This window comes from Rhinichthys klamathensis, unplaced genomic scaffold (assembly GCF_029890125.1).
Source record: "Rhinichthys klamathensis goyatoka isolate OS25496 unplaced genomic scaffold, OSU_Roscu_1.1 h1tg000057l_1, whole genome shotgun sequence".
NCBI lineage: Eukaryota > Metazoa > Chordata > Actinopteri > Cypriniformes > Leuciscidae > Rhinichthys > Rhinichthys klamathensis.
This window is the reverse complement of record NW_026606602.1, coordinates 414,642-558,820: the sequence shown is the minus strand read 5'-3', so window position 1 is coordinate 558,820 and position 144,179 is coordinate 414,642. Positions and strand designations below refer to the sequence as shown.

General features: G+C 43.3%; 5 protein-coding genes and 2 long non-coding RNA genes across 9 annotated transcripts in view; 2 read left to right on the top strand and 5 right to left on the bottom strand.

Annotated features, from left to right (window-relative positions):
- LOC130083619 (tripartite motif-containing protein 16-like protein) overlaps positions 1 to 9,057 on the bottom strand; it is a 41,317-nt gene extending 32,260 nt beyond the window's left edge. Inside the window, exons 1-2 of the mRNA XM_056248735.1 lie at positions 8,905 to 9,057; positions 8,679 to 8,819 (exon numbers count right to left, since the gene is read on the bottom strand). Coding sequence (XP_056104710.1) covers positions 8,679 to 8,819; positions 8,905 to 9,057 — 294 coding nt within the window. The remainder of the gene's footprint in view (positions 1 to 8,678; positions 8,820 to 8,904) is intronic.
- Positions 9,058 to 11,867: 2,810 nt separating this feature from the next.
- LOC130083629 (E3 ubiquitin/ISG15 ligase TRIM25-like) lies at positions 11,868 to 12,915 on the bottom strand. The gene has a single exon (XM_056248742.1). It carries the CDS (start codon positions 12,868 to 12,870, stop codon positions 12,286 to 12,288), a length of 585 nt encoding a protein of 194 aa, XP_056104717.1. The 5' UTR covers positions 12,871 to 12,915; the 3' UTR covers positions 11,868 to 12,285.
- Positions 12,916 to 34,396: 21,481 nt separating this feature from the next.
- pcbp2 (poly(rC) binding protein 2) lies at positions 34,397 to 51,243 on the bottom strand. 2 transcript variants are annotated; one of them, XM_056248738.1, is made up of 12 exons: positions 51,051 to 51,243; positions 50,271 to 50,410; positions 47,894 to 47,926; positions 46,315 to 46,431; positions 46,109 to 46,240; positions 40,800 to 40,928; positions 40,028 to 40,102; positions 39,906 to 39,947; positions 39,755 to 39,827; positions 37,534 to 37,589; positions 36,918 to 37,087; positions 34,397 to 34,491 (listed from the first exon to the last, which is right to left on the bottom strand). In XM_056248738.1, the coding sequence occupies exons 2-12, from the start codon at positions 50,361 to 50,363 to the stop codon at positions 34,455 to 34,457; spliced, it is 957 nt and encodes a 318-aa protein (XP_056104713.1). In that variant the 5' UTR covers positions 50,364 to 50,410; positions 51,051 to 51,243; the 3' UTR covers positions 34,397 to 34,454. The 2 variants fall into 2 exon arrangements, with proteins under 2 accessions (XP_056104713.1, XP_056104714.1); XM_056248739.1 differs by lacking the exons at positions 50,271 to 50,410; positions 51,051 to 51,243 and adding an exon at positions 50,128 to 50,180.
- An 18,446-nt stretch (positions 51,244 to 69,689) lies between these two features.
- Positions 69,690 to 112,656, bottom strand: kif5aa (kinesin family member 5A, a). The gene is made up of 29 exons (XM_056248737.1): positions 112,522 to 112,656; positions 111,925 to 112,012; positions 111,695 to 111,768; positions 110,060 to 110,164; positions 109,214 to 109,262; positions 109,083 to 109,138; positions 108,331 to 108,418; positions 108,118 to 108,242; positions 102,967 to 103,071; positions 98,379 to 98,527; positions 93,703 to 93,851; positions 92,119 to 92,336; positions 90,435 to 90,503; positions 86,226 to 86,432; positions 85,902 to 86,048; positions 84,557 to 84,745; positions 83,635 to 83,752; positions 79,888 to 79,946; positions 79,562 to 79,668; positions 79,367 to 79,468; positions 78,740 to 78,800; positions 78,063 to 78,134; positions 77,875 to 77,979; positions 72,830 to 73,046; positions 72,283 to 72,415; positions 72,143 to 72,207; positions 70,498 to 70,525; positions 70,285 to 70,372; positions 69,690 to 70,199 (listed from the first exon to the last, which is right to left on the bottom strand). Exons 1-28 carry the CDS (start codon positions 112,648 to 112,650, stop codon positions 70,294 to 70,296), a joined length of 3,093 nt encoding a protein of 1,030 aa, XP_056104712.1. The 5' UTR covers positions 112,651 to 112,656; the 3' UTR covers positions 69,690 to 70,199; positions 70,285 to 70,293.
- A 13,713-nt stretch (positions 112,657 to 126,369) lies between these two features.
- On the top strand, positions 126,370 to 128,739 carry LOC130083625 (uncharacterized). The gene is made up of 3 exons (XR_008806860.1): positions 126,370 to 126,459; positions 127,010 to 127,354; positions 128,608 to 128,739. It is a non-coding gene; the product is annotated as an uncharacterized LOC130083625 (long non-coding RNA).
- A 5,880-nt stretch (positions 128,740 to 134,619) lies between these two features.
- Positions 134,620 to 135,132, top strand: LOC130083628 (uncharacterized). The gene is made up of 3 exons (XR_008806863.1): positions 134,620 to 134,779; positions 134,851 to 134,913; positions 134,995 to 135,132. It is a non-coding gene; the product is annotated as an uncharacterized LOC130083628 (long non-coding RNA).
- Positions 135,133 to 142,156: 7,024 nt separating this feature from the next.
- The window catches only part of LOC130083624 (gastrula zinc finger protein XlCGF8.2DB-like), a 5,063-nt gene continuing 3,040 nt past the window's right edge, over positions 142,157 to 144,179 (bottom strand). Inside the window, exons 2-3 of one of the 2 annotated variants that reach the window (XM_056248741.1) lie at positions 142,937 to 143,108; positions 142,157 to 142,852 (exon numbers count right to left, since the gene is read on the bottom strand). In XM_056248741.1, the coding sequence (XP_056104716.1) occupies positions 142,243 to 142,852; positions 142,937 to 143,108 (782 nt within the window). In that variant the 3' untranslated portion in view covers positions 142,157 to 142,242. Of the gene's footprint in view, positions 143,109 to 144,179 lie in introns of both variants that reach the window. The other variant, XM_056248740.1, reaches the window with a different exon arrangement.

Below are 144,179 nucleotides of genomic sequence, written 5' to 3'. Positions count from 1 at the left end.
CGTCCATATTATACTTTCGCTTTCAAGTTAGTGTTTTTAAACCCCCCAGCGGGAGGTTTACACAATTGGTTTACACAATCACACGTTGATTAACCGGTGGGAATATATTCCCATAGTAACATCCCTAATATATAAATATATAAATTCAATAGGCCTACCTGATTTTGAACACAAGAGGGCAGTATAGCACTATATATGATTTGGATTATTATTATTTTTGACTAAACAACCATTCTGGCTGTTTTTAAACTTAAAAATAATTCTTAAATTGAAAAAAAGGAATAAAATGGGTTTAGTTCTAATATTTGTATAATTTTATATAAAAATAAATGGTGTATAATTACATTTTAGAAAGATATGAGACATGCCCTGATTCTTTTTTTGACATTATTGTCCTCGATCAGAGCCCTAATCTGTTTATTTTTTCAGTTACACATTCTACATTGATTAAAAAAGAAAAATCAAATTTGTTTTTATTTTATACAGAAATAAATAATCTATCATTCAGATGAGAATAAAGTTAGTGTTAGTTCAAATTTTAAGGAAAACAAATATATGATCTGAAATATAGCACATTCATTTATAATTCATTCAGGTTCAATTACCAAACATACAAATCTCAATGTAATTTAAAGCAAACAATACATTTAAAATACATGGGTTGTATGCTATTTTTTTTTATATAAAAAGATATATATCCAAAAAGACAAGGCCTAAACTTTAACAAGGGTTAAACAATCACTGTAACAGACACAATCACACACACACACACACACACACACACACACACACGTCAAATCACTTACATTTTAGATGCAATATTGACTTTTTTTTCTGTTTCAGCAGCGAAAATAGTTAAACAAAGATCACAGCAGAACCATCGAGCATCTCACAGCAACGCGTTCTCATTACTGAATGATTCAGCATTTTGAACGAATCGGTTGACTCAAAGATTCAACGACCAATCCATAATCTGTCTCATTCATGAATGACTCAGCCGTTCGAACGAATCGTTTGAACGAATGAATCAATGACTCGCTCATTAAGACGGTCGCCTGGCGACACCTAATGACGGTTTAGTGATATTAAAAGTATCATTCTTTCCAACGATTGTTAATTAACTCATATTTGAAACATAAGCTATATATATATATATATATATATATATACACACATATATATACACACACATATATATACACAAAAATAAAATAAAAACACATTTGAAGCGTGTTTGCTTACTAAATTGTGAGCGGAACGAAAGTTGCAGCAAATATCAGCAACAGGAGTCAAATTTCATTAATCACGAGAGTGAAGAGCTGACTGAAAAGATGATGACGGAATAGGCTATTTTATGTAAAAGCCCCTATTTAAGCGAATCTATCATTGTACTCTTTTGTTGTTGTGTTTTCCGTGAAAAATAATAGACTATTGAACTCACAATTCAAGCAATCGGCCCCGTTATTGCACTAATTTTAAAGTGACACTAAAAAGTATGCGGCTGCACTGGCATTCATAATGGTGCGCGTCCATGGCGACGAGCGAGCAGAACAGAGCGAACGTTTTTTAGTTCATTCCTACTTCCATAGGAATTCCCTCGAGCGCTCTGCACGTGGCCATTATCAATGTCCCGTATTTAAAAGCTCTCGGTCCTCAGTCACATACCAAATATATGTATAATGTATATATAAATATAATTTTGGACACAAGAGGGCAGTATGGCCCTATGTATAATTTTGTGTTTAAACTAAAAGAGCCCCTCCCCCCCTCCCCACACAGACACAGACACAGACACACACGAATGGCAGGGTGCATTCTCTCTGTCAGAGGGAGAGGGAGAGAAAATTCTCAGAAACATCCACATTCAAACCAAAATATCTAACTTCCTCTTGGTCTGAGCTAATGACAGTTAATTAGAAAGTTGTCCGGCTTGATCTGAACCATATGCATACCTGTGTCTGTCGAGTTTCATGCAATTTCAAGCATGCTAAGAGTCTCAAAAGCATCAAACAAGAATATTAAAGTTTGATGTGTTGCCACGGCAACAGTATCTAAGATATCAATAATCCTTTCACAGGTCTACATCTGCCGTGTGTTTACATTATACACATAAAGTTTGAAGCAAATCGGGTAAAAATAAGAGGGTGATTTCAAAGCATTTAGGAAGTGACACACTTCCTGCTGCCAGTTGGTGGCGCTATAACTTTGACTCACAATAGTCACATCCATGTGATCGGGCTCTTACAACGAACACACTGTTGAAGTTTCATCAAGATCAGTTAATGTATGCAGTAGTTATGACACACTTCCTGTTTCACGTTTCTCGCCATAATTTTGTTTCCTCGCCACGGCCAAACCGTTCGAGATATCAAAAATCCCCTCGCAAACTTTCATCCTCAATGTCTTGACTTCATGCTGACCGAGTTTCGTGCCGTTTGTTTAAATTCTCTAGGAGGAGTATTTCACATTCCATTGCGTGTGTTTTACCAACAACCCTAAATAGCCCACTTCCTGTTGGGCTGGGGTAAAAAGTAAGAGTGTGAAGTATATATGAAACGAGGAGATCTACATGTGTACCGAGTTTCATATTATTACATGCAAGCGTGTTTGATTTATGGACCATGTTTTCGGACCCCGTTCCAGGGGGCGCTGTCGAGCCCCCCTGCCACGCCCGGGTACCATCTTCAGCCCGGCCCTGATGGCCGCGGGTTCTGACCCGTGTGCAAAGTTTCAGGAGTTTTTGAGCATGTTAAGGCCTCCAAAAGTGTCCAAAAGGTAGCAGAAAAATAATAAGAATAATAATAATAATAATAATAAATAATCCTAAGGAAAACAATAGGGCCTTCGCCCTTTGGGCTTGGGCCCTAATAATAATAATAAATAATCCTAAGGAAAACAATAGGGCCTTCGCCCTTTGGGCTTGGGCCCTAATAATAAATATAGCTGCGAGCAGCGATTACGGGCCCAAGCCGGTGGCACCGCAACCCCGGTGCCTTTAGTTACCTAAAGGCACCAGGGTGGCGGTGCCGCCGGCTTGGGCCCTTCATCGCTGCTCGCAGCTATATTTATATATATATATATATATTTATATATATATATATATATATATTTATATATATATATATATATATATATATATATAAAGCCGGTGGCACCGCCACCCTGGTGCCTTTAGGGTTATTGTGCACGACGTGACACAAAATATCTGCTTGCTATCTGCCGAACGGCTCTGGTAGTTTCGCTTCAGCACTGATGATGTTGTAGAAATAGTGCGCTCTGGTTGGTCTGGATTATTCGGGATTTTTTATTTTATACAGAAATAAATTCTTTATAATTCAGATGAGAATAAAGTTAGTGTTGATTAAAATGAAGGAAAACAAATATATTGATCTGAAATATAGCACATTAATTTAAAATTTATTTAGGTTTAATTACCAAACATACAATCTTAATTTAATTTAAAGCAAACAATACATTTAAAATATATGGGTTGTATGCACATTTTTTTTAATAAAAAAAATATATATCCAAAAAGACAAGGCCTTAAAGGGTTAAACTCTTGTCACTGTAACAGACACATCTCTCTCTCTCACACACACACACACACACACACGTCAAGTCACTTACATTTTTAGATGCAATATTGAATAAGCAGAAAAATCGGATTTTCTGTTTTGAAAATATAAATAAGCAAAAAAATTGAATAAGCACTTTGAATATTCTAAACAGAATAAGCACTAGTCGCTAATGAATAAGTACTAGTACTTAATGGAATAGATACTAGTATCTAAAAAATAAGTACTAGTAGCATGAAAATAGAGACTAGTAGGTTAAAATGATTAAATGTTAAAACGGCTTGCCATATTGGCTCAGAGAGAGAGAGAGAGAGAGAGAGAGAGAGAGAAAATGACCTTTTAGATACTAGTACCTATTAATAGATACTAGTATTTATTCAATAAATACTAGTACTAAGTCATTAGATACTAGTACCTATTAAATAGATACCAGTACTTATTCATTAGCTACTAATACGTATTCAAAAGAATATCTAAAGAATAAGCACTAGTATCTAAAGAATAGGCACTAGTGTTAGGTAATGTTAGGTTGACTATTTTATCATTATATATTATTAAGGCTATAATGAACAGGCTGCGATGTCAAGATTGCAATGATGCAATATGTGTGTGTGTGTGTGTGTGTGTGTGTGTGTGTGTGTGTGTGTGTGTGTGTGTGTGTGTGTGAGATTGAACATTGTTACACTGTCATTTTGTTCATAGAGGACATCATTCAAACTGCAAATTGTTTACTTATATGTGTGTACAGTCGCAATAAAACACAACAAAGTGCTTTTGTCAAACTGTAAACTCCTGTCAAACTGTAACCTACAACTGTCACCCAACTAAAATCACACGCACACACTGTCTAAAAGCAAAACATATTTATCCAACCTCATTTAAAAACAGTCTGTGGGAGCCATCTTTTGGACATTCACCATATCGCATTGATTTTCATTTATTGTCTTCGGAGCCCTAATCTGTTTATTTTTCAATTACACATTCTACATTGATTAAGAAAGAAAGTTCAAATGTGTTTTTATTTTATACAGGAATAAATTATTTATAATTCAGATGAACATACAATCTTAATTTAATTTAAAGCAAACAATACATTTAAAATATATGGGTTGTATGCATATTTTGGAATTTAAAAAAAATATATATATCCAAAAAGACAAGGCCTTAAACTTGAACAAGGGTTAAACTCTTGTCGCTGTAAGAGACACAAATGATTCAGCATTTTAAAACGAATCGATTTACTCAAAGAGTCAATGACCAATCCATAAACATCCACTGTCTCATTCATGCAAGCCTATGTAAACAAAAAAAACACAGCCACTGTCCAAAGTGGCAATTATATGATAACGGACACAGCAATGCATCATGTTAAGGTCATCATGTTTGTAGCATGATCCAGGGGATTAAAACGTACAAAATATATTTCAGGCCTAGTGGAGTTGGTAACTAATAATAGTAGATGTGTAAAGTTGCATAAAATGGAAATACTCACTAATGCAAGAAAAAACTACCTCAAAAAACTGTTATCTGTGTTGTTGTTCAGTCACTCCAGTTGGAATTTTCACCCCAAAATGGCGGCCGCGCTACCGAAGCGGTTAGCTGTTACCAAAAAAGCATCAGAGCTTCGCCTCTTGTTCTTCTATACTCTTTGGTGACACTAAAAAGTATGTGGCTGCACTGGCATTCATAACGGTGCGCGTCCGACAAGCGAGCAAAACAGAGCGAACTTTTTTTCATTTCTACTTCCATAGAAATTCATTCGAGCGCACTGCGAGCGCCACCACTATAAATATCCGTGCGGACGTCCTTACTTTACTTTCACTTTTAACTTAGCGATTTAAAAGCCCCCCGGCGGTGTTACACGTCAAATAACCGGTGAGAAAATGTTCTCGGAGTCACATAGGCTACCTAATATATTTAAATACAATAGGCCTACCTGATTTTGAACACAAGAGGGCAGTATAGCCCTATGTATTACTTGATATATTTATTTTTTGACTGAAGAGTGAATCCTGGCTGTTTTTAAACTTTTACATTATTCTTAAATTGAAAACAAGAATAAAATGGGTTTAGTTCTGTTATTTCTATAATTGTATCTAGAAATAAATGGTGTATAATTAAATTTTTAAAAGATATGAGGCTTTTAGTGTTTATTTTTTTGACATGATTTTAATCCCTCGCCATAGCAAAACAATTTGAGATATTCAATAGATATTCACAATTATGCTTCTTTAATGTATTTTCATCATGTTAAAAAAGTTTGGTGGGAATAGAATAAACCACTTAAGAGGAGTGGGTAAAAATGTAGAGGCTGGTTTTGCAAAACATTCACATTCAGACCAAAATCCCACTTCCTTTTGGGCTGGCTTAAAGTTGTTTGGCCCGATGAGATCTATATACCGAGTTTCATAATATTACATGCAAGTGTGTTTGATTTATGGACCAAATTTTCAGACCAAGTTTATGGACCAAGTTAATTTAATTAATAAACTAATTATATAAAACTATTTTCAATGCACTACAATTAATTTGGTTATATGCCTTTACTTATTAATAAAACCTATTTAAAAAATACAAGGCGTAAGCCATTTATTTTCCTTTTTAATGCAGGCAAAACCACACAGCAGTGAAATGGTTAATCTAGCCCCCCTCCCCCTCCCCCTCCCCCTCCCCACACTCACAGACACACACACAGAGACGTAGGCTCAGAGAGAGACACATAAAATGACAATTTTCAAACCAAAATATCTAACTTCCTGTTGGTCGTAGCTAATTACGGTAAATTAGAAAGTTGTCCGGCTCGAAGAGTACAATATACATATCGAGTTTTGTTACTGTAGATAAAACTAACCCCCCCACTTTTGTCAAAAGCATTTAGAAAGTGACACACTTCCTGCTGCCAGTTGGTGGCGCTATAACTTTGACTCAGAATAGTTACATCCATCTGATTGGCCTCTTACCACGAACACACTGCTGAAGTTTCATTAAGATCAGTTAATGTATGCAGAAGTTATAACACTTCGTGTTTCTCTTTTCTCGCCATAAATTCGTTTCCTCGCCACGGCCAAACCGTTCGAGATATCAAAAATCCGTCCGCAATTTAGCATCTTCAATGTGTTGACCTCAAGCTGACCGAGTTTGGCGGTAAACGGATGCAATCTCTAGGAGAAGTACTTCAAATTCCTGAGCAAGCGTTCTCCAAACAACCCATAATAGCCGACTTCCTGTTGGGCTGGCGTAAAACTTGACCGAGGGTAGGTTGTTCGGCCCGATGAGATCTGTATGTGTATTGAGTTTCAGATTAATTCATGCAAGCGTGTTTGATCTATGGACCAAGTTTTGGGGACCCCGTTCAAGGGGGCGCTGTTGAGCCCCCTTGCCACGCCCGGATACCAGCTTCAGCCCGGGCCTGATGGCTGTGGGCGCTGACCTGTGTGCAAAGTTTCAAGAGTTTTCAAGCACATTAAGGGCCCCAAAAGCCCCTGAAACCTTGAACACCATTAAAATAATAGTCAAATTCCCCAACCCCCCCACACACAGAGACAGAGGGAGAAAATTCTCCTGAAAATCATATTCAAACCAAAATATCTGACTTTGTGTTGTTCGGAGCTAATGACTGTCAATTAGAAAGTTGTCCGGCTCGAGGAGACGAATATCCATACCGATTTTTGTTACTGTAGGTAAAACTAATACCCCATTTTTGACTAAAGGTGGCGCTACTGAGCCCCTCACCACGCCCGTTTCTGAAACTTTGCACGTGTCTACTAGCTAATAAATGAGATGTGTCTGTCGAGTTTCATGCAATTTCAAGCATGCTAAGAGTCTCAAAAGCATCAAAAAAGAATATTAAAGTTTGATGCGTTGCCATGGCAACATTATCTTAGATATTAAACAATCCTTTCACAGGTCTACATCTGCCGTGTTTTTACATTATACAGATGAAGTTTGAAGCAAATCGGGTAAAAATAAGAGGGTGATTTCAAAGCATTTTGAAAGTGACACACTTCCTGCTGCCAGTTGGTGGCGCTATAACTTTGACTCACAATAGTCACATCCATGTGATCGGCCTCTTACAACGAACACACTGCTGAAGTTTCATCGAGATCAGTCAATGTATGCAGAAGTTATAACACACTTCCTGTTTCTTGTTTCTCGCCATAAATTCGTTTCCTCGCCACGGCCAAAGCGTTCGAGATATCAAAAATCCCCTGGCAATTTTTCATCCTCAGTGTCTTGACTTCATGCTGACCGAGTTTCGTGCCGTGTGTTTGAATTCTCTAGGAGGAGTATTTCGAATTCCTGAGCATGGGTTTTCCAAACAACCCTAAATAGCCGACATCCTGTTGGGCTGGGGTAAAAAATCAGAGCATGAAGTATATATGAACCGATGAGATCTATAAGTGTACCGAGTTTCATATTATTCCATGCAAGCGTGTTTGATTTATGGACCAAGTTTGCGGACCGCGTTCCAGGGGGCGCTGTCGAGCCCCCCTGCCACGCCCGGGTACCAGCTTCAGCCCGGCCCTGATGGCCGCGGGTTCTGACCCGTGTGCAAAGTTTCAAGAGTTTTTGAGCACGTTAAGGGCCCCAAAAGTGCCCAAAAGGTAGTAAAATAATAATAATAATAATAATCCTTAGGAAAACAATAGGGCCTTCGCCTTTTCAAGGCTTGGGCCCTAATAATAATAATAATAATAAATAATCCTAAGGAAAACAATAGGGCCTTCGCCCTTTGGGCTTGGGCCCTAATAAACTGGACACTCAATTTACTATAAATGAGTTTAGATTTGGATACTGTGCACTGGAACCTGTGAAACTTTCATTGCTAACTAACTACGCTGAACCACAGAACTCTAATGTTGTTCATACAAACAATATGAGAGTTTCTGTCAAACTGTCAAGTTTGAAGATCATCTGATGCACCTTTGATAAAAAGTTGACCAGCGACATACAACAGTGAGGCGGAGGATTGCAATGGGTTTCTACTACAATGTTCATTGTACTTTGAGATGCAGCCACAGCTTTTCTCCATCGAACAGGCGTGTATCACCTTTACGATCTCACTGTTGTCTGGACGAACGCTGCATTGGGCCCCTACTAAACCCTCAAACCGTCAAATTCAGCTATCCTCTTCCTCTGGTCCCTGCCGCCCTGGAAGAGCTCCGTGGGGCTTGCATCTTCTCCAAGCTGGACCTGCGAAGCACCTACAACCTCATTCAGATACATGATCACTCCGACAGGCCACTACGAGTAACAGGAGATGCCATATGGCCTGTCCAACTACCCCTCAGTTTTCCAGGGGTATATGAATGAGGTGTTCCGGGAGTACCCGCAACGCTTCGTCATCGTCTACATTAACGATATTCTGATCTACTCCCGTAACCTGACCGAACATCGCCAACACATGACGCAGGTCCTCCAAAAGCTGAGAGAACACCACCTCAATCTCAAGTTGGAGAAGTGCGAGTTCCACACGTTCCATCCTTCCAGTTCATTAGTTTTATCATCGACCAACGAGGTATCCAAATGGACCAGAGGAAGGTGGACACCATTCACAACTGGCCCCAACCTGTCACCATAAAGGAACTCCAATGCTTCCTAGGCTTCGCCAACTTCTACCGAAGATTCATCCAGAATTACAGTCTCCTCAGCTCACCTCACCTCACTCCTCAGAAACCGGCCCAAGTCTCTGTCCTGGAAGACTTGGCCACAGAAGCCTTTCAACGCCTGAAGAATGCCTTCATCACCGCTCCATACACCCCAATCCAGAACTCCAATTCGTGGTCGAAGTTGACGCCTCTACCACCGGGGTTAGAGCAGTACCATCCCAGCGGCAGGGTGAGCCTCCTCGACTCCATCCATGTGCCTTCTACTCCAAGAAGCTGTTGGAATTACGATATTGGAAATGGTGAGCTGCTGGCGATCAAGCTCGCCTTGGAGGAATGGAGTCATTGGCTGGAGGGAGCTCACCACCATTTCGAAGTCATCACAGATCGGAACCTGGAATATCTCAGAGAAGCCAAGCGACTCAACCCAAGACTAGCCCGTTGGGCTCTCTTCTTCACACGATTCAACATCACATTGACCTACCGACCCGGTATCAAGAATTGCAAGGCGGATGCCTTGTCCTGTCTGTATCATCCTGAACCCGAATCCAGTCTTACAGAACCTGTTCTCCCTCCAGCCGTGGTAGTCAGTCCGATTCAGTGGTCCCTCGACGATCAACTCCTCCAAGCTACCCGCAACGAACCTGCTCTGCCGGGAGGTCCTGGGGGACGGTTATATGTTCCATCCGCCTGCCGTCTGTCTCCGAGCACATACCTCTCCGGGCTCTGGACGCCTAGCTAGCCAGTGAACCCTCTCGCTCCTACAAGATAGCTACTGGTGGCCCAACATGGCCCAGGATATTTCACAGTACATCAAGGGGTGCTCAGTCTTTGCCATCACCAACACACCGAGGAAGCTACCCAAGAGAAAGTTGGTACCTCTGCCGATACCCACACCCCTGGTCACATCTGGGCATAGACTTAATGACAGACCTTCCTCCATCCAACCATCACACATGTATATTCGTCGTCGTACACCGATTCTCCAAAGCCTGCAAACTCGCGTTCGAAGCCACAGAACTCCTCTTCCAACAAGTTTTTCGTCATCATGGCCTTCCAGAAGACTTCGTATCGGACAGAGGACCCCAGTTTATCTCCCGGGTGTGGCAGGCCTTCTTCAAACTCCTCGGCGTCTCAGTAAGTCTATCCTCAGGGTACCAGCCGCAGACAAACGGCCAGACTGAGCGCAAGATCTAGGAGATCGAGAGATACCTATGGTCATACTGCCACCAGAACCAGGACAGCTGGAGCCGCTACCTCCCCTTGGCGGAGTATGCCCAGAACTCCCTGCGTCAAACCACCACTGGGCTTACTCCGTTCCAATGTATCCTCGGCTACCAACCTCCTCTCTTTCCCTGGTCCGGAGAACCTTCGGAGGTTCCAGCTATCAACACCTGGTTCAAGGAGAGCAAGAGGTTATGGGACTCAGCTCATGTGCATCTCCAGCGGCTAGTGCGAAGACACCAATGCCAGGCGGATGTCCGAAGAGCTGAAGCCACCCAATACCAGCCGGGACAGAAGGTTTGGCTCTCCACCCGCAACATCCATCTTCGCCTGCCCTGCTGTAAGCTGAGTCCCGGCTATATAGGTCCCTTCACTTTGCAGAGGCAGATCAACGAGGTCACCTACAGGCTCAACCTTCCACCTCACTACAGTATCTCACTTTCATTCCATGTCTCCCTCCTAAACCCCTTCACAGAACCTCGGTCCTCTTCTCCCACAGAACCCACCATGGACGAAGTACCTCCTCCTCCAGATGTCGCTGACGAGGACCTAGTGTACCTAGAGTCCTTACCATCCTCGACTCATGGTGATGGGGCACCCGGTTAGATTACCTGATCGACTGAGAGGGGTACAATCCAGAGGAACATTCATGGGTCTCTTGAGATGATGTCCTGGATTCGTTGCTACTCACCTAGTTCCACGAGGATCAACCAGACCGTCCAGCCCCCAGAGGTTGGGGCCGGCCCCATCTCCGAGTCAGTCAGCCATCAGGAGCCGGCCGTAGATGAGGGGGTACTGTCAGCCACAACATCACAGCCCCAATCATCACCCAATCACCAGGACCAGCTTACTGACTCGCTGCACCTGCACTCCCTCATTATCACAGCCTACATATTCACAGTTCACCATCCACTCATTGTCTGGTCTCGTCGCAGTTACCACTGCTTATCGTCAGACTCCTTACCCGTCTACTTACCTGCGATTCTTCTCGTCAGCTTCCAGTCTTCTGTCCGTCTTCCATCCGTCGTCCTGATCCAGATCTCCTGTCTTCTTGTTCACTAGTCACCTGCACAGAGAATCCACTTCAGTCTTCACCAGCTAAATCACCATCCTCTCACCATCGTCTGGTCCCCGCTGTTTCTCACCACTCTGTTCAATAAACACTGTTATAACTATAACACCTGTCTGTTTCCTTCTGTGTCGTGACACAAAGGCTGTGCCGAAATTGCAAATAATTTACTAAAGAATCCACTGTAAATTGTACCAAATACAAATAAATAATGCTCAACTGAGACATTCCCATTGTTTAAAATAAATAACCACATTCCTAGCATTAGGATCCTTTAGAAGGTAATGTTGTTTTTAGTCGAGTGATCCTGCATCTTCTCTCCTATTGACCTGATCTCTCTAACACGCCAGTGGGCGGGGCCAACGTTGCCATGATGAAGTAGGTGTTGATTTACTTCTGTAGAGGCGGTCTTTAGTTGCACTATTACGTCATAAAGAGGCACATTCCACAACCAGCTGTTCGCTGGGCTTGGTTACAATAAAACCTGTTTTTAGACTAACAAGGGCATTTTCAGTTTTGAAACTTACAGGACATTCTTATAGTATGATGATGTCTTATATGTCAAAAGATTTGATTTCTCAGTTCATGACCCCTTTAAAGCCTGTTTTACAAAAGTTTGTGTTGATAAATGTTTATGGTGTATTTTCATCATATTTTCTGTTAAGTTAAATGTGAAGCACAAATACGCTCAGCGGTGAAAGTCCACTTGCAGCTGCTCTTCACTTCTGTGACGTCTGCAGTGTGAATGATGTCTCCTGATCATATGGTGCCAATATAAACAGTGTCAACATTATTTCATCAGTGTCTAGTTTCATACCTGTTTCTCTGTCCTCTGCGCTGCCGCTGATACAGTGTCGTGGTTTTTATGTTCGTCCATCGTACACAGCACACATATAAACTTCTGGTCAGTGCGACAGAAAACCTCAAGGAGTTTATCATGTGTTTGGCAGATCATCTCCTGCAGTCGTCCAGTGGCTTCAGTCAGATTGTGCCTCTTTCCTTTAAACAAACTCTCATGTTGTTCAAGGTGACTTTGACAGTAAGAGATCAGACACACCAGACAGGACTTGACGGCTTTGTGTTTTCTTCCAGTACAGACGTCACACTGCACATCTCCAGCTCCAGCGTAACAGTCAGCAGGAAGTTTAGTCTTCTTCAGTTTCTCCACCAGTTCTGCCAGCATGGTGTTTTTAGCTAAAGCAGGTCTTGGCCTGAAGGTCTGTCGGCACTGAGGGCATCTGTAGACTCTCTTCTCATCCTCCTGATCCCAGCAGTCTGTAATACAGATCTTACAGTAACTGTGTCCACAGGAAGTGGTCACTGGGTCCTTCAGGAGATCCAGACACACTGGACACAAGGACTCATTCTGATCCACTGAAATTCTGGCTTCTGCCATTTTACTGCATGAGACACACAAACACACAACAGCTCAACTGCACTTCAGTTTACCTGAACTCAAAATGTGATTCCTTTTTTTTTTTGGTTCTGTGTTTGAATGACGTGTGCAAAACAGGTTTATCTACAAGTCTGTAAAGGAGATTCCTGTTTCAACCATAGTTCTGATGGGGAACGATGAACAATGGAACAATGGTTCTGTTTCAACCATACTCCCACACACCTGTGGGTTATTTTAAATTCAAAAACCTTTCTTAGTTGATTCAGTAACAATGGGAACGAAACTCTGTTGTGTCTCTCCAGAAATAGCTGGGGATGGGGCATTCAAACTACTCTTTGATGTTTAATTGTAGAAGTCCAGTTGAATAAAGAAAAATCGGTCTCTCACTGATTTTTGTCTGTTTATTGTCCTTATTAACACCTTCAGAACATCGTAAGAGAATTTAAATAATTCACGTTCATATAAATGATACAAAACAGTAGACTATATGGGACGGGTCACTCCATCCTACTGTTGCTGCTACACATCACCACGGACAACCACTTGGATCAGGTTTCTTTATTGCTGGAACACAGTATGACAGTGTTGAATCTTGGGTTCAGCAAATAGATCTCGGGACAACAATCTATTATCTCTGTATCACAGTGTGGGTAAATGCTATACCGATACAGGAATGTATTTGTGCTAGTTACAAATGTATGTGATGCTTCTAATGGGGAATAAACCAAATTAGATATCAAACATATTCACAACAAAAATGCATAACTTGTATCTCTATGAAATAAAATAAAACTGTGTGATCGTGTAGTGGTTTTAGAATATTTAGGCTGAATTACAATCTCTACATACAACATACAGTACATTTCAGCAGTACAATAATGAAACTGCTTGATCCATTTTACATTATATTGAACATTATCATTGCAAACGCAGCACTCGAGCACATGTTTGGCTGATCTCAAGACTACCACGCTGGTCTGCAAAATAGCTAAACTCGATTTGCACACAACAAATAACATGACGATAAAACCATTTACACAACATAAGATTATTACCTGGAACACAGTATGACAGTGTTGAATCTTGGGTTCAGCAAATAGATCTCGGGACAACAATCTAAATAGCATGTAAAGCAAGTGACAATTAGCACGCTAGTTCACATGAAAATATGCTTGGTTGCAAATCTCTAAAACATGGCTTTACAAGACACAGAAATCATCAACTAAACTCAAAATAGTTAACTGAAATCATTATAAGTACATTGCGTGACAAAATACGAGACATATGTACTTAGAATTATAAGAAAACATTCATTGTCCCAAATTGCGTGACTTACCCATTATCTCTTTATCTCAGTGTGGGTAAGTGCTAGGGTGTTTCTCAAAACCAAGAATGCAAAGAACGGACTTGTGTTCTTGGGGAGAACGCTCTTGCTAGTTGTTCTTGGAAGAATGAACTCACAAGGTGACGAGCACACAGAACGCTGCTGACAGTTTGAGACGATGTGTTCTTGCTGGTATTGCGCAATAATTCCCCCGCACAGACACCGTCTGCAGTACCCAAACATAACGAGAATTATTGACGATAACAGCCAGGCTGCAATGGTCTCTTGACTGTGGGGAAAAACGAGTCTGTGAGCAAACTGGCCGGTTGGCTCGATAGCTAGCGTTACACCCGCAGGCGCTTATGGAGATTCTCACTTCCGAAAACGTTTGAGCACATTTTCGATTAGCCATACATTTTCGTAAAATGCCAATATTTGAAATCTACACAGTTCATTTCTCGCATCAAATGTTCTCAGAAGTGAATTTAGTGATGAAATAGTGTACGTAATTGTAGAAAAACGAAATACTGTATTGACCTGCCTCTCCTTCCTCGAATGCCGAATTGAATGCTGGGATATTTCTGCCGTCAAGTTCACACAAGTTACCAGCCGATGCATCCTCGGTAAAATGGGCGTGTCAAGAACACATCCGGGATTTTTAACTGTTCTTGCCAAAATGCAAACTTGTGTATTGGGACAGTACTTGGGCCACAAAAGATGACGTTTCACAAGAACACAAGGACACAAGTACAGACAAGAACACAGATTGAGAAAGGCCCCTAGTGATGGCCGGTTCGTGAACGAATCGTTCTTTTGAACCGGTTCTTTTTAGTGAACCGGTCGAACCAGTACACTAAATCGGACTAAATCGTTCGAAACAGTTCGCGTCTTGCGTCAGTGCTGATACACAAGTTACTAAAGTTACTCACTTTCAGACATGCCTGACAGTCCCTCTGACTCGAAATAAACCAATATCCCGGAGTATATTTCACTCCAGTAAATCCAACAGTTTGAAACGTGTTGTTTTTGAGAGAAGTGATGAGCACGAGCAGCTGATACTGCGCATGCGCGTACTACCGAACGCACATGTACAGCGGTTATCGGATCACCAGTACAGAACCGAGAACCGTTTCTTTCGGACACGTTCGACATAATGAGAACAACTGATCGATGAGCTAAGCATGCGTGCACTTTTTTTCTGAGGGACGAAATGTACGTTTCTTAAGTATGCCTATTTATTTAGTTGAACATCAGTAGCCTAAGTGTAATAAAATAAAACTTGTTGGAAACATGTTTATCACAAAATACTGTATTATCACTGTATGATTTTAAAGTTTGGAAACACAATGAATGGATTGTAAAACTGCCAAACTAAACATTTATTAAAATAATATTTTCAGGAACAGCTCATTTAATTTCTAAGTAAGTTGATATAAATATTTGATGTATACTCTTGCCAAAGTTTTAATGGTGCACACTGCACAGTACTGCTTAGTAAATGTTTATAATGTGTTAAAACATAACGTATTAAACATATTGGAGAAGAAAGACATGCATCGATTTTTTTAGTTTTGTCGACTGTATATTCAGGTTTCAGCAGTTCTCAGCTCAGCACACAGGCCTATGCTACGGTTCTCGAGTCAAGAACTGGTTGTTGCAGTTCTTGAATCACCAGTACAGAACCGAGAACTGTTTATTTCGGACACGTTCGATACGGAGAACCGATGAGCTGGAGATACTGCGCATGCGTGATAGCACCGTCTCTAAACAGAACTTTCTTTCGGCCAACTGATGAGCACGCAGCACGGGTGAACTGAGGACTTAAATGAGGGGCCGAATTCGGCGAAATGTAAGTTTATTACAAATAAAATGATGAAGACCACTTATGCACTTTATATATTTAAGACATGTTAAACATCCGCGTTTGCACATCGCCTGTAGGCTACAGGGTTCGTTTGCAAAATGTAAATGTAAGAAACTTATCCAAGAGGATTATGACGATGAGTACTATTATTTAAGTTAAGTTATGATTACAAATGCCTTTAATTTAAAGACCCACTCCGATGAAAATAATGTTTTTCTAAGTGTTAACATGTTCTTGTGGCATTTTTCTGATGGTAGAGGACATATCTTGAGAAAAATAAGCTCAAAGTTGTATTTCTGAGTATTTCTACATTCAAATGGCTGTGAATCAGTAGCAGACGCTAAAATGCCGGCTAAAATCGACTGGAGTTGTGACGTAGTAACTCCACTGGGCGTCTCCACACGCGACGTCTTGGAGTGAAATAATGATCGGTGATCGGTGATAACTTTGATTAACTTCGGATAATAATAATTAGCGTGTATATAATACTGTTGCCCCACCGGTATTGGGGGTGTAAGCTAGCGGGAGAGACAGAGCTCTCAGCAACGGGCAGGGGGAGGGTCGTCTCCGTGCCAACGGCTCCGCCCATAACGCAGAGGCGAATTGCTAATGAGCTACTGCCGCTCTGCTGAAGCGAAGTCCCAGAAAACGGCACAGGTTTTGTGATTTTGGCTAAAAATGGCATAATCATAATTTAAAGACCACTGGGAATGTTTAAAAATAGCTCAAAATATGATCGGAGTGGGACTTTAAAGTATTTTTATCCGTCGGGATGATATAACTGACGTCATTACGGGAGGACGTAAAAGAACTGGTGAACCGGTTTTTTTAACCGGTTCATTGAAACGAACTGTCCGAAAGAACCGGTTCGCGGAAAAGAACCGAACTTCCCATCACTAGTAAGTGCAACGCGATTCCCACAGTCACATTGAATCAAACTGCCCCTAGATGGCGTAGTTCCATCACTTTTAATATAATTAGGTGTTCAAGCACAAAGTGCTGAAAACCTATTGCAATTGCTATTTGAAGAAAAAAATAACCTAAAACACATCGTGCAGCCCAAACCGGAAGGCCTAGAGACTTGAAACCTGGCCAGGTGCTAGGGCCTCAGTTTGGGGAGAACCTATCAGAGTATGACCCTGATTGGCCCATAGGTGGCGCTACAGTAACCAAAAGTACTAAATTGCTCATAACTCCTAGACCGTTTGACTTAGAATCAAGCTTTTTACACCACTGTGATCCTTGGCTCAAGGTGGTCAAAATGTATATCTCTAAAATCGATTTAGGCCAGAAAAAGTTTCTGCTATGTCCAATTTTGTCCAAAACCTACTTTCGCAAACTAGTCCCTGGTTTTTCGCCCGATCGGAACCAGACCAGTCTAGGACAATTCTCTGGACTCTCTAGATCAATAACTATCGAAAAAAAGTTGAACTTTGCCCTTTGGTTCACTGTAACAGGGTCATTTAGAAAAGGGGGCGTGTCAAAATACACTCAAAAGCCTATAAATCATAAATAAAAACTCAGAACTTCACAAAAATTGATGAGCACATGTGTCATAACATGGTGAAGAAGCATGCAAGGTTTCATGGAGATCGGACCATAGGTGGCGCTATAACTGTCAAAAAGCTTTTAAACCATATATTTCCTATGGTAAATTGCCTGTATTGGCTGTAAATGCTGATCTCTTAAATGAATGCTCATATCTTCTTTTAAAAAGGTCAAGAACATGTGTAACATCACTCTGAACGGCATTGAAAAATTTCAGACAAATCGCCAAATTTGCCTCTAAAAATAATTTTCACAGGAAGCCTCAAAACGAAAGTAAAACGAAAGTAAAACGTTGGGCCACTATCTAAGCTCCGAGTTTCAGAATTTTTCGCCTTCTCGTTCCTGAGATATAAGTGAAAAACCAACTTTCGAATTCATTTTAACTCTATATATTCTGTATTACCACTGTTGTCCACTAGAGGGAGCAGCAGTATTAGACATTTTTAATCTTTTTTATCAGCTTTCAGCATTGGCTGACAAACAAATGCTTAAAGCTATTTTTTAAAATTAGTTTTATATTATTACAGCACAAAGAAATATGTGAAATGCTTATAGACCATTAAAAGAGATAAGTTCATAATAACATAGCACAAAAGTGTGTGTGTGTGTGTGTGTGTGTGAGCATGCATTATGGAGTTAACATGGAAAAACTGGTTTGCTTTAGAGCAGAATACTGGTGAAACCAAGTAGTTCAAAATGAAAATGAGCCAATAAGTGGTCTTCTTCTGCCCTCTGCTGGCCACTCTACTTATTAATAGTCTTTTCACGTGTGCTTTTGCATTCATATATATATATAGACACTAAAAAATCCATTATATAACAATTACTATTATAACACAATCATATTTTGTCAGAGTTTATCACTTCAATTGTTCTGATGCTTCACATAATTGCTATCAACATGGTAAATCATGGTAAATAAGGTAAATCATGCTAGAATCCTGGTAAATCATTCTAGAATGTGCTATATCATGTTAAATCATCCTATAACATGGTAAATCAAGGTAAACTAAGATAAATCATGCTAGATTCATGGTAAATCATACTGGAACATGGTAAATCATAAAAAGCCACACTGAAATGTGGTATATCATGGTAAATCATGCTAAAACATAGTCTATTCCATCTATGATGTCAATGGTTAAATGCTTGCTACATAAAACTTAATGTCTTTTGATGCTTTTGTGCTTAACGGCCTTAAAGGCCTTAACTGCTTGAACACCGCTAAATGCTGCTTGCAGCTTTAATTTAACTAGCAACTCTTTTTACTCCGTTACATATATAGCAACAAAATTACTAAATACTATCATTTATCATAAACAACTTAAAATTACTCAAATCAAACAAACACATACAAAACAATCATAAAGACAAGATATGCTATGTAAATAATTGCATAAATATACATGAATACCTTGTACTGCTTTCCAACCAGGTGCTAAACAACAGAGACAAAAAATACAAAAATACTACAAAAATAAAACAAACAGCAACTAGACACTTAAAATCACTTAAAAGTGTCCTTAACACTCAAATTCAGTTCCGTGAATCCGTGACAGCATGGTTCTGCATCAGCGATCTTCTGTGTATTGCCTTTCAGAATAAAGATCTCTATAGGTTAAATAACTTATGCTACGTTCACACCGGACGCGAATAGCGCGTCAAATTCGCGCCTACCGCGTCTAGTTATACGCTTGACCACTTTGAATCCATTCGTGCGTCAAGAGCGAAATTGACGCGCGTAAAAAACAAAACTTTGAAGCGAAATTTACGCGCGTCTGAATCGAAACCAGTTGGCGGCCATCTTTTTTTATGTTGATCGAGCATTCATCGAGAGAGTCACCGCTCTGTATTTGCTCTGAATAGCACATATTCTGAATACGAGAGCAGAACGGCGGCGTAGGGGTCATCGTCGCCGTATTTGTGTCCACAAGACCCTTCAAAGGCGAACCCAGTGTGGCGAGTTTCACCATTTGCTCGCTCCAGGAGCTGCGCCTGGATGACGGCCGCTGTCAGCGGTACTTCCGCCTGTCCCGCACACATTTGCTCTCTCCAGGAGCTGCGCCTGGATGACGGCCGCTGTCAGCGGTACTTCCGCCTGTCCCGCGCCCAGCTTGATGACCTGTTGTCCCGCATCGGAGCGAGGATCACCCTCGCCCTCATCCACCTAATCTGTCATTTATTTTTGTTTTGATGATAAATATATGATATATTATAATAATATTTCATATAGGCCTAATCTAGATATGGAATAAATAGCATTCAATACAAAATGAATATGTCTCATAGGCCTATATTGAAATCAAGTTTTATGTGATAAAATATTTGCTTTGTTGTGCATTAGAACTACATTAGAACCACCCGTCAAATTACAAAATAATTTATTGAAACATCCAGATACTTCACCACGTGACAGCAGCAAGCAGCTAGGCTCCTGATTGGTTAACGCGGCGCGAATTGACGCAGAAGTTCAAATTTTTCAACTCCGGCGGCAGACGTGAATTCGCGTCAAACGCGTGAATGCACAAAATGCACCATTCGCGCATAACGCGTGTAACGCGCGTAACGCGCCAGACGCTCAATTCGCGCCAGACGCGCAAACTTGACGCGCGAATGAGGCGTATTCGCGTCTACCGCGCCGCGCTCTACGCCTCATTTGCGCCGCAGGAATTTTTTACGCGCGTAACGCGTCTTTGCATTGACTTAACATTGAAATCACTCGCGCCTGACGCGCTATTCGCGTCCGGTGTGAACGTAGCATTAGAGTGCAAAGTAACGTTCCAAAATATAATAAACACGTAACTAGTATTAAGAAACTATAGAATTATGATAAATAATATTAGAATTATATATTCATCTCCAAAACTAACTAAAAAAACTAAACTAAAAAAAATAACTAAGGGTTATTTACAAATGATCCCACCAAATCATGAGTGACTACAAATCTCAAACTTTAAATCACAAATGATTTATAAAATAAATTACCCATGTTTAAGGCTAGAGAAAAAGAAAGAAAAAGATGGCGGTTTCCGGGTGAAGGAATGCACATTACTGTCACGGTACGCACACGCAAACAGGTAAGATCCAAGTGCATTTATTGGGTAATCCGTAATCATAAATCCAGGCAGGCAAAAGGTCAAAGTCCATACAAGGCAATCCAAAAACAATAAACAAGAGTAACAGACTTTCAGAAGCAGTGTGACATTCAACAAGGACTCTGTGACAATTACTGAATAGACAGGGTATAAATACACAGATACTAACAAGGTGAGGGTAAACAGCTGCGTGCGATGATCAATGATGAGACAGACAAGGATGATGGGAAATGTAGTAAATAAGTGTAGGACACCGTGGAGGAAGAGGACCTCTAGTGGTTACCCAGGGATACACAAACCAGACACTGTGACAGTTACTGTCTTTAATCGTAGCAAAGTAGTTTGATTAAATGAAATAAATGTAATTTCATATGTAATTACCTCATTATTTCATCTGACTCTATAAATGAGAGGGTTTTAATGATATATGTGCATCATTAGATGTGAGCAAATGTTTGACAGGTAAATGTATCATGCCAATTTCATAATCAGTTCAAAGAAAATAGATACAAAACATCAAATGCTCTGGAATAAAGAGAGAAGACGCAATACCCTGACATTATAAAATAAATTATGCGAAGTGTTTTGTGTACACTTCGCATCACGGGCTGGGCTGGGCTACAGACTCGTGCTGCATTTCATTATATAGACAGAAACTTTCACATGGCAAACAATGGGAATTTGCATTCAAAGGTTACACCTTTTGAGAGAAGGAGGCCATTTGCCTGGAAGACACAACAAACAAACTGGAACCAGCAAGCCAAGATGCCGAGGCCTACCCTCGACACCGCATCTACGCCTGTGTCTTCGTACAAGATGGCAGCCTCTACGCCTGTGTCTTCCGAGAAAATGGCAGCCTCTACACCTTTGTCTTCAGACAAAATGGCAGCCTCTACGCCTGTGTCTTTGGACAAGATGGCCGACTCTACGCCTGTGTCTTCGGACAAGATGGCCGACTCTACGCCAGTGTCTTCGGACAAGATGGCCGCCTCTGCGCCTGACCAGGCGGCGCCCCCTGACCAGGCGGCGCCCCCTGACCAGGCGGCGCCACCCTGGCTTCCTTAAGGCCGTGTGTCCACCAAAGCGTTTTTAGCCAGCTGAAAACTCTAGACGCTCTGCTGAAAACGCCTAGCTGTGGGCGCTTGAGAGCATTTTGGCAGCGCAGCGTTTTTTCCGTTGAGACGTTTCGTTACTATGATACAGAATATCCGCAGCACAGTTTACTTGTAACTGATTTTGCAGATAATTTGTTTCATATAAAAAAATTATTTTTCATCCATTTTGTTTGGTTAGCTCTGCTGGTTGATGTCGTTGTACAGAAAGAATTTTGTGACAGTTGGTCGGTGTGGTATTAGTCCCGCCCCTCCTCCACTGTGATTGGACGTGACAGTGATGAGCACTGCGTTTTACCCAAAGTTGAACATATCTTCAACTCTCGGCGACCTGTAAAAACGCTGAGCTCTCAGCGCTTCAGCGTGAAAAAAACATTCAGCGCCTCGTTACGCTCATGGCGTTCTAAAAGCGCGGCGCTCCCATTGAAAACAATTGAAAACATACGCCAGGCACATGGAAAAACGCTTTGGTAGACACACGGCCGAAGTGTCGGATCCGCCCTGGGATGCAACACTTCAGGGGGCCAGGGGGATGCAACACTTCAGGGGGCCAGGGGGGATGCAACACTTCAGGGGGCCAGGGGGGTGCAACACTTCAGGGGGCCAGGGGGATGCAACACTTCAGGGGGCCAGGGGGGATGCAACACTTCAGGGGGCCAGGGGGGTGCAACACTTCAGGAGGCCAGGGGGGATGCAACACTTCAGGAGGCCAGGGGGGATGCAACACTTCAGGGGGCCAGGGGGGTGCAACACTTCAGGGGGCCAGGGTGGATGTAACACTTCAGGGGGCCAGGGGGATGCAACACTTCAGGGGGCCAGGGTGGATGCAATACTTCAGGGGGCCAGGGAGGATGCAAAACTTCAGGGGGCCAGGGTGGATGCAACACTTCAGGGAGCCAGGGTGGATGCAATACTTCAGGGGGCCAGGGCGGATGCAACACTTCAGGGGGCCAGGGGGGTGCAACACTTCAAGGGGCCAGGGTGGATGTAACACTTCAGGGGGCCAGGGGGATGCAACACTTCAGGGGGCCAGGGTGGATGCAACACTTCAGGGGGCCAGGATGGATGCAATACTTCAGGGGGCCAGGGAGGATGCAACACTTCAGGGAGCCAGGGTGGCTGCAATACTTCAGGGGGCCAGGATGGATGCAACACTTCAGGGGGCCAGGGAGGATGCAACACTTCAGGGGGCCAGGGTGGATGCAATACTTCAGGGAGCCAGGATGGATGCAACACTTCAGGGGGCCAGGGTGGATGCAACACTTCAGGGGGCCAGGGTGGATGCAACACTTCAGGGGGCCAGGGTGGATGCAATACTTCAGGGGGCCAGGGAGGATGCAATACTTCAGGGGGCCAGGATGGATGCAACACCTCAGGGGGCCAGGGAGGATGCAACACTTCAGGGGGCCAGGGTGGATGCAACACTTCAGGGGGCCAGGGTGGATGCAATACTTCAGGGGGCCAGGATGGATGCAACACCTCAGGGGGCCAGGGTGGATGCAATACTTCAGGGGGCCAGGATGGATGCAACACTTCAGGGGGCCAGGGTGGATGCAATACTTCAGGGGGCCAGGGAGGATGCAAAACTTCAGGGGGCCAGGGTGGATGCAACACTTCAGGGAGCCAGGGTGGATGCAATACTTCAGGGGGCCAGGGCGGATGCAACACTTCAGGGGGCCAGGGGGGTGCAACACTTCAAGGGGCCAGGGTGGATGTAACACTTCAGGGGGCCAGGGGGATGCAACACTTCAGGGGGCCAGGGTGGATGCAACACTTCAGGGGGCCAGGATGGATGCAATACTTCAGGGGGCCAGGGAGGATGCAACACTTCAGGGAGCCAGGGTGGCTGCAATACTTCAGGGGGCCAGGATGGATGCAACACTTCAGGGGGCCAGGGAGGATGCAACACTTCAGGGGGCCAGGGTGGATGCAATACTTCAGGGAGCCAGGATGGATGCAACACTTCAGGGGGCCAGGGTGGATGCAACACTTCAGGGGGCCAGGGTGGATGCAACACTTCAGGGGGCCAGGGTGGATGCAACACTTCAGGGGGCCAGGGTGGATGCAATACTTCAGGGGGCCAGGATGGATGCAACACCTCAGGGGGCCAGGGAGGATGCAACACTTCAGGGGGCCAGGGTGGATGCAACACTTCAGGGGGCCAGGGTGGATGCAATACTTCAGGGGGCCAGGATGGATGCAACACCTCAGGGGGCCAGGGTGGATGCAATACTTCAGGGGGCCAGGATGGATGCAACACTTCAGGGGGCCAGGGTGGATGCAACACTTCAGGGGGCCAGGGAGGATGCAACACTTCAGGGGGCCAGGGTGGATGCAATACTTCAGGGGGCCAGGATGGATGCAACACCTCAGGGGGCCAGGGAGGATGCAACACTTCAGGGGGCCAGGGTGGATGCAATACTTCAGGGGGCCAGGATGGATGCAACACTTCAGGGGGCCAGGGAGGATGCAACACTTCAGGGGGCCAGGGTGGATGCAACACTTCAGGGGGCCAGGGTGGATGCAACACTTCAGGGGGCCAGGATGGATGCAACACTTCAGGGGGCCAGGGTGGATGCAACACTTCAGGGGGCCAGGGTGGATGCAACACTTCAGGGGGCCAGGATGAATGCAACACTTCAGGGGGCCAGGGGGATGCAACACTTCAGGGGGCCAGGATGGATGCAACACTTCAGGAGGCCAGGGAGGATGCAATACTTCAGGGGGCCAGGGTGGATGCAACACTTCAGGGGGCCAGGATGGATGCAACACTTCAGGGGGCCAGGGTGGATGCAACACTTCAGGGGGCCAGGGAGGATGCAATACTTCAGGGGGCCAGGGTGGATGCAACACTTCAGGGGGCCAGGATGGATGCAACACTTCAGGGGGCCAGGGCGGATGCAACACTTCAGGGGGCCAGGGTGGATGCAACACTTCAGGGGGCCAGGGTGGATGCAACACTTCAGGGGGCCAGGGGGGATGCAACACTTCAGGGGGCCAGGGTGGATGCAACACTTCAGGGGGCCAGGGCGGATGCAACACTTCAGGGGGCCAGGGTGGATGCAATACTTCAGGGGGCCAGGGCGGATGCAACACTTCAGGGGGCCAGGGGGGGTTTGATTCACTTCAAATTTTGACTAAACTGTAATCAACTGCAGTGGAAAAGCAAACCGAGTCAAAGTAAAGCGAGCCAAGCCGTGCCATCGGTGCTTCTCACTCCTCAATTTGGTGATTGCTTGTTTCATTACTCCTCCGTCTGCGAGGATCGAGAATCGAGGAGGCTTCCAGAGGAGTCATGAGCGAGGATACACAGGTGTTTCAGTTTTCTTGTCGAGAAACCTCACGCACATAAAAATTCTCCTCCCCCTTCACATCTGTCACAATCATTTTAATTTATGCTTTACCTTTGCTCCTTCCCTCATTTTTACCCAGAATGTTTTTTTTTAAATGTTAAAAATTTAGTGTTAATCAGAGGGGTCCAAGACCCCAGGACTTTTGTCGCACTTGTAAAAATGCTTTTAAAAATGCTAAAACTTTAACAAAAAATTATTTTATAATGTCTACATGTGTATCTGAATTAGGGGTGTCGCAATATACCGGTGTTGACGATAATCGTAATATTCAAAGCATGAAATATCGACATCGTGTTAATTTAGAGTGTGGTAATATACCGGTATTGGCTGAATAGGACTGTTATGATAACATGACATGTAAATACTCCAGCGCGAATACCTGGTTGGCCTCTCAGGTGCTGTATTGCACCCGCTGACACCTATCAAAGAAGACGCAGCCCGGGCCGCGCAGCTACTCTGAGGAGAATGTCGTCTGAGCGAGAGAGTGAAACACCCGAAAAAAGGAAGCTCGTCTGTATGGGAGTTCTTCGGCTCAAAAGAAAACAGCACTTTAAAGGGGGTCGCACACCGGACGAGAAGCGCAGCGCCACGTCTTTCAAATTCAAACACATTTTCTCTTCGAGTGTACACACACCGGTTGTGCCATTCGGCGTCTGCCCGCGGCGCACAGCAACGGCTCTTGCGGAGAGTTTGGGTTACGGAGAGTTGTGAGATTATGGTTTTCTAACACCTACTCCCGTGTAATGGAAATCATTATGAACATCAGCTATGCTAATTATTTCCCATCTGCCTTTCTGCTGTTATCTCGGGACGCTTGTCCCGAGAAAAATGGCGTTCGTAGGCTCCAGTTTGGTATCCTGCCTCTCACGGGGATTTCGGATGCCTCAACGCCTGTGATGAGAAGACCAACGCCTGTGAAGAGACGACTCAACGCCTGCGAAGAGACGACTCAACGCCGGCGATATGTTATCCCCTAAATATTACATGATTAACTAAATGTATTTTTTCCAGGTACTCTCTGATATGCACTTACTGTAAAGCTTCTTTAAAACCCTATGATTGTTAGCCAGAGGAGAACTGGCCCCTGACTAGCCTGGGTTCTCCCAAGGTTTTTTTCTCCATCCAATCTGATGGAGTTTTGGTTCCTTGCCACTGTCGCCTTGCTTTTGGCTTGCTTAGTTGGGGATATTTAATATTCAACAATATTATTGAACTGTGTTGTACTACTTTCATGTTATCACTGTGAAGCTGCTTTGATGCAATCTGTATTGTGAAAAGCGCTATATAAATAAATGTGACTTGACTTGACTTGACTCTTGTTCAAAATCCTGCCGCGACACAGAGTGCCATTTACATAGTTTTATATTAAATTTACATTATATTTGTCTCAAATCATCGTAAATGACTTCACCCTGTGCTGCAATGTACAGTTAGTTTTACATTATCGGATTTTCAGGTGATATTCTCAATTCATTCAGTTAATTGATGCTCTGAGGTAAAGTGTTCAGATCACAGACTCAGCAACTATTGTATTTAATTGTACAGTACAATCATAACATAGTACAGACATTATCTTAATTTCATAATCTCCTTAAACATTAGAATACTGCTGGCCATAAACTGAGAAAGTGCGCGTCCGTGTGTGATACCTCGAGTTGTCCTACACGCGACGCGGCGCTGCAGAATGTGTAGCCACCAACCTTTTTACCCATCTCCGTGTCCATCACCCTGCGGATTACGCAATTTTACAAGGAATAAATTGCGATTATTTTACTAGTTATGGAATGGGAAACGTGACATTAAGTTTCTGTGTTCATACATTTAATAAAGGGTGATTATTAAGAACCATCTTATTTTTGTATTTGTATTTGCACTTGATTTTTTTTTTTTACCCTTATGTTTGTTGGGTAAAAAAGAAAAACTATATAAACAATGTAAATTTATTTGACTGATAACTACCCCTCCCCCTTTATAGATTCTAGAGATATCGCGATGTATCGATATCGTGAATTATTTTGGCCACAATAAGCGTGGTGTGAAAAATCTAACATCGTGACAGCCCTAATCTGAATGCACACTCAAGCGAACTGACTTTAGGACCCAGAGGAACAGCTCATTTGCTCAATATAGAGCTATAAGGCCATCAAGATTGATGACATATCATGTTATATTATTATTTTCCACAAGAGGTCGGCAAAGACACGCAATGTAAGATATTTTGAGCTGAATTAAAGGTTGTATCAGCGATTGTGGGTGATGTCATATCTGTTTGTGTTTAAAGCGAGATGCCAAACAAACCTAGGGCCTGTACCATGATGGTAGTTGAACAAACTCAGGGTTGCAGGATTAGTTTCGAGTTGACAAAACCAAACCAATCCAACCAGGCTTTGTTGGTACCATGATGCTGATCATCAACTTTCTCTGTTACTCAGGCTTTGATCCTGAGTTTAAGAGTTTAGGTGTGAGATCAGTAGCGAACAGCCAATCACATGCTGAGAAACAGTGAACCTCATTCAAAACTCATTGAAATTAATTTCTCGCGAGAGAAGCAGCGCAATTCACTTATTAAATAAAAGTATTAAAATATTAAGAATTTAAACAAATTTACACAGCAAGAAGAAAATAGCTGTCTATGAAAGAGGACAACCAAAAGAACAGGTCTTGCTATATTAGTGCAAGTAAAAGTTGTGAAGTTAGTTTATACAGTTGATAAAGAGAATTGAACATTTAAGCTCACATGTAGTCATTTTATAGCTTAATTTATTGATTCTAAAGCGTATTTATATTACCTTTATATACTTATTCATTTAAAATCTGCGTAATAATAATTGATGAACTGAAATTGTACGTGAGATCGTTTAAGGGTATAATAATTACATAAATAATTTCAAAATCATACAAATTTATTATTCTAAATAAGCATTACTAAAAGCCAGATGATTTTGTCTTTAAAAATCATTTGCTGTGTAGTGATCTTTAATTTGGAGTAGAAACCGGTGGAGTCACATTATCGCATCAGACATGTGTCACTTTGCTCACCGCTGATTGGTCCAAGTTCGGTTCGCAACCTCTTACCTGGACCATAACCTGCCCTGGATCAGGTTAGCCGTGGAGCGTGAGTTACTATGGCGATGAACACTGCTAAAAGCCAAACCCCTTTCATGGTGCCTAAACCCCAGGGTTGGCGCAAACTAAACTGAAACACACCTGGCTAGCCACCTAAACCGGCTTCATGGTATAAGCCCCAAGTTAGCTCGCTCCTCCCTCCCGTTTCGTGCATCATGACGCCAACGCAACTCACACACTACATCCCTAAATTCACACACTACATCCCTAAATTCACACACTACATCCCTAAATTCACACACTACATCCCTAAATTCACTCTGTTCAGCATAATGTCACCTACGTTAGCTAGAGCTGCCCAAGTTTAGTTGAGCTTCACTCATATTTTTTCAAGAAGGATATTTTCACATCCAAAAAAGTCAGCATCACCTGTCCAGAAGAAACAGTGCAACCTCGGCATCCGATTAAAATCTTTTCACAGTAAGTTCTCCCCACCTTTCAAAAGCCTTCCCGATAATAACTAATCGTGTCTTGGAATAAACACGATTGTATTCCCTCGCCCTAATCCTCCTCCTCCTCTTGGGGATTGACTCAGCCATGTTCAGTTTCTCTTGTTCGTTGATAGACGCTGGCTTCTTCTTCAGCTCCGCCTTCGCGTGCAGCCGCGCACGAGCGCAAAACCTCACAACACCCGCCCCCTGTTGCTGATTGGTTGGAACACTATTTATTTTGGTTTTGAGTGGTTGGTGAAACCAATTGTTTTTGTGTGCAGATCTCAGAGCCTAGGCTGCCTACAGAGACGCGGTTTGTTGACGGCCTGCTAATGGGGCGGGCAGCTAGCGGATCGTTAGGAAAGATTAGATGAATGTGATCATTTATGTTTGGGCCTGAAATCGCTGATACAACCTTTAAAAGGGTTATGCATGAAATTGAGTTACTTTGAATTTAAGTTTAAAGAAAGTCAGGAATGTGCTTAAATTAGTATTTATTGATTAAATATAGTAAATTAAAGGTAAATTAATAAAACATAGCAAAAAATCTCCCATGAAAATTGCATTAAAAAAAACGAAATATCAAAATGAAATAAAATAAGTTTTCCAGACAAAAATAAAATGATGTATGTAGAAAAAAGACCATGTATAATTTTAGGGCCTCGCAATTTTTTTTCATTTTGACCCGCAAGGGAAGGATTTTTTACAGGACACAGGGGAAGGATGTGGGTTAAATAAACCATATATCACACATATATTAACAGGGCATCTTGCTTTATTATTATTTATGAATTTCTTAAATAATCAAACTTCAACAACATAAGGACAGATTCCTTGAGCGCAGCTGATAAAAACCCGCCACAGCAATTATCTGCTTGGAAATGGGAACCAATGTTTGGCCGGAACCAATGTTTACAGGACTGCGTTCTCTGGAATCCTCTCAAGCGAAGACTTCTACATTCCCATTGGTTGCCGCCAAACCGTGTCATAGCTCATTACCATAAAGTTGACCTGACTTCATCTCTCCTCGATACCCACATCGGCTCACATTGAAAATGAATGACTTCCGGCCCTTGAGCTTTCCAGTTCTTGCTAGCTGGCCTGTTACACTAGCATGGGCGTCCGTCACTCACACTGACCTCACCGGGCGCTTCTCAGTCCTCAGCATTAAACACAACACATGCTGAGCCGTGCCTGAATCCAGCTCTTCCAGCGGGCCTGAGCCATCACACAGGTCAAACGCACTCTGGGGGTCGCGGTTCAGATCATCTAATGTGAGTAGGACACAGAGGACGACTCCCGTTCACCTCAGCAGCCCGAGATCCTGTTTCCTAATGCGCAAGTCTTCCAGTGTCCCGCTCTACGACGGCATTCCTCCTCTGCGTCCTTATGCACGTTGGTTGCAGTACGTAACTGTCTCTACGATACAGATTATCAGGGCCTGAAATTAACACCCGACCACCTGCCAAATGCGGGTGAATTTTGCTATTGGCGGGTAACACTGTCAATCTACCTGCCACATTGGCAGGTAGCCAATGAGAATTGAGTGATTCATTAGGTTTTTTTTTTTACGTTTTCATTTTCATTGCGTTGGACCTTAGCTATAATGTGGCGGCACATTACTGGGGTAAAAAGGCCAGCTGAAACAAACAACCAACAAAAAGATGAGGATGAGTCAAAGAAAAGTAAAAGAAGACATTTTAATACAAAGTGGTCAATTGGCGACAACGGCAAGGTTCGTGAGCGGCTGATTTATGACAGCGACTGTTGTTTCATAACGTTCATGCGATCAGAAAGAAGATGAGGCCCTTTTCTGACTACGTTTGGATGTGCGAGTAGTAAACTGTTGGTGAGATGGGATGAGATAATCTAACGCTGACGTAGGCTCCAGAACAATGACAGTTGCACAGATGTGTGCGTGTGCAACTGTAGTAGATGTTGGGAGTTGGGAACCGGTGAGAAAATGTCCGGTACCCGGTAACTTTACCAGTAATAATATTAATTTAGTTCTGCTTAACGGTTCCTGAACGCTGTAACTAAAAGCTGTCAGGACCTAGCTGTCTACGTGACTAAATCAGCCATCAACACAGCCGCGGGTGATTTGTTTGCATACGAGCTGCGGTAGGTCTATAGATCTGTTGTGCGTGTGTGTGTCAAAATCAATGAATAAAAAGATTTTTTAAAAATGTATATTCTAAGTTATTATTACTTATATTGATTTCGTTAATAACTTGACAGCAGTTAAATGTGTACAAGTTAAAGAACAATATTGTGAAATTCCCGTTTTTCACCTATAGGCTATGAGGCAAAAAAAAAAAAAAAAAAAAAAAGGCTGGTAAAAAGTCTCTGTGGCAGGTGAATTTTGATATCCACCTGCCACAGTGGCTGGTGGCCAAAAAAGTTAACTTCAGGCCCTGAGATTATCCTTGGTACAAATCTCAGCCATCTGAGGACTTCTTTTTCATGATGATATAGGAACAGAACCACTGTCTGCCTGAAAAGCAGGTTATTAGACTTAAAGGGATAGTTCACCCAAAAATGAAACTTCTGTCAGTAATTACTCTCCCTCATGTTCAATCAATCCAGCAATTTACTTATAAAGCACAATTATACACAACTTCTGTTGACCAATGTGCTGTACAGAGTAAAAAGAAAAAACAATAACAGAATAAAATCAACCAGGACAAACAGAATAACTGCATTAACATTCATATTTTGTAAGACAGGTTTTTAACCTAGTTTTAAAAGCGGACAGAGTGGGCACCGTTATTATTTCAGTAGGCAGATTGTTCCAAAGTCTCGGAGCAGCGATGGAAAATGCTGGATCTCCTCTAGACTTAAGCCTGGATCTAGAAGCCACTAAGAGACCCAAGTTTGCCAGACCTCTAACCCCTTATTTACACTACACACGTCTGCGGCGCGTTACGGCTGTGACGCGGCTACCGGAGCTGATCGCGGCCACTCTAGTCAAGATTCGCCTTCCCTTCTCCTCTGTACAGATAATCGTTGTCGGGATAGTTCCGGTTCGCGTGGCTACGCCGAGGCGATAAAATTCTGTATTACAAATTTTTAGGGCCAGACAAGTAGTTTGTTGAGGGTTGGTTTTTTAGGGAAGGACTACATGCCGGCACACATATATTCAAGCGTGCATCCCTATAGAATGAGCTCTTAATGCGCATGTGCACGCTATCAGCGTTCTCACAGGCTCGCGCTTTTAAAGTTTGCGTAGAGAGAACTTAAGAGTTTTCCGTTAGAGCGGTGTCGTGTTAGCGGCCCCTACGTTAATAACTAATGATCGTTGCGATGGAAGTGAATCAATTAAAACTAACTTTAGCTGGAAAATAACTTTATTCTAGAGCTGCCATAAAGCCAAAACAATCTGTGTTACTTTAAATTCATATTATCACTGTAAAGCAGCTTTGGAACAATCTACATTGTTAAAAGCGCTATATAAATGAAGATGACTTGACTAGCGAGCAGCAGTTTCGGCGCGAGTTTTTAATGTTTGCTGTCTTGTAAACATCGAAATATGACTGAAAAGAAAAGATTAAGCGAATTACAATAATCCAGTCTTGTGGTGATAAAACCATGTGTTACTTTTTCAAAATTTGAGAATGAAAGTAAAGGCTTCATTTTTACCAGGGTTCGTAGCTGGTAAAAGCTTGCCTTCACAACTTGGTTGACCTGTCTATCAAGCTTTATGGACTATCCAATACCATACCCAAGTTCTTGACATATGGATTATCCTAAGGTTTACTCTCATTCAGACATAGAATAGAAAATTCAGAGCTTTAATCCACAAGGCAAGCAGCCATGAGCCATCTGTTCTAGACTATTTTTATATTTATGAGGAAGATATATTTGTGTGTCGTCTGCATGATAGTCATATTTTCTAAAAATAGTACAAAGAGGAAGCATGTATAGAGAAACCAATGTAAGGCTGAACCTCTGATGTGTGTTTTAACCGCGAGAACATTATGGTCTACCGTGTCGAATGCAGCACTCAAGTCCAGGAGTCTCTGGAGTCATGGCTAAACAGATCATTAAACACTTTTACAAGAGCCGTTTCAGTGGAGGGACTTGTTCTGTTTAATATAATTGTAAATATATCTATTAAAACACTGATATTCTGGCCGATAACTCCTCCCCACTTCCCGCTGGCCTGTATCTTGCTCTCTCATTGGCTGTAGGTCTTCGCCGATGTGATTTTCAGTCAGAACATGCAAATTGATCCCCATTCACACAGATCCGCAAAAAATGACTAATAACCCGTTTTCAAGTTTGCGTTCTCAGGCACCCAAAACGCCAATGTCGTGTAAACGAACGGCCAAAACGATAAAAAGTTGTGATTGGTCGAGTGTGTTTGGGAAATGCCCCGCCCCTTTCCATAACCGCCAGGTTAACACACTACTAACTAACTCAACCAGGCCCCGCCCCTTTATTCTGCGCATTAATTATTATAATGAGGAATATTGTGACGTGTTCGTTCCCGGAAGAAACTCGAGATACAATGGAGGCGTTTCAGGAGTTCAGGAACACTGACCACCTAACATGTTCTACTTTGTCAATAATTCATTACACTCAGATGTACATCACAATACAGGAGATAAAAACCACAGGACGCCACGCCATAGTTTCAGCATTTCATGTTTTAATTTTGCATGTTTAATTCTTCATTCCAGCTGCACTCCAAAATCTACAATATTCAGAAAACGTGCACAAAAAGGTTTTAGGTTTTCCTTCCTCCTGCGAGAAAAAAAACAAAATAGAAAAAAATAAAATAAAATAGAAAACATAACTATTACTCGAGCAGAGTAGAGAGGAAACTAGTGTTAAATCTAGAAAGTTCCTTCTAGTCATGTAATTGATCAGTAACTCAGTCGCATCATCATATAAAGGTCAATTGGGAATCCTCCAGTCTGGGCTCCAAACCACAGGGTTAAAAAAAATATTCTCTCTAAAAGAAATATTTTCAACTCATTATTATAGCAGTAAATGTCATGTGTGCAGAAACTGCAGCATCTCCCAACCCTCCCTCGAACAAAACCTCCAACTTCAGGATAAAGAAGAAAAAAAACACAAATATTGAGGAATGACAAATATTCAATGTCCAAAAAAAAAAAAAAAAAAAAAAAAGCGAAGTCACCTGAAACCTGATGCAGAACACCGAGCGCATCCTCTGACACTCACGTCTAGGATTTTAAAATCTGTAACTTCCTAGAGTTAAATTAAAATAAATAAATGTCCGATACAGGGAAAAACGGTCAATCTATCATTTTGTAGTTGCTCTCTTTTTTATTTTTTCTGTTTTTATAAGAAAAATCTGAGATAACAAAAACATATTAATGCGTTTTTTCAGATTTTTCCCACTTTCTCCACTGTCGCTTCCGTATGGTAATGTTCAACTGACAAAAATACGCAAAGAAAAGAGACATTAAAAACTGTACGCAAAGGGATTTTTAAAAACATTTTCATGAAATAAATAAATAAAACACTTGTGTGTGTGTATATATCCATGAAGCATAGCTGGGGTGGGTGAAAGGAAAGGATGGGTCGAAAATACTTGGTTTCCTTTTGCACTTAGAGAGCGTAAATGTGATGGAGGAGGAGAGAAGGGTCAGAGCGAGAGAGAGAGAGAGAGAGCGAGAGAGAGAACGAGAGATAAGAGGAGAGAGAGAGAGAGAGAGAGAGAGAGAGAGAGAGAGAGAGAGAGAGAGAGAGAGAGAGAGCATCAGTTCGCAGCCATCCCTGTCGCCTCGGACGAGAGTCTGCAAGAGCGAGAGAACAGAAGTCAATCACGTGTCAGATGACCTCACCAGCCGCGTTTACATTACAGATTCACACTACACTTTTGCCATATTTTCTAAATGTCGATAAAAACCATTGAGGAATGACGGCGTTTCCATTAACCGATGATATGAGACTAAAACGTAATGTTTTTCTGACACGATCAGTCATTCCAAACATCATGGCGGCGGATATTAGCAGGTTTATGTAAATCTCAGCCGCCGCAAGAGACATTATTAATTATACCATGGTCTGGGTGAATACTGGATTCTGATTGGCTGCAGGGTGTCCATTAAAAAGTGATAGAGGACACCTAGTAAAGGAGTTCTGGTGAAACTGACTGTTTACCGTTCGAAATTATTAAATAACTGCGCTGGCTACATCAGCTGTGAGTAACCATAGCAACAGGCAGTCAACGTATCCGTTTACAGTTTAGCTAAACTGAAGGGTTCTCCGAGCTGAGCGCACTATAAATATCTCCGGTTGCTAAATAAACCGTCAGGCGTAACCAGGGAAACCAAGTTATTGTTTGTAAAAACTTTAGATTTCGATTGTAAAACTAATTAAAATATAAACTAATGTTTTAAAAATGTGTTATTTTTAAAATGTTTAATTGTCGGGTATTAATGGACTTCGGCGGAGTGAACCATCTGACGCGCACGCCTCACCGGCGTCCATTAATACCTGACAATGGACACCTCGAAGGGCATTAACCCTTACTTAAATGCTGGATAAGTCTCCTATGACTCAGGGAAAGACCTTATACTGAGAGCGCTCATGAGGAGATTCTGGGAGTTCTCCCTCAGTTCTGCTTCAGGGTCTTGATAAATTGTGGCATTTCTTTGTTGTCTAGCCCTCAGGTGCTCTTCATTTCGGAGTCACACTCGTTATCTTCCCGGACACCTAAAAATGAAACTTTCTCCATCCCAGTAAAACCAATGCAATTTATTTTTGTTCAATAATATTTTTTCTTTTTAATTTTGTATTTGAGAATTTGATGTTACTTAATAATATTTATGCAATATTTATGCTCCATATTTGCCATTGAAAACACAAAAAAAACAAATTCCTATTTTTTAAAAATATTTTTTTCAATTATTGCAGTATTTCAGATTAATACAGGGACCAGACCTTTTAAATCCAATTTTTGAAGTCAGATTAGCGCCATCTGTTGAGAGAAAATAAAATAAAACATGTAATTTCATGGTGTAACCACTAGATGCCTGTATAGCTGTCTATGGAGGCTTGTGAATTCTCTAGTTGTTTTTGGACAAAATTACTTACTTTTAAGATGTGGATTTGTTTATTTTTTTTTAAATTCTCAAATAATACTTTTTGCCATGGTTTATAAAAAATAAAAATAAATTTGATGTGAAGTGTACACGTTTTTGCATTATTACTACAGTCAAACCTGAATACAGAGAAAGCATTGTTACAGGCAACATTACAATTCAATAAAAAAAATAAAAAGTAATGCTTTTTCACAGCTTATTTATATTATTGTTATTATTAAACATTTAATTTATTATTTTAAAAAATTAAATTCATTATTTTAATAATTATAATATATATATATATATGTATTACTTAATTATGTTATGTTTTTCACCATCGATGTTTTTCTCTGTATTGTGGGCGATTTGTAGAGAATTTGTGTTTGTCAATTTCCCATTCATTTCCTATGGTCGGTCAAAATTCATTAGTGTGGGTGAGTGTGTCTGTTTTGCACTCTTGGTGTTTTAGAGTGTCACCCCTTCATTGTTGAGCACTTTTTCTGCATCGTGGCCGATTTGTAGATTGTACTGACAAAAATACTCTGAAATGTTGTGTTTTTGTCAATTTCCCATTCATTTCCTATGGTCGGTCATTTTTGACCGAAGAGCACAAGTGTGACTTTTTTACGACCACTTAGCCTGCTCGGATCATGACCTCAATTTTTTTGTGTGTTCACATACCCAATGCCATAGAAGTTTCGTAACATTCCGATGAAGCTGTGATTTTTAACATTTCGAAACCGAAATTTTTACGGTCAGGACCGAAGAGCACCTGAGGGCTAGAATAGAGTATTTCTGTAATGCTTTTGTCTGTTATGAGTTTAATAAGGAACTCTGTCTCGTCTTCTGTCCAAACACACCGCGCCATCTTTAAAGACCGATCACTGTTACGTACGTCAGGTGACTGTAAATGCGGGAACACTGTTTCTATTGCAGTTTTGCGAAATATTCCTTTTTCGAATGGCCTGACACCCCCTCATGCGCGTATAAACACTGTTTTGGGGTATATGGGAGTTTTTGGCAAATTGACGTGTTTCCATTGGGCGTATTTTCAACGTGTGCAGTTTGAAGGGTAATGTAGACGCGGCCTCCATGCTGAGCAGGGTACAGCGGGCGGTGTGGTGATGCGTTACCGTGCGTTGATCAGGTACTCGGCCAGGCTGATGCTGGCGGGCGAGCCGGTGATGGTCACCTGACGGTCCGTCGAGCCCTCCACCGGGTTGGCGATCTTGATCTGTGCCCCGGACATCTGGCGGATCTCGTTGATCTTGGCACCTTGGCGGCCGATGATGCAGCCAATCAACTGTCACGATTAACCAACACATTAAAACTAACCATTCACAAAGCAGTGCTTGATGATGCGTACTCATGTCTTGCACCACTTGAGTCGTGTCTAGGGTTGGGAATCGGACACTTATCGAGTAATTTGTGTGTATTTCAAGATGACTTTAACCTATTCGAGCGAGAGAGTGTTGTTAAAGTGACAGCGCTCATATTCCTGCCGTCTCTATAATCACACAACAGAAGACTGAGAACACACACTCGCTCTTCACTGAATATCTTTTGTAACTATATTAATGTATATGATATTTATAAAGTACAGTGTTATTTTACATTTGATTAGTTTCTGAACCTGAAAATATTAATTAAATTTAAAATGATACCCAACCCTAGACGTGTCCTCCGCCATCTTTCAGATGTGTGTGTCAACACACACACACTTAGAAGATGAAGCGTCAGTGAACTCACATCGTTTGGAATGGTCAGTTCGTGAGAGCCTGTCTGCGCAGACGCGTCCATACCAGCTGCAGGAGAGAAACACACACTCAGTGACCGGCTCACACGCAGCGTGTGTATGTGTGTGTGTGTACCTGTGAAGCCCTGGCTGCTGGGGGCCAGAGGAGGTGTGTGTGTGTGTGTGTGCACCTGTGAAGCCCTGGCTGCTGGGGGCCAGAGGAGGTGTGTGTGTGTGTGTGTGTGTGTGTGTGTGTGTGTGTGTGCACCTGTGAAGCCCTGGCTGCTGGGGGCCAGAGGAGGTGTGTGTGTGTGTGTGTGTGTGTGTGTGTGTGTGCACCTGTGAAGCCCTGGCTGCTGGGGGCCAGAGGAGGTGTGTGTGTGTGTGTGTGTGTGTGTGTGTGTGTGTGTGTGTGTGTGTGTGTGTGTGTGTGTGCACGCACCTGTGAAGCCCTGGCTGCTGGGGGCCAGAGGAGGTGGAGGTGTGTGTGTGTGTGTGTGTGTGTGTGTGAAGCCCTGGCTGCTGGGGGCCAGAGGAGGTGGAGGTGTGTGTGTGTGTGTGTGTGTGTGTGTGTGTGTGTGTGTGTGTGTGTGTGTGTGTGTGTGAAGCCCTGGCTGCTGGGGGCCAGAGGAGGTGGAGGTGTGTGTGTGTGTGTGTGTGTGTGTGTGTGTGTGTGTGTGTGTGTGTGTGTGTGTGTGTGTGTGTGTGTGCACGCACCTGTGAAGCCCTGGCTGCTGGGGGCCAGAGGAGGTGGAGGTGTGTGTGTGTGTGTGTGTCTGTGTGTGTGTGTGTGTGTGTGTGTGCACGCACCTGTGAAGCCCTGGCTGCTGGGGGCCAGAGGAGGTGGAGGTGTGTGTGTGTGTGTGTGTGTGTGTGTGCACCTGTGAAGCCCTGGCTGCTGGGGGCCAGAGGAGGTGTGTGTGTGTGTGTGTGTGTGTGTGTGTGTGTGCACCTGTGAAGCCCTGGCTGCTGGGGGCCAGAGGAGGTGTGTGTGTGTGTGTGTGTGTGTGTGTGTGTGTGTGTGTGTGTGTGTGTGTGCACGCACCTGTGAAGCCCTGGCTGCTGGGGGCCAGAGGAGGTGGAGGTGTGTGTGTGTGTGTGTGTGTGTGTGTGAAGCCCTGGCTGCTGGGGGCCAGAGGAGGTGGAGGTGTGTGTGTGTGTGTGTGTGTGTGTGTGTGTGTGTGTGTGTGTGTGTGTGTGTGTGTGTGTGTGTGTGTGTGTGTGTGTGTGTGTGCACGCACCTGTGAAGCCCTGGCTGCTGGGGGCCAGAGGAGGTGGAGGTGTGTGTGTGTGTGTGTGTCTGTGTGTGTGTGTGTGTGTGTGTGTGCACGCACCTGTGAAGCCCTGGCTGCTGGGGGACAGAGGAGGTGGAGGTGTGTGTGTGTGTGTGTGTGTGTGTGTGTGTGTGCACGCACCTGTGAAGCCCTGGCTGCTGGGGGCCAGAGGAGGTGTGTGTGTGTGTGTGTGTGTGTGTGTGTTTGCACGCACCTGTGAAGCCCTGGCTGCTGGGGGACAGAGGAGGTGGAGGTGTGTGTGTGTGTGTGTGTGTGTGTGTGTGTGTGTGTGTGTGTGTGTGTGTGTGTGTGTGTGTGTGTGTGTGTGTGTGTGTGCACGCACCTGTGAAGCCCTGGCTGCTGGGGGACAGAGGAGGTGGAGGTGTGTGTGTGTGTGTGTGTGTGTGTGTGTGTGTGTGTGTGCACCTGTGAAGCCCTGGCTGCTGGGGGACAGAGGAGGTGGAGGTGTGTGTGTGTGTGTGTGTGTGTGTGTGTGTGTGTGTGTGTGTGTGTGTGTGTGTGTGTGTGTGTGTGTGTGTGTGTGTGTGTGTGTGCACGCACCTGTGAAGCCCTGGCTGCTGGGGGCCAGAGGAGGTGTGTGTGTGTGTGTGTGTGCACGCACCTGTGAAGCCCTGGCTGCTGGGGGACAGAGGAGGTGGAGGTGTGTGTGTGTGTGTGTGTGTGTGTGTGTGTGCACCTGTGAAGCCCTGGCTGCTGGGGGACAGAGGAGGTGGAGGTGTGTGTGTGTGTGTGTGTGTGTGTGTGTGTGTGTGTGTGTGTGTGTGTGTGTGTGTGTGTGTGTGTGTGTGTGTGTGTGTGTGTGTGTGTGTGTGTGTGTGTGTGTGTGCACGCACCTGTGAAGCCCTGGCTGCTGGGGGACAGAGGAGGTGGAGGTGTGTGTGTGTGTGTGTGTGTGTGTGTGTGTGTGTGTGTGTGTGTGTGTGTGTGTGTGTGTGTGCACCTGTGAAGCCCTGGCTGCTGGGGGCCAGAGGGAACGGGCTCTGCTGCATGGCCAACTGGTGGAGTTTGGTGAGCTGTGAACACAGAGAACAGCATCACAACAGGCCCAACTCTGAGCAGAGGATTGTGGGAAAGCAAAGAGCGCCTCTTACATCAGGCTGAGGAATGGCATGTTGTCCCTGCACCGCGTATGCCTGCAAAACACAGGGTTCAGATCAAACACACACACACACACACACAAACAGAGATGCTCCTGTGACATGAAGACGCTCACCTGTCCTCCTGCAAAGATGACAGGCGATCCTGAGGGTTTGGGTCGGTACGGGATGGTCACGCCTTTGGGAGGCGACTGGGACGAGGAGAGGAACAGACATGGAAAATACAATAAAGAACGATCAAAAACATAGTTTCTGTGCATCGGTTGTTGATAAGATTCTGGGATGTGGGCGGGGCTTAAACACCACATGATGCGTTCGGCAGCAGACTGACACGTCCAGGGTTCGAGTTCACTTTTTATCCACCCGCCAATTTGGCTAATCAATTTTTAAATTACCGGCTATTCAGAACTTCTACTAGCCAAAAAAGAAATGAACCAGATTAACTACATCACAGCTTATATATTTATATATATACATAAACAAACACATTTTCTGATCACCAATTATTTTTTTAATGATTTATAATCTTCACTGTTGCTTCAGTGCAAATGAACAAGCGCTGTTATTAGTTGTGTAGTGACGTGTGTGTTCAAGTGAGCCAGATATGAGCAGATTCTGAGCAATACGCTGTATTTAATACATCATGATGATCAGCATTTCTGCTAAATCTGCACAGATTTGGTTTTACGAACTTTCCCAGCAAAGTGAGGAAACATAATAACACGCCAGATTGGCTCGTGATTTGACAGTTACTCGCCAGCGTTGATTTTACCCACATTTGGCGGGTGTTAACTTCAAACCCTGGACACGTCACTGGAAGACCCAGTTGTGACGTGTTGATTGAACATTGCGAGAGTGTGTGCGAGGAGTGTGTGTGCACAGATTCACCTCCAGCATGACCACACAGATCTGCTTGACACACTCGATGATGGACAGCGGGGTGCCGGCGATGGTGATGGCTCTCTCGGTGGAGTTAGGCAGCATGTCTCCAGCCACCTGTACCTGAGCTCCTGTCGACTGAACACACACACGTTGAATATTGATATTAGAAATTATTTTTAAAAAATTAAAAAAGATGCTTTAAATTAAAACCGCCAGTAGTGGCAGCGAGACACTGTTAATGGGAGAGTCACTTAGATTCAACCGATTCTAATATCCGATATTATGGGGTGTGTGTCTCGCCTCCCTGATCTCCTTGATCTTGTGGGTATGGTGATATTATGGGGTGTGGGTCTCGCCTCCCTGATCTTGTGGGTGTGGTGATATTATGGGGTGTGTGTCTCGACTCCCTGATCTCCTAGATCTTGTGGGTATGGTGATATTATGGGGTGTGTGTCTCGACTCCCTGATCTCCTAGATCTTGTGGGTGTGGTGATATTATGGGGTGTGTGTCTCGCCTCCCTGATCTCCCTGATCTTGTGGGTGTGGTGATATTATAGGGTGTGGGTCTCACCTCCCTGATCTTGTGGGTGTGGTGATATTATGGGGTGTGTGTCTCGCCTCCCTGATCTCCTTGATCTTGTGGGTATGGTGATATTAGGGGGAGTGTGTCTCGCCTCCCTGATCTTGTGGGTGTGGTGATATTATGGGGTGTGTCTCGCCTCCCTGATCTCCTAGATCTTGTGGGTATGGTGATATTATGGGGTGTGTGTCTCGCCTCCCTGATCTCCTAGATCTTGTGGGTATGGTGATATTATGGGGTGTGTGTCTCGCCTCCCTGATCTCCTTGATCTTGTGGGTGTGGTGATATTATGGGGTGTGGGTCTCGCCTCCCTGATCTTTTGGGTGTGGTGATATTATGGGGTGTGTGTCTCGCCTCCCCGATCTCCTTGATCCTGTGGGTATGGTGATATTATGGGGTGTGGGTCTCGCCTCCCTGATCTTGTGGGTGTGGTGATATTATAGGGTGTGTGTCACGCCTCCCTGATCTTGTGGGTGTGGTGATATTATGGGGTGTGTGTCTCGCCTCCCTGATCTTGTGGGTGTGGTGATATTATAGGGTGTGTGTCACGCCTCCCTGATCTCCTTGATCTTGTGGGTATGGTGATATTAGGGGGAGCGTGTCTCGCCTCCCTGATCTCCCTGGTGTTGTGATAATATGGGGTGTGGGTCTCACCTCCCTGACCTTGTGGGTGTGGTGATATTATGGGGTGTGTGTCTCGCCTCCCTGATCTTGTGGGTGTGGTGATATTATGGGGTGTGTCTCGCCTCCCTGATCTCCTAGATCTTGTGGGTATGGTGATATTATGGGGTGTGTGTCTCACCTCCCTGATCTCCTAGATCTTGTGGGTATGGTGATATTATGGGGTGTGTGTCTCGCCTCCCTGATCTCCTTGATCTTGTGGGTATGGTGATATTATGGGGTGTGTGTCTCGCCTCCCTGATCTCCTAGATCTTGTGGGTGTGGTGATATTATGGGGTGTGTGTCTCGCCTCCCTGATCTCCTTGATCTTGTGGGTGTGGTGATATTATGGGGTGTGGGTCTCGCCTCCCTGATCTTTTGGGTGTGGTGATATTATGGGGTGTGTGTCTCGCCTCCCTGATCTCCTTGATCCTGTGGGTATGGTGATATTATGGGGTGTGGGTCTCGCCTCCCTGATCTTGTGGGTGTGGTGATATTATAGGGTGTGTGTCACGCCTCCCTGATCTCCTTGATCTTGTGGGTATGGTGATATTAGGGGGAGCGTGTCTCGCCTCCCTGATCTCCCTGGTGTTGTGATATTATGGGGTGTGGGTCTCACCTCCCTGATCTTGTGGGTGTGGTGATATTATGGGGTGTGTGTCTCGCCTCCCTGATCTCCTTGATCTTGTGGGTGTGGTGATATTATGGGGTGTGGGTCTCGCCTCCCTGATCTTTTGGGTGTGGTGATATTATGGGGTGTGTGTCTCGCCTCCCTGATCTCCTTGATCCTGTGGGTATGGTGATATTATGGGGTGTGGGTCTCGCCTCCCTGATCTTTTGGGTGTGGTGATATTATGGGGTGTGTGTCTCGCCTCCCTGATCTCCTTGATCTTGTGGGTGTGGTGATATTATGGGGTGTGGGTCTCGCCTCCCTGATCTTGTGGGTGTGGTGATATTATGGGGTGTGTGTCTCGCCTCCCTGATCTCCTTGATCTTGTGGGTGTGGTGATATTATGGGGTGTGGGTCTCGCCTCCCTGATCTTTTGGGTGTGGTGATATTATGGTGTGTGTGTCTCGCCTCCCTGATCTCCTAGATCTTGTGGGTGTGGTGATATTATGGGGTGTGGGTCTCGCCTCCCTGATCTTTTGGGTGTGGTGATATTATGGGGTGTGTGTCTCGCCTCCCTGATCTTTTGGGTGTGGTGATATTATGGGGTGTGTGTCTCGCCTCCCTGATCTCCTAGATCTTGTGGGTGTGGTGATATTATGGGGTGTGGGTCTCGCCTCCCTGATCTTTTGGGTGTGGTGATATTATGGGGTGTGTCTCGCCTCCCTGATCTTTTGGGTGTGGTGATATTATGGGGTGTGGGTCTCGCCTCCCTGATCTTTTGGGTGTGGTGATATTATGGGGTGTGTGTCTCGCCTCCCTGATCTCCTTGATCTTGTGGGTGTGGTGATATTATGGGGTGTGTGTCTCGCCTCCCTGATCTCCTTGATCTTGTGGGTGTGGTGATATTATGGGGTGTGGGTCTCGCCTCCCTGATCTTTTGGGTGTGGTGATATTATGGGGTGTGTGTCTCGCCTCCCTGATCTCCTTGATCTTGTGGGTGTGGTGATATTATGGGGTGTGGGTCTCGCCTCCCTGATCTTTTGGGTGTGGTGATATTATGGGGTGTGTGTCTCGCCTCCCTGATCTCCTTGATCCTGTGGGTATGGTGATATTATGGGGTGTGGGTCTCGCCTCCCTGATCTTGTGGGTGTGGTGATATTATAGGGTGTGTGTCTCGCCTCCCTGATCTCCTTGATCTTGTGGGTGTGGTGATATTATGGGGTGTGGGTCTCGCCTCCCTGATCTTTTGGGTATGGTGATATTATGGGGTGTGTCTCGCCTCCCTGATCTCCTTGATCTTGTGGGTGTGGTGATATTATGGGGTGTGGGTCTCGCCTCCCTGATCTTTTGGGTGTGGTGATATTATGGGGTGTGTGTCTCGCCTCCCTGATCTCCTTGATCCTGTGGGTATGGTGATATTATGGGGTGTGGGTCTCGCCTCCCTGATCTTGTGGGTGTGGTGATATTATAGGGTGTGTGTCTCGCCTCCCTGATCTCCTTGATCTTGTGGGTATGGTGATATTAGGGGGAGCGTCTCTCGCCTCCCTGATCTCCCTGGTGTTGTGATATTATGGGGTGTGGGTCTCACCTCCCTGATCTTGTGGGTGTGGTGATATTATGGGGTATGGGTCTCGCCTCCCTGATCTTGTGGGTGTGGTGATATTATGGGGTGTGTCTCGCCTCCCTGATCTCCCTGGTGTTGTGATATTATGGGGTGTGGGTCTCACCTCCCTGATCTTGTGGGTGTGGTGATATTATGGGGTGTGGGTCTCGCCTCCCTGATCTTGTGGGTGTGATGATATTATGGGGTGTGTCTCGCCTCCCTGATCTCCTTGATCTTGTGGGTATGGTGATATTAGGGGGAGCATGTCTCGCCTCCCTGAACTCCCTGGTGTGGTGATATTAGGGGGAGCGTGTCTCGCCTCCCTGATCTTGTGGGTGTGGTGATATTAGGGGGAGCGTGTCTCGCCTTCCTGATCTTGTGGGTGTGGTGATATTATGGGGTGTGTCTCGCCTCCCTGATCTCCTTGATCTTGTGGGTGTGGTGATATTATGGGGTGTGTGTCTCGCCTCCCTGATCTTGTGGGTGTGGTGATATTATGGGGTGTGTGTCTCGCCTCCTTGATCTTGTGGGTGTGGTGATATTAGGGGGAGCGTGTCTCGCCTCCCTGATCTTGTGGGTGTGGTGATATTAGGCGGAGCGTGTCTCGCCTCCCTGATCTTGTGGGTGTGGTGATATTATGGGGTGTGTGTCTCGCCTTCCTGATCTTGTGGGTGTGGTGATATTATGGGGTGTGTCTTGCCTCCCTGATCTCCTTGATCTTGTGGGTGTGGTGATATTATGGGGTGTGTGTCTCGCCTCCCTGATCTTGTGGGTGTGGTGATATTATGGGGTGTGTGTCTCGCCTCCTTGATCTTGTGGGTGTGGTGATATTATGGGGTGTGGGTCTCGCCTCCCTGATCTTGTGGGTGTTGTGATATTATGGGGTGTGGGTCTCACCTCCCTGATCTTGTGGGTGTGGTGATATTATGGGGTGTGTGTCTCGCCTCCCTGATCTTGTGGGTGTGGTGATATTATGGGGTGTGTGTCTCGCCTCCCTGATCTTGTGGGTGTGGTGATATTATGGGGGGTGTGTCTTGCCTCCCTGATCTTGTGGGTGTGGTGATATTATGGGGTGTGTGTCTCGCCTCCCTGATCTCCCTGATCTTGTGGGTGTGGTGATATTATGGGGTGTGGGTCTCGCCTCCCTGATCTTGTGGGTGTGGTGATATTATGGGGTGTGTGTCTCGCCTCCCTGATCTCCTTGATCTTGTGGGTATGGTGATATTAGGGGGAGTGTGTCTCGCCTCCCTGATCTTGTGGGTGTGGTGATATTAGGGGGAGTGTGTCTCGCCTCCCTGATCTTGTGGGTGTGGTGATATTATGGGGTGTGTGTCTCGCCTCCCTGATCTTGTGGGTGTGGTGATATTATGGGGGGTGTGTCTTGCCTCCCTGATCTTGTGGGTGTGGTGATATTATGGGGTGTGTGTCTCGCCTCCCTGATCTCCCTGATCTTGTGGGTGTGGTGACATTATGGGGTGTGGGTCTCGCCTCCCTGATCTTGTGGGTGTGGTGATATTATGGGGTGTGTGTCTCGCCTCCCTGATCTCCTTGATCTTGTGGGTATGGTGATATTAGGGGGAGTGTGTCTCGCCTCCCTGATCTTGTGGGTGTGGTGATATTATGGGGTGTGTGTCTCGCCTCCCTGATCTCCTAGATCTCGTGGGTATGGTGATATTATGGGGTGTGTGTCTCGCCTCCCTGATCTCCTAGATCTTGTGGGTATGGTGATATTATGGGGTGTGTGTCTCGCCTCCCTGATCTCCTTGATCTTGTGGGTATGGTGATATTATGGGGTGTGTGTCTCGCCTCCCTGATCTCCTTGATCTTGTGGGTATGGTTATATTATGGGGTGTGTGTCTCACCTCCCTGATCTCCTTGATCTTGCAGCCGCCCTTGCCGATGAGCGAGCCGCACTGGCTGGCCGGCACCACGATCCGCAGCGTCACCGGGGGCTTGGAGGTGGCCGTGCTGTTGGACATGGAGCTGCTGATGTCCTAGAACACACACACACACACACATTAGCGGCGCACAGACACACACACAGTGCCTCAGTGTGAGCGAGCCGTACCTCCTCCAGCTTCTCGATGATCATGGAGAAGGCCTTGAAGATGGCGGTGGTGGGGCCAGCGAGCGTGATAATGCGTTCGGGACAGTTCCCCTCAGATATGTTGATCCGCGCACCGCTCTGCACACACACACACACACACACACATCAATATCTAGGGCTAACACTAGTGGCTATTTTAGAGATTGAGAAATCAGATTAAAAAAAGTGGTAATAAAAATAGATCCAAGTGAACAACAGCCTTTAAAATGACTTAAAATACAAAAATATGATAAGCAATAATAATTGGTTCAAGTTAATAGTTAAAGTAAGTAATCATATGGGTTCAAGCACTTCAACGAACCCTGTTAAAACCCATTTGAAAAGTAATGTATTACGATATTGTGTCAGGCCCTTAAAAAGTAATTGTGTTAATTAGTTACTTTTTTAGAAAAGTAATGCGTTACTTTTGCAAGACCCCTTTACACCAAAAGTGAAACAATCCTCAGGCTGAAGGAAATGCAGATTCACGTGTGTCCAGTAGAGGACGCCACATAATCATGTGGCCCTGGACCACAAACCCGGTCACATGGGTCCATTTTCTGAAATTGAGATTTAAACATCTGAAAGCTGACTATATAAGCTTCCCAGTGATGTATGGTTAGATAGGATATGACAATATTTGGCAGAGATGCAACTGTTTGAAAATCTGGATCTGAGGGTGCAAAAAAAATCTAAACATTGATAAAATCGCCTTTCCATATATGTTGGCGATTGTGCTGCATCCACTCACAAAAATAAATGTTTTATATATTTACAGTAGGAAATTTAAAAAATATCTTCATGGAACAAGATCTTTACTTAATATCCTAATGATTTTTGGAATAAAAGAAAAACGGATAATTTTGACCTGTACAGAGTATTGTTGGCTATTGCCACAGACACACCCGTGCGACATGTGACTGGGTTTGTGGTCCAGGGTGACACATGGGTTTTATTGAACAAATAAATTATATAAACATAAATGATGGTCGTTACGCATTATAACGAATGGCTGCAGAGGTGTTAGCTGTTGCTGCACTACGGCATGAGCAAATCCTTGTGTAATATCGACCAAACAACATGTATTCAAATGTCCACGTAATCTTTAATATTTGGTCACTTCTGTACGACAGAAATGCATCAGCCGCTGTATTGTTTAATATTTAGAAATATATTTATGTATTCTCCTGTGTTGGTGTAGATTGATTTACAAACGAGTTACGTTACACATCTTGCTCCCAGATAAACATAAGTAAGCTAAACTCACAGCAGAGTGTGTGTGAGCAGCGTTTACTGGGAAGAGCTGAGGGACTTATCTCCACGCATGTAAATTAAAGGTTTGTGCTTTAAAACAGTGCATATATTTATGTACCTGAATCGCAGCCTTTGTGATTTGACAATAGCAGCATTATGACTGTAAATGGTTTGTATATATCGCGTAGCCTTAGTGAGCGGTGTAATAATGCGGCTCGTGGATTCACGCACGTGGAACGGTTACTCGACACGGGTAAATTACATCGGAGACTTTAATGTAGGCATAACATTAAACAGCAGATCTCACCTCCTCTCGCATCTTCTTCACCGATTCACCTTTCTGCAACACACACACATCAATGAGAAACAGGTTAGACCAGTATTAGTATTCTAAACTTGGAATTATATTGTTTAAGCATCAAAATATTGTTCATGATAGTAAACATGAGTGTGTGGCTTCCTGTGGTGTGTGTGAATGACCTGTAATCACAGAAACAACAGCACACGTATTCCCTCACAGCCTGAGATGTAGGGTGTGTGCGCTTGTATGTATTCTGAATTTTTTTTTAAAAAGCCAATAAAATAACCACACTATTGTTTAATAGTTTAATATTTAATTTATTATTGGGTCCGCTGGCGAATCAGAGCGCTCTGAGCTTTCGGAAGGAGGGGCTTCGTAGAGTCAGAGTGTTTCAGACAGGCGGGGAATAGAGGAGATACAATAACGCATGTGTGTGAAAGAATAGTGTTCTTTTTAACATTAAAGTCCCACTCCGATCATATTTTGAGCTATTTTTAAACATTCCCAGTGGTCTTTAAATTATGATTATGCCATTTTTAGCCAAAATCACAAAACCTGTGCCGTTTTCTGGGACTTTGCTTCAGCAGAGCGGCAGTAGCTCATTAGCAATTCGCCTCTGCGTTGTGGGCGGAGCCGTTGGCACGGAGACGCCCCTCCCCCTGCCCGTTGCTGAGAGCTCTGTCTCTCCCGCTAGCTTACACCCCCAATACCGGTGGGGCAACAGTATTATATACACGTTAATTATTATTATCCGAAGTTAATCAAAGTTATCACCGATCACCGATCATTATTTCACTCCAAGACGTCGCGTGTGGAGACGCCCAGTGGAGTTACTACGTCACAACTCCAGTCGATTTTAGCCGGCATTTTAGCGTCTGCTACTGATTCACAGCCATTTGAATGTAGAAATACTCAGAAATACAACTTTGAGCTTATTTTTCTCAAGATATGTCCTCTAACATCAGAAAAATGCCACAAGAACATGTTAACACCTAGAAAAACATTATTTTCATCGGAGTGGGTCTTTAAAGCACGTCAACCTACTCTGTTAAACTAGCATCATATGTACGGTGGCCCAGTAGTGCACAACACACATTTATTCATTACCTGACACAAATGGAGCTCCTCTTCAATAAATGCGGTGCTTCGGGGTTTGTTAGATGTGAATGAGACGAGGGATTTAACCCTTGAAGTTTCTACACATGCAGCTGTACACTGGTGCTAATGGACTAACCCTCGTGTTCAACAGTTTTTACTGAACCAATATATCTTTCTGACCCCTTAAGAGGCGTGTGTGAGAGTCGTTCCTGAACCGTGTGTCTAACCGTTAACATGCAGGGTTACACTAGTGCCAGAGGACTAATGAAGCAGTTTTACACCAATGTCTTTCATGGACCTTTGCACACATTACTGTTGAGTTACTTTCCCAGCGCTGTTTCTCACAGCCGCGTAAATGCTGAAGCTTGGGCTTTACACTAAAGCTAGCGGTCTAACAGCATCACTTATTTTAGACCGCTTTCACTGTACCAGACTGCTTTATGAATGCTTTAAAAAACTGGTACTACAGTAAATTATCCAAAATGTGGATTCGTTTGACCATTGATGGTGTAAAGTCGTCAGCTTTAGCGAGTGTTTCCGTCGTGTTGTGCACTCTTAGGCCACTTTAAGTGTGTGTTACGACTGCAATGACAATAGTCAAGTTTCTCAGTGGTGATTCTGATTGCTCTGACTTGATGTATTCAATTAAAAGTGATTAGAAAATTATTCATACAAGTTACGAAAGTGATCTCTACTGCGCTAATCTGGTGTCGACCGCATGATTATCATTCCTGCGAAGCCTCACACACACTGACAGCTGAAGCTCCTTACACACACACACACTAGGGGAATCTGTAGAAAGCCCACGACTCGATATTTTCATTTAAAATCATTACATCACATTATTAAACATTTAGAAAAACGATTTTTGAAATTTGTGAATCGGCGAAAGACAGAATCGCGATTCATATGTGAATCTATTTCCCAATCCCTAATATAAGCCATCAGACACGACTAACACCTCGACGCCTGAGGACACGAGCGCTCTCCGCAGATACACACGTGTGCTGAGAGTGTGTGTGTACTCAGGGCTGTGGTGTGTGTGTGTGTGTGTACTCAGGTGTGTGTGTGTACTCCGGTGTGTGTGTGTGTACTCAGGTGTGTGTGTGTGTGTGTACTCCGGGCTGTTCTCACAGACACACCTTCCCGATGATGCTGCCCACTTCTTTGCCATACATGAGCAGTCTGATGGTGAGCATGTGTGTATTCAGGGCTATGGTGTGTGTGTGTGTGTACTCAGGGCTAAGGGGTGTGTGTGTGTGTGTGTGTGTGTGTGTGTACACACCTTCCCGATGATGCTGCCCACTTCTTTGCCGTGCATGAGCAGTCTGATGGTGAGCGTGACGTTGAGTCCTCCTTCAATCACACCAGAGTCCATGATGATCAGTGAGGCGAGCTCGGGGTCTTTGGTCAAGGATGAGAAACCTGTCGTAAAACACACACACACTCATAAAACACTCACTTCATCTCACCAGCTCAGTGTCTGGAAGCGTATTCACACTGCAGATCATCTACACTGAGCTTCACAGAACACCACAGTACATGCTAGAGTTCAATGAATCAGAGTAAAAACACACTCTAGAATAAACACACCATTAAATGGCGCTATTTTGCAGGTTTATTTTCATATGCAGCTTATTCCGAGAAACATGAATTCGTGTTTACGTAAAAAACTCATCTGAGCCATATGGCTATAGCTGTAGACATGAAGATATTCCGAGTATTCGTGTAAATAATGTGGTAAATGCTCGGATTGTCGATATAAACACGCCATGTATCGCGTGTGGTAATGAATCAGTGCCGAAGCTGCGTTAGCTTTAGCTCGAGTGTGTTTACTAGCTGCGTACCAGCGCGCAACACCGCCACACGACCACGAACACGACACACACCCGTTTCATTTGCATCTAGAGCGTTTATTAGCAGATGTACACTACACACTGCTGTGCTCAGTGTGGGGATATCACCCGACGCCGCGTGAGAAGTGCGCAGGCTGGCTAGCACGAGCGCTAAGGCTAGCGCGCGGCCTGCAGGCCCGTGGCGCGCACGGAGCGCGGTAAAGCCTCACCTGACGCGCGCGCTCCGGGATGGGGAGAGGGTCCGAGGGTCCGGAGGGTGAGAGGGGAAGGTTCGGGAGGTTCGGGGGGAGTTTTGAGAGGATTCGGGGAAGAGGGAAGACACGGCTGCGTGATCGAGCTCCACTCTTACAAAGACAACAAGATGTGTCCCGATCAACCTCTCACCCACGACCTTTCTGACGTCAGCGGCTCGGCCACGCCCCTCGCGCACGCGCACCGAGCACTGCGCGCAGAATACACTGCGACAACACACACTACATGTCGTTTTCTAGTGAAATATAAAATAGTTTTGCTCAGTTCTTGTTCGTTTTCAAAGTAGACTTATAGGTGACGTCATACGTTTACATACACCTCGCGAAATCACTATGGTTTCTGATACCACGACAAATAGTTTTCCCCTCAGATTTAAGGGTTGCACATCTTAAAGGGACAGTTCACCCACAAATGATGATCATTTACTCACCCTCGAGTTGTACCAAACCTGTATGAGTTTCTTTCTTCTGTTGAACACAAAAGAAGATATTTTGAAGAATGTTGGTAACCAGACAGTTGATGGTGCACATTGACTTCCATGGTATTTGTTTCCTACTGTGGAAGTAAATGGCTACCGTCAACCATTTGATTGAGGAAAAAGCAATATGATGTGTATCATCTTGAGGGCAGGTGCACTCTTATGAAAATGTAAAAACACTTCCTTTTGGTGTTGATTACATATGCCATGTGAACTTTCTTCTGTTGTTTGTCCATATTTAGATATTATTATTAACAGACTCGAGGGGTTGTTGCCAAAATACAACATAATAGCCAGATCTGTTGCACCAACCCGTCCACCAGCTATATCTCCTCATCCAGCTAATAATCAGTCGCATCAGCGTGTAAGAACCTTCTTTAGTCGATATCATAGGCATAGTTCATTAAAAAAAAATTCATTATTTAGCCTACTCTCTCATATTTTAAAATGAATATGAATATTTATTGCAAGCTTGTTGCCTTTTATTGCACAGGTTGAAGTCCACAGAAAATGAAACATCACAAAAGAGAGATCCCAGGCGTGTGGGAGAGGAGGGAGAACAGACCTGCAGTGGCTGTTTCTGGGAGGAGACGCACATGGCCTATCTTTATATGTACTTTAAAAAAAAAAAATTCTTAATGCCAAAGTATCAAACATATAAGTATATAGCGCACATGCCTATCAGGTAAACCTGGCAATGCGATCACAACCCAAGCCAATCTTGGAGCAAGTTAAAGTGGAACTTATTTTAGGTAAGAGGTTAACAAGTGTTATCAAAATGTATTAAAACATATGTAAAATGTATTTTAATAATCCTGATTCCTGAGTATCTCTTACATCCTCAGTCTAAATATTTTTTTATTGTTATTATTTTACAGACACTGTACAGGTCGATTCCCAGATACTCCACGTAAGTTTCCAAGGGCTTTGCTCCGGGAGAAGCTTAAAGCTGCAGTCGGCAACATTTTTTTTATCATATTCAGTGAAATCGACACTATAATCCGACAACAACATAAATAAAGTGGTTTTAGAAAAAAACCCGAGCTCTGGCATTTACAGTCAGATCTCATATTTACCGAATGTCTTAAATCGTTAAGCATGCAGGCATTCCCATTGGATGGGAATATGGAAATGATATGCAGATGAGTTTATGTAGAAACTCTAATAACCATAAATAACCATTATATGGTTATTTCGTCAGAGACGGGGAGATGCATGTTCTCAGCGGAGGAACTCGTAGCCGAAATCTGCTGTGACGCACTCCATAACCTGTCCATATGCAGTCAGTGTACAGTTCTGACAGCATACTTTAACTTTACAAGTTTATATTCTGTATCTTTTTTTGAATAAAATCATAAAATGGTATGCAAGGCATCAGCCATTTCCATGACTGACGCGACACTCGTGACTCACAGCGAGGCCCTTTATGTTGCTTTGCATAAAATGAAAACACTGATTATTTACACTGATTGGCTTCATCACTCTGTCTCCTCTCCACCAATAAGCTGGTGTGTGGTGAGCGTTCTGGCGCAATATGGCTGCCGTCGCATCATCCAAGTGGATGCTGCACATTGGTGGTGGTTGAGGAGATTCCCCCTTCCATGTGAAGCGCTTTGAGTGCCTAGAAAAGCGCTATATAAATGTAATGAATTAATTAATTAAAAGATATACAGAACAATATAGATACAAAAAAGTAACAAAAAACCGGTAACACTTTATTGTACAGTGTCCTTGTTACATATCTTACATGTACTTACCATAGTAATAACAGTAAATTATGCATAATTACATGCAACGGACACTAAATCAAATCCTAATCCTATAGTAAGTGCATGTAGTTAATTAATATTACTCCTTAAATGTATAATTACACTGTAACAATGACACCTTAAAATAAAGTGTGACCCAAAAACCTGTAGGTATTTTACCGAAGACACGCACCAATTTGACGGAGCTGCACTGCTCTCTCCTGAAGAGGGCGCAAAAAGCCTGCGATAAAATAACTCAACCCTTGGGTTGTTACGTCTGACCCAGCATCTGGGTAACACAAAAACTACCCAAACACTGACAAAATAATCCAAGAAATGGACCCAAAAGGCTCAGCCCAGGATTTGGGTAGAAAAAAATAACCCAAGATTTTTTAGAGTGAAGTATTTTAAATGGAAGAATAGATTAGTGTGCAATAGTGCACTGCAGGATTTGTAACTATTTAATGTAAAACCCCAGCTTGCCTGACCTGGGAACAGAAGCAGTTGTTGCTGTCCCAAACTAATGACTCGGGCGTCTCGGACACAATGACTTCAGTATATTGAAGCCTCACAATCTTTTGAATCAATCTGTTAGTGTTTTCCTTGTACTATATTCATACAGAGAGCACACGCTAAACCTGTTCAGAGCAAATCCCCAGCTTGAGAAAACTGAAGACTATTCAACGGCATATCTTAAAAATATGACACATACAGAAACATATTTTGCTCTATGTATTATGTGTCCGGTGTGATTAGGGTTAAGTGTTTGTAGTACTGATAAGAATATGTGTTACTGAATGAATTTGCAGCCTGTTAAAGTCCCCCTGTAGTCAATAATTGTATCCCTTAAAACTTATATTTGATCACCAAAATTACATATTTAAAAGTTTTTTCTTCATGTCTTAAAATATCTTAAATGTAACTCGACACCCTTGCCTCATTTAGTATGCGCGGGTCTATGAATGTGCAAATGAGCCCTGCCTCCACTCACTCCCTCAGCTCAGAGATCCACTGGTTGACGATCACACGTTGATCTGATTGGTTACAAGGTCGTTTGTGACGTCAGAAACACCAGCGATTTCAAACCGTGTTTTTGAGACTGTCTTTGGTTCACTGCAGTTTTAAGGAGAAAATACTCAGCAATGCTGTCGACTTATGAACTTACACATGGTGTGTCTTAAAGCATATTAATAACACCACATAGACACATAAACAACGTTAAACGCTGGATGTTCACCACAGGGTCTCTTTGTAGAGCACTTTACTCTTAATCGCCAAATTTGAAAGCTCTTGTGTGCTATTAAAATAATAATAATCTTTGCTGTTTTCAGTCCGCTGACGTAATAGTCACGCCATTTCTGTCCACATACTGTTTTAGTACAAGCTGTATCAAAACCTGCTGATCCAAGGGATTCAGCCATGAGAGTATCAGTGAGAGTGTGTGTGTTAAACAGTGGTGTTTCATTGATCGATGTCCAATGTTAGCCTCATTTGTCAGGGATATGTGCTTTGGCAGACTGCCTGCCATATCTATATCAAGAGGCTCGTTCCTGGCTGTGTGAGCATGACTTGTTCTTTTTCTTACTGTAATCTGTAAAAATAGCCAGAATCATCCTTGATGTGACTTCCATGCCTATGGTTTCACTAAAAGTTTGTTTTAGAGCAGATTTCATATTTGGGTAAGTGAGAGTAGAGAGAGTAACTGTCTTTAACATGAAGACCCGCTGTGTCTAGAAGTTTAAAGGCCAATACAGAAGTATCATACTGGCATTATTGACCTTCACCCCGATAATATGATTATCAGGATTATTATGCTGTCTCGTGGTCCGATCAAGCTCAGCGTGTGCCTCATAGTGGCAATCCTTTCCTTTTTAACAGAATCTAGTCAAGAATAGTTTTCATTCCTTCGTTCTTGTTTAAATCATCTGTGGGTATTTCAAACTCTCATGACCTCTTTTAATCAAAGCCGTCCTCTGCTACTGTCAATCCTGTATGACAAACTTCCCCGTTCCACGTCTTTATTCCCTCACGGATTCACTGTTCACTGTTAATTTTCACATATAAATGATAATAAACCATTTAATAGTCTGTTTTTGTTCACATTTTCATTTGTATTCACGAACTAGATTATGCATTTATTTATTTATAAAGAGAAAGTTAAACACAGACCATATGTCACTTTTCTGGTTTCATCATGAATGTTTGTCCAATGAATATCAATAAGCTTTGTTACTTTTGGTATGAAACAAAGTCTTAGCTTTCAAATACTGTCCATTTTATTACACAATTCAAACAATAAATACTGTTTTTGCGCTCTTTAATGTGGCGTGAGAGATCACACAGCGCCTCAGTGAACGCCATCATCTCTTCCTCTACTGCATTACAGAACGAATTAAAGATTCATTACAGGAGTCGAAAGGAGAGCGCTCTGATGGAGGCCGAGGGTGGACGCACACACACACACACACACACACGCCATCTGATGGAGGCCAAGTGTGGACGCACACACATAGACACACACGTCATCTGATGGAGGCCGAGGGTGGACGCAACATCTACAGCATCAGGAACTTTTCATCGAGTTTCTCGTGTGTGTCAGACAGACTTCACTGTGTCCGACCGCTGGCTTTATCTTCAATAAGCTGAAGATGGATCTGAGTATTGCTGGAGGAGCCATTCCTGGAGGAGCCATTCCTGGAGGAGCCATTGCTGGAAGAGCCATTGCAGGAAGAGCCATTGCTGGAGGAGCCATTCCTGGAGGAGCCATTCCTGGAGGAGCCATTGCTGGAAGAGCCATTGCAGGAAGAGCCATTGCTGGAAGAGCCATTGCTAGAGGAGCCATTCCTGGAGTAGCCATTCCTGGAGGAGCCATTGCTGGAGGAGCCATTCCTGGAGGAGCCATTCCTGGAGGAGCCATTGCTGGAAGAACCATTGCTGGAGGAGCCATTGCAGGAGGAGCCATTGCTGGAAGAGCCATTGCTAGAGGAGCCATTCCTGGAGGAGCCATTCCTGGAGGAGCCATTGCAGGAGGAGCCATTGCAGGACCCATCGCTGGAGGAGCCATTGCAGGAGGAGCCATTGCTGGAGGAGCCATTGCAGGAGGAGCCATTGCTGGAGGAGCCATTGCTGGAGGAGCCATTGCAGGAGAAGCCATCGCTGGAAGAGCCATCGCTGGAAGAGCCATCGCTGGAGGAGCTATTGCTGGAGGAGCCATTCCTGGAGGAGCCATTCCTGGAGGAGCCATTGCTGGAAGAGCCATTGCTGGAGGAGCCATTGCAGGAGGAGCCATTGCTGGAGGAGCCATTGCTGGAGGAGCCATTCCTGGAGGAGCCATTGCAGGAGGAGCCATTGCAGGGGGAGCCATCGCTGGGGGAGCCATCGCTGGAGGAGCCATTGCTGGAGGAGCCATTGCAGGAGGAGCCATTGCTGGAGGAGCCATTGCAGGAGAAGCCATCGCTGGAAGAGCCATCGCTGGAGGACCTATTGCTGGAGGAGCCATTCCTGGAGGAGCCATTCCTGGAGGAGAAATTACTGGAAGAGCCATTGCTGGAGGAGCCATTGCAGGAGGAGCCATTGCTGGAGGAGCCATTGCTGGAGGAGCCATTCCTGGAGGAGCCATTGCAGGGGGAGCCATCGCTGGAGGAGCCATTGCAGGAGGAGCCATTGCAGGAGGAGCCATTGCTGGAGGAGCCATTTCAGGAGGAGCCATTGCAGGAGGAGCCATTGCTGGAAGAGCCATTGCTGGAGGAGCCATTTATGGAGGAGCCATTCCTGGAGGAGCCATTCCTGGAGGAGCCATTGCTGGAAGAGCCATTCCTGGAGGAGCCATTCCTGGAGGAGCCATTGCTGGAAGAGCCATTGCTGGAGGAGCCATTGCAGGAGGAGCCATTGCTGGAAGAGCCATTGCTAGAGGAGCCATTGCTGGAGGAGCCATTCCCGGAGTAGCCATTCCTGGAGGAGCCATTGCAGGAGGATCCATTGCAGGAGCCATCGCTGGAGGAGCCATTGCAGGAGGAGCCATTGCTGGAGGAGCCATTGCAGGAGGAGCCATTGCTGGAAGAGCCATCGCTGGAGGAACTATTGCTGGAGGAGCCATTCCTGGAGGAGCCATTCCTGGAGGAGCCATTGCTGGAAGAGCCATTGCTGGAGGAGCCATTGCAGGAGGAGCCATTGCTGGAGGAGCCATTGCTGGAGGAGCCATTCCTGGAGGAGCCATTGCAGGAGGAGCCATTGCAGGGGGAGCCATCGCTGGGGGAGCCATCGCTGGAGGAGCCATTGCAGGAGGAGCCATCGCTGGGGGAGCCATCGCTGGAGGAGCCATTGCAGGAGGAGCCATTGCTGGAGGAGCCATTGCTGGAGGAGCCATTTCAGGAGGAGCCATTGCAGGAGGAGCCATTGCTGGAAGAGCCATTGCTGGAGGAGCCATTCCTGGAGGAGCCATTGCAGGAGGAGCCATTGCAGGGGGAGCCATCGCTGGGGGAGCCATTGCTGGAGGAGCCATTGCAGGAGGAGCCATTGCTGGAGTAGCCATTGCAGGAGGAGCCATTGCAGGAGGAGCCATTGCTGGAGGAGCCATTGCTGGAGGAGCCATTGCTGGAGGAGCCATTGCTGGAAGAGCCATTGCTGGAGGAGCCATTGCTGGAAGAGCCATTGCTGGAGGAGCCATTCCTGGAGGAGCCATTGCTGGAGGAGCCATAGCAGGAGGAGCCATTGCTGGAGGAGGCATTCCTGGAAGAGGCATTGCTGGAGGAGCCATTCCTGGAGGAGCCATTGCTGGAGGAGGCATTGCTGGAGCAGCCATTGCTGGAGGAGCCATTGCTGGAGGAGCCATCGCTGGAGGAGCCATCGCTGGAGGAGCTATTGCTGGAGGAGCCATTCCTGGAGGAGCCATTGCTGGAAGAGCCATAGCTGGAGGAGCCATTGCAGGAGGAGCCATTGCTGGAAGAGCCATTGCTGGAGGAGCCATTGCTGGAGGAGCCATTCCTGGAGGAGCCATTCCTGGAGGAGCCATTGCAGGAGGAGCCATTGCTGGGGGAGCCATCGCTGGAGGAGCCATCGCTGGAGGAGCCATTGCAGGAGGAGCCATTGCTGGAGGAGCCATTGCAGGAGGAGCCATTGCTGGAGGAGCCATTCCTGGAGTAGCCATTCCTGGAGGAGCCATTGCAGGAGGGGCCATTGCAGGAGCCATCGCTGGAGGAGCCATTGCAGGAGGAGCCATTGCTGGAGGAGCCATTGCAGGAGGAGCCATTGCTGGAGGAGCCATTGCAGGAGAAGCCATCGCTGGAAGAGCCATCGCTGGAGGAGCTATTGCTGGAGGAGCCATTCCTGGAGGAGCCATTGCTGGAAGAGCCATTGCAGGAGGAGCCATTGCAGGAGGAGCCATTGCTGGAGGAGCCATTTCAGGAGGAGCCATTGCAGGAGGAGCCATTGCTGGAAGAGCCATTGCTGGAGGAGCCATTGCTGGAGGAGCCATTCCTGGAGGAGCCATTGCAGGAGGAGCCATTGCAGGAGCCATCGCTGGAGGAGCCATTGCAGGAGGAGCCATTGCTGGAGGAGCCATTGCAGGAGGAGCCATCGCTGGAGGAGCTATTGCTGGAGGAGCCATTCCTGGAGGAGCCATTCCTGGAGGAGCCATTGCTGGAAGAGCCATTGCTGGAGGAGCCATTGCAGCAGGAGCCATTGCTGGAGGAGCCATTGCTGGAGGAACCATTCCTGGAGGAGCCATTGCAGGAGGAGCCATTGCAGGGGGAGCCATCGCTGGGGGAGCCATCGCTGGAGGATTCATTGCAGGAGGAGCCATTGCAGGAGGAGCCATTGCTGGAAGAGCCATCGCTGGGGGAGCCATTGCTGGAGGAGCCATTGCAGGAGGAGCCATTGCTGGAGTAGCCATTGCAGGAGGAGCCATTGCAGGAGGAGCCATTGCTGGAGGAGCCATTTCTGGAGGAGCCTTTGCTGGAGGAGCCATTGCTGGAAGAGCCATTGCTGGAGGAGCCATTCCTGGAGGAGCCATTGCTGGAGGAGCCATAGCAGGAGGAGCCATTGCTGGAGGAGGCATTCCTGGAAGAGGCATTGCTGGAGGAGCCATTCCTGGAGGAGCCATTGCTGGAGGAGGCATTGCTGGAGGAGGCATTGCTGGAGGAGCCATTGCTGGAGGAGCTATTGCTGGAGGAGCCATTGCAGGAGAAGCCATCGCTGGAGGAGCCATCGCTGGAGGAGCTATTGCTGGAGGAGCCATTCCTGGAGGAGCCATTGCAGGAGGAGCCATTGCTGGAAGAGCCATAGCTGGAGGAGCCATTGCAGGAGAAGCCATTGCTGGAAGAGCCATTGCTGGAGGAGCCATTGCTGGAGGAGCCATTCCTGGAGGAGCCATTGCTGGAGGAGCCATAGCAGGAGGAGCCATTGCAGGAGGAGCCATTGCTGGAAGAGCCATTGCTGGAGGAGCCATTGCTGGAGGAGCCATTCCTGGAGGAGCCATTCCTGGAGGAGCCATTGCAGGAGGAGCCTTCGCTGGGGGAGCCATCGCTGGAGGAGCCATCGCTGGAGGAGCCATTGCAGGAGGAGCCATTGCTGGAGGAGCCATTGCAGGAGGAGCCATTGCTGGAGGAGCCATTGCTGGAGGAGGCATTGCTGGAGGAGGCATTGCTGGAGGAGCAATTCCTTGAGGAGCCATTCCTGGAGGAGGCATTGCTGGAGGAGCCATTGCTGGAGGAGCCATTCCTGGAGGAGGCATTGCTGGAGGAGCCATTGCTGGAGGAGCCATTGCAGGAGGAGCCATTGCTGGAAGAGCCATTGCTGGAGGAGCCATCGCTGGAGGAGCCATCACTGGAAGAGCCATCGCTGGAGGAGCCATTGCTGGAGGAGCCATTGCAGGAGGAGCCATTGCTGTAGGAGCCATTGCAGGAGGAGCCATTGCTGGAAGAGCCATTGCTGGAGGAGCCATTGCAGCAGGAGCCATTGCAGGAGGAGCCATTAGTGGAGGAGCCATTCCTGGAGGAGCCATTGCTGGAAGAACCATTGCTGGAGGAGCCATTGCAGGAGGAGCCATTGCTGGAAGAGCCATTGCTGGAGGAGCCATTGCAGGAGGAGCCATTGCAGGAGGAGCCATTGCTGGAAGAGCCATTGCTGGAGGTTTCATTGCAGGAGGAGCCATTGCAGGAGGAGCCATTGCTGGAAGAGCCATTGCTGGAGGAGCCATTGCAGGAGGAGCCATTGCAGGAGGAGCCATTAGTGGAGGAGCCATTCCTGGAGGAGCCATTGCTGGAAGAACCATTGCTGGAGGAGCCATTGCAGGAGGAGCCATTGCTGGAAGAGCCATTGCTGGAGGAGCCATTGCAGGAGGAGCCATTGCAGGAGGAGCCATTGCAGGAGGAGCCATTGCTGGAAGAGCCATTGCTGGAGGAGCCATTGCAGGAGGAGCCATTGCAGGAGGAGCCATTGCAGGAGGAGCCATCGCTGGAGGAGCCATCACTGGAAGAGCCATCGCAGGGGGAGCCATTGCTGGAGGAGCCATTCCTGGAAGAGCCATCGCAGGGGGAGCCATTGCTGGAGGAGCCATTCCTGGAGGAGCCATTGCTGGAAGAACCATTGCTGGAGGAGCCATTGCAGGGGGAGCCATTGCTGGAAGAGCCATCGCTGGAGGATTCATTGCAGGAGGAGCCATTGCAGGAGGAGCCATTGCTGGAAGAGCCATCGCTGGGGGAGCCATTGCTGGAGGAGCCATTGCAGGAGGAGCCATTGCTGGAGTAGCCATTGCAGGAGGAGCCATTGCAGGAGGAGCCATTGCTGGAGGAGCCATTGCTGGAGGAGCCTTTGCTGGAGGAGCCATTGCTGGAAGAGCCATTGCTGGAGGAGCCATTCCTGGAGGAGCCATTGCTGGAGGAGCCATAGCAGGAGGAGCCATTGCTGGAGGAGGCATTCCTGGAAGAGTCATTGCTGGAGGAGCCATTCCTGGAGGAGCCATTGCTGGAGGAGGCATTGCTGGAGGAGGCATTGCTGGAGGAGCCATTGCTGGAGGAGCTATTGCTGGAGGAGCCATTGCAGGAGAAGCCATCGCTGGAGGAGCCATCGCTGGAGGAGCTATTGCTGGAGGAGCCATTCCTGGAGGAGCCATTGCAGGAGGAGCCATTGCTGGAAGAGCCATAGCTGGAGGAGCCATTGCAGGAGAAGCCATTGCTGGAAGAGCCATTGCTGGAGGAGCCATTGCTGGAGGAGCCATTCCTGGAGGAGCCATTGCTGGAGGAGCCATAGCAGGAGGAGCCATTGCAGGAGGAGCCATTGCTGGAAGAGCCATTGCTGGAGGAGCCATTCCTGGAGGAGCCATTCCTGGAGGAGCCATTGCTGGAGGAGAAATTCCTTGAGGAGCCATTCCTGGAGGAGGCATTGCTGGAGGAGCCATTGCTGGAGGAGCCATTCCTGGAGGAGGCATTGCTGGAGGAGCCATTGCTGGAGGAGCCATTGCTGGAGGAGGCATTGCTGGAGGAGGCATTGCTGGAGGAGCAATTCCTTGAGGAGCCATTCCTGGAGGAGCCATTGCTGGAGGAGCCATTCCTGGAGGAGGCATTGCTGGAGGAGCCATTGCTGGAGGAGCCATTGCAGGAGGAGCCATTGCTGGAAGAGCCATTGCTGGAGGAGCCATCGCTGGAGGAGCCATCACTGGAAGAGCCATCGCTGGAGGAGCCATTGCTGGAGGAGCCATTGCAGGAGGAGCCATTGCTGTAGGAGCCATTGCAGGAGGAGCCATTGCTGGAAGAGCCATTGCTGGAGGAGCCATTGCAGCAGGAGCCATTGCAGGAGGAGCCATTAGTGGAGGAGCCATTCCTGGAGGAGCCATTGCTGGAAGAACCATTGCTGGAGGAGCCATTGCAGGAGGAGCCATTGCTGGAAGAGCCATTGCTGGAGGAGCCATTGCAGGAGGAGCCATTGCAGGAGGAGCCATCGCTGGAGGAGCCATTGCTGGAAGAGCCATTGCTGGAGGTTTCATTGCAGGAGGAGCCATTGCAGGAGGAGCCATTGCTGGTAGAGCCATTGCTGGAGGAGCCATTGCAGGAGGAGCCATTGCAGGAGGAGCCATTAGTGGAGGAGCCATTCCTGGAGGAGCCATTGCTGGAAGAACCATTGCTGGAGGAGCCATTGCAGGAGGAGCCATTGCTGGAAGAGCCATTGCTGGAGGAGCCATTGCTGGAGGAGCCATTGCAGGAGGAGCCATTGCAGGAGGAGCCATTGCAGGAGGAGCCATTGCTGGAAGAGCCATTGCAGGAGGAGCCATTGCAGGAGGAGCCATTGCAGGAGGAGCCATCGCTGGAGGAGCCATCACTGGAAGAGCCATCGCAGGGGGAGCCATTGCTGGAGGAGCCATTCCTGGAAGAGCCATCGCAGGGGGAGCCATTGCTGGAGGAGCCATTCCTGGAGGAGCCATTGCTGGAAGAACCATTGCTGGAGGAGCCATTGCAGGGGGAGCCATTGCTGGAAGAGCCATTGCTGGAGGAGCCATTGCAGGAGGAGCCATTGCTGGAGGAGCCATCGCTGGAGGAGCCATTGCTGGAGGAGCCATTGCTGGAGGAGCCATTGCAGGAGGAGCCATTGCTGGAGGAGCCATTCCTGGAGGAGCCATTGCTGGAAGAGCCATTGCTGGAGGAGCCATTGCTGGAGGAGCCATTGCTGTAGGAGCCATTGCAGGAGGAGCCATTGCTGGAGGAGCCATTCCTGGAGGAGCCATTGCTGGAAGAGCCATTGCTGGAGGAGCCATTGCGAGAAGAGCCATTGCTGGAGGAGCCATTGCTGGACACACATTGAGATTCAAGTTCCTTCAACCCACGAGCCAGTGTTTGCTAACAGAAGCTGCCACAGTATTAAAGGGTTAGTTCAGCCAAAAATGAAAATTCTGTCAGTAATTACTCACCCTCATGTTGTTCAACCCCGTAAGACTTTCACTTCATTTCCTTCTCTGTGGGCCGTGATATTTCACGTAGTGAAACTACGCAAAGCTTCTAGGTTGCACGTCACACGTAGGCTCACTATTGGCCGACGCTGGTCATGTGTGTGATGCGTGTGACGTACAACCTAGAAGCTTTGCGTAGTTTCACTACGTGAAATATCACGGCCGTACAGTCAAGTCAAGTCAAGTCATCTTCATTTATGGAGATTGTTTCAAAGCAGCTTTACAGAGATAAACATACAATTTACGGTAACAGAGATTGTTTTGGCTTTATAGCGATTTTGAATAATGTTATTTCCGGCTAAAGTTGGTTTTGATTGATTCACTTCCAGCAAAATTATCATTTGTTATTACATTAGGGGCCACTAAGACGACGGCGTTCTCTCTAAACAGACTTTAAATGCGAAACTGTGACCTGATGGCGTTCACATACGCATTAAAAATTCATTCTATAGTTATATTCGTTTGAATATGTGTGCGCAGGTTTGTAATTTAATTTCCCTACCAACCATGCCTAAACAAACTACTTGTCTTGCCTATAAATTTGATACAGAATTTTATTTTATCACTTCGGGGTACGCGAACCGGATTTTCAACAACGCTTTATCTATACAGTGGGAAAGGGATCCTCCATAGGGAGAGGATAGTTGACACTTCAGCACTGCATTGTCATCGGGTCCAGGCGAATCTCCTTCGTCAGATCTGGACACTGCCTGGATCCGGCAGGCTGCAGGAAAACCTCGGGATAAACAAAGACACTAATATTAGCGTAGATGCCATTCTTCTTATGATGTAACGAGTACATCTGGATTTAAGGGAAGTGTACAGAGAAGGAAATGAATAGTTGAATAAAGTCGTTATTTTTGTTTGTTATACACTATCATTGGTCTTAAAAAGTGAGTGGGTCTTGTCCCACACATATACAATGATTCCGACGTCCATCCATGGATCAATCATACAATCAGTCTCTGCTAGTAAGGAGTCAAATATGCAGAAGATGCTGGAAAAGCATGAATGTGCAGGAGCTGGAGGATTTTCTGAAAAGTTTAACTGTTCGGGACAAACGGGACTCATGAACAACCCTTACAAAACAAACAAAAAATGCAGTTATTACTCCTTAAACTGTACAGTGTGTGAACGTAACCACTGGTCCTCTAGAAGCATGAAAAACAAAACTATTATTCAGATCATCAATAGCGCTCCCTTTAAACCATCACTTACCGCGTTCTGCACTGTCTCTAATACTCTCGTCGTAAACACTGCAGTTGTCTACACTGCACAGTGAATCTCTCATTTATATCGCGTCTAGACTTTGTTGTTTATGAGGGGGCTTACGAAAGTATAAAGCTTGCGCTGATCCTGAACATACACTCACCTAAAGGATTATTAGGAACACCTGTTCAATTTCTCATTAATGCAATTATCTAATCAACCAATCACATGGCAGTCGCTTCAATGCATTTAGGGGTGTGGTCCTGGTCAAGACAATCTCCTGAACTCCAAACTGAATGTCAGAATGGGAAAGAAAGGTGATTTAAGCAATTTTGAGCGTGGCATGGTTGTTGGTGCCAGACGGGCCGGTCTGAGTATTTCACAATCTGCTCAGTTACTGGGATTTTCACGCACAACCATTTCTAGGGTTTACAAAGAATGGTGTGAAAAGGGAAAAACATCCAGTATGCGGCAGTCCTGTGGGCGAAAATGCCTTGTTGATGCTAGAGGTCAGAGGAGAATGGGCCGACTGATTCAAGCTGATAGAAGAGCAACTTTGACTGAAATAACCACTCGTTACAACCGAGGTATGCAGCAAAGCATTTGTGAAGCCACAACACGCACAACCTTGAGGCGGATGGGCTACAACAGCAGAAGACCCCACCGGGTACCACTCATCTCCACTACAAATAGGAAAAAGAGGCTACAATTTGCAAGAGCTCACCAAAATTGGACAGTTGAAGACTGGAAAAATGTTGCCTGTACTGATGAGTCTCGATTTCTGTTGAGACATTCAGATGGTAGAGTCAGAATTTGGCATAAACAGCATGAGAACATGGATCCATTATGCCTTGTTACCACTGTGCAGGCTGGTGGTGGTGGTGTAATGGTGGGGGGGATGTTTTCTTGGCACACTTTAGGCCCCTTAGTGCCAATCGGGCATCGTTTAAATGCCACGGCCTACCTGAGCATTGTTTCTGACCATGTCCATCCCTTTATGGCCACCATGTACCCATCCTCTGATGGCTACTTCCAGCAGGATAATGCACCATGTCACAAAGCTCGAATCATTTCAAATTGGTTTCTTGAACATGACAATGAGTTCACTGTACTAAAATGGCCCCCACAGTCACCAGATCTCAACCCAATAGAGCATCTTTGGGATGTGGTGGAACGGGAGCTTCGTGCCCTGGATGTGCATCCCACAAATCTCCATCAACTGCAAGATGCTATCCTATCAATATGGGCCAACATTTCTAAAGAATGCTTTCAGCACCTTGTTGAATCAATGCCACGTAGAATTAAGGCAGTTCTGAAAGCGGAAGTGGGTCAAACACAGTATTAGTATGGTGTTCCTAATAATCCTTTAGGTGAGTGTACATTTTGAGCGAATTCTCCGCATGGTGACTCTAAAACGCATCTGATTGGCCACTGCGTTCATGCGCTTAATGGGCTCTATGCACGGTATTTCCGGTGAAGGTCTAAGGATGCTGGATTACTTCCGCCGATCGTAGAGTCCAATGCTATACCGAGAATTTATATTGGTTTTTATACTCAATTGCTATACTAAAGAAACGTTAGTCACAAACACAGACAAAACAGACACCCCTCATTTTGTTTATGCTTCTGTGTTTATTATATTAAATAAACATAACTATATATAAAATTACATCTAAACGTATTAAAGTTTCGTTTTAAAGACGAGAGGACAGTACATTTTGAAGACTCTGCCATAATCCCGTTTTCCTCCGCTTTAAATCTCCCCAACCGGAAACGCACGAGCATCCTTGCGTCAAACGTGGAAGTTATGCGTGCATATAGCCCATGTCTGAAACAACACAATGTAAGTAGTTTCGTTTTTGAATAATATCGTGTCCTCCAGTGACCAGACTCGACTGTACTCGGAACATTTTCCGAGTCTAAAATGTCAGAGTGCGTGACAAGTCCGAGTTCATTTAAAATAGATTTATTCATGAAAAAAACTAGTACCCCAGCTGTTGCAGTGAGATGAGATGGTTATGGTTCTGCTGTGATCTTTGTTTGGAACGATTTTCCTTCCTGAAACTGAATGAAAACAGTCAATGTTGCATCTAAAATGTAAGTGACTTCATTTGAACTACTTGTTTATTAAAATGTTGTCAAGTCAAGTCAAGTCATCTTCATTTATATAGCGCTTTTAACAATGGATTGTTTCAAAGCAGCTTTACAGAGATAAACATATAATTTAAGGTAACAGATTGTTTTGGTTTTATAGCGGTTCTTGAATAATGTTACTTCCAGCTAAAGTTAACTTTGATTGATTCACCTCCGTCGAAATGATCAGACTTTAAACGCGAACCTGTGATTAACGCTGACGGCGTTCACATGCTCATTCAGAATTCTATAGTTATGTGCTTTTTAAAATATGTGCGCAGGTTTGTAATTCCATACCTAAACAAACTACTTGTCTTGCCTATCAATTTTGATACAGAATTTTGTTTTATTTTATCACTTCGGGGTACGCGAGCCGAAACCGTTGTATGAAATCAGTGTCACATTTTTAGTCGTGATGGTATTCAGCACGCTTGGTCGTGTGATGTTGCTTAACTATTAGTGTGAGCACTGTGCCAATGTTCGTCCGACTGTTTTTACTGTACTTTATTTTATTTTTTATTCTAAACTGTTTTAATTATTTCCTCCTATGTAAAGCACTTTGAATTACCATTGTGTATGAAATGTGCTATATAAATACACTTGCTTTGCCTTGCCTATTATATGTTATAAATATAAAAACTCCACATTTTGTCCCGGACAAGCGTTAATGTCGAGCCCTGAGTTTCTTCCAGGACTTCACCATTTCATCATGAGTCTCTGTGAGAGAGAAGGCTGACACACTGAGGCTGTTTATGACCCGGGAGAAACCGCTCATCCGGCTTCCCAGGAGCAGACTCCTCTCTCTCCAGGACAAGTCTCATACCTTCCAGCAGTTCTCCGGCTGTGGACTAGCTCTGTTATCCGCCTCTACACAGAGCAGATTACACTCCGCTCCCGTGTGTCCTCAGGCGTCAGAGATCTCCTGAACTCTCTCTCCGTTTCACACACCGGTCATGCTGGGGGAGTTCCCATGTGATGACTCGTGTAGAGTTCACTGATGGAACCATTTCATTATCTGATTGTAAACATAACACAACTAAATGAGCTATTCTGAGCTTTAGTGATTTATGTACACTGTAAAAAAAGTAGTACATTTACAGGTAATGGTCTGTATTTTTTTTACAGAATGTTGCCGTTTTGTCATTATACAGTGAATGCCTGTTATTTTACAGATATTTGCTGTTATTTAAAGGTCCACTGTTGAATTTACAGGTAATTGCTTGTATTTTGGTTTTACATCAATTTTACGTTTTTTTAAAGGAAATTGTCTGTATTTTTACAGGGTTATGTGTAATTTTACATAAAATATTCCGTAATATTTTACAGATTTTTTCTGTTAAATTAGAAAACAAAGAAAAGAAGGTATAACTGCAGAAATCAGTCATTTAACATGTTTTCCTTGAAGATGTGGGTGTTAAGGTGAGTTTTAAGGTTAAATAATAGTATTTCCGTACTATAATAACTGTGATAGATCTAATGGTACATTTAATGTAATTTTACTGTAAAATACCATTCAATTTACAGTTTTTGAAAGTGAAAAAGATCAACTCATTGTATAATTTACAGTGAAAACCCGTAAATTGACATTCCCACAATTCCCTGCGTGACACTTCACATTTGATGTGTTTTTGTTGAAATAACTATGTTTCTTCATAGTTTTCTTAGTTTTTTCCGAATGAGTTATGTATATTAGGGTTTTATGTTACATTTAATGTTGTTAAACTAATGTTTATTGCATTTTTAAAATTTCACATGTTACCATGATGGTGTTTAATGTTTGTGCTAATGATACTGCGCAGTTTCTGTATATTAGTATTTCCAGTTCTTTGTGGGAGAGCTGCTTGTGATGAGCCAGCCTGCTCTCAAGGGAATTCATATGGATTCATACGGATTTTGCTAATTCGTGCATATTTTGCAAGTTATCAAATATCAAATTCGTATGAAATTGAATCATTGACCTATCCCTGACCCCGCCCCTAAAGCCACCCATCAAGTTGGTTTAGACAAATCGTATGAACTCGTACGAGTGAGGTCGTACGAATTAGCCACCTTTTAATCTCTTGTACGAATTGGTCGTGAGATAGCGCTGAATGAGCTTTGAATGATCATGTGACTCTCATCACCACTGTGGTTGTTGGTTGACAGTGTATTACAATGGTACAAAACAGATATTAATACTTCAATAGGTCAGTAAATTAACATTATATCAGATAATGAAAGATATTTTTGTGTAGAATAACAGTAATAAACCATAATTATAGGATAAGAAATTACCATTTTTTTTACAGTTTTTTTCCTGACAGTATTTTTCCGTCTTTTATCAGACATTTTCTGGCGCCCCAGCTGCCAGAATATTTCCGTTTTTTACGAGTTGGTTTTTAACTGGTATTTCACGGTATTTTTCTGGCGCCCCAGCTGCCAGAATATTTCCGTTTTTTCACTTTTTTTTTTCTAACAGTGTAGGTAACAATGTTATGTTCTGCAGCAAATGTTATGTGAAAGGAAACATGTAGAACAGTAAAGAAAGCAGACATCACCTCTTCAAGACAAAGGAAAAACAAAGAATCACATTTTTCTTTGAATTACATTTATTTCTCGCATCAGCTTCCAGCAAACTAGCCCACTGTACATATATCACACGAAACAACCTTCAACAAAGATATCTTGAGTAAACCAGTTGAGCTTTGGCCCAAACTCTCTTCATGGGTTTCTGAAGTATTTACTCTTCTAATGGGGACGACAGAGGTTTGAACCGGGGAAGAGGTGTGAGAAGCAAGCATTTCAGTGGCAACTATGATTATCCTTCATCATAATACAGTTTCTGCGGCCTCACTCATTCATTGTCTTGCTAAATATTCAAGTGAATCAGTCTAAAGACACCCTGAAAGAGGACTGAAAGAAAAGTGTCAGGAATGGAGTCACGCATTCATCGGGCCTTCCGGGAAACATCACACCGACACAGACGCTTCATTCTGTCCTCCTGATTGGCTGATCAGGATTTTGCGAGAGAAATCAGAGCTGTGATTGTTCAGAGCATTTGGCAGAATACCTGAAGCATTCAGACCTGTAAATCTCCACGATATCTCTACTATACAAGCTCTTCACATACAGCAATTTTCATCCCAATCATTTTGATGTGAAAACAAATACAATGCAAATCAAATATTACTGAAAATGTTTTTTCCGATAATTGGAGGTAGTCAGTACTTGAATATAATTTTATCAAAATCTACACGATGACACACACAAACACACTGTTATATGTGAATCTTCACAATATTTAACGTCTTTCTTTAAGGCTCAGCAAGACTAAAGGGAAGGTGTTTCTAGATCTCTCCTGTATTATAATGCAAGCAATATAGATGTGCGTATTCAAATATCTACTGTATGTGAGGGTTCATTTACAACCTATGAGTTTTATTACTAAACAGACAAACATGCAACAGTGATATATGCGAGACAGGATACATGATGTGACTCTGCATGAACGATAGAGGAATATTTCATACAATATAAGACGGTACAGAGCCAAGAAGTCTAGGAATAAAGTCGTGGAGAAGATGGCGAAGGCTGAACGGCTGCATGCAGACAACTGGAATATCTGGAGAGAGTGGACAAAAGATGAAAACTGATGAAAACATGTGTTTCCAAGCTCATTATATATGTGTGTGTGTGTGTTTGCCTACATTAAATGATTAACTGGCTGCGGTCTCCTGTTGCATGATGAAGAGTCGTGAAGCATCGTCCGCCATACTGCCACAGTGAACATCACTCCTGAAACACAGAAGCAGTCAGCGGAGACAAACACAACATAACTGGAACTTAAAGTCAGAATTAAAATTCAGGTTAGACCTGCAATTGAGTCGATCCATCCCATTAGAGCATGGGAGTTTGCTTACCTGTTATCATTAATGTCTGTGCTATTTCCTGAAAAGCATAAAGGAACAGAATAAAAGGTTACAACTGTTACAAGCAAAAACAGAGTCTAAGAAAAACTGGTTCTGGCCCTTTAAACCTGCTAGTCTTTATCATCAGAAGCCTGGAGGCGGGGTCAAGACGTTACAATAACGGGTATCTGGGTAAACTAATCTACACTCTTAAGTTACACTTTATTTCAATGGTCCACTTTAGACATTCTACTAACTATAAGTAACTTTGCGAGTACATTAGAGTATTAGTGGACTGTCTGCTTATTATCTGTGTAACCCGGTTTGTTGATACGGGAAGAACGAGGCGGGAACCGGCGAACGGTAAACATAACATAACTAATAATAAAATAAACATAAAGAACAAAACGAAAGTAAAGCGGCAGCCCCTCATGGACGACTGCCACATAAACTAAAACAAAAGCAGAACATGAAGTGCCAGGCCTGGTTCTCTCTCGCCCTTCACTGCTGTCTCTCCTCGTGTCTCCTTCAGGAGTTCCTCCGTGGGACTCGAGGCCGGGGTGTTCATTAACACTCGCTCTGTTCCCGCGGGTTTCTGAGGCTCCCCAACAGACATTCTCCTGACTGTAAGAAACTTTGCAACTACATGTCAACTTATTCTACTAACCCTAACCTAACAGTACTAATCCTCTAATGAGAGTTGACATGTAGGTGCAACGCTATAGTCAGTAGAATGTCTAAAGTGGACCATTGAAATAAAGTGTAACCCACTCTTAAAAAAATAAAGGCTTTGTAGTTGAAAAAGGTTCTTTAGACCAGAGGTTTCCAAGCTTTAGGACATGTGCTCCCCTACATCTGATTTCACTCGTGTCTCCCCAACCAACGCCAACATCCTTAATGTATTAGTTAATATAATAGCGTATAGACCCTTTTTGCGCCGATGTCACAATTACGTCACAGCGTTAGCTGGAGGCAAAACAAAGGGAAAACTGGAGGCATTCTTTAATATTGAGAACAATTTTTAGAACTATATGTTTATCGTTATTGTTATAGTTATCGCCCTTAAGGTCCTTGCACACCGAGTCCGAAACTTTCGTATTAGTTTTTTATCGTATTCGTCATTGGGTGGCTGTGGATTGTCAAAACACCTCTCAAAATACTTGCTACGGATGCAAATAACGCAGACAATCGAACCCGATCCGAATTATTTTATGACGGACGAAAGTTTCGGAGGCAGTGTGTAAACGTGATTGACACAACGTGAGGTCGTATTTATTTTTTAACGTGGGAAAATTTCGGACGAGAATTAGGACCTTTAGTGTGAATGGGCCTAAAGAGAGATGGATGGATGTTATCTTGATCAGGGTTCCTCGTTCCTGGTCCTTTCCTGCAGCGTTTAGTTACATTCCTCAACACACTTTTATTCTTTAATCAAGACACTGCTATCAGTGTTGGACTTTCTTTAACTGCGGCAAATGAAAAATGGCCAAAGGTTGCTGACCTCTGGTCTACACCTACACACACATGTTGATTCCTTCCATCTATAACTTTATTTTCCCTGTTCATCTAGAATAAAATGATTTTATTTCCAAATATCAAGTATGAGCGGCAGTGTATAAATGTTGTTTTAGTGGTGTCGCAGCACACACACACTTACCGTTCTCCACGTCGAGCGGACAGGAGCTCAGTATGTCTATGGATCTCACAGTGCTGTATCCAACACTGAAATGAACAGAGGACAGATGAGAGGAGGAGAGGAGAAGACGAGAGACTGGACGACAGCACACACACACTCACGGGTTGGTTTTCTTCTCCTCCTGCAGGAACAGAGCGTTGCTGTAGGACGTGGCGGGTTTGCTGGAGCGTGGCGTGCTGGAGAAGCTGGTGGGGGACGTGGCCGAGACGTGGTGTCCGGGTCTCACTGGTTTAGCTGGTAACACACAACACAACATCAGGAAATAATATTCGACAGGCAATTTTCAGTCCATTTTATTTAGCTTCCACAAACTCAGTGGTTCAAATTCGACAGAAAATTCAACACAGCTCATCCTGGCAAATATTATAGGGTGTATTTTAATGTTAAATGTTTTGCATACAAAAACTTTGCTTCCATAATTTTACTTGATGAAAGTTGCATTGATACATGTTTTTCGGCTTTACTATTTGTCTTGTGTGGTAATCGTGTTCTAAGAGCCGTAAAGCACTGGAGGCTGTGCTGTGAATAACTCACGGCTGACTCCGCTTCAGGTCGAGCCTTATTCACAGCGGGACTCGTTCACCACACCGCCTCCAGTGCCTTACTGCTGACGTAAAACATCATCATGTGTGACTGCGCAGTGCGTACCGATCTGAGCGGCGTTGGGCCGGCGCAGCGGATAGCGCAGCCGCATGGCGTCCCGGATGCGCTCCACCTCCTGCTGGTAGCGGCGCCGGTCGTTCATGGCGCCCTGCTTGGCGTCCTTCAGTGCCGTCTCCAGCGCCCGAACCCGCTCAGCCGTAGAACGAAGACGCTTCTCCAGCTTCGGAAGCTCACAGCGCAGATCTGCGTTATCACGTACCAGCTGCACACACAGGTTCACTAGTCACTAGTGCTAGCATCAGTTATAAATAGAGGGACACAACATTATGAAATGCAGGAGCTTGGACTCTGTTCCTGCTCAAAACTGAAAAACACTGAGCTCTGTGTGTGTGCGCTGATCACTGTTTACATGTGAATAAAAGCCCAAATTAAATCGGTTCATCATATAACGGAATCATTTCTCTTCAGGCCGTTCGTGTACAAAACAAAGGCGTTTTGGGCGCCTGAAAACACACACTTTTGAAAATGGGTTTCAAAGTGTCTCCTTCCTCGTCATTTCCGGTTGTGAGAACGCTTGGCGCGGTTGTGCTGCCGCTTCACGCTGGTACCTGTCTGTCTGCTGCTGTTACGTTCGTGTTTTTTCTTGGATATGTTTTTCTCTGTTTCAACCCTCCTGGATTAGGGTTCGTGTTTTTTCTTGGATATGTTTTTCTCTGTTTCAACCCTCCTGGATTATTTGCTGGACTATTCTCATACCCTCTAAACTTTTTGAATTCGCTGGACTATTCTCAAAACTTTTGGATAACTGGATAACTGACCTGGGTGTCCCTGTGATCCTTCACACAGATCGGCTGCAAGTCCTCTCCGTCAATATCCTGTCATCCCTCTCGACACCTGATACTGTGAGTCTCCACTCTCTTTTGTCATTTGTCTTTTGCGATGTAAATCCTTAGTATGGTTGGGTAGCCGTCCCTTCTGAGGATTGTTGATTCTGGCGCGGTTCTGGCTAACGCAGTGAAACCGATAAACTGTTGTGTTAGGTCGAACGGGTCATCACTCGTCATGTCGTCACATATACACTGGCAGTTTCTGTTTTTGTTTTTTGGTGGTCTTATCTGGATCTTCTTGTCTGTTGATGAGACGAATCACAGTTTTTTCCCCAAGATGGCTTTGCAATATTCCGTTGCTCATCTCAGATCATTAAAAGGAGTTTCCCGCCTGGCTCCTGATACTTATAAACGCTGTGAACAGCTCGAGGTTTTACGCCGACCTCGCTACATTCACCGGTCGCGGAAAAAACTCCGGAATTACTATTACTCGCCCCCCAATAATATTCCGGTTGTCTCTACCATCACCCGTGTTCTGGATACAACACAACTGGATAAAAGACATAGACTTATCAACTTTGGAAATTTAAGATTGCTGCGTCCTGATCCTGACCTCGGAATCTGCAGACGTGCATCACCTGACCTGCGATGTGCGCTGCTAAACACCCGCTCTCTAACTGATAAAGCATCACTATTGAATGACATAATCATTGACACTGACCTGGACATGCTATTTCTAACGGAAACCTGGCAGGTGCCAAATGACTATTTGAGCTTAAACCTCTTAACGCCGTCTGGATACATCTTTTTTTCTCAACCACGTCTTCATCGCAGAGGTGGAGGACTGGTTGTAGTTTGCCGTGAGACTATTAAAATATCCAAGATTGAGTTACACGATGTTACAACATTTGAATATTTAGCGCTGAAAATGACGGGCCAAACGTCACTGGTGGTAATCTTAATTTACCGACCACCAAAAAGTCCCTCTGACTTTTTTTCTGATATTAGTGAGATACTTACTCTTGTCTGTGCTTGTCATTCATCTGTTATTTTGCTTGGTGATTTTAACATACATGAAAACACTGCACAATGCAAAGAGTTGATGTCAGTATTGGACTGTTTCAACTTGATTCAAAATGTAACTTTTGCCACTCACTCCAGAGGCCACATACTGGATCTCATATGTACATCTGGCTTGAATAATATTCTTGTTAACGGCTCTGATTTTGCACTTTCAGACCACAAACTTATAAATTTCAGTTGTAGTTTTCCTATATCTATGTCTCCTCAGAAGAAAATGCTGACCTATCGTAAAATTAACTCTGTTAATTCAACTTCTTTTTCTGCTTCTATAAGGGCTTCTACTTTATCTGAATGTCTACTGTCTAACCATCCATCAGAAATCTGCTGTACTTACAATAATGCTCTGTCTCAAATACTTGATATGCATGCCCCTGTTAAAACTAGACTGGTTCCATCTACTCGTGCCTCACCCTGGTTCACTCCTGAACTTCGGATGATGAAAACTGAGGGTCGCCGTCTAGAAAGACTATACAGGAAAACTGGACTCATTGTGCACTCTTTAGCTTTTAAAGAACACCTGCTCAACTACCGGACCGTCCTTAACAATGCAAGATCCACTTATTTCTCCTCCACTATTAGGAATTCCTCGTGCAGACCCAAATCACTCTTTGCTATGGTTAACAAACTAACAAATCCACCACAACATGTTATGTCAGGCTCTGTGGAGCTTGTAAATAGCTTCTCTAAATTCTTTTCAGACAAATTGATGTCTATCACTTCTTCCATCACCAAAAACACGCATACAAGTGACTCAAACTTAATGATAACTGGACCAGCCCACTTGTCAAACCCTCTCTCTACTTTTACTCTGACTACTCCTGTTGCCATAAGTGACCTAATTGTGAAGTCAAATTCTACATCCTGCCGGCTCGATCCTACACCTACTGTTCTACTTAAGAAGTGCGTCCTCGAGGTCGCACCATTCATAACTCACATGATAAACTGTAGTTTAGCTCGTGCCATTGTCCCAGCGGAATTAAAAACTGCTGCAGTGACTCCCATTCTTAAAAAACCTGGCCTTGATCACCTAAACATGGACAATTACAGACCGATATCAAACCTAACATTCTTAAGCAAAATCCTTGAAAAGGTTGTTGCTTCTCAATTACGCTCTTATTTGGATATGAATGGTCTTTTTGAACCTTTTCAGTCGGGTTTTCGCCCATCTCACAGCACTGAAACTGCTCTTCTGCGTGTGGTTAACGACATTCTCTCATCGATGGATTCAGGGTTAATAAACATCTTGATGCTCCTTGATCTAAGCGCTGCTTTTGACACAGTCTGCCATGAATTGCTTATTTCTCGGCTTTCTGATATTGGTATCACTGGTTCCGCTCTTTCCTGGCTTATTTCCTATATCACTGACAGAATGTATTATATCACCATACAAGGTCATAATTCTGCCACCAATTTACTTACACGGGGCGTTCCTCAAGGTTCGGTTCTTGGTCCACTCTTGTTTATCATCTACATACACCCACTTGGTAGCATCATACGCAGGCATGGACTACAATTCCATTGCTATGCAGACGACATCCAAATTTACCTCACCACCAGCTCCGATAGACCATCCCTGCCTGACTCACTCACTGCATGCATCAGGGACATAAAGCATTGGATGTCCCTTAACTTCCTCAAATTAAATGATAATAAAACTGAGATATTAGTGATTGGTTCTCCAGCCTCAGTCAAAAGGATGGACCAGTCCTTCTATATTGATGGTTTCCATATAAAGCCTTCATCACTGACTCGCAACCTCGGTGTCTTATTTGACTCAACTCTGTCTTTTGGCTCTCATATTTCTTCCATTGTTAAAAACTCTTTCTTTCATCTTCGAAATATTGCTCGTCTAAGACCATCTCTCACTTTAGCTGACGCCGAACTCTTAATTCATGCATCAATCACATCACGTCTGGATTATTGCAATGCTTTATTTCTTGGCCTTCCCAAAAAACTTATTGCAAGATTGCAGTACGTCCAAAACTCAGCAGCAAGAGTTCTCACCTCCACCAGGCGTTCTGCTCACATTACTCCGGTGCTTCATGACCTTCACTGGTTACCTGTTTCATCACGTATCCACTTTAAGGTATTGCTTTTAACATATAAGGCATTTAACGGTCTTGCACCCCCATATTTGTCTGATCTACTTTTCACCTACCGTCCTGCACGCTCTCTCAGATCAACTGAACTTGGTTTACTGTCCATCCCTCGTTTTCGATTATCTACAGTAGGTGGAAGGTCATTCAGTGTTAATGCGTCAACATTATGGAATTCACTGCCACTTTCACTTCGAAATATTTCATCAGTGACTGCTTTCAAGACACAGTTAAAAACATATCTGTTTAACATGTACTTCGTCTAAATGTGATTATATGTGTCCTTTGTGATTGTAAAGTTGTGCGTCAGTGTTAAATGTATTATAAAGGTACCATGTAAAGCGACCTTGAGCTTCGGAAAGGCGCTATATAAATAAAACTTCTTCTTCTTCTTCTTCTTCAAGTTTTTAAAAACGTCTCAGTGTAAACAACAAAAACGTGAATCACTAAAAGCGATGACGTCATGCTCATGCGTGTTCAGCCTATCGCGTTTCATCGCCATCTAGTGGCCTGAGAGCAGAATACAGCGTTTTTAGTCGTTTTCGCGGATCCGTGTGAATGGAGATTGTTTTGATAATGGTGTCGTCTCGCCGTGGAAAATATACCCTTAGATAAAACTGATCTATTCATAGCGAGAACTTTTACAGCCTTTTCAGGAGGCAACATTTTGAGTGCCTACTTTCAATGGATGGATAAAAAATGATATACAGTATGAGAGAATATTACAAATAATTTGTGTTCCGATACACTTCAAGCAAAATTGAAGAATGAACTGGTGAAATGTCAATCAGGCCAAACTGAAGTTCGTTAGGAGTTCGAAACAGCCTCTGAACTCTCATTGGTCCGTGGTGATGATGTAATCGGTGGGTGTGGCTCTGAGGCTCCGCCTTCTCTGAGGTGTAAATCCTCATTTCCTCTGTTCAGACGCGAGTAAAACATGAACACACTGGAGAGACGCTTTATAGTAGAAACTCAAGCTGTAATAATCGAAAGCGACGCCGACACATTTTTTCATGTTTAATACTGTAAAGTTGCTTGCTTTTAAGACATCTATTATATAAAGTGCTGTTAACGTGATCCTGACCTGTTTATGAACCTTTGTAAGCTGATCCAGGTTGTTTTCAAGAAAGGAAATCTTCTGTTTCTGAGTGTTAGACCCCCCACTATCATCAGGTCCAATTTCTGTACTCTGTGTGAGGAAAACATGTCAGAAAGACACATAACAGTGGACATTTGTTAAGCAAAATATCCATGTTCACATGCAGAACTCACTTTTTTAACCCGAGTCGTGAGGTCTTGAACGAACAGCTTGCGCAGGTTGTGGAGGGTCTGGAGTTCCCGAGCCTGAGACAGAGAGAGAAGAGCTATATGAGAAACCGCAGGCAAGTAGATGAAAGAGTGAAAGATCTGTTTTGGTTATTAACACGTTCATTTTCAACACATGGCCCTAAAGATGATTGACAATCAATGTCATGAAAACATATGCTGAATGTTCAAGCCCCGTTTCAGCAACACAACTACTAGTTCTACTAGTTCTCTACTAAAGATCTATTAATTTTCCAGCAAATTATGTGATCTGAGCAGGTCTGAGGTGTTTATCCATTCAGCCAGAGCAGCAGGGGGAGCTCACGCACACAAAACCACTGTTAGGATGTGAAATGACATCATCATGGTGCAGAAATTCAGATGAGAATGATGTAAAAGAAGTAAATGTAGGATAAGAGGGTTACACTTTATTTTACGTGTTATTGTTACGTTACATGTAGTTATTGTAGTAATAACTATAATTATGCATAATTACTTGCAACTAACCCTAAACCAAACCAAATCCTAATCCTATAGTAAGTACATGTAGTTACTTAATATTACTCAGTCCTTAAATGTATAATTACACTGTAACAAAGACACCTCAAAATAAAGTGTAACCAGAGTTTGTTTGAGGAACTTACAACAGTCTCCTCAAGGCCCCTGAGATCCTGCTTGGACTGCTCGTGTCTCTCCTGTTGAAAGCTGACGAGAAAACCCAAACTTGAACACACATTAAACAGCCATTCCACACTGTAGCATCCCTTAAAGAGGACCCATCATGCTCTTGTACAAACTCTTGTTTTCAGGCTCTACTAGAACAGGTTTTCCTGCTTGAATGTTGATTATTTTCCTCATATTCTTACTTCCTGTCTCTATGAAGCCCCTCCTTCTAAAAAGCACACTGTGCTCAGATTGGTCGGCTGGATCAGTGTGTTGTGATTGGTCGAGCGCTTTGAGTGTGTTTGGGAAATGTCCCGCCCCTTTCCATAACCGCCAGTTTAACACACTACTGACTAACTCAACCAGGCCCCGCCCCTTTATTCTGCACATTAATTATTAAAATGAGGAATATTGTGACGTGTTCGTTCCCGTAAGAAACTCAAGACTACAATGGAGGCGTTTCAGGAGTTCAGGAACACTGACACTGATATAGAGAAGAACTCAACATTACACACTAAAGACAGATGAACATGGACATCGCAGAATAGGCCCTCTTTAACACTCACAACATGAGCAAACAATCTCAGTGTATTTGTGTAAAAACGTACGACAGCTGATCCAAGCAGGCGCTCTTGGTGTCGTCCTGCATTTTCAGGTTACTGAAACTGGAGCGCACATGAGCCAGCTCCAGCTCTAGAGCCTGATTCTTGCTGCAACACAAGTTATGACACATCAGCACCTCGTTTACAATATTCAGTGATTATTCTACAGTGCCATGAGAAGACACTGGAACGGATACTGACTCGGTAAGGTCGTCGATGAGTCGCTGTTTCTCATTAATCTCGTCCCGCAGGTGGCTGAGCTGCTTCTGACGAGACTCGGCGTGGAGAGCTGGGCGAACAGCAGCCTTCTACACACACACACACACACACACAAACAAACATCTCTGTGTGTCCAATAACATTTCACACACATTAGTGTCCATGTGTTTGACTGCTGCTAGTGACCTATTTTTAATAATAATCACATCATGTACAACATCTCTCTTATCATAACATGTATGTGTTCCTAACACTAGTCACAGGACTGTTCATGTGTAAAATAGTAGAGCCATGTATGTGCGACTTACTTTCCCTTCAGCCTCTCTGTCAGCTTTCTCTCCTCCATCCAGTTCTGCCACATTACTCTCTGGTATAAAAATAAACACAGAGCCATTAATGTAACAGTACAGACGCTGAATCTGAAATTCTTTTTCCAGTCTTTTGGATTTTTGGCAACTTTGAAGTTCTGATAAAGGAAACCCACAAGACCAATTATTTAGAAAAGATATAGCATGCTAAGACCGCACAGATCTTCAGAAAGCTCTGACTTTGGTGAAGGTAGCTTGTAGTTGAATTGCAATTAGGCTTAGAAGAATAAAGAAAGGTTTGTCAAGCAGTTTGAAAGTTTTAAAAGCTTTACAGTCAGCCAGAATAATTGACAGAAAGACCATAAGACCAATCGTCCCAGTCTCCTGGGGATAGTCTTGTTTTTCGGTGGCCCGACCCTGGCTGGAATTCCTCTTTTTACTGCAAAGAGAAATAACACCTAAGGTGGGAAATTAAAACGAGCCCCAATCATGTGCTGTTTATTTTGCCCAACAGAGGGCGCTAGTCCATACAGAAATGTTAATTTGTTATCATTTATCTTCAACTAATTACTTACTTGTGCAAGTTTTGCATTGAAAACTGGACAAGAATAAACGACCACAAAAGAATCATGTAATCATCGTCAAAGTAGATGCCGCCCATTGTACATTGCACCGGTCCCATAATCGTTTCCTCGCAGGTACTATGCCCAAAAGGGCAAGGCCCCTTCAGATGAGCCCGACTGAGTCTCACGGACCAGATGCTGGCCACCAGATATCCATCTAAGAGATCCCCTCCCAGGCCAGCATCCAGGAGAGGGCCCCCATTTCCCTCTTCCAATTTGCAGAGGGCGAGCCAACCAGGAGCTAAAGATCTGGACAATACCTCTTCCAGTGTCACTGACACACTCATACTCCACCACCGTGTTAAGGTGGGGATCCAAGGAGGGTCGGGGAGGGAGTAAGTTGCTGCCCCAAGTGGAGGAGTTCAAATATGTTGGGTCTTGTTTACGAGTAGGGTGATTCGACAGCAGCCATGGTGCGCCAGAACACACACACACACACACACACACACACACACACACACACACACACACACACACACACACACACACACACACACACACACACACACACACACACACACACCAGCTTACTGGTGGAGAGGAGACAGAGTGATGAAGCCAATCAGTATTTATGGGGATGATTAGGAGGCCATGATGATGGACAGAGGCCACTGGGAAAGTTTGGTTTTTTAATGACCACAGAGGGTCAGGACCTCGGTTTAACGTCTCATCTGAAGGACTTTTTGACAGTACAGTGTCCCCATCACTCTACTGGGCCGTTAGGACCCACACAGACCACATGGTGAACAGCGCCCCCTGCTGGCCTCACTAACACCTCTTCCAGCAGCAACCTAGCTTTCCCAGGAGTCTCCCATCCAGGTTCTGACCAGGCTCAGCCCTGCTTAGCTTCAGTGTGTGACCAGTCTAGGGCTTCAGGGTGATATGGCTGTGGCAGGTAGATCTAGGATGGGTACGCCTTGGGATCCCCCAGGAGGAGCTAGGGTAAGTTGTAGATGAAAAGGACGTATGGGCAGCCCTAATTAGCCAGCTGCCACCAGGACCTGGTCCAGCATGAGCACCAGGAGAATAGATGCACGAAAGATGTGTGGAAAACTAATGAATGCAGACCTTTCAATTTTGGGTGTACTACCCCTTTAACCATTTATAACAACATTTATAACCAGCATGATATTGTATAATGCTTAGATGATCATTACTTCAAATACATTCAAAGATTTAGGAACAACTGTTAAACTACACATTTTTTGTTAATGACTTATCAGTTATAATAAAGTGTTATGAATATATATATACACTCACCGGCCACTTTATTAGGTACCCCATGCTAGTAACGGGTTGGACCCCCTTTTGCCTTCAGAACTGCCTCAATTCTTCGTGGCATAGATTCAACAAGGTGCTGGAAGCATTCCTCAGGGAGTTTGGTCCATATTGACATGATGGCATCACACAGTTGCCGCAGATTTGTCGGCTGCACATCCATGATGCGAATCTCCCGTTCCACCACATCCCAAAGATGTTCTATTGGGTTGAGATCTGGTGACTGTGGAGGCCATTTTAGTACAGTGAACTCATTGTCATGTTCAAGAAACCAATTTGAAATGATTAGAGCTTTGTGACATGGTGGAAGTAGCCATCAGAGGATGGGTACATGGTGGCCATAAAGGGATGGACATGGTCAGAAACAATGCTCAGGTAGGCCGTGGCATTTAAACGATGCCCAATTGGCACTAAGGGGCCTAAAGTGTGCCAGGAAAACATCCCCCACACCATTACACCACCACCACCAGCCTGCACAGTGGTAACAAGGCATGATGGATCCATGTTCTCATTCTGTTTACGCCAAATTCTGACTCTAACATCTGAATGTCTCAACAGAAATCGAGACTCATCAGACCAGGCAAAATTTTTCCAGTCTTCAACTGTTCAATTTTGGTGAGCTCTTGCAAATTGTAGCCTCTTTTTCCTATTTGTAGTGGAGATGAGTGGTACCCGGTGGAGTCTTCTGCTGTTGTAGCCCATCCGCCTCAAGGTTGTGCGTGTTGTGGCTTCACAAATGCTTTGCTGCATACCTCGGTTGTAACGAGTGGTTATTTCAGTCACTGTTGCCCTTCTATCAGCTCGAACCAGTCTGGCCATTCTCCTCTGACCTCTGGCATCAACAAGGCATTTCCGCCCACAGAACTGCCGCTCACTGGATGTTTTTTCTTTTTCGGACCATTCTCTGTAAACCCTAGAGATGGTTGTGCGTGAAAATCCCAGTAGATTAGCAGTTTCTGAAATACTCAGACCAGCCCTTCTGGCACCAACAATCATGCCACGTTCAAAGTCACTCAAATCAACTTTCTTCCCCATACTGATGCTCGGTTTGAACTGCAGGAGATTGTCTTGACCATGTCTACATGCCTAAATGCACTGAGTTGCCGCCATGTGATTGGCTGCTTAGAAATTAAGTGTTAACGAGCAGTTGGACAGGTGTACCTAATAAAGTGGCCGGTGAGTGTATATATTTTACAAGATAAGGGTTTAATGCTTTTTACGTTTATTAGCAACAGCAAGTAGTTTTTGTGGCACCTTGTGCATTATATTGCATTGAGCCCCCTCAAAATATAATTTAGAGTAGTATGATTTACTATGCAACATTACAGCACTACATTTAAAATGATCAAAATACATAAAACCTTAATCATCACCATTGTCTGTATTCATAGATGATAACACTGGATTATATATTAGCTGTTTGGTTTCAGCATCCCTGTTACCCTACAGAGGACATGTGGCTTGGAGAATGAATGGATAGATGGATATTTGACATTGGACTATTCTTTGCGAAGTCTTGTCAGCCCAAGTGTTGTAGGAGGTGTTGAACCTCTTGCCTTCTATCTGGGTCCTCTATTAGCCCTTTCGATTTTGGGTTGTTTATTGCTTCTCTGGTTCTCCATGAATAACTCCTGCCTGTCTTCTGGACTACTCCCTCTAGCTTTACATTTACTAAAGAGATCTGAAGATAGATCCTGAATCTGTCTTACACTACACAGGGCGATGTATCTAGACAACTCTAGGAGTTCTGACAGTCAGACGTATAGAAGTTTGGAAATCTATATAAATATCTGGAAATTCGTCATAGAGCCTGAAGGTCTGTGCAGAGTTTGTGTTTGTGTCTTACCCGAGTTCTGCATCATGTAAAGCTCTTCACTGAGAGCATCATAATTATCCTCCAACTGCCTCTTCTTCTGCTCCACGTTCTGCATGTACTCTGTGAGAGAGCGGATCTTCGCCTCATGCTGCTCAGACACACACAGGCACAGAGACACAGAGTGAACACACCAGAACACACAGCAGATCTGGGCCAGCATGACCCACACCTCATCTACTAGCATAAGAGCGATTCCTGTCATGTAATAGTGTGCAAATTAATGGCCTGATGAAAATGAAGCCAGTCAAACCTGCTTTACTTCCAACGATACTTAACCGAGTTAAAATGATGTGGACAGATACATATTTATTGTTACTGCAATAATTACTGAAATGTTAGAAGATAATCATAGTGAACGTAGCGGTTCAGGGCTTTCCATTGGAGCTTTCGCACCGGAGGAACCTCTTCATGGTTCCTACAACTATTGGCGGGAGTTCCCGGATGTCGGCGTGTTCGCACTGCAGGAACTAGGAACGATTTTAGTTCTAGGAACTCCTTTTGGAGGAACTAATTTACTCCTACTTCTGAGTCATCTAAACCAGTGCTATAGGAACTACAGTGACGTTAGTGTTCGCTGATTGGCCGAACGCATGTGAAACACCAGCACACGCCATTTTTAAAAAGGCTGTGTAAACACACAGATTATAGCCTATATATTTACTCCAGAAACTAACTCTACGAACATGGAAAACAGTGATAGAGGGAGCTCTTAATCTTTACGCTGAGGAGAAAATCCCACGCAACTTTGAGGGAACCAAGAGAAACATGATTATGTATTTCTGCTCAGCAACACTGGACATCAACACACGGCCTACGCTAATAACTTTTCATTACTGTCTACTTTCTATGTATGACAGTTCTTTAACGTACGCACACACTCACACACACACACCTGTGAGATGAGCAGCTGGCAGGACGACAGCTCTCGGCTGGTCTCCTCCATCTTGCGATGGCACTCGAGCTGCATGTTCTCCAGCTGCCGGCAGCGCTTCACCATCGACTTCACCTCAGACTTGATCTTACTGATGTAGAGCCGCGCCACAGTGAACTCCTCCTCGATCGCGCCGCTGATCTCCACCGGCTGCACACACACACACACGTTACAGACACATACACATCTGCATCTAAAGGAAAGTGTTGAGAAAACTTTTGTGTTGAGAAAAATATTTTCAAGGCCCCCCCCCCCCCAGAAGCTAATATTTTGATACACTGTTGGTCTCTCTTCATAACTCATACTGAGTGAACATACTGCGATCAAATATATCAAATATGTCAAATTAATATTTTGAGTTCAATTATTGACTTGAGTTTTATTATTGACAATTATTGGCAAGTATCTGCATGATAAGTGGGATAATTACGCAGTGGGGTCTTGTGTTACCCTGAAGAGTTTCTTTTGCATAACAATCTGCTGACGGCACACACTCTCTTAGCCCTGCCGTGCCCCTCTTTTAATAACTGTCACAATATTTCTTCCATGTTTTTTTAACAGTAATCCTCTGTTGTGCCACTTTTTATGCAAAAAAATTAAGTGATTGTTAAATCTTAATTTTTAAAGATTAATAAAACTTTTTATGTTTTATGCCTTCATTTGATTACAACTTTTTTTTGATAAAAAAAAAAAAAAATGAAATAAGTAAAGTTTTATGAATTTAATTGATTAGACATGCTTTTTGTTAATTAAACCATTAAAATCGAATCCAGTAAATTGAAAACGGAAAACACAGAATTTAAATTAATCGTATATCATAGGGGCACAAAAAATGTGATAATTTATTCCTAAATTGTATACGTTTCATTATGTCAATTAAAAAACTAAAAACTTCTAGAGCTTATTTTCTAGAGCTTATTTCTAGAACAAATGTATTTTTTCCCCTGTAAAATGTTTCTGAATTCTGAAAATACATGCTTTTTGAGTACTAAAATGTAATTTAACCACTAAAACGGAATTCAGAAAAATTTATGGGGACAAAAATAAAAGGAATTCGTGAAAATGATAAGCTCTCATAAGCTCTAAAAGTTTTTTTTAATTTTTATTATTAGTTTTATTAAAATTTGTACATACATGTTCATTTTATATTTTAGTTATTGTTGTTATTCTTTGTTTTATACACTCTGAGCTGTCTTACAATGCCTTGTATTTGTCTTGTATTTTTGCAACGTACTTGTCTGTAACTGAAAAATAGTAATCATACTAATAAATAAATAAAAGCTCTCAGTAATCTGAGGACTCTTACGAGCTTGATCTCGCCGTTGCCGACGATGGAGCTGAACTCGCTGAGGTCCTTCATCAGCCCGTTCAACACGTCAGCGATGCGCTTCCTCTGCTGTGAGCTCACTTCCTGCATCTGAGCAAGCTCCGCCTCCAGCTCCATCAGGCTGGCCTGTAGAGCAGAGGCAGCAGTGAACACACACACACACACACACACACACGCACGCACCATCTTGTGGCTGAGCTGCTCTGCGAGCTGCTTGTTGTGCAGGCTCTTGTCCTCACACACACACACACACACACACACACACACACACACATACACACACACACACACACACACACGCACCATCTTGTGGCTGAGCTGCTCTGCGAGCTGCTTGTTATGCAGGCTCTTGTCCTCCACCTCCTGGCTCTTCTGGTCGTAGTTGACGGCCAGCTCCTCCAGCGCCTGCAACACCTCCCGCACCTCAGCTTTAGCGCTCTCGCTTTCCGTCTGCAGGCGGCCCAGCTCCGTCTGCACCTTATCAGAGTCGCCACGTGTCGACGCCAGCAGCTGCACACACACACACAACAGCCATTATAGGTGACATATTATGCCTCTTTTCACCAGATGTAATATAAATCTATGATGTCTCCAGAATGTGTGTGAAATTCATCTCAAAATACCAGATCATTTATTATAGCTTGTCAAATTTGCCCCCTTTTGGGTGTGAGCAAAAACACGCCGTTTTAGTGTGTGTCTCTTTAAATGCAAATGAGCTTTAGCTCCGCCTCCATTCAGAAGAGGGCGGAGCCTTTACACGAGCTTCAGAGACTCCGGCAATAACAACACAGGCCGATCTCACTGATCCAGAATCAGGAGTAACAGCAGCGAGTGCAGCCTTACGGAGAGACTCAGGGAGAGCTTCACTTTTACACGTTTCTGAATGTTAGCGGAGACATTTCTGTAGTTGTTGTGGAGTTACACTGATCATCTCCTCATCATGTTGAACTCTTCCACAAGTGTCCACAGTTCCTGAGGTGTTTATAAGACAGCGGTGACATGTTCTGGTCAATAGTGTTCAGTGTCGTCTGTGCTCGACCACAGAACAGTTTCAGGCTTTGCTGGATCTTCTCCAGTGCGTTAGAACTGGTCTCTGTTGGCGCTCGCGGAACCAAATGTCGACTGGTCTGTGTAAACATGCAGATTAAGGACCGGGAATATTATAATAAGATCCTCTTCATACGCCAGAAGGAGCGAAATCTGATCGGCTTATTTTATAACATGCTCTCAGAGAAAGACTCACCAGAACAGAGTTACTGGGTTTCACTTTACATGTGTTCTGTGTTGGTAGAAGCACCGGATTATAGCACTTAAACATGGGGAAAGGCAGAATTTTCAAAAAGTTTTTGTTAATTACATGTAACGTTTGCTGATTTGCAGTGAGGCTGTCAAACGAAGATTTGGACTTTGAATACTTGGCTGAAGTAAAATAGACACCTGAATGATCCTCGATCCTACATGCATCAGGGACAAAAAAAAACATCCAGTGCTTGGTTTGTGCTTATTGACTGTTGTTCACTAGTATTTTTCCAGAAATAATATGTCAATATAATTAAAATTTCGATAAAATTCTAATGCAGTTGTTCAGCCCTGTTGATAACCCTAATTTGCAGCTCATGCTAATGTAATGTCTGCATCTACTAATCTTTCATTTTATTGATCTAATGAAATGACACATGGTTCTGTTTTTGGAGAGATCACTGAATAATTTGGGAGCATTACTACAGTAACCCTAACCCTAACCTCTCCTTGAACTGCCACCATAACGTGGTGGAGGGCTTTGAGTACCCGAACGACCCTAGGAGCTATGTTGTCTGGGGCTATATGCCCCTGGTAAGGTCTCACAAGGCAAACAGGTCCAAGGCGACGGGTCAGACTAAGAGCGGTTCAAAAAACCCTTATGAGTAAAATGAAATCGAGGACCGTGACGTCGCCCGGTATGGCGCAGCCGGGCCCCCACCCTGGAGCCAGGCCCGGGGTTGGGGCTCGTATGCGAGCGCCTGGTGGCCGGGCCTCCCCCTACGGGGTTCGGCTGGGCTCACCACCTACAGGAGGAACCGTAAGGGGCCGGTGCTGAGAGGATCGGGCCGATCCCTGAACACGGAAACTAGCTCTAGGGACGTGGAACGTCACCTCGCTGACGGGGAAGGAGCCTGAGATTGTGCGTGAGGTTGAGAGGTTCCGACTAGAGATAGTCAGGATCACCTCTACGCACGGCTTGGGCTCTGGAACCACACTCCTTTAGAGAGGATGGACTCTTCACCACTCTGGAGTTGCCCACTCTGGGTCATTTCCCTGCGCCTACGGATTGGGAATAGGCATCTCACTGTCGTGTGTGCCTATGGGCCAAACGGCAGTGCAGAGGACCCGGCCTTCTTGGGGTCTCTGGGAGGAGTGCTGGAAAGTGCTCCGACTGGGGACTCCGTCGTTCTACTGGGGGACTTCAACGCCCACGTGGGCAACAACAGTGACACCTGGAGGGGCGTGATTGGGAGGTACGGCCCCCCTGACCTGAACCTGAGCGGTGTTCAGTTATTGGACTTCTGTGCTAGTTACAGTTTGTCCATAACGGACACCATGTTCAAGCATAAGGGTATCCATCAGTGCACGTGGCACCAGGACACCCTAGGCCGTAGGTCGATGATCGACTTTGTGGTCATTTCATCTGACCTGCGGCTGTATGTCTTGGACACTCGGGTGAAGAGAGGGGCGGAGCTGTCAACTGATCACCACCTGGTGGTGAGTTGGATCCGATGGCGGGGGAGGAAGCTGGACAGACTCGGCAGAGCCACGCGTACTGTAAGGGTCTGCTGGGAACGTTTGGCCGAGTCTCCTGTCAGAGAGATCTTCAACTCCCACCTCCGGCGGAGCCTCGACCGGATCCCGAGGGAGGCTGGAGATATTGAGTCCGAGTGGACCATGTTCTCCACCTCCATTGCCGAAGCGGCCGCTCGGAGCTGTGGCCATAAGGTCTCCGGTGCCTGTCAAGGCGGCAATCCCTGAACCCGGTGGTGGACACCGGAAGTAAAGGATGCCGTCAAGCTGAAGAAGGAGTCCTATCGGGCCTGGTTGGCTTGTGGGACTCCTGAGGCAGCTGATGGGTACCGGCAGGCCAAAGGGACTGCAGCCCGGGTGGTTGTGGAGGCAAAAACTCTGGCCTGGGAGGAGTTCGGTGAGGCCATGGATTAGGACTATCGGCTGAAGAGATTCTGGCAAACTGTCCGGAGGGAAGCAGTGCCCTACCAACACTGTTTACAGTGGAGCTGGGCAGCTGCTGACCTCAACTGGGGATGTCGTCGGACGGTGGAAGGAATACTTTGAGGATCTCCTCAATCCCGCCGTCACATCTTCCATTGAGGAAGCAGAGGCTGAGGACTCAGAGGTGGACTCGTCCATCACCCTAGCTGAAGTCACTGAGGTAGTCAACAAACTCTGCGGTGGTAAGGCACTGGGGGTGGATGAGATCCGCCCTGAGTACCTCAAGTCTCTGGATGTTGTGGGGCTGTCTTGGCTGACACGCCTCTGCAGCATCGCGTGGTGGTCGGGGACAGTGCCTCTGGGATGACAGACCAGGGTGGTGGTCCCTCTTTTTAAGAAGGGGGACCGGAGGGTGTGTTCCAACTACAGGGGGATCACACTTCTCAGCCTCCCTGGGAAAGTCTATGCCAGGGTACTGGAGAAGAGAATACGGCCGATGGTGGAACCTCGGATTCAGGAGGAACAGTGCGGTTTTCGTCCAGGCTTCGGAACACTGGACCAGCTCTATACCCTCTACAGGTTGCTGGAGGGTTCATGGGAGTTTGCCCAACCAATCCACATGTGCTTTGTGGATTTGGAGAAGGCATTCGATTGTGTCCCTCGCGGCGGCCTGTGGAGGGTCCTCCGGGAGTATGGGGTCCGATATACCGGTCGATCTACGTTCCTACTCTCACCTATGGTCATGAGCTTTGGGTCATGACCGAAAGGACAAGATCCCGGATACAGGCGGCCGAAATGAGCTTTCTCCACAGGGTGGCTGGGCGCTCCCTTAGAGATAGGGTGAGAAGCTCGGTCACTCGGGAGGAGCTCAGAGTAGAGCCGCTGCTCCTCCACATCGAGAGGGGTCAGCTGAGGTGGCTCGGGCATCTGTTCCGGATGCCTCCTGGACGCCTTCCCGGAAAGGTGTTCCGGGCGCGTCCCACTGGGAGGAGACCCCGGGGAAGACCTAGGACAGGCTGGAGGGACTATGTCTCCCGGCTGGCCTGGGAACGCCTCGGTGTCCCCCCGGAAGAGCTGGAGGAAGTGTCTAGGGAGAGGGAAGTCTGGGTATCTCTGCTTAGACTGCTGCCCCCGCGACCCGGCCCCGGATAAGCGGAAGAAGATGGATGGCATTACTACAGTGTGCTGACTCATCTTGTATGTTTTGTACTTTTTTTTTGTTTATTATCTGAATTTAAACCTTTTAAATGTAAGCCTTTCACTATTGGAGTAATTCATATATTAATAATTAGCATGACCCAGATGACCTCTGACCTCATCCTGATCCAGGATCTGCTCCTTCAGCTTCTCCGACAGCTGACACTGGAGATTGATCTCATCATCCTGAAACACAGTGGAGAACACAAGGGTAAGACAAACACTGACAGCAATAAAGTCCTGTTTATCTAGTTATGCATATACAGTCAAACCAAACATTATTCAGACACCAGATATCATTTATGATGTTTTTTTACTAGTGTGTGCAGGACACTATAGTTCATTTATTTAAGTGAGGAGAGCAAAAGTAAACTGTGACATATTATACCCAAATATTCTTTATACAGTGACTACTAGTAACATTTATACAACATTTGTGACCACAAATGATTCGGACACTTTGAGCTGATCATGTTTTGCTGAAGTGTGTTTTCTGTAATTGCTAATGCTCTTTTTTAGGGCTGACTTCTAATAGTCGAGGGTTCGACGATTCGATTCGGAGAGCTCTGATTCGACTATGAACCTCATAGTCGAATAGTAGGGAAGTGTTATGTAACCAATAGGGGTGTGACGGTTATTATATAACCGTGAGACCGACGGTTATAGTTGAACACCGTCATTAGAACTCTATAACCGCCAAAACCGTGCTATTAAAATATTTTTTACAAACATTTTTTATCATAGAGAATGTTTAAATACTAATATCATCTTATGAGGGAAGCGGAGGCGGAGTTAGTGGTGCGTCGGAGGCTGAGTGCTGGAGATGATTCGGGAGAGGTCTGTGCACCTTACCGATCAGAGCGCGCGCTGACACGGAGTAAAGCCTTGTTTATACTCGACGCGTCTGCACGAGCGCGAAGGTGCGCGCGGCAAAAAATGACGCGTTGGGTGCGCAAGCCCGGCAAGACCCCATTTCGCTTGGCTGTGTGCACAGCTTTTTTTGTAACAGCGCGCGCGACGCCGCATCCGAGGATGAACGACTTCAAGCCGAATCTGCCCGAGCATGTAGGCTACGTCTCACCGCACCGGCTCGCAGTTTGCGCGTCTAAATTGCAAAGTTCATTGCAAAGTTTTTTTGTTAAGGTTTTGTTTAATGTGTGTGATTTATTTAAAACAAAGCACGTTCATTGCAACGTTTTTTTTGTTTGTTTTTTTGTTTTTTGTTAAGGATTCATTTAATGGAAAGCACATTCACTTCTAGTTGTCTTGCTGTTCATTTTAAATAAACGTAGAGCGAGTTGTCCTATAACAGACGATGAACAGTTATTCAACCGAACGTCTAGCTGCTATCTAAAAAAAAAAAAAAAGGTTAGACTATCAGTCGACTACGGCAAAATCTAACGAAACAGATTCGACTATGAAAATCCTTAGGCGAAAACAGCCCTACTCTTTTTACACACACACTGAACAACATGAAGCATTGCTTGGTCACTGGTTGAGCTAAACTGGTATTATCTAATTGTGTAGTTAAATTTAACAGCTGACAGATATTCAACATAATTCATGTGAGTCTAACAGAAGGACGGACAAAACCAGTGAAATACCCACTGATCTGAGAACTCTGAGTTTTGCTCATATTTATCACCAGTTTCTAAACTATAGCGAATAAACTGTGATAATGTGGGAAATGTTGAAGCTGTCTGAATGAATGTTGGACTGTTGATACTGTACTCTGATACTGATCTGACAGATGCAGTGAGTGTTGATTTGAGTTGTCTGCGCGAGTGATCATGTAATTGACCTTATCGTCCAGCTGGCGGTAGAGTTTGCGGATCTCTTCCTCATATTTCTGCCGCTCCTCCTCGGAGATGCGCACCACTATAGAGGAGGAGTCTGAGTCTCTCTCTCTCTCCCGCTGGCGCTCCGATGAGGACCTCTCGTTATCCAGAGCCGTGTCCTCGCCGGCCTCCAGCTTCACCACATCAGCGTCCGTCTGCTCCGTCTCCGGGACGTGCTCTCCTGCGGGACACAACACATCAGAGGACAGCACACAACACGTCACACGACACATCAGAGGACAGCACACAACACAGCACACAACACATCACACGACACATCAGGCGGGGTTAGTGTCTTAGCAGTGACTTACAACTGGTATTTGAGTAAGAATAACAGGAAGGGTTATGATGTAATCACATCAGATACATAACATTAAATTACACACATATATATATATATATAAGAAAATTAGGGCTGGGCAACGATTAATCGCATCCAAATCCATCCATCCAAAAGTTTGTGTTTTTAAATATATACATACATATGTGTGTATACAAAATAATTATACACACTACACACACACATATATTATATAAAACAGAAATGTTTATTTTGAATGCGATTAATCGTTGCCCAGCACTCTTTTTTTTTAACGTCTTATAGTATTACATATTTCCAGATTTTTTATTGATGAATAAAGTGGCACACTTGAATCTGTTCGGTGTCCCATTTGTCACTTTATCAAACTTTTCAGTTATCTTTTGAGTTAATATTTTAAGTAGGCTTGAGAGGATTAGTCCATTATAGAGCTAACTAGTTCTAATCTCTCTTTTATATAAAGAAGCTGTATCTTTTCCAACTACACTCACTTCTGCAGAGGAACGCTATGAGTGAGGCTTTACAGCAAGAGTGTGGACCCTGAAGCTGCCTCGTCAGATCAGAGTTATCCAGACCTGCTCCTATCAGCCGATCGCGGCGCTATGACTGGCCTTTAGTGCTGACGGTGAACACCCTGACCATGATCTTCTTGCATACACTTAAAGGGGTGGTATAATGAGTCAATAATAAGTCTATGATGTGTGTTTGTGTGTCACGTTTTGGTTTGTTCATGTCATGTTCCATGTCTGTCATGTGATTCCCTGTTTGTCATGTGATCCTGCCATGTGTCTTGTCATTGGTTGCTCGTCTGTTCATTGTTCACAGGTGTCCCTTTCATTAGTCTGCGTATTTAAGCCCTCGTGTTTGCCATGTGTCTTGGTCAAGTTTTATTTCACTGTAACCTCAGCTGTTTTTAAGTTTATGTTCATGTCCTTGTTTTTGTGTTTTTCATGCCACACCATGTTTTTGTTTCATGTTTAATCTTATTTGTAATAAACTGCACTTGGGTTCTATCATCTACACTTGCCTCCAGTGGATCCGTTACAATGTGTGTATCTCACCCTCAAAAAGTGACAATTTTAACATGCTATACAAATATCTGTGCGGTATATTGAGCTAAAATTCACATACACAGTCTGGGGACATGAGGGTTATATTATATCTTGTGATTTGGGGCATCATAGGAGCCTCTGAAGGCGGTGTGAATGAGAGCAGTGTTGGGTCTCACCGCTGCGCCAGCGCCTCAGCTCCAGCTCCAGCCTCTGGACGGTGTCCCTCAAGCTCTTGCTCTTCTCCTTCTCCTTCTCATACTTCCTCTTCCACTGCTCCGCCGTCAGCTCCAGGTTAATGGAGGCCGTGTTCTTGATGGTCTTAGCACTGCACACACACACGGCTCTCAGAAATCAGCACTGCATTGTGTTTTCTTCTCTTCTCTGCCTCAATGATCTGCAGTTAATTCAAGCTAAGATCTGCCATTGATTTACACTGACAGTATGTTCAACACTCACAATGTTTCCAAACACAAAAACACTTTCACACCGCGGTTCTAGGGTCAGTGGATATTTAACAACGACTGGGTCATTTTTTATTTTTTATTTTAAGGAATTAATTCATTAAAGGATTTAAAGTGATCTAAGGGAATAAAGAAAAACAAACGTCTTTTTGCAAAAGATATTTAAAATATGCACACATTTATTCTTAATCTAATATGTCGAAAACGCGAAACGTTCTTTGTGTTGTCACATTCAGTTATGAATTACATTAATCATGTAGGCTAATCATTATAGCATTTTTCAATTAAAAATGGCGAAATTTGATAAATAGAAAAAGTTGATTATATTGCATCATTTTTGCAGATTACTACTGTTGGTCAATGAACATTTCAAATAATATAACATTTCATTAATTCGTTGTCATATAATAAATGTTTAGCTACTTCTTACCACACACTTTTTCACCGTTAAAACTAAAGCGTTACTAGTAATTGGCACTCGTCTTTTGTGAACGGTAAGCCCTTGCTTGTAAAGCGGGAACTTCCAGGTTATAAAATCTGATAAATGTGGACGACGAGGTCTAGCCGGCCACCGCACAAGGCTATGCCTCTCGTGGAATGAGCTCTGACGCCTAAGGGGCAATGAAGGCCCTTAGACTCATAAGCTAGTGCAATAGCGTCTAATATCCAACTCAACTCAACTCAACTTTATTTATAGAGCACTTTCAAAACCACAAGTGGAACCAAAGTGCTGTACAGAGGGTATAAAAGAAAAAAAGTAAAAACAAAGACATAAAAACAATGCAAACATATGACATAAAAACTTACAAAGCATTGTCAAATGCTAAAGAGAACAAGTAAGTTTTAAGCGCACTCTGAAAAGCACCCAATGAAGGACAAGTTTTTACAGACAGAGGAAGGTCATTCCAGAGCCTAGGAGCTGCAACAGAGAATGCCCGATCACCTTTACATTTTAAACGGGATCGCGGAACCATGAGAAGCAATTGATCATTAGAGCGCAGAGATCTACTGGATTGACAGCGGCTGATTAAATCAGTAACATACTCAGGTGCTAGGCCATGCAGAGACTTAAAAACATACAGCAACGCTTTGTATTGAATTCTGTATCGTATGGGTAACCAATGTAATTTAATTAAAACCGGAGTAATGTGCTCTCTCTTCTTAGTGCCCGTTAAAAGTCTGGCAGCTGAGTTCTGAACGAGCTGCAAACGGGAGAGAGAGGCCAGACTCACACCCAGATACAATACATTACAATAATCCAAACGGGATGACACAAAGGCATGAACAACCTTCTCCATATCGTCAAAAGAAAGGATAGATTTCAATTTAGAAATTGATCTAAGATGGAAAAAACTATTCTTAACGACAGCATTGATTTGCCGGACAAATTTAAGCTCAGAGTCAAAAATGACACCAAGGTTCCTCACGCTAGACATTTTTTTCCCAGGAAACAACCCCAGGCAGTCATCATCCACACAGCCCTTATTTCCAAATAAAATCGTATCCTCATTTAATTGGAGAAAGTTATTCGCAAGCCAACACTTAACTTCGGCCAAACATGCACGGAGAGACTGAATGGCACATTTATGCCCATGTTTCAGTGGTAAGTCAATTTGAGAATCATCCGCATACAGGTGATACTGAATCCCAAATTTCTCAAAAATCGAGCCTAGAGGGAGCATATAAAGGGAAAATAAAATTGGTCCCAGTATAGAGCCCTGTGGAACCCCACACACAAGAGGGGCAACAGAAGAAAAATAATCCCCTAAACTGACTGAAAAAGTCCTATCCTTCAAATAGGAAGAGAACCATTTCAGGGCTAAGCCCTGAATACCAACCTGATTTCTAAGACGACCAATGAGAATGTTATGATCAACTGTATCAAATGCCGCTGTAAGATCTACAGCACGATAATCATCCAGCACGATAATCTCCGCTGTGTCACACCGAGCCCTTTTGTGCAGCGGCCAAAGCATACAAAGAGCTGTTCCGACTGTCTGAATGAGGCAGAACGCTCCAACTAAACTCTGATAGCCCTGGCGGGACAGAGTAAATAAGCGTCTCTCTCGTCCTCTGGCGAGGAAAGAGCTGCTAGTGAAATAACCTGCGCTCTGAACGGAGTTGAGAGCACTTTAGGAACATAACTATGCCTTGGCTTAAAAACGACCCTGGAGTCATTAGGCCCAAACTCAAGGCAGGAAGCACTTATCGACAGCGCTTGACAAATCACCCACTCTCTTGACTGACGTGAGCGCCAGGAAGAGAGCGGTTTTGAGCGAGAGGTGCTTCAGGTCCGCAGACCAAAGCGGCTCGATGTGGCACCTTTCATTGCTTCCAGGACCATGGATAGTTCACCTCTGAACTCTCCATGAACACCTCTGATAGGCACAGAAGGGGGTCGCGGAGGGTTCGGCCTCCTTGCCCCTTTAAGGAAGCATACGACGGTTGTTTCTTCCTAGTGATTGACCGGACACAAGAGCGTGAGAAGCTGTTATGGCTGCCACATACACTTTGAGCTTGGAGGGGGTCCGACCCGCATCCAAAAGCTCTTGCAGGAAGGAGAGTATACTCGATACTTCGCACGAATAGGGGTCCAGGCTCCTTGCAGCGCACCAGCCAGAGAATACCACCCATTTCTGAGTGTAGAGGCGTCTAGTCGACGGCGCTCTTGTTTCTATAATCGTTTTCAACACCCCTTTTGGGAGACACCCGGGTACACGTTGAGGGGCCATACACGAAGGGCCCACAAGTTGGGACGGGGATGCCAGATTTTCCCGTTTGCCTGCGTGAGGAGATCTCTCCTCAGCGGAACCGGCCACGGGGCTGTTTCCAGCAGCTGTGCTAGCTCGGAGAACCATAACTGGGTTTTCCAGAGTGGTGCTATTAGTAGCACTGCACACTTGCTCTCCCTGATCCGTTCGATGACCTGTGGTATCATCGTGACTGGAAGGAATGCATACAGTGGCCAATCGTGGGCAAGCGCGTCCCTGCTCTTTGAGAAAAATGTTTGGCAATGAGCGTTGTCTTCTGAGGAGAAGAAGTCCACCTCTGCCTCACCGAAGATGCTCCATATTAGCTGGGTAGAGAGACCATTCCTCTGGGGGATCATTGTCCCTGGATAACATATCCACACCCTGGTTCAGAATGCCTGGCACATGCGCCACCCTTAGGGAGTGCAGGTTGTGCTGAGCCCATATAATGAGGCTCTTGGCCATGGAGTGCAGGTTGCTTGACCTGAGACCGCCCTGGCGATTTATGTAGGACACCACTGCCATGTTGTCCGTATGGACCAGGACGTGGTGGCCTTTTAAGTACGGGAGAAAAGCTTTCAGTGATTGAGCAACCGCTCTCATCTCTAGACAGTTTATATGAAGGCGCCTCTCCGGGCTTGATCATAGGCCAGAGATAGGCCTGCCCTCGTAAAGGGCCCCCCAACCTAGGTTAGAGGCATCTGTCGAGATCACTTTTCTCTTTGTAACCACACACATACTCACTCCCGACTGTGACCAGTCGGCTGCTTTCCAGGGAGCCAGGGCTCTGATACAGCCGTGGTTTGCTCTGATTCGTAAGTGGGCAGATGGCCATGTGTGAGTTGGTACACGGGTTTTAATAGTTTTAGCCAGCGCTGGAGAGGACGCATGTGCAGTAGTCCGAGCTGGAGTACTCATGATGCTGAGGCCATAAGACCCAACATCCTCTGAAATCTCGAGAGGCGCACGCGCGCCCGCTCTGAAGGATGCCGCCAGGCGCTGAATAGTGAGCGTGCTCTGATGTGAGGTGCGTTTTCATTTGACTTAGATCAGCGAAGTGGTGAGTTCGCTAAAGGAGACAAAATCTGACTACCTTTGGCTGAACGGGCTATTATAAAGGCTCAGGCCACACCCATTCTGGTGGACTCTGGCACGAAGCAGCCTGATTGGTTCTCGCGTCTGAGCCGCCTCGCCATAGGTTTGTGCAGTTGCCGCGGCACAGCCAATGACCGCTCTAGTCGCTCATCTGTGTCTGCTGTGCAGCTGACTGCGTTTATCGCTTCAATATTCTTGAGAAAAGGAGTTTTCCCATAGCGTAAGCTACCCTTATGCAATACGAGAGACCTCTCGAAAGGGAACTGAAATTGAAACCAAAATTCAGTTTGGTCAGACTTCAGTTCAATTGCACAACCCTAGAGCATTTTTCAATACGTAACTGAACTCAGAAAGAAATACAATAAAGATTACTGTTTTATCTAGATGTAATGTTTTACAAATTAATTTGTTCCCTTGTTTAGTGAACTGTGGCCACATTGTACTAAAACAAGGGAAGAAATTATTACAATGAGGGAACACATTGTTAACTGTTGTGCCTGATATGTGTGTATTGTGATGTGCAGGGCAGTGTGTGTGATGTGTTACCGCTGTCCGAACATCAGCGTGGACTTGGTCTCGGCGTCGTTGTAGCTGGAGGGAGAGCAGCAGATGAACATGGTGGTCCGGCAGTTCCCTCCCAGAGAGTCCTGCAGGATCCTCGTCATCTTACTGTCCCGGTACGGCACATGAGTCTTCTACTCACACAGGAGAGACGTGCAGAGTGAGTGTGTGTGTGTGTGTGTGTGTCTGTGTCGTCTTACTGTCCAGGTACGGCACATGAGTCTTCTGCTCACACAGGAGAGACGTGCAGAGTGAGTGTGTGTGTGTGTGTGTGTCGTCTTACTGTCCCGGTACGGCACATGAGTCTTCTGCTCACACAGGAGAGACGTGCAGAGTGAGTGTGTGTGTGTGTGTGTGTGTGAGTGTGTGTGTGTGTGTGTGTGTGTGTGTGTGTGTGTGTGTGTGTGTGTGTGTGTGTGTCGTCTTACTGTCCCGGTACGGCACATGAGTCTTCTGCTCACACAGGAGAGACGTGCAGAGTGAGTGTGTGTGTCAAGTCAAGTCAGTCAAGTCATCTTCATTTATATAGCGCTTTTAACAATGAATTGTTTCAAAGCAGCTTTACAGAGATATGTGTAAAGTGTGTGTGTGTGTGTGTGTGTGTGTGTGAGTGTGTCTGTGTCGTCTTACTGTCCCGGTACGGCACATGAGTCTTCTGCTCACACAGGAGAGACGTGCAGAGTGAGTGTGTGTGTGTGTGTGTGTGTGTGTGTGTCTGTGTCGTCTTACTGTCCCGATACGGCACATGAGTCTTCTGCTCACACAGGAGAGACGTGCAGAGTGAGTGTGTGTGTGTGTGTGTGTGTGTGTCTGTGTCGTCTTACTGTCCCGGTACGGTACATGAGTCTTCTACTCACACAGGAGAGACGTGCAGAGTGTGTGTGTGTGTGTGTGTGTGTCGTCTTACTGTCCCTGTATGGCACATGAGTCTTCTGCTCACACAGGAGAGACGTGCAGAGTGAGTGTGTGTGTGTGTGTGTGTGTGTGTGTGTTAGGGTTGTCACTTTTTATTCGATATTCGAAAATGCATTCGAACATGACGTGAAATATCCGTAATCGAACTATAAATAAACTAACCGGTTTTTAAAGTGCCATGTTTAGCGCATTTTTTACAGTCTATGATTAGACCGTTTGTTTTTTATTTTATTGTTTGCCATCTCATCCAGTAGCGGGCACTCTAAACGTATTGTAGCGTAAGCTCATGACCAAATCAAGCGAATAATAGCCAATAGCCACCCTGTTTTGAAAATGGAAGATAACGCACAGAACGGCCAGCCTGAGCGGATCATTTCTGCCCCAACTCATCTAAAAAGTAGTGTCTGGAAATGGACAATCCGATTGATGAATCCAAACATGGTGTTTACATGAACGATACATAAAGTAATGTGCGCGTTATATGTCACAAGATTCAAATCGGAATTTATTTTTTGACATGCACGAATATGCCGCTGTTCGCGCATAACTATTCTCCTCTCTTGGTTTTTTATTTGTTTTAAACAGCAGACTTAATATGTATCCGTCTCTGGTCATGATTTGGAGACGATGAGCATGATTTGCCGTGCTGCTGCTTATATTGATCACGGAGTAAAACCCTGCGCCCAAAACCAGTCGTCTGTGGATGAGAATCTGAAACAAGTACTGGTGGGACGTTGTCCTGCTCCACTTCACAGACGCTGAGTGAAATTAGATTTTTTCAATTTTTTCTAACGGAACACTCATTTATATTCACTTTATTCAACAGGAAGAGCAGCTCGCTCCGTGCGTAACACGTCATTGCACATGCGCAGTCCTTTTAGTTTCGGTTTTCAATTCGATCAAGTGTTTACATGTTCTCTCGATCGGATTACAAAAGTAGTAAACTATCGGATCGATTAAGGTGTTTACATGAAGGTTTTTAAGTCCGATTGAGCCGTCAATCCGATTATAAGGGTCCATGTAAAGACGCGCAAATACCTGTGTGTGCCAGGCACGTGTGCGCGCTCCGAGCGCGTGTTCTCCACCGCGGGGAACATCGTCAATAAAAAGAGAGCCGCACTTGATCCAGATCAAGTTGATAAATTGGTGTTTCTAGCAAACAATATTAAGAAATGAATTAGGCTAGGCTATATAGGCCTTACTCCTGCTGCTGTTTAAGTTGTCACTTTATTGTTTGTGCCGTGCTGTTCTGCTTCATTTTTTTCCCATAAGTAGCCTATTTGTAATTTTGTGATTTGCTATGCATAGTGACACTTCATATAGATTAAGTTGATAACTTGCTGTTTAAAACATTAAGTAAAAAAAAAAAAAGTTCAGACAGGCCTGAGTCCTGGTTATGACTGTCAGACTGTTAATAAATGTGTGATTTCCGTTACGGTGTTTTTTTTTTTTTTTTTTGGTGGGGGTGGGGGGCGCTCGTAGATATTCGAATATATTCGAATACATTGCTTGATATTCGATATCCGTTCGAATTAGATTTTTCTCAAAAGTGACAGCCCTAGTGTGTGTGTGTGTGTGTGTGTGTGTGTGTGTCTGTGTCGTCTTACTGTCCCGGTACGGCACATGAGTCTTCTGCTCACACAGGAGAGACGTGTGAGTGTGTGCGCGTGTTTGTGTTTGTGTGCGCGTGTGTGTGTGTGTGCGTGTGTGTGCGTGTGCGCGTGTTTGTGTGTGTCGTCTTAATGTCCTGGTACGGCACGTGCGTCTTTGCTCACACAGGAGAGACGTGTGAGTCAGGCACGGATTAACGCACGGGCCTACTGGCCCTGTAAAATGTACTGTGTCTATTCTTTTCAAATAATTATTTTTATTTTATTTTTATTTTCAGTAAAATTGTGTTAAATATTGAGGAATAATGTGATTTTTTTTGCAGTTGCAAAGTATTAACTACTAAATAAATCAAATAAATAATTTTAATGTATTGCTGCGCTGTTGAGAAGGACATCTAGAGGCGAGTGAAAAGCATTGCGTAATATAAAAGTCACGCAGAAGACGGTTACTCAAAAACCAAAACAAAAATGAGTTTAAAACCACAACCAAGGCAGAACATAGGCTAAGTTGTTTATGTTTTACAATAGTAGCCTATGGGCTTATTTTTTTAACGAAATGTCAATCTTCATCTTTATAACAGAAGATATAATACAATACAACAATCTTCAAGATACAGTAAATCTTCAAATGTGTAACGGATTGTCACCTTAAAAAGTGTCTTTTGTGGTGGAACAAGCAATGCTATATAGCATCTTAATTTAATCTTTGTTTTATTATTTTAGTTCATTAACTAATTGTTAACTCAACTAATTTAACGTAAAGACCTGGATACTAGAATTAGGCTACTAAATAAAACTAAATAAATGTCAACTAGCCTAAATGCATTGATTAGAATTGCCATTGACTAAAGATTTTCTAGTCGACGACTAGTAGTCATTCCTTTAAGCAATTAGTCGACTAATCTCAAGTTAATATTAATTTCTGCTTAAATACTGAGTGGAGGCGTATAGCCTATTCCACGCTCAAGCAAGCGCATGCATAAATATTGCCTCAAAGCACCGGCAAAAGCAGGCTAATGATAATATATGTCTGGAAAAAAACTAGGCATTTTTATTGTTTAATAATAATAATAAATAAATAAATTAAATCAGTGTCGGCTGCAATCATATCTATATCTCCGCTGTAAAGTGGATGCGCCTTTAGAGAGAAATGCACCTTTCATATCATATCAGCCTAATCAGCCAGTATTTGCTTTCGATTCGAATTTTTTCGTTTAAAAGTGGACATTTCAAGCTTTATATAGAAATATTCATCATGTATGTGAGGCTATACACTGTGTTTCAGTTCATTTTTGAGACGCGCTCCAGTTCACGCCACGGAGACCATGAAAGCGCGCCCTGTTTGTTTTATTTGATTTTACAAAAGCACAACGTTTTCTTGTTATTGTGAGTTTACAAAAATAAAAGTAGCTACTTGCGACTGATGCATTATTCTTTTCTGTATAGGCCTATGACCAGAAAAGATTGAGTAGGCCTATTTCAAGTTGTTTCCACTGTTGATAGGAAAATGCAAGTGTTCGCGCCGACGCCTGCCATGCAGTGCGCGCTGCACACTCCGCACACGCACTTGGATATGCATTTATCTAGGTTAAAGTTAGAGCGAGCTGCCATGCCAGACGGATAAGTTATTTTCATGTTTAACAAATCAAATCATGCATTTTCTACCTACCGCGAGTAAGCGCTGCACCAGTTTGAAAAAGGTAAAAGCATAACGAGCGTAACGAGCGAGAGGCCCCACACTGGGGGATGCAGAGATGTTGCTGCGTCTGTTATTATTAACATTTCGTATTGTTTAAATGACCAGCCCTCGGGGGTCCCCTCAAAATGCCTGGCTTGCCTGCCCACTGTTGTCCAAAAAATTGGTGAAGGGGGCCTTTGAGACATCCGTGCCCAGGGCACATCATCGCCTTAATCCGTCCCTGGTGTGAGTGTGTGTGTGTGTGTGTGTGTGCATGTGTGTGTGTGTGTGTGTGTGTGCGTGTGTGTGTGCATGGGTGTGTGTGTGTGTGTGTGTGCGTGTGTGTGTGCGTGTGTGTGAGTGCACTCACAGTTCCTTCAGCAAGGGCAGAGATGACGTTTCCCAGAGAAGACAGAGACTTATTGATGTTTTTAGCCTCATCCAGAACGGCTCCGGCCGCTCCAGTCTTGCTGACCTGCGTGTGGAGACACACACACACACACAGCTGAACTCGTCTGATATCACATACACTTCTGACGCAGCTTTACAGGTCTCAATTAGGGATGTAAACGGTTAATTGATTATCGGGTTAATCGACAAGAATTGTCGACAAGAATTTACTCGATTAAATAAAATTAATTGTCAGCTAATTGAACATTGCGAACGTGACACGAGATTCTCACGCGAGACCCGACACAAACTTGATAACTGGACTACCAGTTATTTTACCAGTACAAAACCAGTCCATTATACTGTTTGATACTGCAAACTGGTATTTGTTCTCATAAGCCCTATTCAGCCGGGACTAGTGTAACATGGAGAGGTGGGGTAGAGTAATTATTCCCAGAGCTTCTCGTGATTATATTCCTGTGCATCTCAGTAACGTTAATCATTACGAACAATGTCAGTAAAGTTTACGGCGACTTATCTTCAGTAAAAAGTCTGGAATAATGACCTCAGGCAATGCTGATCCCGTGCGAATAGACCCGCTGTAAATAGGCACGTAAATATTCCATCATTTCCTGTTTAAAAGTAGTTTTCCACAATTTATCAAGTATGGAGACGATTGGAAATAGCATTAGATGGCACAAAACATATTTTAGTGTTAGGTAAGTCCCAGATAGCAACATTGTTTCGGCCCAGATCCGGCCCACATCTGGCACTTGTGGGATGCGGATCTGGCCCACATGCAGCGTGGAATGACGGCCCTTGGGTGGCCCACTCCCGTTTGCCAGATCTGGGCCACAAGTAGGCCATAGCAATGCCACATGTCAGCCAAGAGCAAAGAAATAAACCAGAACTGGACTTTATCTGAGCCACAAAATCTGTGTATATTAAATATGGAGTCATCTCAAGCCTGTTAACAAGCAGAATCACTGAAGGAAAGAAGAGAATAGAAAAAGAGGCGAGCAGAAACACAATAACTACAACTGACTTGAGACACAGTCTTAGATGAAATCAACTGAAGAGAAAAGAAGACAATACATCTGAAGATCTCAGCAGAGGAGGATTAAACTACTCCACAAACAGCATTACCAGCTTCACTTATTACTAACCAGACTGACTTTATTTCTGTCAGACTTCTACAGAAGTTTTTATTGAGAATTAACAGAGGTTTAACTCTATTATGTTTCATTTTAAGTCACCATAACAGTGATTAGTGTTTCCATTAGTTGGGCTCTTAACTCTTAATATATCTTTTGTATTTTTTTGGCCGTTGTGACAGTGTGTTTAGTCAAACACATTTGCAGCAGCAAAGAAAGCTAAAGTGAAATGAGATCAGGTTATAATGGTTACCTGTTGATAGTTTTATAATCATCATGAAATAACTTGATTCACCGATGTCTTTGGAATCTAACAATTGTGTTGATCCATTAATACACAGCAAAATCCCCCAGTGTTAAATTAACACTGCTCAGTGTTTATATGAGTCCACATTCAGAGAGTGTTAAATGAACACTGAAGCAGGGCTAAAGTTAATGAGATAATTAAGTGATTAATGGAATGATAATTGAACATTATCGAAGACACCTGATGTTAACAAGCGGAATCACTGAAGGAGAAAATCATAATTGTTGTTACCATTGTGGAGATCAGTATTTGCTTTAGTTGGGCTGTTGACACTTTAAGCTATTAACTCTAGATTTTGTTTGTCTGCTGTACATGAGTTATAACAGCCAGATGAACAAAGAGAAAAGGTGATATGATGGTGTTGGTTGTGTTTTAACATTATCATTATTTTACAATCATTTGACCTGAATCACTGAACTCATATGGAGCCCAATTACTGAGTTACGTTTACTTTATTATTTATAGCAGCACTATCCTTGAAAAGCATAATATTTGTAACTTTTACAATGTAATCCAAATAATTTCTTAAAACTTAATCTCATACAAAACTTTTTTTTCTTTTTTTTTTACACAGACATCAAGAATCAGCCTGTGAATCTCAACAATGGTGACAATTATAAAGCATTTTGCAGTGTATTCTAGATTCCACCAATCAAATCTTATTCATGGCTCCCATCATGCATTGCTGCATGAATAAATAATGAGCTTATGTTCAGAGGTGATCTGTTTGTCACCACTGTTGAGATTCATACGCGAATTCTTGATGTCTGTATGTGCCTACCTAAATTTTTTTAAGAAGGTTTTTTTTTTGTAATTGATTTGCCAATTTGGATTTAATTGAAAAGGCTAAAAAATGCATACTCTACAACAACAGTGCTGCTATAATCCAGAAGGTAAATTTAACTCTGAAATTATGCTCCCAATGAGTTCAGTGATTCAGGCCAACTATTGATTATGTTAAAACACAACCAACACCATCATATCATCTTTTCTCTTTGTTCATCAGGCTGTTATAACTCAGGTACAGCAGCCAAACAAAATGTAAAGTTAATGAATTAAGGGTCAACAGCCCAACTAAAGCAAACACTGATCTCCATAATGGTAACATACCAATTACGATTTTCTCCTTCAGTGATTCTGCGTTAACATCAGGTGTCTTCAATAATGCTCAATTATCACTCAATTAATCACTTAACGATCTCATTGAGTTTAGCACTGCTTCAGTGTTCATTTAACACTCTCTGAGTGTGGACTCATATAAACACTGAGCAGAGTTAATTTAAAACTGGGATTATGCTGTGTATTAATGGATCAACACAATTGTTAGATTCCAAAGACATCAGTGAATCAAGTTAATTCTTGATGATTATAAAACCATCAACAGGTAACAATTATAACATGATTTCATTTCACTTTAGCTTTCTTTGCTGCTGCTGCAAATGTGTTTGACTAAACACACTGTCACAGCAGCCAAAAAAAGACAAAAGATATTTTAAGAGTTAAGAGCCCAACTAATGGAAACACTAATCACTGTTATGGTGACTTAAAATGAAACAGAGTTAAACCTCTGTTAATTATCAATAAAAACTTCTGTAGAAGTCTGACAGAAATACAGTCAGTCTGGTTAGTAATAAGTGAAGCTGGTAATGCTGTTTGTGGAGTTGTTTATTCCTCCTCTGCTGAGATCTTCACAGATTTAATGTCTTCTTTTATCTTCAAGTGATTTCATCAAAGACTGTGTCTGAAGTCAGTTCTTGTTTTTCTGCTCGTCTCTTTTTCTGTTCTCTTCTTTCCTTCAGTGATTCTGCTTGTTAACAGGCTTATTAAGGCTGCAATTACTTAATATTTAATATACACAGATTTTGTGGCTCAGATAAGGTCCAGTTCTGGTTTATTTCTTTGCTCTTGGCTGACATGTGGCATTGCTATGGCCTACTTGTGGCCCAGATCTGGCAAACAGGAGTGGGCCACCCAAGGGCCGTCATTCCACGCTGCATGTGGGCCAGATCCGCATCCCACAAGTGCCAGATGTGGGCCGGATCTGGGCCGAAACAATGTTGCTATCTGGGGTGCCTATTACCAACATAATACAATCTGAATGTCATTAATATATAGTTCAACCGGACCTAACTGTTTTATAAATATAGGTTGTATGTGTTTGTGCACATGATATCAGGAAGCAGTGTAATACACACATATTGACATAATGATGACATGATATATCCAGTTACTCTCCCACTTCTGCTGGTTTTACTGGGATATCTTATCACGTGCAAATCGGCCATTATTATTACAGACGTCCTGTGGTAAAATTACAGCACTCAGTTGTAAAACTAATCCCGTCTGAATAGTGCTTTATTATTCCATAAATAAACACACTGGTTATAGTGCAAATAGTGTTACCGTTTACTGCACTTGGTCATTCTAGGTTATTTCTGTCTCTCATCAGTGAAACACAAAAGATATTTATTTTAAAAGCGTGTTTTTGATTAGGGCTGTTGCGGTGAAGGAATTTCCCTTGTGGTCATTTTGAGTGGCTCAATTGCACCATATGCGGTATTATCGCCATTTATTTATTCAGATGTATTTGTTGCTATATAAATAAGTGTTACGATGTGGTCAGCATGCACAAAAACAAGGAAATATTCAATAACCAATGTAACCGAAACTAAACAGCATTGAAACAGGAAGTGAAGTAAACAGAAGTGAATGTCAAAATAAAGGTCCACTCATCAGAACATAAGCCTGATAATAAACTTGTTAGGCTATTTTTATATGTACAACAGTTAGTTCCGATCCCCGAATCTGAGTGGACGAGAGGCTTTCTGCTGATATTTCACCAGTATCGTCGCCTTCGTCTCTGCGTGTTATACACAGGCCGTCACTCAGCGCAGTTACACTGTTACGCCACTAGGGGAGGCAAAGGACTGTCTTTGAGTGAGTCATTAAACAGTTCATCAACGAACATGTTCAAAAACGCTGATTCATTAAAAGATAGATGTAATGAAACAAGGTGTTAATTATTTGAACTTTGAGCTCCACTTTTCAAGGCTCAGCTGACCAGCAATGCGTCGCACGGGTAACGCTGAAGCTAATGCTCCACTTATAGATTATCATGACAGAATATGCTAATCAATGATTTCACTCAATAGTTCTCCTGGGTGGAAAAATGTGCTAATTAGCAAATCAGGTGATTGGAACAAAATACTGAGGAAGACTTTTTTTTCTGAATCTGGACTTTACACCTCTGCCATTCAAAAGAGATGACATTGATTCAATGCATTGACCAGACAGACGCGGGTCATTGCACGCGCTCAGTCGATCTGTCTTTCACTGTCTGATCAGGCTTAAGTGCAAATCCAAGAAGCCTCTGTACAAATCACCATGATAAACACAGTCTTGTTATCATTTTTAACTTATTTAAAATTCAATACACATGCATGAAGTTCAAAACAAGAGCCTTATGAAAAAAGAAACATAAACATAACATCTTTGTCTTGGGGAAACTGTTAGCTATCTGTCGAACTGATGTAACAGGCTAGGACGCGCCATACACACACAGAAGTGGGGGCAGAACAAAAGTCAATGGGGTCCAATGTTGTGTGTAAGCCCAACACTATTCCACTAAAGACAGAAAATTCCACAAGCGTGTAGTAAAAAGAGTTCAGACCTTCTCGCTGCCGGCCAGATCCACCAGGTAGAGTTTCCCGCAGAGCTTCTGCTCCGTCTCCACGTGCTCCTGCTTGATGTTGATCAGGAAGATGCTGTGACTGCGAGAGCTGTGCTCGTTCATGTCTGACCACACAACAACACCACGTTTAGTCTTCAGTCATGTGTTTCTACAGCTACGGTCAGTGAGATTATAAGGAGTGTGAGCACTCACTGGTGACGGCCACGTGCCGGTTGGACTTGCCCTCGTCGATGACGTCCATGACCTCTTCCGGACTGGAGACGAAGCGCTCGGTGCAGCCCTGATAACACACACTTCATTAGTGCGAACGCAGCCCTGATAACACACACTTCATTAGCACTGGTAGAGGCTCAAAGGAGCAGTCACCTCAGAGTTAACATTTCCTGATCATTTACTCTCCCCGCGTCATCCAAGATGTTCATGTCTTTCTTTCTTCAGTGGAAAAGAAATGAAGGTTTTTGAGGAACACACTCCAGGTGTTTCTCCATATAGTGTCTTCAATGGGGTCCAACGGGTCGAAGGTCCAGATGTGAGTTTCAGTGCAGCTTCAAAGAAGTGACCTTTCAACCTGATTACGTAATGTGTGTCGCATCACAGCTCGTGCCAGACCAGCATTAGTGGATAAAAGTATATAAATGTGTATTTTGTTATAAATGTCCGCTGGTTTGTCTAGATCAGACTCTTATTCCTCGGCTGGATCGTGTCGAGACTTTGAAGCTGCACTGAAACTCACATCTGGACCTTCGACCCGTTGGACCCCATTGAAGACACTATATGGAGAAACCCTGGAGTGTGTTCCTCAGAAACCTTCATTTCTTTTCCACTGAAGAAAGAAAGACATGAACATCTTGGATGACGCGGGGAGAGTAAATGATCAGGAAATGTTAACTCTGAGGTGAACTACTCCTTTAATCTCACTCTCACTGAATATGCTGATGGTTCACCTTCACGTAAGGAACTCGGTTCTTGTCCTCGTGCACAGACAGGTTGGTCTTCGTGACTGAAGAGGAAAGAAACACAATGAGGAGTAATGTAGGGAATTCGTTACGCTGCACTATTTCTGTTTCCTACAAACCGTCCAGGAGATCCCGGATCTTCTCCATGTAGATCTCGAAGTAGGACACCTGAGGAGAGCAGACACTGGTTTTGAGAGTTTGAGAGCACAGTTCGAGCAGAAGCGCTCGGGTTTATCAGTCACGTTCTGTGGTGGATTAATCATAACTAACATTTATTTTTCTGGCAGGAATAACATTCATATGCTTTTGAATCCTAAATGTTTCCAAACCCTTTGGTCAAAAAATTGTGACTGAGTGTGTGTGTGTGTTAGTGAATCTTGTCCGAATATAACAAAAGGGGAAATGAAACTAGGCGGATGTCTAGGTTTATAAACTCGTGACTTTGAGTAACAAAGTGAAGCAATCAAGAAAGCAGAGTTTGCTTCTACCTAGCAACAGAAGGGTTTGCATATGAAGAACCAATCAAATTATAGGGAAATGATATAATGTATCATCATGTCCGCTTTGCCATGCTCCTTTTCTATAAAAACTGTTGTATTTTTGCTGGTGGGATTCTCTCTGACGTTTGTCTGAGATCCTCCGGCCGTGATTAAAGCATTAATATTCGAAGGCATTGTCTGGAGTCTGTCTAGTTATTGATGCAGAACAGGTTAGTGGAGCACAAGAGACCTTATTCCCAAGTGAACGTGTTCGAAAGGGAAGGAGAGGTCGTTCGACTCAGTGGGTGGGGTTAGATATGCTCAGGTAACTATAATTCTTAGGCATGTTATGCGGTCAGAATAGATATACTCTTAGGCGTCAACCAGTGAGCTCAGAGGTGAACTCAACTGAGTGTAATGTGTAAAAGTGTCGACTGAAGACGGCCAGGTAGACTTCAGTCAGGTGTGTAGGGGAATCTAGCACACCTTGATGTGGAACTCCAGGTTCTCGTCCATGGAGAAGATGTGGTTGAAGATGTCCTCTGCGATGCGGGGAATGATGCCCATCTGCTGCGGGTCGTGCAGGTTTCCCTGAAATAACACATCGTTATTCAAACTCATCCTGGTCTGATCCGAGCGGTGTCTACTCACCTTCATTTATACAACGCTTTATACAATACAGATTATTATGATAAAATTATGATTCAATGAAACAAACTGAGTTCAATTCTGCAGCTCTAAAAGACAACAGTGTCATTGTTCAGCTGAAGTCAGTTCTGTTGTAAAGATCAAACTTTTCAACGGTTCAATGGTCTTTTATTCTCATTCCATACACATATTTACATGAAGGAACGAAACTAAGTACTAACGTCCCGGTCAAAACACAACATAAAAACATTATCCAATAAAACATTAGAAACTAGAGTGTATGTCCAAGCAGCTTCCTCAATAAATGGCACAATAGCAAATACTAAAATAAACAATGCAAAAATAAAAACTGCAATAATTAGAAATAAATTAGGACATAAATAGTCAAATATTGTTGCACATAAAATGTCTAAATAATACTGGTATATATATTTTTTAATTCTATATTATCTATGTTATTACACACAGAGTAGAAGAGGTAGTATAAATAAGTAATGCATTTAGTTGTTCATCTATAAAGCCGTTCAGCTAAATCAGTGATGTCATCGTCCAGCTCAGTTCAGATCAACAGACCAATGACTGCATGACTGTTAACACAGCTAAATAAATCAATATGCATATATTATTATGCATTGTGTATTATTTATTAGATACATTAAGAAAAAAATGTTTTATTGTTGTCAATTCGTGGTAGAATGTTGCTAAATTTTTAATCGTTTTGATGATATGTTGTAATGTTGTGATGATTTTCTCTGTCTACTTCTTTTTTTTTACACTTTTGTGCTGCTCATTTTTGCATCCATTTTTAATCTTAATGTGAAAAATATGATACACCGGTGTTTTGCCAGATGAGAAGTTTATTTATGTATCATCTTTTTACTCTTTTAATTTCTGTTTTAATTTTCCTTGTTTTTATTTCGTGATTATTTTATTTTATTTTAATTCCTTTCTGTGTAAAGCACTTTGAATTACCATAGTGTATGACATGTGCTATATAAATAAACTTGCCTGGCCTTAATCTCAGAAAGTTGTATCTGGTTAAATAAAGGAACAATGACACAAACCCAAACTGTTGTTTATAGTAGTGATGTTTAATGTATGTAATGCTAAATATTTGCCATTTTGATAGCAAAGTCTTTTTTTTTTTTTGACTGGTTTTGTTATTTTTATAATATAAAAACCAGTAACACTTTACAATAAGGTTCATTAGTTAACATTAGTTAAATAATTAACTAACATAAACTAACACTGAACAATATATTTGTTCCTGTATTTATTAATCTTAGTTAATGTTAGTTAATAAAGATACAGCTGTTCATTGTGTGTTCATGTTAGTTCACAGTGCATTTGCTAATGTTAACTAATTAACCTTATTGTAAAGTGTCACCTAAAAAACAAATGCAAAATAAACTCTTGATAATGTTGCTGGAATTAAAACTGTAATAATGTTTAACGAAGTGTAACACACTGTACCTCCATGGTATGAGTCTTCCCAGAAGAGGTTTGTCCATAGGCAAAGATGGTGCCGTTGTAACCTCCCAGCACATCTACACACACACACACACACACACACACACACACACACACACACACACACACATCATTAAGATGGGCTTCCAGTATAAGCCTGGCACACATTATCCTCTCAGTTCAGGTGTAATGAGTTCAGCGGTAGCCATGAAACACACTCCACACACACTGACCTTTGACGATCTGCTTGGCACATGCGTTGTACACCTGCTCCTGAGTGGTGTTAGTGGGAAACACACGGTCAAACGCGTACGACTTTCCCTGCGGACACATAAAACACACAGAGGAAACGGGAACGTCATTGTTTGGACTCAGATATTGATTATTAGACCACTAATCACGTCACAGAGATGTAGACGGAGGAATAACATTAACAGACTGTCTCAGTTCAGCTTTATAAACTATAAGCCTTTAACTGTGATGATTAACACATTCAGCTAATTTCACTATATATTTAATACAGCTTAGTAAAAAAATAAATCCCTCCCCCTCCCCAATAACTGTTATGACCATCATCAGCCACTCCCTGCATTCATTCAAACCATCCCTCATATATACAAACATACATATATATATATATATTACAGACAGAACGATATTTCTTTTGTATATTTTCTCTACACTAAATTAGGCCTAGAGCCTCTATATGTGCTGACGTCATACTGACACAGTCGCGCGCATCATCATCATCACCGGGATCATTCATATCAGCATTTAATGTATATTTTAGCGCTGAATGTGCAGTAAATCTGGATAAAGGAGATGGTTACCGCGATGACGACCGTGTCGTCCCCTTGGAAGCTGGGCAGGAATCTGTCTCCGCGCAGGATCTCGGCCTGGTTCAGAGGCCTGAAGCGACACAGCACTTTAATATTGCACTCAGCTACGGCGTCCGTCATGATCACACAGTACAGCGAGTTTATATCAGAACAGCAGAACACGGCGAGTCACGGCCTGAGCTCGAGCTAATGGCGTCAGCGCGAGAAACAGAAGAAGATCCTGATGTCTGCTTATAGATCTGCTGGAGTCTTCTCTTCAGCGTTATCTGTGTGTGTTGTCCTGCTGGAGTCAGTCGCAGCGCCAGTGATTCTCTTCAGTGTTGTGTGTGTGTTGTGTTCGCAGTGATGATGCGATGGCGAGTCTTCTCTTCGGTGTTGTGTGTGTGTTGTGTTCGCAGTGATGATGCGATGGCGAGTCTTCTCTTCGGTGTTGTGTGTGTGTTGTGTTCGCAGTGATGGCGAGTCTTCTCTTCAGTGTTGTGTGTGTGTTGTGTTCGCAGTGATGCTGGGATGGCGAGGATGCTGCTGTTGTCATGAGGATGCGGAGCAGGGCGTGGCTGAGGACCACTCGCGCAGGGGGCGGGGCTAACTGCGCTACGTCATCATGCTCCATTCTGCTCTTCACTGCTTATTTCACTGGACTTGTCATATCTTTAACGAAGATATCGTTTTTTAAATTAATAGATCAATTTGTACACTCTGACGTGTGTTTTAAAAAAAAAAAAAGTAAATTCTGTATACTATATTAGGCTACTAAAGTTCGTTGGATAATTTTTTTTTTTTTAAACTGCTTAGTTTCACTTAAATGCACTCGACTCGTGTCAGACGTCATTATTCAGCATTTAATCATAAATAACGATAATCTCTGCTCTGCAGAAGTGAACCCGTGGTCACGTGGTGCCTGTGACCTTCCTCAGCGCTGCTCGGGATGGGCCAATCACAGCCGGGTACTGGATTATTCTGTCATTATATAGTCAGATTTAGTGACAGAGCAGTTTTCTAACAACATGTGTCCCGGTATTTACTGTAACAGTGAACAGTCTCTCATCTAAAGTACTGCTGTACTGTATGTGTGAGTAGTATAAGATCAACTTCCCTCATGATCATTCAACAACATGCTCAACTATAGTGCTCTGTATTTCATCAGGAGTAAATGTCTTTTGCCCTGTCCTCTTCATTTTTATTTTCCTCTCTTCTTCCTCTTTCTCTCCCACCAGGATTCATTTTCCAAAGCACATAATTCCCCATGGCCCTGTTTATATTATCCTGAGACTCTGATTGGTGTGTTGTTTTGTTACTTGCAGTTTTTTTCATACACTTTGGTACTATTTTCACAAGTAAGGTGTACATTTTCCAAACTTTTAGTAAGAATATCAACAGATCATCAAAGTGCACTTTATTCAAACATTTCAGCACATTTTCAATTGTGTTAGTAAATACACAAAATCACAAAGTATCATGTTCACAACACAAATAGCTGTTTCATCTATATAACCATTTTATTCTCAGTAAATGCTTTTCATAATGCCATCACTATCAAACTTTTGATTTTCAAAAGTACAAACCTATTATTTTTATAGGGTTAGTGTAAGGGGAGAGCATATACAGTTTATACAGTATAAAAACCGTTATGCCTATGGAGAGTATGTGTGTGTGTGTGTGTGTATATATACAGGTTTATATTACATTGACCAAATGTCCCCACAAGGATAGTAAAACCTGAGATCTCCTGCATCGAGAAGCAGCCAGTGGTAAATAAGCATACTGAATAATATTTTTTGCAAAATGTAAAAGGTTATGTGTGCTGGGTAGGTCTAGGGGTCGGGTAGTGTGTGTGTGTGTGTGTGTGTGTGTGTGTGTGTGTGTGTGTGTGTGTGTGTGTGTGTGTGTGTTACCTCCCTATTTTGTCTAGGGTTGAAGGGACAAGTAACAGAATAAAATGGTGTGATGTGTGGAGGCCGCAAGGTTCACTTCCCAACCCCAGTGCCCTAACAACGACCAAAACAACTCAATAGCAAAACAAGTTCTTTATCTAACAAATGTGTGAGGATTGCAAGGCTTCAAGAGTGGGCACGGCCAAAACAACAAACATAAACCCTCTAACTATTTGGGAGAAACTAAGCTACAAAAAACAAAACAAAAGTACAATAATAATACACTAACTCCCTCACTAGCTTAAACAAGAGAAAATAAGATATAAAAGGAACACGAAAGACAGACAGACACAGAGACAGACACACACACACACACACACAATTTTGAAGCTCCGCCCTCTGTGCCGGGAGCAGAAGCTCATTTGCATTTAAAAGGACACACACAAAACGACACGTTTTTACTGACCCTCAAAAAGGAACAACTTTAACATGCTGTAAAAATAATCTTGAGCTAAAACTTCACATACACACTCTGGGGAAAACAGACACTTATTTTAAATATTGTAAAAAAAAAAAGGGATTACACCACCCCTTTAAATATTATTGTTCACTAAATAATATTTTATAGAAATAATATTGGCGTACATGGTATTGAGGAATGGTCAGTTAGTGGTGGGGATAGGCAAGGCACTGTCTCAACCAAATCCTCAAAAAATGCTGATTCTTCAGGAATGAAACAGTCACGGTTGGCTGCAGGTAAACAGATGAAGATAAAGACTAAAGTTCCAACACGAGTTTAATATCAACAATTCTCAGAACAGGCATACAGACATTTAATGTGAACGAGACCGAACAGAGAATTAATGTGAGGGTTAAACTTATATAGCAAACACGAACGAGATGAGAATCAAAAAAACTGAAACCAATAACACAAATGAGGAGAGGGAAAAACTGAACTAGGAAGACACGGGACAAATGACAACAAACTGAAAGTCCAGGAATAACAAAACATAACTGTGACGGGAAAAACTTTTAAACAAGGAGATTATTTGAACTTTGCACAGCACTTAATGAGGCACAACTGATTAGCAATGCGTTGTCGGGGTAACACTGAGAATAATACAACAAAGATATCGCTTTCATCAGCAGACACAGATATGCCATCTGATTTATTTTCACTAATATTAGGGCTTTCAATACATTAAATTTTTTCATTCATTAATTCATTCATTCAATTCATTAATTGGTGTTGACTGATGGTATTTGGGTTCCTTGCCAGTGTCGCCTCAGTCTTGCTTATTTGGGGACTAACACTTACAGCAAAACTGCACATTTTAGAGTGGCCTTTTGTTGTGGACAGCCTAAGGCACACCTGTGCAATAATCCTGCTGTGTAATCAGCATCTTGATATGCCACACCTGTGAGGTGATGGATGATCTCGGCACAGGAGAAGTGCTCACTAACACAGATTTAGACAGATTTGTGAACAATATTTGAGAGAAATAGGCCTTTTGTGTACATAGAAAAAGTCTTAGATCTTTGAGTTCAGCTCATGAGAAATGGGGGCAAAAACAAAAGTGTTGCGTTTATAATTTTGTTTAGTATATTAAACTAAAACCAACAGTAGGTGGCAGCAAGTCGCAATAAGCGAATCATCGTCCATTCAACCAATTCGTTCAAACCGGCTGATTCATTCATAAAAGAAGCAAATGTCCACTGACTTTATGAATGGGTCAGTGAATCATTGACTTACCTCATTCGTTCAAAATGGTGAATCATTCAAGAATGAAACTGAAGACTAAAATTGTATTGTTTAATGTTATTTTTTAGTATTATTTTTCTTTGTTAATGTTCATAATGATTTGTATAATGTATTTTGTGAGTCAGGGTAAGTTGTACATGTGTGCTGAGGAGAGATATGTGATGAGCTATATATTGCATAGAAGTGTGTGCAATGCAACATATGTTCACTGATGCTTAGGTTTTCCAATGATGGTGTGTACATCAACAGATGGCATATTCTTTACAAGGAAAGGAATGTTTTTCACTGATGCAAATGTTCCACGAATGTCTACAATGAAGGACAGTTTTTTTAATATGGAAAGTGGATTGTACCATGTGTAAGCATGAGGTATAAGTCCAGTTTAAACATAAGCAACTTGTTTTTCTAGTCCCTCAGTGGTGTATATAAGCTCCAGCCTTACTGTACTATTTCAGAGAAACACCGAGAAACCATTACAGCTGGCATGAGGGGTGAGAGGAAAGAGAAATGGGCAACAGAGAAATCTGGAATGAAGACCAGCTCTCCTGTAACCTTCCTCTTCTATGCCAGTTTATCTCGTATCTCTGACACATATAAATAATAAATAATAAATCTCTTGGTGAAATAACTGGTGAACTTCCGTGATTCAACCCTAATGGGGAAAAGCTTAATTTTCAAATCTACAATTTGCCGTCAGCACGCAGAGGATTGCGTCTTAAGGCATTTGTCTCAGTCGTTTCAGGTAAAACTTGTCTGCCTGATGATTAGAGACATTGACTGAAACTGCTTAAAAGAACTGTGTTATTTAAAGTACCAGTTATGTTACCAATGAATAAATGTGTCAGACATAGTAAAAAAAAAAAAAGTTAATAATTTCTTTTTTTTTAATTAAGTAATTTAATTTAATTTAATTAGGCTTATTTAAGTTGCTCTGATCAGTGGATCTCAAGAAAAAAAGACCATTTAGTCAAATATAGGGAGAAGTAGCTGTAAGGTGATTTAGCAATTGGCTTGATCATGACTGGGAGGTGGTTTAGATGTGGCGAGGCTGCAGGAAAAGGGCAGAGTAAACTCTAAAATATTTATACATGCTGAGGATTCTGGCTGTTATAGATAGACAAGGAGGTATGACAAGCGGTGATTAAAGCGGTTTAAAGTGGCGGGTCTGTGCTCTGAGGTAGTGCAGCATAGAAGAACCCTAAAACGTTTCAACACGCTGAGGACTGAACCCTTAGAAGAAGGGTATCAATGTATTTATAAGAGCTATAATCGCATGCATTCTGATTTTGACAATGAAGCTGTTCAATATTTGAGGAGGAGACTGATCTGATGAACTTAAAAATATATATTTTTAAAAACAAAGAAACTGATCTGATTTAAACTTAGTTAAACTAAGAAAAAAAGATAAACAAAATAAATTATCTGAGTTAAACTAAGAAGAAAAAAGACAACTATAAATATAAGTTAACTTTGTTTTTAACTCTTCTTTTTCTTTTCCCTGAGTTCCTAGAGTGTTTAGAGAAGGGAGAGTGAAGTAGACCCTTCCCTAGGAATCTATACCCTTCTCTACACACACTATATATAGATACCCTGTTGCTTCTCTAGTACACACAGAGAAAGGTAAAATTACCAAAAGTAATTGTATAGCAAAACAATATCTTCGGTGTTTGAAGAGTACCAGAAGCAAGCTAAGCGTTTGAACAGAAATGTCTGGTGTTAATGTGGGTTTAAAAGTAGATAATTGTTTAACGTTACAATTTTTTTTACCGAGAGATAAAAATAAGATCATAAGTTTGAAGTTAAGGAAATTCTTTGAGGAAAGATCTATAATAATAGATTTATAGTTAATTGACAAGCACAAGCTGATGCAAATTCTAGATAATGACTCCAAAAGAATGTGAGTTGCAAAAAAAAAAAACATAAGGAAAAAAAGACAAATATAAACGAACATGTTTATTTGAAAGCACATGTCATTTCTGGCAAAGTCAGAGTAAAAAAAAATGAGTAGAATGAAATTCTAAAAGTTATGAAAATACAGAGTTACAAGTTTGAGGCATTCTGGACTTTTTCTCATTCAAAGTCATTAGATGGTACTCTCTGAGTCTGTGTCAAGTGATAACAAGCCTTTTATAGTAAAGCACAGTGTCTCCTTTGGAAATTGTAGACACAGAGATGTAAAAAAGAAATGATACAGGGCAATTGGTGGTTAAATGTTTTAAGAAATAATTTACAGACCTTAAATTACAGAAGTGACCATTTTTATTTGTTTATCCCATGACCAGTAACTTCTTTGTCGCATCTTTGTCTTCACAATGTACCGGGCTGATGGCATCGGTTATTGATGTAACAAAACATTACACTGAATGGACGATTGTAATAACTAAATTCACTGAGTATAAACTCAGCATTGCTATGTTGCTGTTTTGAAGATGTCTAATGGATTTTAGTGATTAAATACTACTTTTCTCAGGGCCGTTTGAAGGAATTTGGGGGCCCCAAGCAAAATGGACATGAAGCTAAGAATTTTATTTATGCCTTGTTGTGACGGGCCTGACTGTTATTAATTTGTCTCCATTTTTGACACAATTAGGCATTCCAAATGGCTCTGATGGCTCTTGAATGCACTTCCCTGAGCTTCAGAAAATACCTGTCATACATTTCGTAAGGAAAAATAGTGATTACCTGTGTGCATGAGGGGATTTCTCAAAGATGGGAAAGATCCTTTTTTGGCCAAGTGGTGGACAACATAAGGCAGGGGGTCACCGCCACTGGGCATCTACCCTGAAGGGTCACTGGACACCTACCCTGGAGGGTCACAGCCACTGAGCACCTACCCTGGAGGGTCACAGCCACTGGGCACCTACCCTGGAGGGTCACAGCCACTGGGCACCTACCCTGGAGGGTCACAGCCACTGGGCACCTACCCTGGAGGGTCACAGCCACTGGACACCTACCCTGGAGGGTCACAGCCACTGGACACCTACCCTGGAGGGTCACAGCCACTGAGCACCTACCCTGGAGGGTCACAGCCACTGGGCACCTACCCTGGAGGGTAACAGCCACTGGACACCTACCCTGGAGGGTCACAGCCACTGAGCACCTACCCTGGAGGGTCACAGCCACTGGGCACCTACCCTGGAGGGTCACAGCCACTGGACACCTACCCTGGAGGGTCACAGCCACTGGGCACCTACTCTGGAGGGTCACAGTCACTGGGCACCTACTCTGGAGGGTCACAGCCACTGGACACCTACCCTGGAGGGTCACAGCCACTGGGCACCTACCCTGGAGGGTCACAGCCACTGGGCACCTACCCTGGAGGGTCACAGCCACTGGGCACCTACCCTGGAGGGTCACAGCCACTGGGCACCTACCCTGGAGGGTCACAGCCACTGGACACCTACCCTGGAGGGTCACAGCCACTGGACACATACCCTGGAGGGTCACAGCCACTGGGCACCTACCCTGGAGGGTCACAGCCACTGGGCACCTACCCTGGAGGGTCACAGCCACTGGGCACCTACCCTGGAGGGTCACAGCCACTGGACACCTACCCTGGAGGGTCACAGCCACTGGGCACCTACCCTGGAGGGTCACAGCCACTGGGCACCTACCCTGGAGGGTCACAGCCACTGGACACCTACCCTGGAGGGTCACAGCCACTGGACACCTACCCTGGAGGGTCACAGCCACTGAGCACCTACCCTGGAGGGTCACAGCCACTGGGCACCTACTCTGGAGGGTCACAGCCACTGGGCATCTACCCTGGAGGGTCACAGCCACTGGGCACCTACCCTGGAGGGTCACAGCCACTGGGCACCTACCCTGGAGGGTCACAGCCACTGAGCACCTACCCTGGAGGGTCACAGCCACTGGGCACCTATACCCTGAAGGGTCACCGCCACTGGGCACCTACCCTGGAGGGAGGTGTGATTATGTGAGATGGGTACGGTTGAATAGATGTTTGTTAGGCCAACAGTATCATTGAGGGTTACAGCAGTCTGCCCAAAAATGTGAGATCCTCCATGCCTGATCACCAGAAACCGCATTCCTTGGATGGCTTGTATTTCATTGTGACAAGTGTCCATAACTTGATGTAACTATGCCAGGGGGAACACCCTGAGGAAAGGAGATTATTTACAAAAGAGCTGATGGGAAGGAGTTTTCAAGAACTAGCTGAAACCATGAGGGTCTTGTCATTATTTCTGTGGAGACCATAACAAAGCTTATTAATTTATATTAGAAACATGATGTTGGTTGCCTTATGGACAAAATTGTATAAAAGTTTTAGATCCTGAATCCATGATGGCTTTGTTTGTGGATAATTTCAAACATGGTGGTGTTTAAGGATGAAGAGAATTCTCAATTCAAGAGAAGTCTGGATAACGGGATAAATTAATTCACCATTCAAACTAAAGATAACTTTAGAAATGCTCCTTTGATAACATTTTGATAAAACCGAGAATGGAAATAAGAGTGAAAATGGAAATTTTTATACTCTACTTACAAATCATAACCTCACAAACAATGAACACCCACTTACTGATTTACAACCCCAAGGGACGGGATCCTTTAACATCAACGTTTGTTTTAGTTTGTTATTTTGGAGATGAACTGGAGGAGTTCAGTAATTGAATGAGTTCAGGAACTAGTGAAAACGTATTAATTTTTCTTTTCTTAGATGATTGTGGTTCATTTTAAATGCATTCACATAGACGACAAATGACACATAGTATGCGGGGACATAACATGGGTTGGGGTTCTTTTTTTTTTTCTTTTTTTTCTCCTTTCTGTTTCTATTCTTCTGTCCTTTATGTCTATTTTTTTGGTCTGCTATTTCTCTTCAATGTCAATTTCAATACGTTGGCCACCTGGGAATAATGGTGTGGAACTGACGGTTGTAGTTCCAGTGGAGGGACTGAAGACAAAAATGTACTGTTTAAAATCTGAACTGTGTGATAATATTTTAATAAATACTGATAATTTTGACAAACTAGGTATAATTTGAAGTTTTGGGTGGAGTGCCAAGAGAATTGGATGTATATCAAATATATTTGATACTTTTATTACCTTATTCTTCCATAAACATGCTGTAGATAAAAACCCCTGAGAAATGTAAGCATGATATGTTTGCTCAGTCAAATGAAACAGTGGGTAAAAAAGGACATTTTATCAGGTTCTAGGAATGAGGACCAACATCAGAGAGAAGGCAAACAGGATGTCAACATCCTTTCCATGCCATGTGAGCTTGAACTGGATCAGGTTTCTGTGGGAAACAAACAATTCCTTTTGCCTTCATTTAAGATCAGCACATATTAGGGAGAACGTTAGGGTTAACAATAACATCACAGGAACTGCTTTGTTAACAATGTATTAATTTAAGGCAGAAACAGTGAGCAGTAGTTTAGCATACTGAAGCAGGTAACAAAAACTTCAGCCATAACTTATAACTAAGGTTTCTAATGTAAATATAGATAGCTGTCTAGCTTACAGCCATCGGGGTAATTTGCGGGTGGGACATGTCCCCACCACTTTTGAAACATCTCGCAGCACGGATTTACCAATACAAATAAATAAACATCTCCAGTTAAAACTAGCAGAGCATTCATTTAGTTTGTTTGTTCGTTGTCCACAGGAAACACCATATAACTGTTTCATGTACATGTCAGCTCATAAAAATGATGAATATGCATAAAAATGCATTGTCCCCAGAAAGCCTATCTGGGTCATGTTAAATAAGTTGCACATGGGCGCTTCCTGTTTCAGTTGGTCAAATCAGCTTTCTTTTTTGTGCAAAAGCCTCGGGGCGTCGAACGATCGTCCGTTACGCCCTCACACACCACATGTTCAAGGCCTGCACCCCTCGGAGTTGGGCAAGTATTTGGAAAAAAAACTGGCAAAAATATTCAAGGAAAATTATCAGCCCAGAACATCCCCAGCTCAGCTAATTAAGCACTTAACAGGGTACTACGGATCTCCGTCTTTGCGTACCGTCTAGGAGGACCCTGAGGGGCTACAGATTTCAAATCGGAGCCATTGGGACCGTGGGATGTACACCAAACATCTATGAAAATCAATGGGATAAGTTGCATGTGTCAGTGGCCCCCGCTCTGCCCCAAACTTTAGTAAAAGTTGCGTCACGCGGCCCTCTGCAAAAATGCGAGCAGGCTAGGTCGAGAGATGCCAAGAATTATTTTTTGCTATTTTTAATACATCTCTCTGTCTTACATTGATCTCTATGGGAACATGTGTCTGTTATGGTTAGTGCAGCAGTTAGGCCACGAAAATCAAGGGCCCGATTCGGGGGCCTGTAACTGTCGCCCGTGCTGAATCTCGAGGTCCTGTGACCTTTTGGCCCATGTTTTCTAGATGTCCCACTTGCCACCTATTACACATAGGCCGTTGGTGGCCAATTAGCATGAAAAAAAGGTCAAAGGGAGACAGAACTCTGGACACCGTCCCAGGGGCCCGTGACGACACGCATATGACAGTTTCGGGAAAATCTGGCCTTTCTTTCAAGCCGTTTTGCTAAAAAAACATACTTAGAACAGATCTAGAACCATGAAATCCAGGATCTAGAACTGTGGGCCCCTGAACTACCACAATGTCAAATTTGGAGTCCCTCAGACTTTTGACCCCTTTTGGCCCCTGTTTTCTAGATGTCCCACTTGCCACCTATTCCACATAGGCTGTTGGTGACCAATTAGGCCAAAAAAGGTCAAAGGGACACAGAACCCTGGACACCATCCCTGGGGCCAGTGACGAGACATATATGTCAATTTCGAGCTGATCAGACCAATGTCCACGAAACACCTATGAAAATAAATGGTGTAAGTTGCACGTGACAGTGGCCCCTGTTCGGCCTCCGGGGGTCCCACGGGCCCCAAACTCTGTGTGCCGGTAGTCCTCGGGCCCCTGAATGACATAATAGGAGGACAAGTCTCTAGAACACAGGGGACATTTTTTTGTTTAGTTTGTTTAAATCTTTCACACAGGCCTCTTGGACTCAATGGCAGACAGGCCCTCTTGAAAGGCCCTCAAACTAAACCAAAGTGAGGAGAATTGTGTACGGCAAAAATACATACTTGGAACCGATTTAGAACCCTGCAATCCGGGATCTAGCACAGGGGGCCCCTGGACTACCACAATGTCAAATGTGGAATCGCTGCGACCTTTTGAGCCCTGTCTTTCCGACTGCCCATGTGCAACTTATTCGATTGAAACTTCAAAGGCGCTTCCAGGTCAAGGGGTCTTTTAGGGCCAAAAAAGGTCAAAGGGACACGGAACTCTGGACACCGTCCCAGGGGCCCGTGACGAGACATATGTCAATTTCGGGGCAATCGGACCACCGTCCACGAAGTACCTCGAATGGAATAAGTTGCAAGTGTCACTGGACCTCAGTCGGCCCCTAGAGGTCCTAGGGGCCCGAAACTTCACAGAGAGCTGTGTCACATGACCACCAAAAACATACAGAGAGGGCAAAGACTAGGAATGCAAAAAACCCACTTACTGTCCAATGTCCACAGAACTCCTGTGAAAATGAATGGGTTTTTTTTTTTTTTTTTAAGATAATAGATATAAAATAGAAGACAACGTGTTAGTATTAATGGATCAAGTGTTGCCGAAAAAGATGCTTCTTCAGCCGTTTCTTGAAAATGGCCACGGACTCAGCCGCTCTGATTGAGTTAGATCATTCCACCAGCATGGAACAGACCAGAAAAAGGTCAGAGAAAGAGATTTTGAGTCTCTTTGAGATGGTACTACAATACGGCGTTCACTTGCAGAGCGCAAGTTTCTGGATGACACTGAAATAATGAGTTTAGGTAAAAGGGAGCAGAGCCAGTGGTTGTTCTGTAGGCAAAAGTCAGTGACCTAAATTTGATGCGAGCGGCAACTGACAACCAGTGCAGTTTTGTGAGGAGAGGAGTGACGTGCTCTCTTCGGCTCGATAAACACACTCTAGCTGCAGCATCTGGATCAGTTGCAGAGGTTTGACAGAGCAAGCTGGAAGATCTTCCAGGAGAGCATTACAATAGTCCAGTCTGGATAGATCAAGCGCTTGGACAAGGAGTTGAGTAGCATGCTCTGATAGGAAGGGCCTGATGAAGTTCAATTGATCATCGATCACAACCCCAAGGTTCCTGGCTGACCTTGATGGAGTTATGGATGATGAGCCTAGCTGAATGGAGAAGTTGTGGTGTAGTGTTGGGTTGGCCGGGACCACAAGTAGCTGTCTTCGCAAGGTTTAGTTGAAGATGGTGGTCCTTCATCCAGCCAGAGATGTCAGCTGGAACGAGAGGTAGAGATGTGTGTCATCAGCACACAATTATATATGAATCATTTATATATATTTTTTATTTATAATTATTTTTTATATGAATCGAAAAAGAAAAAAAATCCCACGAACCACCTGAATTCCCTTACTCATGAAAATAGTATACATAATGCTGAGTGTCTGAAAGACAGGCTGATCTCGTTACAAGTTGCCCTGAGCCTCTTGAAACATGTCTTTAAATAATAAGCCCAAGACAGAAACCTCTCTCAAATAGAAACACGTGCTAACAATGGGAATTTACATTAATCACAGTCTCCAGAGTTTGCACCTTTTTAGGGCAGAATGCCTTTTGCATGAAAGACCCACCTTCTGTAAGCAAGAAATCTGTAAATTCCTAAAACCTTTAGGTTTACTTCTGTGGGGATGAGACCATTGTACCAGTTGCACTGAGACTTTCTAAATGATACCAAACATGTATAGTGTTGTCAGGGCTTAATTTGAGCCGGAACACGTTCCGGCACCTCCGACGTTGGATCCGGAACCTTTTTTATTGGATCCGGCACCTCCTGTGTCACTATGGCAAATTAATAATTACTGTTTGTGTAAGGTTCAATGGTGTTATCTGTCTTGTTAGTCTTTATTCCCCATTGAAGTTCCACAAAAATCTTGTGTTTGCAGTTTCGATGCGTTTTTGAGGTGAATTTTCAGGGTAAAGTGAGTCGCACACCGGACGAGAAGCGCAGCGCCACGTCTTTAAAATTCGAACACATTATTCTCTATGTACACACACCGGCAGCGCCATTCCGCGTAGTTAATGTAAAAACTGTCTGACTTCACCCTGTGCTGCATGCAATATACATTTAGTTTTACATTCATTTACAGAAATCAGTTGCTTGAATGAAAATTGCTGATGTTATCGGATTTTCAGGTGAGATTCTCAATTCATTCAGTTAACGGACACTCTGAGGTGAAGTGTTCAGAGTCTGCAGACTAGCAAGGATTGTACAGTACAATCATAACATAATACAGACATTATCTTAATTCCATAATGTCCTTAAACATAACAATATTGCTGGCCATAAACTGAGAAAGTGCGCGTCTGATGTGCGATACCTCGAGTTGTCCTAGACGCACCGCGGCGCTTCTCGTCCGGTGTGCGACCCCCTTGCTGCTTGTGAAAACGTTTATTTTTTTTTTTACATTTTGCAGAATTTGCACCCATGTAGTGCATGTTCTGAAATTAAAATAAACAATGCCCTGATACACACACAGTGTTTTAAAGGTTTTTTTTTTTTTTCAAAAGCTACATAGCTTTTTTTTTTTTTTTTTTTTTTTACCTCCAACCCCCGTTTTGAGTCGCCGGATCCACCCCCCCTCTGCGCTCCGGGACCTCCCACTTTACAAATTAAGCACTGAGTGTTGTATGATAATAGTTCACATTAAACCATATATATTTGTGGGTGAATTTCAGGTTATCCCAGCATGAGGAGAGAAGAGATGAGTGATGAGGAGACTGTAAGGGTGAGGAGTGAACTGCTCGGTGTGGTGTCTCGGATAGCATGGTTACTTATGCAAGATAGTGTTCGAATGTTAATTCTCAGGAAAGTCCAAGTCGTTTCTCAGTCCAGACTTTCTGGCATCTGCCTTACAGTTTTTCCATTCTTACAAAATGAAGGCAAAAGCCATTGTTTGTTGTCCACAGAAACCTGATCCAGTCCATTGGACTGAGCAAACATATGCTTACATTCCTTACGAGTATTTATCTACAGCACGTTGATGGAAGAATCCAAATAAAGGTATCCAATAACTTTGATAACCATCAAATTCTCTTGGAACTAATTTGAATTTCAAATTACACCTAGTGTAAAAGGAAGTTTGTCAAAATGATCAATATTTATTGAAATATTATCCCACTTGTGATTTACATATGACATTTAGTATAAAAGTAGGGAAAAGTGCTTCATACAGCATCACTGCAGCATTACTGAAATTGTGACGGCACATTCTGAAATAAACATGTAAGTATTTTAAAATCCCTAGATTTCAGTAGAAATTGTTTTCAGACGGTGTGTATTTTGTTTTGTAACTCTGGCGGATCTTTACACGTGTGTATAGCATAAAAATGAGATTGTATGCTGTTCCAAAGCTGTCTGATTTTCTTTCTTGCATGAAACACAAGAGGATATTTTGAGGAATGTTTAAATGTCCATAGAATCTAAGTCTGTGCGGTTCAAACTAAAATTGAACCCCACTGACTTCTTGTTGTAGTATCACAAAAGAAAGAAAAGCATATAGGATCAATTTAAGTTTACAATTTTCATTTGAACTATCTCTTTAAGTGAATTAAATTCTGCCAGTGAAACAAAATGTATAATTTACATTTGTCTTAATATTTATTAGACTTAATTTTTTTTTTTTTTACTATTATAAAACAAGCCTAAGATACTGATTAAGTGCATTTATTTTTTTGTTGTGCATTTCAAATAGCTTTTTTTAATGCTTGGTATCTTTGCACATATTCTTATAATGCACAGACATATTTGACCTTTGCTGCTGATTCATTCCCAGGTTTACCATGGAAAAGCTGACACTTCTGCTTCTCTTCATGACCTTCTCTCAGGGGGCAGCAGGTTACTATTAAAATAATTATTGTTATTATAGTGAGAGCTAAGAAAACATTTTATACTTTTCCAAGAAGTTACTTTCTGAATAGCTTACACAGTTTATTATTTAAAGTGCTTACGTGACCTACATGTTGTTGGGTTATTAAGCATAATCGATGATTGTGGATGTAAATACTCACTGTTTCTTGAATATCATATATACAGCTGATGGCTGTCCCACTGATGGTCAGCATTTGGACTGAAATGTGTCAAATTCTTCTCAGCACCACTTGACTGGATGGCAGCAGAGGTAATGTGCTACTGGCAGCACTATTATAGTTATGCGACATTTTTATGCACCTGCATGTCACTACGGGAAGACCACGACCACGAACACAGTGCTTTAGGCCAAACGAAGGGGAAAAACTGAAAGAAACTGCCGTTCCATCAGTTCTGCCCGAAGTAAAACACCATCGCCTACCGCCATAGAGCTCCATTTTACCATAATGCTGTTTAAAGAGTAGACATAGTACGATACAATATTCAGTGATAAACACTTTTTATTAGCCAAATGCTGTTAGGGAGGCACAGAGACAACAGGAACCCAAGAGCAGATCAATTGAGAATAGGATTTATTGTCCAAAAGGTTGAAGGAAAACAATACAAAACATAAAATAATTAGTAGCCGAGCCACCAAAGAGGCGAAATCCAATGGACAGGCTGAGGTCAAAACCAATAGCGGACCAACAGTTTCAAGGAAGAAGCCAAGGCAATAGTCCAGGGTGTCAAAAAACGGTTGAGGAAGCTGAGTCGAGATAGGGAACAGGAACTAGGCAAATAAACTAAACAGGATTAAATAATCAGACAAGGCTTTAAGGGTTTAGAAGCAGCCAAAACAAGACTTTCAGGCAAGGGGACAGTGGTGAAGCGGACGGAAACCAAGACACACTGACAGAGAACTAAAGAAAGAGGGAAGCATAAGTAGTGGAGAAAATCAGTAATGAGAGTGAGAGCACTGATTAGGATGGGATTCAGCTGTGATGGTAGAGTGAGGTGAACTGACAATCAAGACACAAGACAAACACAGCAGAAAGGCTGGTGATCAAACCAGAGTCCTGACAATTGCATACTATTGCGCCATCAGCCCATTTCATGAAGCGGAGATAAGGCCGTGATATTAGAGATATACTATACTACTGCCCTAACGAAAGCCACATTTTGAGCACATATAGCTTTATTAATTCATCTGCATCCATACTCTTGTCTTCTTCATAGTAAAATGGTAGTGGCGCACAAATTTAATGGGTTATAGTATACATAAACTGGAAACGTTTCTTGGGTGTAGGTGAAAGTCTGTACATTTAACATTTTTTTTTGCAAAGGTCGCTTTAGGGGCTCCATAAAACACTGATTAAGAACAAGTTTTGTTTTTTGCAGTGCAGATCACATGTGGGAAAACACATCTGTAATACTGAGGAATACTTATTGTATCATTTTTAAATGTTACAAAACACTAAAATAATTAGTTTTCATTGATGATATTAAAATAATCTGCCTTTTCAGAAGTACTGTCAAACTTTTGGTGGGAATCTCGTATCGGTGCACAGTAAAGCTGAAAACGGTCTTCTGCTGAACATGGTGCCTGGTGCGACACGAACTTGCATTGGTGGTCATGATGCTGTAACAGTAAGTGGTTATGCAGATGAAAAAATTGTTTAATTATTTATACATTTTTTAAAGTTGCGTTTGCATTTTTGTAATGTACCTTTACATATTGTGACATGAAATAGCTTAGCGCAGGCGTATATGTTGCCGTTTGGACACGTGGGATGTTGAGAGCCCCTGCCCTTGTTACACAACACGACTGTTCCACACGGCGAGTCAGTGGCAGAGTAGGAGATGGAGCTTTGTAGATTCAAAACAAAAATTGTTTACGCACGTTCAAGACTACAACATATTTTTTGGTGGGTTAATTGGTACGTCTCATATTAAAATAAGCAATTGTGACGAGTGTAGCTGCTAATTTTGCCTAACATTTGTTTTTATGCAGATTCGATTCAAAGTAAGTCAATTTTTTTTTTTTTTTTTGGCTCAAAAAGCCCAGTGTCACAAACTGTTTCGAGAGACAAAGGCTGAGAATCCAAATGCAGTATTTATCAAAAGGGTAATCCACAATCCTAATCAAAATCCAGGCAAAGGTCATACACAAACAAACAATCCACTAAATAACAGTTGAAGGCCGAATGATGTGCTTTGGATTGTTTTTCAATCCAATTGTTTCAATTGTTCCCCTTTTTCAATTAGCCAATAGCGTTTAGTTCACCTCACAGACTGACAGCACCATGGAAGTGAGTCCGAGCACTGATGATATGTTGGATTCAACAGTAGAGGTGTGAATAAATTATAGCCATTTCATTCTTAACCAACGTACAGTTGGAAAACAGAATAAATCTGGAGTGTGTGAGCAACCGAACACACACTCCAACACATATTGCTCCGTGATGTGCCAACGGTGGTCGCTTTGGCCAGGTGGTGTTTATAGCATGGGGGCGGAGCTTTCGATTCTAGAGAGCATTTGATTGGACAGAAGATGTGACGAGAAGCTGAAGTCTGCGGAGATGTCATAAAAATCACTGTGTATAAAAAAATCGGTAACACTTAATTAGATTAGTTAACATTTACTATTAATAAACTGCACTTCTACAGCATTGTTAATGTTAATTTCAATATTTAGATAGTCTGTATATAGGCCCACTATGTGTTGTTGCCATTAAATAAGCGCATTTAGTTTCATTTTTTTTTAAATATTATAATGTTGTTGTTTCTTTTACATCTATGCTGATTATGAAAATTGAACAGCATGAGTAAGATGCGCAATATATCGGAAGATATGATGGGTCAGACATGATTTTGACCACTAAATTAAGTTTTGTTTTGTAGAAAGCCTTTCTTTAAAGCTGCAGTCTGGCATTTTTCCTCTTTGTCGCCATCTCTGTTCGAAATCTGCAATTGCAGTCATTCGCGGAATTATCAACTTTACGTGGGTTGTAGTTCAACACCCTCGACACGGCACCGCGCGGATGAACACAGTGTTTGAGGAGAGTGTGCAGCTGTCAGTCACCGCGCCGATGTGGATATTGTCATTCAGAATCACAGATTATTCTTTTTGGAAGTATGACCAACATAAGAATTTTCACCGGGAAATGTCATCTGAACTAGTAAGAAACATTCACTTTTGTTCTGGTTCTGACATTGCAGTAAATCGCGCTGATTAAATCTAACAATTGCTTATAAGTTATCATTTCACGCAAAACCGTGCAAAGTAGCTATACTATGTTCTCTAATTGTTAATGTTAACAACGTCAGCAAGCATTGCGTGACTACATGTAATGTCCTTCCGATATTATCCTTGTTTTCGCATGGGTCCGGTTGCAGTCTCTTTTTTTCTGTAGTCACTCCGAAGTCCGAACGAAGTCTTTTGCATTTTACAGCGGATGAGTCTCTAGTTGTCACTGATGATGATCGTCGTTTGAACCTTTCTGGATCCGCCATCAAATTGATAAGTTTAATTATATCAAGTGCTGTGAGAAAAGGCTATAAATCTCTACCTCCAACATCCTCACACGCAATATAGCTTATACTAGCCGAGACTCCTTCTTTATGTGTACAGATGTGACGTAATGACGCAAAGACATGCTCGAATCTCCCGCGGAAATCCACCAGTACCACTAAAATTAAAAACATTATTACAAGCTTTCCGTTTTGTATCGAGCTAAGGCAATAAGATAGTTTTGAACACTGGCTGGTTATGTATTTTATCAAATATGTTTTTTTGGATAATTTTAAAGTGAATTTCGTTTTGTATAAATTGTATCTTAATTTTAATAAATTTTTCATCAACCAATTGCCTATAATAAATAAGAAGCAAATATTGCAGACAATAATGATCATGATATAGGAGGCGCGGGCGCGATTGCATTGCACGTGAACTGGAGCACATCTCATCATAAATTTTGCTCATTTAAATAATCAGGGCCTGAATTTCGTTTTGGAAAATGGGGGGGGGGGAAATCCCCCCTTAGATGATTCTCATGGGGGGGATTTTTTTTTTTTTGAGGGGGAGAAAGGAAAAGCATTTTTTTTCCAAACAAAATTATTACATTTATCTTGCCTAAATGTTTGCGCTCATTGCATTTTTACAATGGGGTTGTAAATTTACACAACACAAGGAAGCTTGATTTAAATTGTTTAATTAAATTGAAAAAAGTATTACAAATAAATACAATAGAATAAAGATACAAATAAAGAGAAAAGTTTTTGAATAGGTCTAACACTAGTACAGAAACTGAATAAAGTTATCAAATGGAAAATAACTACAATACTACAAAATAGTCACTAAAATACTACCCAGTGTTATTTTCCATTTGATTACTTTATTCTTTAGTCCTGAATACATTAAATACATAGGCTATTAATCCTGATTCCTTTAACTTAAAGCCATCTTTTGTTGTTTTGACAACAAAATTAATGACACACACATATGGCTGCCGTCACTTTAAGAGCTAGTGCACGGATCCTGTGTTCATTATACTGGCATGCGTTTTATGCTTATTAAAGACAAAACGGACTATGTTTAAAGTATACTCACGAAGACCGCAATATAATCCGCGAAAAATGTGCGCATCATGTTTCTATGAATTTGCGCATAGAAAAGAATCTCTCAGAGAGCGCGCGAGCACTGATTAGTTTAAAATCGCTTGAATGTTTAAACTGGTAAGACTTAAAAATACTTCAGTCACGATGCACTGCTGGCCCGATTGTGCAAGTGAATATCCGTCATGTCCCGACTCCTAAACGCGAGTGTGTATAGGCTATTATAGTGTGTATAGCGCTTGATGCTTGCCTTGCACAACACATTATGAGAGAAGAGATAGAAGACGCGGCACCGCTGAACACTCACGCTGTTTTGGCGCTTTTCCACTGCATAGTACGGTTCGGTTCGGTACGGCTCACTTGTGGTGCTTTTCCACTGCATAGTACGGTACGGTACGGCTCGCTTCGGCTTGCTTTAAATGGTACCTGGTCTGTTGAGGTTCCAAGTGTACCGTACCGGTACTAAAATGTGACGTAAAAACACTGCAGATCACTGATTGGTCAGACAGAATCGTGACACGAGACACTAAACCCGCTAGATTTAAATAACCAGTAGACAACAGCCAACGGGGTAGCATCTGTTTTTTACTTTCTTGGAAAAAAAGACATAAAAACTTTAAAAAAGAAATGGCTGAATCGTGGTCAGTGGACGAGGTGCAGACGTTCCTCTCGTTGGTTGCCGAGGAGCGGATGGGGCAAAACGGAATGAAAAAGTGTTCCAAGAAGTAGCTCAGCTCTTAGCCGCACACCGCTATCACCGGACCTACAAACAGTGTAGGGACATAAAAAAAAAAAGATCAGTCCCACCCACTTTGAAGGAGTACTAACTGCGGTGGAAAAGCAACCGAGCTAAAGCGAACCGTTCCGCGCCGAGTCGAACCGTACCATGCAGTGGAAAAGCGCCATATGTCAAATTGCGTCTGGCAGATAGTCGTTAAAATAATGATTTGATTTTATAATCTGTGTGGATTACGATTGCGGGAATTTCCCGCATTATAAATGGGAGACCTGCGGGAATGATTAGAATTATGCGCAATACCCGCAATCCCGCACCGAAATTCGAGCCCTGATAATAGTGTGTGTGTATATATATATATATATATATAATTGCGCAGCTCCCCCTGTCAATGTTCTAGCACCCCCTCAGCACCTGCGTTAAAAATTATCTGGCGCCACCCCTAAACGACGGTGATTTCACCTGTGGCAATTTTATTTTTCACCAACTCCATCTTCTTCTCCGGGCTAAAGGCGTGCACGCAGCGGCGTCAGGTCTGCCCTCGCGTCGCGATGCACGTTGCACGCAGCAGCCAGACTTTCTTTACAGTGAACAGCAGCGATGAATAATACTTTTTTTTTTCACTGTACAATTCAAAAGATTAAGCCCGAGGTCCGACCCGACCCGAGTCATTTGCAAATATTTTCGGCCCGAACCCGCGGGTCCCGTCGGGTTTGTCGGGCCGACCCGACCCGTTGAGAACTCTAATTCTGATGACGCGCAAAATTCAGATGGAGGTCAGGAAGAGAAAAGCAGAATGGATGAGATGCAGCAAAGTCTGTACTGTGTTGGTTTAGAAAGGTATAAAACAGAAAACCACAACATGATCCTTATGTAATGAAGAGGAGTATTGCCTGCCATTTACGGCGGTAGATAAAGCGAATGTGAATCTGAGGTCTGGTTTGTTTATTTCACGCTGCCTTTCTGGGGTGTATTCCAGAAAGCAAGGTTAACTTACCGTCAGATAAACCTTGAACTCTTGGTTGGTTAACCCCAAACTTGCTTACTCTGGGTATGTCGGTTCCAAAACACCTATGTTGAGTTAGTTTAATCAACCTCCTATTGGTAACCCAGAGTTAATGCGCGCGCACGACGAGTACATAAAGACATTTTCAATGGATCGCCGATTTCAGGAGTCACCATGGAAACCAAGGGAGAAGAAAAGCGAGCTACATACGATACTTCGGTGAAACTGAGTTGGAGGTTTTAATGCTTGCTTATGAAGACTATAGCCTAAGCCCATTATAAAAAAAATAATAAATAAAAAAGCAATACTGCTGCATCAGCAAAAGAAAGTTGGCTTGGCAAATAATAATGGACAGAGTAAATGCTTGAGTTTAGAAAATTATAAATGGGGTATTTTCCCTTTGTGAGTCACAATGAAAGGGGAAAATAGCCTACCCCATTTATAATTTGTGACGCAAAAATTCTTTGGGGGCATGTAGTAAAAATAGACAAATATTTACTTGTTGGCCTCCATACATTTCTTAATATTACAGTAGTAATGCACATAATTGGCTAGTTATATGTTGGCTTCTCGTTTTGTCAGGTCAATCCTTCTGGAGCCAGAAGAAGTGTGAGCCAAGTCAAAATGAAACACAAAAACATTCTCCAGCAAGGTAATATTTTCTAAACTTACTAAACTTGTTACTGACATTTAATACTAATTTAGTATTAAATGTAATTTAGTTTTCTATGTAGCCAATAGAAAGAAGGGAGCTGAGGAGCTGGCACTGTCCCTTAATAAAGGGCCACCTGTGGTCGATGGGATTCCAGGGGCAGTTCGTCAGACTCAGCTACCAAGACAAGTGGCTTAGTAAAATGTAGGTGTACCATATTAATACTTATGATTTATTGATGTTTACACTGTTTTTGTCAGTGTTTTAATAAATAAAATCATCAACACTGTCACCATTTTAAAAAGGCATTTTGAATTCATTTTACAGTCATTGATTCACTTGTGCAGTATGCATGCTGCTTTGACTGCATATGCTGTATACTGTAATCTTATTACTAGTACTTAGATGCTCCTAATGTCCTTCTTTATTAGTTGTATTTGCTTAAGAATATACATTGAGAATTGAATATGCATGATTATCATGGTTTAATTATCTTGCAGTTGCTGATGGCCACATTGAATTATTGGATCCTCCTGCAACACCACACTCTGTCACAGTTGTAAGTGATTATTGTCTTTAGGTTTCTGTTTGCTAGACCAAGCATCCTTCCTTATTTTCACTGTAGGATGATGATGAAGAGACCACTTCTGCTGTGACAGAAACAGAAAATGTGGGGAGGCCCATAGAGGTATGATGCATAGAATGCATTCCCCCTTTTTTACACAAGAGAATAAATAAATTGTCATTGTCATTTTACAGAATATGGCAGGAGATTTTAATACAGATGAGGGTCCATCTACCTCCACACAGAATCTTAGCAGTGTAAGAAATGTTCTGCAGTTCTCCTTCCTCATTTAAATATTTGGTCTGTGTTTGTATTACAGACTTTTTCAGTCTTTCTAGTTGCCTGCCAAAAAGCTGTATAAGGTCCACCTTTAAAAGCAAATCAGAAAAAGTGACATGGAGATGGACCTTATACAGCTTCAAATGGAGGAGAAAAGGCTTAACCTAAAAAAGGCCAGACTTGAAATTGAATTGCTGGAGCACTAGCTTAAGGTGGGAAACAGCATGTGAACATTAATCTGTCATTTGTTGTTGAATGAAATCTAAAGCAATAAATACAAATGTCTTTTGTTACAGGAAATAAAGAAACAATAAACAAGACTTGACTGTTAACTGGTTTTAATTAAAGTGATTTTGGCAAATCATGTCTTGTACCACCCTGCCATCTCTTTGGTCTACTGGGTTCACTGGGGGTTCCTCTTGGCCACATATTACCTAGTTAGTGGGGACCAGTGATGAGGGTGATTTAATGGTTTAAACACCCAAACATTTAGCATCCAAAAAATCTATTGTCACCTGCACATTGATGCTATGCAGTGGTGGACGAAGTACACATACCATGTACTTGAGTAAAAGTAAAGATACTCAAGGTAAAATATTACTCAAGTAAAAGTAGAAGTGCTGCCTTTAAACATTCACTTGAGTAAAAGTACAAAAGTATTTGCCTTCAAATGTACTTATGTATCCAAGTACTTTGATTTTTTTATGGCTATAATGTCCTATTATCATTTGTCACAAGACTCTTGCTTAACTCAGTCTAAGTGAAGACTAATGTCACTCTTGGCACACCAATCTATTAATGAAATGACATTAATTAGTCTGATATATGCAGTATATATATATATATATATATATATATATACATATATATATACATAAATATATAATATACTGTGTATTTGTATATACAAATATATATGTATATTTGAATTTAATTAATTTTTTGTGTATTTAATTTTGGAGGGAAGGGGACTGTTCCCATAAGGTATAAAACATTTACAGTATTTACTGTATATATTTGTCTCCAGCGCCTATGGTCATAATTATTAACATCTTAATGTTATGATACACTCACATAAACCTGCAAAACGCCATTAAATAAATAAATAAATATATATATATATATATATATATATATATATATGTGTATATACACACATACACACACACATATTTTCACACACACACACACACACACACACACATACATACAGTATATATATATATATATATATATATATATATATAAATTCTATGTTATGGGAGCAGCCAATTTCCCTCCAAAATTAAACACAAAAACGTATTAATGCAGTGTTTCCGCTAGGCTACTCCCCAGAAAAAAAAAGCTATTGTATGCACGTCATTTTAGTGGCAAAAACGTAAGCAATGTACATTATGCGTCAATACTTACCGATAATTGCTGCAATAATAGCTGCTGCTCTCTGTCCCGCTTAAAATCATTGTCAACGCGATTTGTTTGGAACTATTGAGAGCTACACGAATAACGTGACCGCGCGGCGGCGAGATCACTGTCACAACCATCTATGTTCGCAACTCTCATATTTAATGGCTCTGGTTCGCGCTTAGTAGATACCGCCAAGGCAAGTTCAAAACAAAGCGCGCGCGCGCTGTACTGTGATTGGTGGCTCGTTTGAGTTACGTTTTCCACTCATAGGCCTAAATAAAAAGGAACGACTGATTTTGAAAATGTAGTAGAGTAAAAAGTAAGATATTTGACTTTGAAATGTAGTGGAGTTAAAGTAAAAGTCTCCCAAAATTTAAATACTTGAGTAAAGTACAGATACGCAAAAAAGCTACTTAAGTACAGTAACGAATTACATTTACTTCGTTACTGTCCACCACTGATGCTATGCATTGACTTCCTATTTACATAGTCTCCTTCATTGATGGAAGGAGCTTTAATGTGAATGTGGGTTCCATCAATGCACCCAATCACATTTGGGAACCCTGAAATTGAAAGTTATATAATTAGAAACATTTAAAATTATTGTGACTGTATAAAGTAGGGTTAGATTAAGTAGTGCTATATGTAACTAAAATGGTCAGGGGACGCCATGCTCTGTCACCTCTCTGAAACAAACTAACCCTGGAACATAACCTGCTCCGGAGCAGGTTAAGTTCAGAGAGTGAGTTGCTATGACTACTAACATACCCTGAAAGTTACCTCCGTTTTTGGAACTGAAAGTTGAGGTTATACGCTTACTTACTCTTAAACATACCCGGGTATGTCACATAACCTGCTTTCTGGAATACACCCCTGCTAGAGAGTTTAGGGCAGTATTTTGATTTACTGTCGTGATTGTGAAAAATGTAATTCGTGCTGAATGGAGAATTACCATAGAACTCACATCATCGTTTAGGGAGACACTAGGCAACGTAATACGCTTTTTCGCCTTGTCTACGTGTAAAAACACTAAGGAAAGCAGGTTGAGGAGGAGACGGGAAGACGCCGGATAGCAAATCTTGTAATGATGTCACTGATTAAACCATATCACTCAATAAAATAATCACATTGCTGAGTGTTTTTGAAAGTTTGTATTTTGTTTGGTTTAATAATTAACATTACATTTGCGAGTATGACTCTCAATCGGGTTGAGAATTAGCAGAACTTGCACACAGACACTTCAGACCTGTTCACAAGCTTCCATAGATTTGATTTTGGCTGTCATTTGTTGAAATAAATACAAAAAATTCAGTGTGTCGGTGTCTGTCCGCTGAACGTGACCCTCTCCGCTTCTCCTCTGTGGTTATATATGAAAGTGAACACATTTTTATATTAGACATTTCTACCATACGATGGCTGAAGCAGCAGCGCGTGACACTCTTTTCACAGAACTATCAACATTGTGAACAGAATTCTACAAAACGTCAGTGAAAACATCAAATGGTCATGCAATGGGATAAAATAGCTTCTCTTTCCTGTAAACAATACCATGAAGAATGTGAATATTTAACCAAGTCAAAAGGTAAGCAGTTATCCATATTAATTTCAGTTTCAGCAGACGCAAAACACCATTAAAAGCGACAACTTTTAAAGTAAAAAAATGATCAAATTTACATAAATGATAAAAGCTCCTTGTGGTTTCTCGGTTTGAGATTCCTCCATCTGCATTTCGTGCCACAGCGTGACGTCATGTGCAAACAACCTATTTGGTTTTGATTATCCTGTAGGAATATGTAGGCCAATAAGCAGTTTATGGACCTATTGACAAATGCCAAGTTTTGCGTGGAAACGGCCGTACGCCCAGTATTTTGTTGCATGTTCATTCTTTCATAAATGAGGCCCATGATCTTTGTGTGGTCTGCTTGGGAGTAAAGCATGCTGTCGAGGGGTCTGACTGTGTTCATTGTGAACGTCTTCCGCTGAGGACGCTTTGCTCCTGGCTGGCGCTCTTCGAGGAGGGTGGCCAGATTCATACCCGCCGTGGTTTGGGTCCCGCGTCTGCTGAGGCAGCGTAGCGGCTCAGATAATGGGGGGCGCAAAGCAAATGTCCCAAAATTGTCCCTTTCTCAGCTCTCACCTGCTGGTTCCATCGCGATCCGGAAGCCAATCTGTGGTTTCTTTCACCCCGGGTGGAGTGGGTGTTGACTTTGTCTAGCTTTGAGGAGGATATTAAGGGGTGGTAGTCTCAGAATCATTTTTACAACACGTTAAAATACATTTTATGGACTATATATGGATTACTGATCCCTTTTTATTGGAATCTCCATCACTCTTTCATCTGGTCAAACTGAGCCCTCTGTCTACATTTCTCTTTCCATTACGCACTCATACCTGCAAACTCTGAAGGTCTGAAAAAGGAGACACATTTTATACCTCAATCCACGGGAAAGCTGCAGCCATGGGCTTTTCAAAGACGACACTGCCGTTATTTTGACTGTGATTGGCCAAATGACTCGCGTGATGTACCAAAGATGTTTGTGAAGAAGACCGCAGTTGGTTTATGGGAAATGAACCATGTAATTTTTCCGTAAACGCATTTACTGAAAACGCCAACGCCAGCCGAATGTTATGAGCAGCAGTTATGCTAATTATTCTCCATTTGCTTTTCTGTTTCTACCTCGGGATTACATCAGCTCCAGCTTGCATCCAGTTGGGCAAGAAGCACAATCGCAGCATGTAACCATTGCTTTAACATGCTCATTGTTTCTGCTTAAATTATTACATACATAAACACATATTTTACTTACCATGACTGGTGTGTACAAACTCTTACTGGCAAACTGATTCTTTGCTTTGCATGGCTAGAATGTCACAGAGCAACCACACAGGAATGGCTTTGTTCTCCCTCATTATTTTCCCCAAAATGTGACCAATCGCACAGTTCATGAAACCACTATTACACAAAATAGAGCAAATCCTCTCCATATTTACCAACAGAACTATACACAGTGTGCTTTCACAGTACCTCTTTCGGGACTTAACTTATCTCTGGTCAACTGTAGCGAGTGTCACAGGTGGAGAGCCAGACATTCTGCCCTGGTTTGTATGAGGGAGCATTAGATCTCCAGGTGGCCGCCTGAATTTTCTGGCAATGGACTGTCCTTCGCAGATGGACATGAGCTGAGTCCCACACCCTCTTGCTCTTATCAAACTGCTCCCACTGCTGGAACCTCAGATGGTTTGCCAGGCCAGGAGAATAGAGGTGGTTGGAAGCCAAGTACGCACTGGAAAGAAGTGAGGCCAATGGCTGGTTGGCAAAGAGAGTCTTGTGTGTACTAAATGCAGAAATTGGCTCCAGCTGTTGTGGCTGTCGTGGCAGTATTTCCTCAGGATGCATCCAATATTCTGGCTCTTACCCTCCATCTGCCCCTTTGTTTGCAGGTGGTAACCTGATGAAAAACTCACTAACATATCCACGACAGAGAAGGACCTCCATACCTGGGAGATGAACTGGGGGGCATGGTCAGAAAATATGGCTGCATCCGAAATGGCTTACTTCCCTACTATACAGTAGGTGAAAAACAGTACCGTATTTTCCGCACTATACGGCGCAACGGATTATAAGGCGCACCTTCAATGAATGACCTATTTTATCGAACGTTTGACTGGGTTTGCGTTATGCATCCACTAGATGTGCTAAAGGGAATGTAGCTAGTGCGCGGCGCCGGAGGCGAGGCGTTTATTAGTAAGCATGAGCGCGCTGGGGTGGGCACGTAACTTACATTCGCAGCCTGACTCTTGAGTATTCATGTGCGGCGGCTCGCTGACAGCAACAGCTGGCTGTTTTGAATGAGACGACCCGGTTACTGTGAACGGGGAGCGCTTTATGAACATTCTGTGACGCGCGAGTAGCGCCGGGGACAGTGTGTCTGTTAGTAAGAGTGAGCGCTCGTGAGCGGGCACGTGACTTACACATAACCTGATTTATACGAGGTTGAACTGGCCGTGTGACAGAGCGGGCATAAGCGAGTTTGCGGGCGAATTTAATAACGCGGAGCGTTATAAACCAATTGATCCATATATAAGGTGCTCCGGATTATAAGGCGCACTGTCGTTTTTTTGAGAAAACTAAAGGCTTTTAAGTGCGCCTTATAGTGCGGAAAATACGGTATGTGACAGAGGAAGTATGTACGAATTCACAGAACTCATAAAATTGCAAAAAGTACCCGCATGACCTACTACTTCCGGTGAGATTCTAAAGTGTGCATATGATGGACACATTACTATCCCATGAGGCCACAGGAGGGGATTTGTGAATGGTGGAGAAGCAATGCAGCTGATGCTGGAAGGTCACTTGATAATGTCAGCATGAAGTACATCTGGATTTCATTCACACTACACACATTCATACTATTTAAATCACTTTTTTAGCAATCGTGAAGTAATTCTTCAAAATAAGTACCTTCTCAAGAGAGTATGCTATTTCGGATGCAGCCTGTTTTTTCCGGATGACTGAAGTTTTCATGAGACATGTTGGAGTAGTGTTTCCGCTGTCTCAAAGGTCACAGGGAGGCCCTTTATTGGCACCAGACAACTAGCTTTGGAAAGCTGCCACGTGGACACAGTTGTAGCCGTCTGATGCTGCAAGATCAGGGATGAAGTCCAGTCCTAGGTGTGACTAGGGGCAATGAGGACCGGGCTGAGGAAGGAGTTTGCCGATGGGCAGGTGGCGAGGAGATTTGGAAATTGCAGTCCGGGTAGCCATGCATGAACCGATTAACTTCCTGGGACGTATACGGGCCACCCGGAAGGGGAGGTGGAGATTAGGATGAATGAGGAAAGGTGCAATAGTGAGGGTGGTAAGGTCCAATCTTAGAAAAGCTTTAATTATGACATCCATAAATTTGCAAACAGTTACCTCTAAAACACATTTCAACCGCCCAGTTGAGTCCCTTTGCCTTATAGAAAGACCATATGGCTCCTTCTTGGTCCACAGGACTGTCTCTCACATCCAAATGGAAACCGTGGCTTTGACTGGCTTTGTTCCCTCAGCAAAGTTCTACAGAATATCAGAGATGTCATGTGTGGGTGTAAAATCCTCATTTGTCATTAACATAAATAAAACAACTACATTTTGTAATTATATTTGTATGCATACATAAAGAATATCACCCCTCACAAGCATTACCCAATTATCTGCTTGTAATCTTGCTTGATCCAGATGATTCCACTGCTGATGAAGGTCAAGGAAGTTCCTCTATTTGTGTCATCTCTTGGACTATTTATTTTGAAACATTTAAGCTTTTCAGGTTTACTAAGTAGTATCAATCTCTAAAACGAGACCGCAAAATTGACACGCTGCACAATCAAGGGTGTGACAATTAACAATTGGCTCTGCTGTATCAGCAGGTTCAATATGGTTAGTGTATGGGTGGATTTAGGAACGTAGGCTAAGTAAGATCCCAATAATGGAGCATCCATTTATGATTTTATTAAATATACATTGAAGATGTTGTTGTTATTATAGCATACTACTTTATGATTTACTAGGCAGAAACCCCTAGGTTTAGTGGTTAGTCAGGATAAACAGTGAGACACTTGCAGCTGAACCAAATTCCAGAAATCATCAGATAACAGCAACAATAGTCATATTCAAGTCCAGATTAACAGATTAACAGAGCATTCTCTCACTAAAAATGAAGCATGTAATGCTGTGCAATGTTCTTTATTTCATTTTGTTTTTTGAAATTGTATGTATAATCATTCAGTTCCGTTATGGTATGTCACAGCAAGACAGAAGTTTAACTAATAATTTGATTTCAAGTCATCAATATTTGGAATGGAGTGACGCCTCTATACAATCAAAATTGGAGGGCTGAGATGGTCGATGTGGCCAGAAGAGTTCATATGTGCATTTGAGCACACAAAAAAGTAGTGAAGGATATGTGAATGTTTGAATGATATCTAAGGCTTTGTTCTGTTGTGAAGCGCTTTCCACACTGATCACATACAAACACTTTTCTCCAGTGTAAATTATTAATGTGGGTTTTAAGGGATTTTTTGTGTGTAAAACTCTGTCCACAATGAGAGCAAGTATAAGGCTTTTCTCCAGTGTGGAGTCTCATGTGGACCTTAAGGTTTACTTTATGTGTGAAACTCTTTCCACACTGATCACATGGGAATGGTTTATCTCCAGTGTGAATGTTTATATGAAATCTAAGGCTTTGTTCTGTTGTGAAGCGCTTTCCACACTGATCACATGCAAACAGCTTTTCTCCCGTGTGCAGTTTGATGTGGGTATTAAGGGTTTTTTTATGTGTAAAACTCTGTCCACAATGAGAGCAAGTGTAAGGCTTTTCTCCAGTGTGGATTCTCATGTGGACATTAAGGTTTCCTTTTTGAGTGAAACTGATCCCACACTGTTGGCAGGTGAAAGGACTCTCTCCAGTGTGAAGTCTCATGTGGACCATAAGGTTTCCTTTTCGATTGAAATTTTTTCCACATTGTTTGCAGGTAAAAGGTCTCTCTCCAGCGTGAATGCTCATGTGGAGTTTAAGGCTTTGTGTTTGGCTGAAACTCTTTCCACACTGATGGCAGGTGACATTACTGTTAGATTTGGTCTTCTGAGCTCTTTTTTGTGAGGAAGTAATTTCAGTCTGTGTGGATGGTTTTTCTCCAATCATGAAATCATGTTTCTCATCTTTCTCTTCAATATTATTCAGTTCTTGACTCTTTTCAGTTTTCAGTTCCTCTTTCAGCACCATCAGGTCTAAAGTGAAAAAAGACAAATACAAGTTAACACCAGTTTAATGGCACAAACCCTACTACAATAAGACTACTGAAATATTTTTTTTCTGTAATTTCAATTTTTATAAATTATTGGATTATTAATTATTTTTAATTTCTAATTTCAAGCACTTTTGTCGACACAAATGTTTAATGTAAATGGATTTCTTCACTGGATCTCTTAGTAACAGTGTCACGTGATCGAGATCGGCCGGATCGGCAAGTTCGGGGCGCTGTGCTGTCTATTATTGGTCCGAACTAATAAACGGTCCGTGAAGCATAAATTAGTGCATTTTCGTTCCGCTTTCATTTTCTTTGCATTCGCTGCTCGGCAACGAGTCGATAGATCGCTTGCTCATTGCTCAGACGCACATAGCAGCAGGTTGTGATATTTGTCTCCGTCTCCTCCCTTTCTTTACTGTCTATGTCTCCTTCCCACAGACGTTTACGAGCGCTAGATTATCTCCAGGACCCTCCCCTCCAAACATTATTCACTTGCAGTGGCCATTTTACTATTCTTTTCACACTCATTGGCCTGCCACTCATTCCAGATTTATTGACGCGCCCCTTCCACGTTTAACATGTAAAAAAAAAAAAAAGAGGCAAATTTACTGGTCGCACATGTGCGACTGGATGTAAAATTCAGTCGCACACTCTCAAATTTTGGTCGAAAAATGCAACCATTTGGTGGGGGACATCATCTATGTTCCCTCCATCAGGGAACAAGGGTTACATTAGTAACCAGGACGTTGCCCATTTGTCAGTCGCTACAACGTTATGTTGACTGACAAATGTGGTCCCTATGGAAAACGCCACAACCACTGAAATGTGTTACGAGTGATGGAGATACAGATGCTGGCAAGCTGTAGCGTGCCCTTTTGGCAACTGCTCCTGTTGAGTCGTAATCTACCCAGCGCCCCACGAAAGCCCAGAATATTAGTCCTCCATGCCAACAGGATAAAAGGGACAGGGCTTACCATGGAGACGGTCATAGCTGCTGTTCCTTTTTTGATTTCACATTTTATTTCGGTTCTCAATTCCCTTCTTTAAGCCA

Excerpts from the sequence above, each read along its gene's own strand:
- kif5aa (XM_056248737.1), bottom strand. The coding sequence starts at position 112,650 with ATGACGGACGCCGTAGCTGAGTGCAATATTAAAGTGCTGTGTCGCTTC. Across the intron at positions 103,072-108,117 it reads ATCTGGCCGGCAGCGAGAAG|GTCAGCAAGACTGGAGCGGC; the intron begins GTCTGAACTCTT and ends CTCCACACGCAG. Across the intron at positions 92,337-93,702 it reads GCTGAGGCGCTGGCGCAGCG|GAGAGCACGTCCCGGAGACG; the intron begins GTGAGACCCAAC and ends TGTGTCCCGCAG.
- pcbp2 (XM_056248738.1), bottom strand. The coding sequence starts at position 50,363 with ATGGACTCTGGTGTGATTGAAGGAGGACTCAACGTCACGCTCACCATC. Across the intron at positions 46,241-46,314 it reads TCATCGAGAAGCTGGAGGAG|GACATCAGCAGCTCCATGTC; the intron begins GTACGGCTCGCT and ends TGTGTGTTCTAG. Across the intron at positions 40,929-46,108 it reads AGATCAAGGAGATCAGGGAG|TCGACAGGAGCTCAGGTACA; the intron begins GTGAGACACACA and ends GTGTGTGTTCAG.
- LOC130083629 (XM_056248742.1), bottom strand. The coding sequence starts at position 12,870 with ATGGCAGAAGCCAGAATTTCAGTGGATCAGAATGAGTCCTTGTGTCCA.